This window comes from Anomaloglossus baeobatrachus, chromosome 4 (assembly GCF_048569485.1).
Source record: "Anomaloglossus baeobatrachus isolate aAnoBae1 chromosome 4, aAnoBae1.hap1, whole genome shotgun sequence".
Taxonomy (NCBI): domain Eukaryota; kingdom Metazoa; phylum Chordata; class Amphibia; order Anura; family Aromobatidae; genus Anomaloglossus; species Anomaloglossus baeobatrachus.
Genome location: NC_134356.1, coordinates 69573755 through 69717933, shown reverse-complemented (window position 1 = coordinate 69717933; position 144179 = coordinate 69573755).

Genomic DNA, 144179 nt, shown 5'->3' with positions numbered 1-144179 from the left:
CAGGGCATTAAACACAGAAGAACGTCTTACATTTTTGCACCAGGAGTTGCATAAGGACACCAAAAAGCAGTGTGAAAGACTGGTGGAAAGCATGCAAAGAAGCATGAAAGCTGTCATTAAAAATCGTGGTTATTCCACAAAATATTGATTTCTGAACTCTTCCTGAGGTAAAACATTAGTATTTTTGTTTCTAAATGATTATTTTCTTTGCATTATTTGAGGTCTGAAAGCGGCATTTTTTTGTCATTTTGACCATTTCTCATTTTCAGAAAATAAATACTACATTTTTTGCTTGGAAATTCGGAGACGTGTTGTCAATAGTTTATAGAATAAAAGCACAATTTACATTTTACTCAAAAATATACCTATAAAGAAAAAAATCAGAAAAACTGACAATTTGGAAGTGGTCTCTTAATTTTTGCCAGAGCTGTATATATATACCGGGACCCTAACTTGAAATGCCTCTACAGTTAGGTCCAGAAATATTTGGACAGTGACATAATTTTCGCGAGTTGGGCTCTGTATGCCACCACATTGGATTTGAAATGAAACCTCTACAACAGAATTCAAGTGCAGATTGTAACGTTTAATTTGAAGGTTTGAACAAAAATATCTGATAGAAATTGTAGGAATTGTACACATTTCTTTACAAACACTCCACATTTTAGGAGGTCAAAAGTAATTGGACAAATAAACCAAACCCAAACAAAATATTTTTATTTTCAATATTTTGTTGCGAATCCTTTGGAGGCAATCACTGCCTTAAGTCTGGAACCCATGGACATCACCAAACGCTGGGTTTTCTCCTTCTTAATGCTTTGCCAGGCCTTTACAGCCGCAGCCTTCAGGTCTTGCTTGTTTGTGGGTCTTTCCGTCTTAAGTCTGGATTTGAGCAAGTGAAATGCATGCTCAATTGGGTTAAGATCTGGTGATTGACTTGGCCATTGCAGAATGTTCCACTTTTTTGCACTCATGAACTCCTGGGTAGCTTTGGCTGTATGCTTGGGGTCATTGTCCATCTGTACTATGAAGCGCCGTCCGATCAACTTTGCGGCATTTGGCTGAATCTGGGCTGAAAGTATATCCCGGTACACTTCAGAATTCATCCGGCTACTCTTGTCTGCTGTTATGTCATCAATAAACACAAGTGACCCAGTGCCATTGAAAGCCATGCATGCCCATGCCATCACGTTGCCTCCACCATGTTTTACAGAGGATGTGGTGTGCCTTGGATCATATGCCGTTCCCTTTCTTCTCCAAACTTTTTTCTTCCCATCATTCTGGTACAGGTTGATCTTTGTCTCATCTGTCCATAGAATACTTTTCCAGAACTGAGCTGGCTTCATGAGGTGTTTTTCAGCAAATTTAACTCTGGCCTGTCTATTTTTGGAATTGATGAATGGTTTGCATCTAGATGTGAACCCTTTGTATTTACTTTCATGGAGTCTTCTCTTTACTGTTGACTTAGAGACAGATACACCTACTTCACTGAGAGTGTTCTGGACTTCAGTTGATGTTGTGAACGGGTTCTTCTTCACCAAAGAAAGTATGCGGCGATCATCCACCACTGTTGTCATCCGTGGACGCCCAGGCCTTTTTGAGTTCCCAAGTTCACCAGTCAATTCCTTTTTTCTCAGAATGTACCCGACTGTTGATTTTGCTACTCCAAGCATGTCTGCTATCTCTCTGATGGATTTTTTCTTTTTTTTTCAGCCTCAGGATGTTCTGCTTCACCTCAATTGAGAGTTCCTTAGACCGCATGTTGTCTGGTCACAGCAACAGCTTCCAAATGCAAAACCACACACCTGTAATCAACCCCAGACCTTTTAACTACTTCATTGATTACAGGTTAACGAGGGAGACGCCTTCAGAGTTAATTGCAGCCCTTAGAGTCCCTTGTCCAATTACTTTTGGTCCCTTGAAAAAGAGGAGGCTATGCATTACAGAGCTATGATTCCTAAACCCTTTCTCCGATTTGGATGTGAAAACTCTCATATTGCAGCTAGAAGTGTGCACTTTCAGCCCATATTATACAGTCAGGGCCAGAAATATTTGGACAGTGACACAAGTTTTGTTATTTTAGCTGTTTACAAAAACATGTTCAGAAATACAATTATATATATAATATGGGCTGAAAGTGCACACTCCCAGCTGCAATATGAGAGTTTTCACATCCAAATCGGAGAAAGGGTTTAGGAATCATAGCTCTGTAATGCATAGCCTTCTCTTTTTCAAGGGACCAAAAGTAATTGGACAAGGGACTCTAAGGGCTGCAATTAACTCTGAAGGCGTCTCCCTCGTTAACCTGTAATCAATGAAGTAGTTAAAAGGTCTGGGGTTGATTACAGGTGTGTGGCTTTGCATTTGGAAGCTGTTGCTGTGACCAGACAACATGCGGTCTAAGGAACTCTCAATTGAGGTGAAGCAGAACATCCTGAGGCTGAACAAAAAGAAAAAATCCATCAGAGAGATAGCAGACATGCTTGGAGTAGCAAAATCAACAGTCAGGTACATTCTGAGAAAAAAGGAATTGACTGGTGAGCTTGGGAACTCAAAAAGGCCTGGGTGTCCACGGATGACAACAGTGGTGGATGATCGCCGCATACTTTCTTTGGTGAAGAAGAACCCGTTCACAACATCAACTGAAGTCCAGAACACTCTCAGTGAAGTAGGTGTATCTGTCTCTAAGTCAACAGTAAAGAGAAGACTCCATGAAAGTAAATACAAAGGGTTCACATCTAGATGCAAACCATTCATCAATTCCAAAAATAGACAGGCCAGAGTTAAATTTGCTGAAAAACACCTCATGAAGGCAGCTCAGTTCTGGAAAAGTATTCTATGGACAGATGAGACAAAGATCAACCTGTACCAGAATGATGGGAAGAAAAAAGTTTGGAGAAGAAAGGGAACGGCACATGATCCAAGGCACACCACATCCTCTGTAAAACATGGTGGAGGCAACGTGATGGCATGGGCATGCATGGCTTTCAATGGCACTGGGTCACTTGTGTTTATTGATGACATAACAGCAGACAAGAGTAGCCAGATGAATTCTGAAGTGTACCGGGTTATACTTTCAGCCCAGATTCAGCCAAATGCCGCAAAGTTGATCGGACGGCGCTTCATAGTACAGATGGACAATGACCCCAAGCATACAGCCAAAGCTACCCAGGAGTTCATGAGTGCTAAAAAGTGGAACATTCTGCAATGGCCAAGTCAATCACCAGATCTTAACCCAATTGAGCATGCATTTCACTTGCTCAAATCCAGACTTAAGACGGAAAGACCCACAAACAAGCAAGACCTGAAGGCTGCGGCTGTAAAGGCCTGGCAAAGCATTAAGAAGGAGGAAACCCAGCGTTTGGTGATGTCCATGGGTTCCAGACTTAAGGCAGTGATTGCCTCCAAAGGATTCGCAACAAAATATTGAAAATAAAAATATTTTGTTTGGGTTTGGTTTATTTGTCCAATTACTTTTGACCTCCTAAAATGTGGAGTGTTTGTAAAGAAATGTGTACAATTCCTACAATTTCTATCAGATATTTTTGTTCAAACCTTCAAATTAAACGTTACAATCTGCACTTGAATTCTGTTGTAGAAGTTTCATTTCAAATCCAATGTGGTGGCATGCAGAGCCCAACTCACGAAAATTGTGTCACTGTCCAAATATTTCTGGACCTAACTGTATATATAATTGTATTTCTGAACATGTTTTTGTAAACAGCTAAAATAACAAAACTTGTGTCACTGTCCAAATATTTCTGGCCCTGATTGTATCTGGGTTAAAAATCTACTTGTCCACCCTCATTAATAGCTGGATCCTTTCTGCCCAGACCCGTAAGAGCTCAATTCAGATACGACCACTTAGCCCTAGAGCATCGCCACGCCCTATGGATCTACTCGTTTTAATGGATTTGGGATAAAGAATTTCATTTTTTGTCCACTTTTTCGGATATTATCATAGAACTATTCAATTATGTTGACATTGTAAAAAAATAATTGTACAATTTTGAATTCTCTTCCTACCTTCGTCAATAATTAAATTTCCTCTTAGCAGCTTGTAAACTCCATTCTCTGTCTCTATCCTAGAAGATACTTTGTTTCATTTTTCACACACGGATTTGTAAATGAGCTGAGGTGGTATCACGATTGGAAAGCATCACATTCCCTGAGCATGTAATTCTAATTGAAAGTTAAAGAGGAAACTAATTATTAAAATTAAGTTATGGAAATTGTTTTAGTTGCAGCCACAATATCAAAAGAACGAAAAGGACCAATTATGGATCAGAGCCTGTGAATTATCAGCCTGTGATTTCTGCCTACAATTCATCTCCCTTATGTTCTGTCATTAGATCACGGATGCGGTGCTACAAGTTATCAGGTAGCTGCCACTTCAAATGCGCGATCAAAGGAAAGAATAAGTAATTGTGTTTGTTACAGACGTAACGTACAACAGTGTTGTCGGGCAGTTCAGACTTCATTAGTGATGCAAATATAACACAATGACATAAACACAACTGTCCACAGAATGGGGATATCAGGAAATGTCAATGTCTGCAAACTAAAACCGATATTCCCTAAAACATATCTGTATTTTCAGATGAGTTTTTAGAATGAGACGTCAAGTGTAGGAACGATGTTTCTTGCCATTGCTTGACTTTAGCATTTTCCCCTCTTCAGGCTCTACTTATAAGTTATATTTGTTTTTGAGCTCTTAGGCAGGGCCAAGCTGTTATGATGTCTCCTATACATAGTACACACAGAGACACGAAGGATTTATGCTCTCCTGCAGTAGGAGCATGAAGGACATTATTCAGTAGTATTGGGCAGTGTAGCTGTGAATCCAGCACTAACTATCATGGTCTTTACTCTGTTACGATGTTGGTGGCAGGTTATTGGTCAGAGTCTCACTTTATCTTGTGGGGCTCTGTTGATTAAATGTATGCCCTTTCCTTTGGGGAGGAGAGGGTTAATGTCAGTTTTCCTTCCAGCAGCTCCTGACTCCTGGTCAAGTGTTTCCAGTTGGGATCATGCCCAGGTCCTATATATACCCTCTCCTTCCACCAGAGAGTGCTGGATATTTTCTATTATTAGGAACCTTGGCCAGGAAGTGGAAGGAGCTGTTATTTATTCTCTCAGTTGTTCTGTTGGCTGCAGCATTGGAGTTTGCTGCAGCATTCTCAGGTGTGTTTGACCATGCCCAGTTCCTATATATACACCTTCTACTTCCACCACAGGGGGAGGGTTATTTTCATTCATTTGAAATCTTAGCCAGGAGGAGGAAGGAGCTGGAGAAACCCTCTCTCTGTGACTTTGTTGGCTGCGGCATTGGTGCTTGCTGCAGCAGTTAATGGTGTGCTGGTTGTATGATATGGATGTTACCCAGTAGTCTGTTGTCCTTCCCCTCCTTTTATGTTGTTTCCCCTTGAGAACTTTTAGTAGCTCCTTTGTGTGTGATTGCCATGTGTTGGAGTTGTTGTTGTTGTTGCCCATGTTTTGTCTTAATTTGTCGATGGGGTTGTAGACTTCTGTTCTTGTCCCTTCCCTCGGGTGGTGGGTTGTGGAGGGGGGTTTTATCATCAGGGACAAGAACAGGAGATAGGGCCTAGGTTGGGGGCCCGGACATCCCTACTTTCAAGGGTACCTCTGGGTGTTAGGGTGAGCGCAGGAGCTCAAACCTTAGGGCAGCATAGGTTATCCTGTGTTCCCCGGCCAGCTATAACACTAGCGATAAACATTAACAGCAGGATCTGTATGTTTTTGTGCCTTTTTCACTTATCTCCTCATCTTATCTGACACTTTAGTGATCTTGACCATGTCAGTGTGTGGTCCGTGTGACATTAGTGCTGCCGGAGAAAAATTAACTTGTCCACAAAGACACACAGTCCTTGTGAAAACACTGATGTGTGAGCAGACCCAATGATTGTAATGGGTCTGCATATGTCCATGTATCCGGTAAATATGAAAAAGGATGTCATACGTACTGGAATCAGTAAGGGGGCCTTACATGGTTGGACAATCTTGCTAGTTAGTAAAATAAAAAAAATGGTCACCTTTCTTCAGTTCACCTCTGCTCCACTGTTTTGTACAAATTTAGGTACCGAATGTAATCACACCTGCGCTCCTGAGTAACACATTCTGGATGGTAGAGCAGAGACCCATGCCTCCTTCCTCCACTGTTGTATTTACCAGTATCTTCATTGCATCCCAAGGATACAGAAACTGGTGAAATTGAGACACTGGGTGAAGGATAGCATCCTCATGGTGTGGCCTATTGGCCAATTTTTGTATGGCTTTGTCTGTACTGCTTCTTGCACAGCCAAAGGGACAATGTAGCCCACATTCCATAGTTTGCCCAGTTCTGCATTAGATGGTTGTCCGATCTGGCCAGTAGGTAAGACAGTATTGACTAATCTGCCACAGTGTATTATTTTTGCCTGAACAGTTCCTCTACCGTCATCTAATGATATAAAAACTGTTCACATCCTTAAATGAAGTTTTGCTATTTAGCACTGTGTATGGCTATTATATTTATGTACAAATTGTTTTTGTATTCTGAGTGGAAACACCGACTTCACAGGTCAGTAAATATATGAGTAGTCTTTGACAGCATGTTCTGTACAGAGACACAATAACAGCAGGCGGGACTCATATTTGCCCATTTAGACTATCCAGGGCATAGTAATTGGGACCCTTGAGAATACAGTTAGCGTAAATGTCTACGGTGCCATTGCAACTCTCTTGTCTGTTAAGGTAGGTGGCCTCAAACACAACGAGGTCAATATTCTACAGACAAAAAAATAGTTTCTTATGATATTTTTGTAAACTAAAGTAATTATTAAAGAAAAACCCCAAAGTTTTCTTCCGTTATATGAAAAAAGGCTGGAAGAAAGGGCGAAGACAGCAGGAAATAGGTGAAGTAGATTCTGATGCTCCATCAGGTGAGGGTAGGACACATTCAGCTGGGAGCTTGTTAGCTAAGACATCAGCATCACTTACAAACAGCTGACGTGGTTCCAAAAAGCTGTTCTCCACATCCTCCCATGTCTCGTGGGAGATCAAGTTTCGATTCTGTTAGCGCGACACCCCACAGAACAGATGCAGCTTGGATTTACACACTGCGTATGAGAATTAAAAATATGAGCTTTTCAAAGTCATTAACATTGGTGTTGGAATCCAAACACCAGGGATCTCCTGTTCTCCTGTCACATGTATTTTTAAAGCTGTCTTGTTAATTGTTCACTTATCTCTGTCACACATTGTAGAGATAACCGAACAACTGGTTGTTTCCAATTATCAACCAAAAAAAATGTCATTGTGTTGTGAGCTCATAAAATCTGAGAATCACTATTGCCTGTAGGATGTGTCCGGTAAGGCACCTCAGCCCTATTAATTTGAGTACATATGTAACGTGGTCAGGGGCGGTGGCCATGGCCAGGTTCTCTTTCTCTATGTTCCACCATTCCACATAAATATAGGGTCCTGGCTAAGTATGTGTGCCTTGAGGGTGCTCATTTCCTGGTCAAAGCGCCTCTGCAGACTGCCAGATGCCATGGAATATGGCTGGCCAGGACCAGAAGGTTCACAGTGAATTAACAGAGACCAAAGTCCGAAAATATTATTTTTACTGAATCTTAGCTTGAAGTCAACTATGTACGTCAGATAGTAGGCACGGTTCTTCTTTAACACTTCACTTGCTATATACAGGCATGAAAACGTCTCGATTAAATGACACAACCATTCTTTTTGCTTGCCTTCCATATTGCTGCAGTCAATTACAGAAAACTTAGCACTCAAATTGCAATTGAAAATTTTTAATGGGCAAATTTTTCAAACCAATAAAATGCAGATGTTTCAGTCTGTCAAGACCTTTATCAATGTGCAAGGCTCAATACTGCTATAGTGCAGGTGCCATGGCTGGTGTGTAGATTGTTAAAGAATCAGCAAACAATACTGAGAGGAGTCGTATGTTGTCCATCGCTGTGGAGAAGATGTGGGCAAATTTGGCTGAAATAGATTGCAGGCACCATGTCGCATTCACAGGGTCCATAAGGTACCTAAACAGCCGAACCCCCCCAAGTGACCTCATTTTGGAAACTAGCTCCCTCAAGGATTTTATCCAGGGGTATAGTGAGCTTTTTGAACCCCCAGGTACTTCACAGAATTTGATAACATTAGGTCGTCATATTGAAAATTATTATTTTTATCACAAAAATGTTGCTTTAGCACCGAATTTCGTGTAAAGAAGCATATGAGATCTGTCAGTGTCTCAATAACAGAGCCTGTAAGGAAACCTAGTTAATATGTATTAGAGTTAGATTAGAAAACCATACCAATCCCTCTAAAATTGGATACTTTATTGATTACTTGTTAAATCAGTCAGAACAGTCAAGGTGATGTATATTGTGAGCACACAAATACCTGTAGTAGTGAAACCACCAATTATGAGTGGGGGAAAGTGGAGGCCTGGTGGGTAAGGAGTAACAAACCTAAGATTATTAACACTAGAACTACTGAGGTAGTCATTTTGACTACTTTGCACTATGTATTTCTATATAGGGGCCACGAGTCCAGTAGTTCTAGTGTTAAAGGGTATGTAGGATGACTCAACCTCTACTTGCACCTTAATTGTCAGTTTGGGAGTAACAGTGTCACGCTTGGTTTGGGGGAATACCAGACGAAAGGCAAAAGGGAGGGAGGAAAACCCTGTCTCTAGGGAAGGGGAGGATGGTGACCCATGGTAAAACCTATCGCTGGCCCCTGGCTATCCTGATGTCCCTAGAAATGTTCTGCACCTATACGCCTATCAGAAAACCTAGATCCTGGCTGACCCTGAAATGTGCCCTAGCTAGTGACCAGATGGGAAGAGCACTAGTCAGCCTCAATATGTCCTAAAGAACCCACAGGGAAAACAAACAGAGGAATGTAAATGGACAACTTATCTGCAAGATGACTTTGGGAGAATGATAACAAGTGTTACAAGAGGAGATTTCAAGCCGACTTCTTGCAATCTGAACAGAATAGGAGTAGACTATCACCAGCAACAAACCAAGTGGAATTGCAGGTAAATATAGACACAGTGAGTGGGTATAAGGATTTGAAGCTGAACTGACAAGAAATCCTCAGGGTCCAAAAGGGAAAGTATTAACTCCAACAGAAAAGATACAAATAATTCCATTCACACCGAAGACGAAGGAATGGACTATCAAGGAGCAATTTGTGCACCCAAACGCAGCGACCTTCTGCAGCCTGACACCACAGGATTGTCCATCAACCGTGACAGACTACCTGTAAATTAAAAAATCCAATGAAAGGTGCTCTTTAAAGAGGTGGTTCATTAATCTGCAGTAGTGACCACCTCGCTGTAAAACTGATAGGGGAGGCATTTTTTAAATACCTTGTGTTGCCAATTCAGCCTCTGAGCAGTGCCATTGTCCACTCATAGTGTGACCCCCCCAGGGTTTGTGATCTCTGGGATTCCAGTTGACCTAACAGCACTGTGGCCAGCCCTAGTCTTTCTGAGTGACTGAGCTGTGGGCAATATTTAACCACTAATCAAAGCCCAGCATCACAGCCCAGCATCTTGTGTGCACTCTCCTTCACTGCAGAGCGCCGCAAGCAGGAGACATGTTGGACTGTGACGCTGGGCTGTGATGAGTGGTGAAATGCTGCTCACAGCCCAGTCGGTTAGGAAGACTGGGGCTGCCTCAGTGATGTCGAGTCAACTGGAAGTTGACAAACACATTATAACTACGAAAAATATACAGTTGCACGCTGAAATGCTAACAATGAAGAAGTGAACTCTGGCATTGCATTACTGCTATAGGAATATTTTAAAAAACAGATATTTAGCTTATGTATTGGCCAATGCATGTGAGCCCGATAACCAACAAAAGGTAATCTCTGTATATCGGGAACCTAACTTGAAATGCCACTCTCTGGGTAAAAAAACTCCATGTCTGGGCAAAATGCCGCTAACTGAGTTAAACCTCCATGTCTAAGCAGCTATACACCTGCTATAAAGAGGAGTGAATACAGCCTGGTTATAGGGAGTTAGATTCTCGATATACAGAGATTATCTTGCTGTTGGTTATCAGGCTCACATGCATTGGCCAATACATAAGCTAAACATCTCTTTTTCAAATATTCCTATAGCAGTAATGCAATCCCAGAGTTCACTTTTTCATTGTTAGCATTTTAGTGTGCAGCTGTATATGTTTCGTAGTTTTAATTGTAAGTTGATGTGACACCATCGGATCCCAGAGATCATGGAGCCCTGGGGTCTTTCGATGGGGAAGAGCTCAGAGGCTTAATTTGCTGATAAAAGTAACTGCAAAAAGCCTTCCTTATCAGTTTTACAGAGATGTGGTCACTACTGTGGAGTACTGAACCACCCCTTTAGGCAATAGACATTAAAATATTATTGTTAATATTTTGAAACCAAATTTGGGCACAATTGTATATTACAAAACAAATAGACAGCATGTGACCTGAAATGTGAGTCTTAAGGCCCATTTACACGCAACGACATCGCTAACAAGATGTCGTTGTGGTCACGGAATTCGTGATGCACATCCGGCCTCATTAGTGACGTCGCTGCGTGTAACACCTACGAGCGAGTGTTAACGATCAAAAATACTCACCAAATCGTTGATCTTTGACACGTCATTCATCTCGTTGGTCGTTGAGGACGGAGATTGTTCGTCGTTCCTGAGGCAGCACACATCGCTACGTGTGACACCCCAGGAATGACGAACAACACCATACTTGCATTCTCCGGAAATGAGGTGGGCGTGTCTTTCATGTGGCTGCTCTCCGCCCCTCCGCTTCTATTGGAAGCCTGCCGTGTGACGTCTCTGTGACGTCGCATGGACCGCCCCCTTAGAAAAGAGGTTGTTCGCCGGCCACAGCGACGTCGCTAGGAAGGTAAGTGCGTGTGACGGGGCCTATCGATATTATGCGGCACAGGCAGCGATTTGCCCGTGACGCACAAATGACGGGGGCGGGTGCTTTCACAAGCGACATCGCTAGCGATGTCGCTGCGTGTAAAGCAGCCTTTACTTCCAAAAATCCCACATGCCAAATGATAACGCTGGTATTTTTTTTAAGACATTAAAAACTGAATATAACTAATGACTATATTAAATTTAGACATACAGTACAATGATCATAAATGATTGCCTCCATCATGCAAAGAGATCAGGTATGCCGTAACGTCTTCTGCTGCAAGCCCCATTTACAGTACTTACCAAGATAACCGAATGCACTCCTAATAGATAAACGGTCTTTCTCTCCAGAAATGCTGCTATAGCCCTGCTGCTGTTTTACATAAAAACTCATTAAGAGACACAATGCAGTCTGTGTGTTATTGTTATTATGGGCCCCTTGAACTGATTGATTAAGCCCTTGGAGATTGCTTACTTAGTCTACTTATTTTCCTAATAAGCATTTGGTCATTTGAATTCCTATTGAACTAATGCTTATTTTAATCTCCATGTAAATCCTCCGCCAGCGTGAGCCAAGATATGAGGTGGGCAGTTTTGTGTATGAACCCCTGCTGCTGGATGTTATAAGCAAATACAAAGTGAAACATAAAAGGAGAATGTACCGCCATTATCCCTGAAATATTGCTACCGAAATAATGATCCGCCTGATGTCAACATTCCTTTTTCTTGATATTTGCTTCTCTTAACTATTCAGATTTAAAGGGTGTTTTATATGCATAAAATAGTTTAATACTTATACAAAGACTGCACACAATACAAAAGTTACTTTTTTAATGTGTTCACATCTTTATTTTCTTATTATCCATTGTTTATACCACAACGTATTAGACAGATTACACAAGGCTACCCCCAATTTTTTTTCAGGTGCCAAGGTTTTTTGAATGGATTTTGGGCATTTTGAGGGTGCTGAGTTACTTAAATTCCATTACTTAAATTCTATTACTTTGGCTGAATTGGTTCTAGGTTTTGTGATAATGGACATTTATGAAAATAATGTATTCACCCAATGCAACTTGTGTGTGATAACAAATGCAATCACTTTTGGTTTCTCTTTTGACTCTTTAAAAGTGTCTTAGGCAATGAAATATCCCATAAACATTTTTTTCTTTATTTCAATTTGTAGGCCTACAATGCTGTAAAAGCAATTTTTTTGAAGCCAGAATTCTACTACGAATTTGCTGAGGAAAGATGTCGGCTACAATAGAAGTTTGAAAACCAAAAAAGAAGGAACCTTTAGTGTCACGCTTATACACATGATGGGCATATTTAGCCCAACAGATGTCTGACGCTCAACAAAAATACAACAAAACAATAAGTAAGGGGGAACACAAGGGACACAATAACAATGGTGGGCCATAGTTCTAGTGACATGTGTAGATGGAACACCTCCTAACCTCACCTGTAGCTTTCCCTACTCTCCTCGCCAGGTCCTATACATTTTCTTCAACTGTCGCCGAACAGGAACCTGAGACCCTAAAAAAACCCTGTAGTTGCCTTGGCTAGTGAATTGGCAGGTGGAAGACACTAGTCCCACAGCTGCACTAAGAAGACACAAGGAAAAGAAGACAAACAGGGGAGACAGCAACAAAAAGGATGAAGTCCAGCTTCTGGAACATTCCTTCACAGATCTTTCCACCTAGGCGGCCACGATAGAAATGGATTTGTGCAATCAGCAAAGATTGCTGGGAAACCTAGCTACTTAAACACAAATTGGTGTGGCAACAGAACAGGTGCAGCTGACCTGCACTGCTGGAAAACTGATAGCAGCGAAACTGACATTAACTGTTTCAATACCAAGATAAACAAAACAACATTTAAATGTAGAGCGCCAGATGGATCTGAGAGGCTCCAGTCCTAAAGCTATCAATAGTCTCTAAAAACAGGGAGATGACTGTGACACTTAGATGATAGATAAATGTAACCAAATGCAGAGACTTAAGAAAAAGGAGGACTAATGGAGTAAAATGTAATATATTTCTTGAAGTAATACAAAAATAGAAAATTGTGCAAAAAACATTGGTATAAGTAGATTAACACAGCCACTCAGAGGCAAGAGAAACACACAATAGTGTCACATGGTGTCAATCCAGTTCAGAGCTGTCCCCGAGGAAAAGGTGAATAAATGTTTGTCAACCCAGTCTTGGTTTATACTCAAAAAGTTCTTCCTTAATAAGTATATAAATACATGTAAAAACCATGACTTCATCAAGAGCCCACATCAGCAATCCAGATGTGTTCTGCTGTATCTGTGGAAAATACTTGGTTGAAAACAAAGAAGAAATATTATAGACTTTGTGCATTGAGTATTGTATACCTGACTGATTTAGGAGAACAGCTTGAAGACCAGGATAACTGTTGGGCTCCACCATATGGTTTGCAAAACATGTGTGGAGCACCTATGATAGAGTACAAATAGTAAAAGAAAAAGTTTAAACTGGTGTTCAATGGTATGGAGATAACCAAAAAGCCACCATGATGATTGTTGTTTTTGTGTTGTAAAGAAAGATTAAAGACTTTATCGGTTACAAGAAAGTTTGGTGGGATTATCCTGATTTGGAATCAGCAAGATGACCTGTTCCATATGGCAGTAAAGTTCCCATATCAGTATTTACCATATGACCAGACCATCCAGTGTCAGACTCTGAGGAGAAGCACGGATCGGAGTACACGGCCGGTAGCAGCAATGGAAGGGATTTTGAATGAAGCTCTTTGAGGCCTCAACCATTAACCCAAAAACAACGCAATGACCTGATTCGAGACTTAAATTTTTCCATGCAAGCATCTGAACTTTTAGCGTCCAAACTAAATGAACAAAATCTTAAACTTTCAACCTATCGGACAAGAGAAGAGAGGCTTCTTTCATATGTCAACCAAGAAGAGGAACTTGTATAATGGGTATGTGTGTTTTCTGTGAAAAAATGGACACCACATATACGTGTAACACAGAAGGAGACCTAACTGAGATTGACTGAGACCATTAAGATGGTCATGAAGACTTAATAAATATAGCAGGGGCGGACATATCATTGGTGCAGCCTGTGCGGCCGCACAGAGACCGTAAAGTCACGGGGCCCATTTCTACCGCCAAAGCAGGTGGAATTGTGCATTTTGATGCCCTATTGGGCTACAAAGAGCCTATATATATTTCTTACACAGGGGCCCTTTTTTGTCTGTGTCCACCAGGGAAATTTAGAAAAGGGTGGCAGGTACTATGTTGTAATAGGAAACTCACAAAAAATAAATTGTTCTGGATACTTACTGTGAACTCGTGTTTCCTCTTCAGTCCTACTGTTTCTAGATCCGAATGAAAGCCTAGTGGAGGCCTATGTGAGCAAAGAAAACCAAAACGACTACTTACACCAAAGCAAGGTGTATGGCTTAATACTATCTTTACCAAAGTGAGACCCGTCAATGCCAGTATTTCTACTGAAAATGCAACACCTAATTGGCTATGGATTTCACATTTTCTATATGTTTAACTAGGACAAGGATCTCAGTTCATTGAGAATGTCTAAGTTAGTGTCCTTCAACTCCAGTCCTCAAAGGCCACCAAGAGATCATGTTTTTAGGACTTCCTTAGCATTGTCCAGGTGAAAAATCACTTGTGCAATACTAAGGAAATTCTTAAAACATGATCTGTTGATGGCCTAAATGATACCCTTAAGGCCACTTTACACGCTACGACATCGCTAAAGCGATGCCGTTGGGGGTCACGGAATTTGTGACGCACATCCGGCCGCGTTAGCGATGTTGTTGCGTATGACACCTATGAGCGATATTGAATCGTCGCAAAAACGTTCAAAATCACTAATCTGTGACATGCCCCGCTATTCCCAATTATCGTTGCAGCTGCAGTTACGATGTTGTTCGTCATTCCTGCGGCAGCACACATCGCTATGTGTGACACCGCAGGAACGAGGAACCTCACCTTACCTGCGGCCGCCGGCAATGAGGAAGGAAGGAGGTGGGCGGGATGTTACGTCCTGCTCATCTCCACCCCTCCGCTTCTATTGGGTGGCCGCTTAGTGACATCGCTGTGACGCCGAACGAACTGCCCCCTTAGAAAGGAGGCGGTTCGTCGGTCACAGCGACGTCGCTAGGCAGGTAAGTAGTGTGATGGGTCCGCGCGATTTTGTGTGCCACGGGCAGCGATTTGCCCGAGATGCACAAACGATGGGGGCGGGTACGCACACTAGCGATCTTGCTAGCGAGATTGCAGCGTGTAAAGCGGCCTTTACTCTATATACTTTACTTTAGTGATCCCAAACACATCACTGTATATAAGAAGTAAGCCATTAAATGAAGAATTGCTGACCTAAATGGTTAATGAATGGTTATAAATGGCATTATTTCACTTTGTTTCACACTTATTTAATACATAAATGGATTAAATCAGACGTTTGCAACTCATTAGGGTAAAAGGACTCACAGTTCAAGTCTCAGTCCATATGTCTTCAAGGCAGAAAGAGTGAGTATTCTCTAATGGGACATGCCCTGAGGGTCTTCTGCTTAGTAAAGAGATATGGAAAAATAATTCTACAAAAAGGGATTTTTTTTTAGCAGATGACTCAGTCATCACTTATCCCCTAGAAAGAGCTGAGATAGCAGAGCTCTGACCAAGCAATTTGTGTATCTCAGGGATCATCTATCATCGGAGAAAGGCTTCCTTCTGGCTGTCTATGTAGTTGAATTCTGCCTGACTCTATGCAATGTGGTACTGTCCAGAGATCTGCCATCATAGGTTGAAGGGAATGTTGAGATTACTATAAACTAAGTCAAAAGATGGCAGACATCCAAAACATATAGACATAAAGCAATATGCCAAAAGAGCTGTGAAAACTAATGCGTTGTCCATCATGCATTGGTCATATATAGATTAGTAAAAAAAATGGACATAAAACACAAAATAATATATCATATTGTTTTTTGCTACATTCTCAAAACTAGATATCAGTGAATTGATTTGCAGGGCCTTGGTCCACCGCCTATCTCAGTAGTCTAGTGATGGACAAATAGGAGCTCTGCAAAATGCCTGTTCAAGGGGCAGTCGGCGGCCATTGTAGTCATGGCAGAACCTGCTGTTCGGCTGCCTTGCAGCCTGGTGTTTTTCCTCTTCACCCCAACCGCCACCTTAGTGAACTACAGTAATAGGCATACTTTTTCTTCATGTGTCACAAGCACTGACACTGTCACAGGTTCTGTCAACCAAACATCTTTACTTGTCAACTTCAAAAACAGTTTTTTATCTCGCACCTCGCCTGAGGCAGGCATATTTTTGTTCCCCAAAGGGCTTACCATTAGCAACTGATAATTCATACTCTCCTTCAGCTTCATTGTTCATGGCAACAAGTCCTTCCGGTCAGTCACGTCATCCTTCACTCAAGAGCCCACTGACCTTCCGCTGATTGAGAGTATTCGTTAGGTATCTGCTAGGGAATGGCCACCACCCGGGCTGTATTGTTTGTCCGGCACCCAGATTCGACAGAGAATGTCAAGCCAAATTAAAGTTATTGTCTATGGCCTAGACTTAGACCCCATTACACTACTACCTGCTGACATTTCTGGTGCCTACTCTCCTCCGATTAATAGACCTGGCTCAATGTAATGAGTGCATCACTCTGTAAAGTTAATGTGACGCCCTGGGCAAGCCAGGGGTCACAGGTCATAGCACCACCACACCCTACACCCCAGATAGGTACACCAAAGCTAACCAAAAATCCTTGTTGCCTTCCTCCAGGGGCTGATGTCCACACCAGGGGGTGGGCCAGGCGGTCGGCTCCGCCCACCGAGGAGTTCACAGCCCTGGAGGCGGGGAAACCAGGCAGTCAAGCTAGGGAGGAGGAAATAGAAGGAAGGGAAGTGGTAGAGGAGCTTGAGAGAGGAGTTAAAGTGGAAGACTAAGTGAGATTAGTGACAGAAAAGGTGACAGTTAAGACAGCCTGAAGTTGGTCCGGGTGTGTGCCCCGGACTGAGAACAGCAAGGTCAGCAGACGGCGATGACTGTCTGCAGGTGAGGCTGCTTGGAGGTTGCCGAAAGGACCGTGGACGGGTGGTGGCCCGGCGGTACCGGAGCAGTATACGAAGAGCAGTCAGCACCATTGGCAGGGGCCTTTCGGATCCCAGCAAGGCTAGGAGTCGCCGTGAATTTGCCAAATCCGTCAGTGAAGGGGACCTCTGGGTCTCCCAACAAGCAAGTCCCGATTGAAGGCAACAGTCCAACCGTTAGAGAGAGACACCGCCACCGCCAGGGCACCAGTTTCTCAGGGCCAGCGCCTGCGGTCAAAGTAGGGCTCCTCCGGCCCATATCCAAGTCGGGGAGCGGGTTACCGGTGGGAACCCATCGCTACCAACATCATCTTAGGTGCCGGAAAAGGGACCGTCACCGTCAACTACTGGGGAAAAGCAAGTGCAGCCGTCCGTGGGAACCATCATTTCCAGCCGTGTGTTTTACCGAGAACTGTGTCTCTGTCTCAGGCTGAGTGAGTACCACAGTGCCGCAAGGCAGAGCGCTGCCCCCGCGTCCCTACACCCCGTCAAGCCCTGCACCGGCCCCACCATCCCTCATCACCCACCTCATCACTGGGCCCCGGGACAACTACCCCCTACCCGCGAAGGGGAGAACCAACAACTTTGCTGCTCCCTGTCACCGCTCCTTGGATCCCCATACAGAGCAGCGGTGGTGTCAACACAATCACCACAACCGTGGGTGGCGTCACGGACAATAAACAATCCCAAAAAACAATCCCTTTTCACTCACGGGCGAGGAGCGCCGCTCGAGTCCCCAGGATCCGGCCCATCGCTCGAGCCACCGAGCAGCAGCAGGCCGCGGCAGCAGCGGCAGCCGGACCCGAGCAGTGGGAGAGCGCGGCGTCCCCTCCTCCGCCCGCGACATTAATGTCACAATAAACATACTAATCTGGTAGAAGGCGATTTTCTTAGCTTACATCTCGCAGTCGTGGACATCTGAGTGGCCACTGGATCAGGGTCCTGAAATCAATTTTGCTCATCAGTGCTGAAAATATTTTGGTACTGATATCTTAAAGTAACACATATTGAAAATAATGTATAAACCCTGGGGTCACATGAACACTTTACATTTTAGTTGTTAGCATCAGATCACATGAACGGACATTGAGTATTTCCTCTCACATAGAAATAATGGGGTCTCATAGCAGAAGTTCTAATTGAGCATCACCTAAAAAAACAAAACAATAATATTCACTAGGGTGACAGAAGACCTTATTTCACAACTTTGCAGCCAATACAAACACATTTTTATCCTATTGAAGCCCCTTAATTGCTCTTTCATTGACCCCATAATGTTGTTGCCAATAAAAGTGCTCCCCAAACACAGCATGATATCCCCACAGTGAATTGTTCCACCATACCCTCCACACTCCCGGTATGGCGCCCCCACCCACTCCCCTACCAATTGAAGTTACCCGTCCATCTTAGGATCCATGACAAATTCCATGTTTCACTGCTGAAGCCGGCTATTTTACCTCACGCTCGTGAAGTGCACTCTCCTGCCTCTGATTCCTCTCGCTCTAGCTATGAGGTACGAGCCATAGTTGGTTCTAAGATGGTTAGAGGGCGCAGGTTCTTCTTGATAGATTGGGAGGGCTATGGCCCGGAACATCGCTCTTGGGAGCCTGAGGAGGCTGTCCATGCTCCCGACTTAGTTGCCGATTACCTGCGTCGCCGGGAGGGGGGCCCTTGAGGGGGAGGTACTGTTACGGTTGCTGTGGCTCTGGATACTATGTCCGGATTTCATGCTACTGCACATGTGCAAGTGCTGGAGACTAAGTCCTATCTTGGAGCTATTGCACATGTGCGGGTGACACCATCGCTGACACGAGGTCACATGTCTCTGACACCTTCTAAGCCGATTGGCCACTGGTCATGTGCTTGTGACACGTGGTCACATGTCTCTGACACCTTCTATGCCGATTGGTCGCTGGTCATGTGCTTGTGACGCTTTGCTCGGTGATAGGCCAGCGTGACGTCATTGCTGTCATTCTGGCAGCGGATTGGCTCTGGTGTCCTCCATCTTGGATGAGGCACAAAGTCTATATAAGACCCTGACGCACGCCGCCCGGCGCTCAGTCCTCTTGGTTCATGCATGAGGGTAGACGCCCTGTGCACGTCCCTCTAGGCATCTCTCTGTCTATGTTAGGTGAGCGCTACCGGCAGGGTAGCGTTCTTATACCTGACAGCTTCGGCTGCAGTCCGTATCCTTACCTCTTAGTGGAGCGGACATAGGCAGGTGCCTGAGGCACATGGTCCGGCTGGGCCTTGTGATTCTACTCGTAGGTGGACGTTACCGCTAGGGTAACGTTCCTTATACTGCGTCTGGCAGTTGTTCATATCCTCGCACACTAGGGGAGCGAACAGAGGTAGGAGCTTTGTGCGGCTTATGCTGCTGTCCGTCTCTTTTGCACCACTAGAAGAGCGGACCTAGGCAGGTGCCATATCTAGTGGTTCGTGTCCTCGCACACTAGTGGAGCGAACGCAGGTAGGAGCTTTGTGCGGCTTACGCTGCTGTCCGTCTCTTTTGCACCACTAGAAGAGCGGACCTAGGCAGGTGCCATATCTAGTGGTTCGTGTCCTCGCACACTAGTGGAGCGAATGCAGGTAGGAGCTTTGTGCGGCTTACGCTGCTGTCACCACTAGAGGAACGGACCTAGGTAGGTGCCATTTCACACTCACTGCTTTTGTCTCTGTGATCTTTAACAGAGACCATTCCACACACCCTCCAAGTAAGGGAGGAATTGCTTTATTTTCTAATTATATTCCTCTGTGAGTTTAACAGAGGTATTGCACTCTGCACTTATGCTATTATTTTTTACAGTGGCACACTTATATACCCCTTATCCTCTGCCATTGTCTGCAGCAGAGTCTTTGCACGGTGGACCCTGACTGTCTGACATTCCTTTCGGTTTTATAATCAGACAGCCCCCGTAACATTAGGACTGAGCCAAGGGTCTGGCAGTTATGGCAGAATATCAGCAGTTACACTGTTACATACAAGTACTTGAGTCGCGGCTCAAGAGTATAGAGGATAAACCTCAGACCATGGTGACATCTGCACATGATCCTCGACTTGCTCTGCCAAACAGATATTCTGGCGATGCCAGATAATGTCGTGGTTTCATTAGTCAGTTTCAGATACACCTAGAGGTCAACTCTTCTCGCTTCTCTACGGAGAGGTCCAGAGTAGGCTTTATCATCTCCTTACTTCAGGACAAAGCCTTAGAATGGGCGACTCCCTTATGGGAGCGCTCTGATGTGGTTATTCTGAGACATCAAGACTTTCTTGATGCTCTTAAAGCGGTATTCATGGGTCCGCAGGTTACCCATGATGCGGCCCTGAGACTCTTAGATCTATCTCAGGGTTCGTTATCTACTAGTTCTTATGCCATTGCTTTTAGAACTCTGGTGGCAGAACTAGATTGGCCAGAGAAGGTGTTGATTCCTATCTTCTGGAGAGGGTTGGCAGGCTATGTCAAGGATGCCCTTGCTACTCGTGAGGTCCCTGCTTCTCTGGAGGACTTGATTACAGTAGCAACGAAGATCGACGTACGCCATAGGGAACGTAGACTCGAGGTCTCTTCCTCACGCCCTAAACATCGGGCTATTCCAGTTGTTGAGGGTCCACTACCATCTTCCTCAGCATCTGAAACATCTCCCACTCCTATGGAGTTAGGTCATACGTCCTCCAGACTACGCAAGTCTGGTCCTCCTATATGTTACGTATGTCGTCAGGCTGGGCACTATGCCAACAAGTGTTATAGTCGTCAGGGAAACTCCCAGGCCTAGTAACCATTAGAGGGGGGTTACTAGAGACGTCTTCTGCACCCTCTAAGTGTAATATCCCAGGTCATCTCTCATTCTCTGAGAATACATGGCCTATTATGGCTTTTGTGGATTCCGGAGCCGACGGAACTTTTGTGTCCTCAGGATTTGTAAAGAGACACAATATTCCATTTATCATGTTAGAGGCGCCTATTTCTGTCCGTGTTGTTAATGGGACTATGTTGTCTGACTCCATTACATTGAGGACAGTTCCCTTGCGCCTTTCCGTGCCTCAGGGTCACATAGAGGAGATTTCTTTTCTTGTTTTGCCTGAGGGTATAGACGACGTCCTTCTGGGTCTCCCATGGCTTCGGACTCATGCTCCTCACATTGACTGGGAGTCCGACAGCATTATTAGTTGGGGTTCGAAATGTCAGTCCCGATGTCTTCCCTTACCACCTAAGGTCGTTGCGGTTGCATCAACTGATCTCTCTCCCATACCTACACCCTATTTGGATTTCGCTGACGTGTTCTCCAAACAGGGGAGGTTCTTCCACCCCATAGGCCGTATGACTGTGCCATAGACCTTATCCCAGGTTCGGTTCCACCTAATGGCAGGGTTTACCCCCTGTCGATACCTGAGTTGGAGGCCATGTCGACCTATATAAGAGAAAGTTTAGAGAAGGGGTACATTCGTAAGTCTGTCTCTCCCGCGGGAGCTGGGTTTTTCTTTGTTCCGAAGAAAGAGGGTGATTTGCGTCCCTGCATAGATTACAGGGGTCTCAACGCAATCACAATAAAGAACAAATACCCGTTACCTTTAATTTCGGAGCTCTTTGACAGACTGAGGGGAGCTCAGGTTTTTACGAAGTTGGATCTGCGGGGTGCGTATAACTTGGTACGAATTCGAGAGGGTGACGAATGGAAGACCGCTTTTAACACCCGAGACGGTCACTATGAATACCTCGTCATGCCTTTTGGTTTATGTGATGCACCCACAGTATTTCAGGACTTCGTAAACGATGTGTTCAGGGATTTACTGTTATCCTCCGTCGTGGTGTATCTGGACGACATCCTGATTTTTTCTCCTGATCTGGAGACTCATCGTCAGGATGTCGTTCGTGTCCTTTCCCGTTTAAGGGAGCACTCTTTGTTTGCTAAACTTGAAAAATGTGTATTCGAGCAGTCATCCTTGCCTTTTTTGGGCTACATTGTCTCACAAGAGGGTCTGGCTATGGATCCTGCGAAGCTCTCTGCTGTCCTTGAATGGTCCGAACCTCATTCCTTGAAGGCGGTGCAACGCTTCTTAGGATTCATAAATTATTACAGGCAGTTCATACCCCATTTCTCTACTTTGGTGGCCCCTTTGGTGGCCTTGACTAAGAAAGGTGCTAATCCAAAAGTCTGGTCTACTGAGACATCCCAGGCTTTTGAGGCAGTAAAAAGACAATTTTCAACTGCTCCTGTTCTTCAAAGACCCGATGAGAATAAGCCCTTCCTCTTGGAGGTTGATGCCTCTTCAGTGGGTGCTGGTGCGGTCTTGTATCAAAAGAACGGTGCAGGTAGAAAAAGGCCGTGTTTCTTCTTTGCTAAAACCTTTTCACCGGCAGAGGGAAACTATACCATTGGGGATAGGGAGCTGCTCGCCCTGAGATTAGCCTTGGAGGAGTGGCGTCACTTGCTGGAAGGAGCGAAACATCCTTTCCAAGTCTATACAGACCATAAAAATCTGACGTACTTACAAACCGCTCAGCGTCTGAATCCTCGCCAAGCCCGCTGCTCCTTGTTTTTCTCCCGCTTTCACTTCTCCATCAACTATCTGTCTGGGAGTAAGAATAACAAGGCAGACGCTCTGTCTCGCTCTATGGTTTCTACCCAGGAAGAGATTGACGAACCTCGTTTTATCCTTCCCTCCAGGGTTTTTCATACGCTCTCCCCAGTGACGTTAGACCAAATCCCATCGGGCAAGACCTTTGTGCCGCCTGATCGACAGAATGATATACTGTCGTGGGCCCACACCTCAAAGGTGGGTGGGCATTTTGGTATTAGGCGGACACGAGAGTTACTCGAGAGGTGGTATTGGTGGCCACACTTAGCCAGCCACGTCAAGAGATATGTCGGTTCCTGCTACTCGTGTGCTCGCAACCGTCCATTACGGCAGAGACCGGCTGGGCTCTTGTATCCTTTACCAGTGCCAGATAGACCATGGGAGGTGGTAGGCATGGACTTTGTGGGTGATCTTCCTTGTTCACAGGGATATAGATTTGTGTGGGTCATTACGGACCATTTCTCCCGGATGGTTTATCTCGTACCGTTATCGAGAATTCCATCTTCCAGGGTACTAGCCAAACTATTCCTCAAGCATGTCTTTAGGCCTCACGGGATGCCAGATCGTATCATTTGTGATAGAGGCCTGCAATTTGCTTCCCGTTTCTGGCGAGATCTTTGTAGCCTTCTGCAAATTGAGTTGAATCTCTCTTCGGCATACCATCCGGAGACCAATGGTTTGATTGAGCGTACCAATCAATATATGATTATATACCTTCGACACTTTGTTGCTGAGAACCACGATAACTTGTCCTCCCTCCTACCCTGGGCAGAATTTGCCCTTAACAATTCGCTGGCTGAGGCCACTGGGCAGACACCATTCGTACTCAATAATGGGCAACACTCTAGGGTACCGGTACCGTTTCCCGCTGCCGCACCTTCTCCTCTTGTGGCCGACTGGGCAACTAATGCGAGAGAGGTTTGGGATCGGACTCAAGAGTCGATCCAAGCAGCTAAGGACCGTATGAAGATGGTGTCCGATTGGTTTCGTCGCCCGGCTCCTGTCTTTTCTCCAGGGGATTTTGTGTGGCTCTCTGCAAAACACGTGAGACTTAGAGTGAGCTCTGTCAAATTTGCTCCTCGCTTCCTGTGTCCTTATGAGGTTCTTTGACAGGTAAATCCTGTAGTCTACCAATTGAAGTTACCCGTCCATCTTAGGATCCATGACAAATTCCATGTTTCACTGCTGAAGCCGGCTATTTTACCTCACGCTCGTGAAGTGCACTCTCCTGCCTCTGATTCCTCTCGCTCTAGCTATGAGGTACGAGCCATAGTTGGTTCTAAGATGGTTAGAGGGCGCAGGTTCTTCTTGATAGATTGGGAGGGCTATGGCCCGGAACATCGCTCTTGGGAGCCTGAGGAGGCTGTCCATGCTCCCAACTTAGTTGCCGATTACCTGCGTCGCCGGGAGGGGGGCCCTTGAGGGGGAGGTACTGTTACGGTTGCTGTGGCTCTGGAGACTATGTCCAGATTTCATGCTACTGCACATGTGCAAGTGCTGGAGACTAAGTCCTATCTTGGAGCCATTGCACATGTGCGGGTGACATCATCGCTGACACGAGGTCACATGTCTCTGACACCTTCTAAGCTGATTGGCCACTGGTCATGTGCTTGTGACACATGGTCACATGTCTCTGACACCTTCTATGCCGATTGGTCGCTGGTCATGTGCTTGTGACGCTTTGCTCGGTGATAGGCCAGCGTGACGTCATTGCTGTCATTCTGGCAGCGGATTAGCTCTGGTGTCCTCCATCTTGGATGAGGCACAAAGTCTATATAAGACCCTGACGCACGCCGCCCGGCGCTCAGTCCTCTTGGTTCATGCATGAGGGTAGACGCCCTGTGCACGTCCCTCTAGGCATTTCTCTGTCTATGTTAGGTGAGCGCTACCGGCAGGGTAGCGTTCTTATACCTTACAGCTTCGGCTGCAGTCCGTATCCTTACCTCTTAGTGGAGCAGACATAGGCAGGTGCCTGAGGCACATGGTTCGGCTGGGCCTTGTGATTCTACTCGTAGGTGGACGTTGCCGCTAGGGTAACGTTCCTTATACTGCGTCTGGCAGTTGTTCGTATCCTCGCACACTAGGGGAGCGAACAGAGGTAGGAGCTTTGTGCGGCTTATGCTGCTGTCCGTCTCTTTTGCACCACTAGAAGAGCGGACCTAGGCAGGTGCCATATCTAGTGGTTCGTGTCCTCGCACACTAGTTGAGCGAACGCAGGTAGGAGCTTTGTGCGGCTTACGCTGCTGTCCGTCTCTTTTGCACCACTAGAAGAGCGGACCTAGGCAGGTGCCATATCTAGTGGTTCGTGTCCTCGCACACTAGTGGAGCGAACACAGGTAGGAGCTTTGTGCGGCTTACGCTGCTGTCCGTCTCCTGGCACCACTAGAGGAACGGACCTAGGTAGGTGCCATTTCACACTCACTGCTTTTGTCTCTGTAATCTTTAACAGAGACCATTCCACACACCCTCCAAGTAAGGGAGGAATTGCTTTATTTTCTAATTATATTCCTCTGTGAGTTTAACAGAGGTATTGCACTCTGCACTTATGCTAATATTGTTTACAGTGGCACTCTTATATACCCCTTATCCTCTGCCATAGTCTGCAGCAGAGTCTTTGCACGGTGGACCCTGACTGTCTGATATTCCTTTAGGTTTTATAATCAGACAGCCCCCGTAACAGGTTCCAAAAGTATGGTATGTCTCTTCCTGTAGTCACCAGCTTGTATCATGATGGATTTAAGAGGCCTATTGCTTACTTGGAGCTCCCTTCTAGAGATGAGCGGTTTTATGGAGGTTTGGTTCGCCAGCAGCAAACGAGCCGAACCTTCACTGGCTCGAGCTTGACCCGAACCCCAGAGCATGTATCTGTTTAGTAGTTTAATATAGCCATCCATTAAGTAGAAAAGCAATGGCACATACCATTCGGGTTCCAGAAGAAATGTGCTTTATTAAATGCGAAGGTGCAAATAAGAAGCTGGAGGAGAGCTGAGTACGGGTCCCCTCATGGACGACGGCCGTTTCGTACGTAACAGTACTTCTACGTATGTCATCCTGAGAGAACCCGCACTCAGCTCTCCTCCCGCTTCTTATTTGCACCTTCGGATTTTATAAAGGACATTTCTTCTGGAACCTGATTGGTATGTGCCGTTGCTTTTCTACTCTATGGATGGCTATAAGAGAATTTGACTTCTTTCTTCAACGAGCACCCACGGCCAGTGAATCATGTGGAATGACTTGAACTAACCTCCTCCCTCTTGGCACCGGTGCGAGGTGCAGTGTGGTGGTGCAGGACTATTTCCTTTTCTTCTGCCTTTGTTGATTAATAGTTTAAGTCTCCACCCACAAAGAGCCAGGCAAAAGCAGATCACTTCCAGGGGAGGGTGGGCAGGCATTTTCAAACAATTTTTGAGGTTGCACACTACATGTAACTGTGCTAATGTTACCCCCCAGTGTGCGCCGTTCAAACACTGCACAGGGCTGAGCACCAAGCGTACCTGAGCACAGCATTGCTCGCGTGTTTGAAGTTCACACGTAAAGCATCCGAACCCCGAACCTGAACATTGATTTTTTAGGTTGGTGTTCAGTTCAAAAATCAACCTCAGGTGCACTCATCTCTAGTGCCAGCCAGTGTGAAGGGAATTCAGTTCTTGCAGCATAAGATGACGCAATGAAGTCTGGAAGGCAATAGGTTGAGTATAAGATTATTTTTATTCTTTAACCCCTTCACGACCGCGGGCCGTAAAATTACGTCCTATTTTAACGTGACTTAACGACCAGGGACGTAATTTTACGGCCTAAACTTCATTTGATTGCCGTGGCCATAGCAACGGCTTTCAAATGATGTCCCCTGCTGTTTCTTACAGCAGGGGACCTTTGCTTGACCCCAGGGGGGGTGGCATCGCCACCCCCTATCGACGATCGATGTGATTGGCTGTTCAAATCTGAACCGCCAACCACATCGATCGCACTAATTTCGGCAAAAATAATGCCCGAATTAGTGCGATCCTGTGAGATCCAGCTATGAGATGCCGCAGCTGCTGCAGCATATCATAGGTGGACCTCAAACATGCCGCCCCCAGCCCCTGCAGCACTGATTGGAGCGATCGTGCTATGACGCGCAATCGCTCCAATCAGTGTGCAGTGGGGCGGTCTGATCTGCCGGTGGCCGCCCTCCCCAGGCCTGTGCTGCTCTGGGGACCCTCCCCCAACATGGCTGCAGCGTGGAGTGGCTGGTACTTTTGGTACCACGCCACCGCTGCTGCCGCCGCAGACGCCGCCTCTGCTGTCACCGCGCCAGCTCCAAAGGTAAGTATTGCGCTCCGGCGATGGCCCCTGCGCGCTCCCGTGAAGGCCCCTGCGCGCTCCCGTGAAGGCCCCTGCCCGTGCCCCCCCCCCGATCTGCCCCCCTACGCCCCGATCTGCCCCCCTACGCCCCGATCTGCCCCCCCCGGCATCCCGATCTGCTACCACCGCTGCTGCTGCAAAGTGAGTACTGTGCTCACTTTGCAGCCCGTGCGCGCTCCCGTGGTGCCCCTGCGCGCTGCCGTGATAGCCCCTGCCGTGCCCCCCCCGCGATCTGCTCCCCCCAACCACCCTCCCCCCCCCCGACATCCCGATCCGCTCCCCCTGCGATCTGACTGCCTCCCCCATTATTTCTATTCTGCTTCTGCAGCTCCCTCTCCGGTCTCCCCCTCTGCTCTCCCCCCCTCTCCCTCTGCTCTCCCCCCCTCCCCCTCTGCTCTCCCCCTCTGCTCTCCCCCCTCCCCCTCTGCTCTCACCCCCCCCTGTCCCCCTCTGCTCTCCCTTGACGTCCTCTTACCTGTCTTCACCGGCCTGATCACATCTGCGTCCATCGCTGGGTCCTTCCTGGGCATTCTGCTGATCTGCCTGCTGCTCCTGTAAAGCTGTCCATCTCTCTGCCATCTGTTCCTCTGCAGCTCTTCTGGTCAGTGATCCTCCTGCTAGTCCTCTGGGTACTGTGAGTATAACTTTTTTTTTTTTTTCCGTATCCCCTGTCCATTTTTACACCTCATCTGTCCGTGCGTCCCGCCAAGCGCTGATCAGGGATGCCGATAACGGATCGGCATCCCTGCTCAATTTTTGGCGTGACTTTTTTTTCCGTATCCCCGACGCTTTTTGTATCGCATCCGTCCGTGCGTCCCGCCAAGCGCTGATCAGGGATGCAGATAACGGATCGGCATCCATGGTCAATTTTTGGCGTGACTTTTTTTTCCGTATTCACGACGCTTTTTGTATCGCATCCGTCCGTGCGTCCCGCCAAGCGCTGATCAGGGATGCAGATAACGGATCGGCATCCCTGCTCAATTTTTGGCGTGACTTTTTTCCGTATTCGCGACGCTTTTTGTATCGCATCCGTCCGTGCGTCCCGCCGAGCGCTGATTAGGGATGCAGATAACGGATCGGCATCCCTGCTCAATTTTTGGCGTGACTTTTTTTTCCGTATCCCCGACGCTTTTTGTATCGCATCCGTCCGTGCGTCCCGCCGAGCGCTGATTAGGGATGCAGATAACGGATCGGCATCCCTGCTCAATTTTTGGCGTGACTTTTTTCCGTATCCCCGACGCTTTTTGTATCGCGTCCGTCCGTGCGTCCCGCCGAGCGCTGATCAGGGATGCAGATAACGGATCGGCATCCCTGCTCAATTTTTGGCGTGACTTTTTTCCGTATTCGCGACGCTTTTTGTATCGCATCCGTCCGTGCGTCCCGCCGAGCGCAGATCAGGGATGCAGATAACGGATCGGCATCCCTGCTCAATTTTTGGCGTGACTTTTTTTTCCGTATCCCCGACGCTTTTTGTATCGCATCCGTCCGTGCGTCCCGCCAAGCGCTGATCAGGGATGCACATAACGTATCTGCATCCATGGTCAATTTTTGGCGTGACTTTTTTTTTTTACGTATCCCCGACGCTTTTTTTTATCGCATCCGACCGTGCGTCCTGCAGCGGCCGATCAGTGCACTGCGTTTGAAAAGTCAAATGGCGCTCCTTCTCTTCTGAGCCCCGCCATGTGCTCAAACAATTACTTTCCACCACATATGAGGTATCTGCGTACTCAGGAGAAAATGCACAATACATTTTATGGTGCATTTTTTCCTGTTACCCTTGTGAAAAAAAAGCTACCTAGTTGAAGCAACCATTTTGTGGTAAAAAAAAAAAAAAATTCTTTTCACGGCTCAACGCTATAAACTTCTGTGAAGCCCCCAGGTGTTCAAAGTGCTCACCAAACATCTAGAAAAAATATTTGAGGGCTCTAGTTTCCAAAATGGTGTCACTTGTGGGGGAGCTCCACTGTTTAGGCACCATAGGGGGTCTCCAAACGTGACATGGCGTCCGCTAATGATTCCAACCAATTTTGCTGTCAAATGGCGCTCCTTCTCTTCTTAGCCCCGCCATGCGCCCAAACAATTACTTTCCACCACATATGAGGTATCTGCGTACTCAGGAGAAAATGCACAATACATTTTATGGTGCATTTTTTCCTGATAGCCTTGTGAAAAAAAAAGCTACCTAGTTGAAGCAACCGTTTTGTGGTAAAAAAATTTTTTTTTCTTTTCACGGCTCAACGCTATAAACTTCTGTGAAGCCCCCAGGTGTTCAAAGTGCTCACCAAACATCTAGAAAAATTATTTGAGGGCTCTAGTTTCCAAAATGGTGTCACTTGTGGGGGAGCTCCACTGTTTAGGCACCATAGGGGGTCTCCAAACGTGACATGGTGTCCGCTAATGATTCCAACCAATTTTGCTGTCAAATGGCGCTCCTTCTCTTCTGAGCCCCGCCATGCGCCCAAACAATTACTTTCCACCACATATGAGGTATCTGCGTACTCAGGAGAAAATGCACAATACATTTTATGGTGCATTTTTTCCTGTTACCCTTGTGAAAAAAAAAGCTACCTAGTTGAAGCAACCGTTTTGTGGTAAAAAAAATTTTTTTTCTTTTCACGGCTCAACGCTATAAACTTTTGTGAAGCCCCCAGAGGTTCAAAGTGCTCACCAAACATCTAGAAAAATTATTTGAGGCCTCTAGTTTCCAAAATGGGGTCACTTGTGGGGGAGCTCCATTGTTTAGGCACCTCAGGGGGTCTTCAAACCCGACATGGCGTCCGCTAACAGGTGCAGCTAATTTTGCACTCAAAAATTCAAATGGCGCTCCTTGCCTTCCGAGCACTGCTGTGTGTCCAAACATTTGATTTCCACCACATATGAGGTATCTGCGTACTCAGGAGAAAATGCACAATACATTTTATGGTGCATTTTTTCCTGTTACCCTTGTGAAAAAAAAAGCTACCTAGTTGAAGCAACCGTTTTGTGGTAAAAAAAATTTTTTTTCTTTTCACGGCTCAACGCTATAAACTTTTGTGAAGCCCCCAGGGGTTCAAAGTGCTCACCAAACATCTAGAAAAATTATTTGAGGCCTCTAGTTTCCAAAATGGGGTCACTTGTGGGGGAGCTCCATTGTTTAGGCACCTCAGGGGGTCTTCAAACCCGACATGGCGTCCGCTAACAGGTGCAGCTAATTTTGCACTCAAAAATTCAAATGGCGCTCCTTGCCTTCCGAGCACTGCTGTGTGTCCAAACATTTGATTTCCACCACATATGAGGTATCTGCGTACTCAGGAGAAAATGCACAATACATTTTATGGTGCATTTTTTCCTGTTACCCTTGTGAAAAAAAAAGCTACCTAGTTGAAGCAACCGTTTTGTGGTAAAAAATTTTTTTTTTCTTTTCACGGCTCAACGCTATAAACTTTTGTGAAGCCCCCAGGGGTTCAAAGTGCTCACCAAACATCTAGAAAAATTATTTGAGGCCTCTAGTTTCCAAAATGGGGTCACTTATGGGGGAGCTCCATTGTTTAGGCACCTCAGGGGGTCTTCAAACCCGACATGGCGTCCGCTAATGAGTGCAGCTAATTTTGCGTTCAAAAATTCAAATGGCGCTCCTTCCCTTCCGAGCTCTGCCGTGCGCCCAAACAATTGATTTTTACCACATATGGGGTATCAGCGTACTCAGGAGAACATGCACAATAAATTGTATTGTGTACTTTCTCTTTTCTCCCTTGTAAAAATGAAAATTTTATGGCTAAAGTAACATTTTTGTGTTAAAAAGTAAAATTTTCATTTTTTCCTTCCACATTGCTTTGGTTCCTGTGAAGCACCTAAAGGGTTAATAATCTTATTGGATGTGGTTTTGAGCAGTGTGAGGGGTGTAGTTTTTAGAATGGGGTCACTTTTGGGTATTTTCTGTCACCTCGGCTTCTCAAAGTCACTTCAAATGTGATGTGGTCCCTAAAAAAATTATTTTGTAAATTTTGTTGGAAAAATGAGAATTTGCTGATGACCTTTGACCCCTTCTAACTTCCTAACGGAAAAAAAATTTGTTTCGAAAATTGCGCTGATGTAAAGTAGACATGTGGGAAATGTTATTTAGTAACTATTTTGTGTGACATATCTCTCAGATTTATGGGCATAAATTTTCAAAGTTTGAAATTTGCGAAATTTTCAAAATTTTCGCCAAATTTCCTAAATTTTCACAAATAAACGCAAAAAATATCGGCCTAAATTTACCACTGACATGAAGTACAATATGTCACGAAAAAACAATGTCAGAATCGCCAGGATCCGTTGAAGCGTTCCAGAGTTATAACCTGTCAAAGTGACACTGGTCAGAATTGCAAAAAATGGCCCGGTCATTAGGGTGTTTTAGTGGCCGGGGGTGAAGGGGTTAACCTTTTGTTGGCTTTATATGATCCAGAGAAAATAGTGACCATGTTTTCTAAATCTATGCAGAAGTGAATCACGAAAAAAATTTTGCATTTTGGCAAATGCAGATTTTTGTAATATTTGAGTAGCATTCAATTCCACTCGCATATATTTGCTCCTCTTCGTCTGGCACATCTAACTACATCTACACCAAGTGAAATCCATACTCCAATTAGCCAGATACTTTGCAGTCGTCCTCTATTACCATTTTTAAATATGGCACCACTGGGTTTTGATACACAATTTACAATCCTCTTGTAAATGGATAAGGTGTTATCTGTATGTAACAGTGCCAGGTAATTAGCAGGTGCTTAAATTAGAGAATATGATAAGTGCTGTGTCAAATACACATATTTAAAACATTTTATGAAATTCTTCTACTGATTATTCACTCAGCAGCAAATTAAATTTGTATTAAAATATAAGCACCCAGGCATGAAGAGGCTCCAAGGTATCCTGATATTACAAAATTAAGTTGGATAAAACCAAAAGAATGAGCCAGAACATGAGTTGGTATATATTCAAATTACAGGCGCATGTTGACACTGGCTATTAAACTAGCAAAACCCCAAATAACACGAATAGACATATACCCTGATGTATAAAAGTGATCAATGAAGCGTAAAGCCATCCCACCGCAACAAGGTGTACCCAAATTAAGACGGTCCCTAAAGCAGGCTTTACACGCTACAACATATCTAACGATGTGTCGGTGGGGTCACGTCGTAACTGACGCACATCCGGCATCGTTAGTGACGTAGTTGGGTGTGACAGCTACGTGCGATTGCGATTGAATGTAAAACCGTTTATTGCATACACATCGTTCATTTGCTAAAAAATGCACGTCGGGTTGTTCAATGTTCCCGAGGCAGCACACATAGCAGTGTGTGACACCCAGGAAGCGATGAACAGATCTTACCTGCGTCCCGCCTGCAATGCGGAAGGAAGGAGGTGGGCGGGATGTTAACGTCCCGCTCATCTCCGCCCCTCCGCTTCTATTGGCCGGCTGCCGTGTGATGTCGCTGTGATGCCGAACGTCCCTCCCACTACAGGAAGTGGATGTTCGCTGCCCACATCGAGGTCATATGGAAGGGTAAGTACGTGTGACAGTAAATAATCGTTTGTGTGCCACGGTCAACAAATTGAACGTGTCGCACATACGATGGGGGCATGTCACATCGCATACGATATCGTATGCTTAATTGTAAGGTGTAAAGCAGGCTTTTAACGCTCTCTAATGTTAAAACCTCACCATCTGTCAGAACAGACCTCAATCTGAATAAGGGCAGAGAGTGACTGGGTCCCAACTGGACACCCAGCCATGGGAAGCACTAGATGAAATGCCCAGCTCAGTGAAAAGGGGGCCACACCCTATTTGTACTGCGTACATGACACTAAAGAAAATGAAAAAGCACTGACCTGGACATTTCATCTAAAAAGCTTCCCATTGCTGGGTGTCCACAGTCGCGACCCAGTCATTCTCTCTTTCTTCAGACTGAGGTCTGTTCTGACACATGGCAAGGTTTTAACAATTGAGAATGTTAGATACCATCCTGATTTGGGTACACCTTGTTGTGGTGGTACGCTTTTTGATCATAAATACTGTTTACTCAGTACCCTATGTTTATTTATATGCACTATTGCTTTTTACTTCTTCACTGTAGGTTATATAGTTAATCCTTATTATTTTTTAACTTGGGTTTTGTTTGTTTAATGGCTAGTGTGAATATGCGCTTAAAACTTGCATATCCACTGACAAGCAAAAGGGTAACAATGTTAAGAACTTTTGATTTTCAGGCTCGTATCTCACCATCCATTACAACTTTCAGCGTGAGACTACTCCAGTTTTATAGACAATCATCTTGGCTATCTCATACATAAATTTAACTGGCAGCTATTTAGCATATGATTATTTATGCAGATTATTATAATTTGTATTGATACTATCTTGCTCCTAAAAATCTAAATCTACTTTTTTATTATTTTGTTAGTATTTTGTATATCCACCTTTTGACTTTCAACACTGTCTGAATCTTTTACGATTGAACCATAACAGACTCACGGGGATGGACAAACCAGGGGAGATATAAAACCAGAAATCTACTGGTCCTAAAACAGGCTAGTACTTGCCCTAGACCTGACCCTGATTTGTCTCTGCCTGACAGCGGAGGTTAATACCCGAAGATCATGTAATGGTGCTCCCACTTGTTGATCGCTGACTTGAGTGTCTTTACCGCCTCGAAGATATTAACTAAAGGGGCTTTACACGCTGCGACATCGCTAATGCGGAGTCGTTGGGGTCACGGAATTTGTGACGCACATCCGGCCGCATTAGTGATGCCGTTGCGTGTGACACCGATAAGCGATTTGGCATCGTTGCAAAAACGTGCCAAATCGCTAATCGGCGACATGGGGGTCCATTCTTAAAAATCGCTACTTCAGCAGTAACGAAGTTGTTCCTCGTTCCTGCGGCAGCACACATCGCTGCGTGTGACACCGCAGGAACGATGAACCTCTCCTTACCTGCCTCCCGGCCGCTATGTGGAAGGAAGGAGGTGGGCGGGATGTTACGTCCCGCTCATCTCCGCCCCTCCGCTGCTATTGGGCGGCGGTTCAGTGACGCTTCAGTGACGTCGCTGTGACGCCGCACGGACCGCCCCCTTTGAAAGGAGGCGGTTCGCCGGTCAAAGCGACGTCGCCGGGCAGGTAAGTATGTGTGACGGCTCTGGGCGATGTTGTGCGGCACGGGCAGCGATATGCCCGTGTCGCGCAACAGATGGGGGCGGGTACTCACACTAGCGATATTGGGACCGATATCGCAGTGTGTAAAGTAGCCTTAAGTGTAACACAAAAACAATAATAAACATTAATGAAGTGCACACAGACATAGAGTGAGACACAAGGCTAGAAATGTGCAAACACAGTTATACAGGAATGATGGAATACAAGAAACCAAAAAGAATAACAGAATATATGGAAACCATCTAAAACCTAAATTAACAATATATGAGATAACTGGGAAGAAATTCACACAAACAAACTGCAGGAATAGCAATAGCATAGCAATGTCTCAGTAAGTTAGGAGCTGGGACCCAAGACAACCATTCATCCAGGAATACAGCCAGCACTGAGGCATGTTAGTAGTAAGTATAAATAGTCCCTCTTAAAATGTGATTCAGCAAACCAATCGAGAAAGTGCACACACTTGAAACGAATTGAAACAGGAAGACATAGCATAAGAAAGACAAGAAGACAATCAAATGGGACTGGAGGAGACTTATAGTGAGAAACCAGTCAAGCAATGCTGAATTGACTAAGGAATATAACATGAGTTTATCTCAGTCCAATGCAGACCTGGCAATGGTATAGCAGGGCTGAATTAGCGATTGATATTTTTCACAGAGCCTGATGCCGAGATGGAAGGGAATGATAAAGTTGACTCATCGATAGCAGAGTCAAGCCTGTTACAGAGCCCAATTCAGAGCTGATGGCAGTATGGAAGAATTGAGTCAATGATAACAGACCTGAGTTTGCCATAGGGTTCTAAGCAAAGCAGGTGGTGGTTTAGTAGAAATGACTCAGCGACAGTGGAGTTGATTTTGTCATTAAAGGGTACTTTACATGCTGCAACATCGCTAACGAGATATTGTCGGGGTCACGTCGTTAGTGATGCACATCTGGCACTGTTAGCGACATTGCAGCGTGTGACACCTATGAGCGACGATCAATGAGCGCAAAAACGTGAAAAATCGTTGCTCGTTGACACGTTGTTCATTTCCTTAATATCGTTGCTGCTGCAGGTATGATGTTGTTCGTCATTCCTGCGGCATCACACATGGCTATGTGTGACACCGCAGGAAGGACGAACATCTCCTTACCTGAGTCCACCAGCAATGAGGAAGGAAGGAGGAGGTGGGTGGCATATTCCGGCCGCTCATCTCCGCCCCTCCTCTTCTATCGGATGGCCGTTTTGTGACGTCGCTGTGACACCGAACGCACCTCCCCCTTGAAGGAGGAATTGTTCGGCAACAACAGCGACGTCGCAGAACATGTATGTGCGTGTGACGCTGCTGTAGTGATAATGTTTGCTACGGCAGCGATCACCACATATCGCACCAACAACGGGGGCGGGTGCTATCTCTCGCAACATCGCTAGCAATCGCTAGCGATGTCGCAGCGTGTAAAGCTCCCTTAAGTCCTACGGGGAGCTAGAAGTAGTATAACAGAGTTGTCCTACTGATAGCAGAGCTTAATTTTTAATGAGGTATAAACTAGGAACCAGTCCAAGGTAGCAGTGAATGCCAACTACCTTAACCTTCAGGTGGCATGCTGCCAGTGAGCTAACATAGAAGAAAATTCTGTCCTTACCGCGACAAGCGTCTCATTGGCCGCTCACCTCGGCTCCGCCCCCGCACGGATTGGCCGCTCGCCCAGGCTCCGCCCCCACACGGATTGGCCTCTCGCCCCGGCCCCCTGCACGCATTGGCAACTCGGCCACGCCCCACCCCCCTCACGCATTGCACGCTCACTCTGGCCCCGCCCCCCTGCACGCATTCCCCGAAACGACACGGAGCCCCGACTCCCAGGTGAGTGCTGTACCCCCGGGAGCCTACATCAGCATACGCCGCCAACCCAGCCGACTTATACCCTCGCATTGCTGGGGTTGCCGGCGTACGCTGGTGTGGGCTTCCGTGCAAGCGGGGGGCGGGGTACACTGGTAACCATGTAATATTGTGTAGCATGGTTACCAGCGTACACCGGCTCCCGGGTGAGCGCATCAAGGTCCTGCAGCGGCGGAACACACACACACGCACACACATAAGAACAAGCACACACACATCAGATCACACTCACTCTGACACACACCTCACTCACACATCAGATCGCATCCACACACTCACAACATCCCGTGATATCGCTTGCTTCTCGGCGGTGATACTGTGCGTGCAGTGACCTTCCAGGACCTGCCGGAGGATCACATGACCAGAAGCTATGGTATCTCCGGATGTTGTGAGTGTGTGAGCGTGTATGTGCGATATCGTCAGTGTGTGTGTGCGTGTATGCGATAGGATGTGTGCGTGTATGCGATAGGATGTGTGCGTGTATGCGATAGGATGTGTGCATTTATGCGATAGGATGTGTGCGTGTATGCGATCGGATGTGTGCGTGTCGGCAGAAGGCAGAAGAGCACTGCGTGCAGCACAGCTGCTGGGACTGCACACCGGAGGGCACAGGCAGAAGTGGGGTGTGAGTGTATGCGATCAGATGTGTGCGTGTATACTGTCTGATATGTGACTGTGGACCACGATGGGGGGTGCACAGCATGGGGGATGGAGCATGATGGGGAGTGCACAGCATGGGGGATGGAGCACGATGGGGAGTGCGCAGCATAGGGGATGGAGCACGATGGGGGGTGCGCAGCTTGGGGGATGGAGCACGATGGGGAGTGCGCAGCATGGGGGATGGAGCACGATGGGGAGTGCGCAGCATGGGGGATGGAGCACATTTGGGAGTGCGCAGTATGGGGGATGGAGCACGTTTGGGAGTGCGCAGCATGGGGGATGGAGCACGATGGGGAATGCGCAGCATGGGGGATGGAGCACGAAGGGGAGTGCGCAGCATGGGGGATGGGGCACAATGGGGAGTGCGCAGCATGGGGGATGGAGCACGATGGGGAGTGCGCAGCATGGGGGATGGAGCACAATGGGGGGTGCGCAGCATGGGGGATGGAGCACGATGGGGGGTGCGCAGCATGGGGGATGGAGCACGATGGGGAGTGCGCAGCATGGGGGATGGAGCACGATGGGGGGTGTGCAGCATGGGGGATGGAGCACTATGGGGGGTGCACACGTCCCCCACGCAACACACAAACAACACCGCTCTCACCCCCCGCCACATCCAGACAACACCCAGAACATGTACAGCGCCCTACAAAAACACTTGGTAACTACACACAACAACATCTATATATATATATAACAAAAATCATACATTAACTACACAATACGTAAATTCTAGAATACCCAATGCATAGAATCGGGCCACCTTCTAGTATATATATATATATATATATATATATATTGTGAGGTAGCGTGGTCGGCTGCGCAGCAGAAGACACGGGATCCAGGCATTAAGGTTCACAGCACATGGTTTAATGTCCAAACAAAAGTCCACAACAATATACATGTGCCTCTCCAGCAGAGAACTCAAAGAGTTCTGTTCACTCCCTCCCACCCGGCACACCTGCCCTTGTTCCTGTTTCCATTTAACCCTTCCTTCAGCCTGTAGGGAAACAGCATTAACCCTAGAGTGGATTTACTTTCTATCATGGAGTGAGCACAACCGGGGTGAGACATACCGGCCGTCATAGATAACCCCGGTCACAGTCTCACATACCCCCCCCTCAGTTCAAGCGTGCTGGGTTGAACTCCCGCCATCAAACACGGGCCGCGGGACAAGGCATCGGCGTTGCCCTGCAACCCACCGGCCCTATGTTCAACCGTAAACCGGAAGTTCTGCAGAGAAAGGAACCACCGGGTAACCCGGGCATTCCGTTCCTTGGCGGACCTCATCCAGACCAGTGGAGAGTGATCCGTCACCAAGCGAAACTGCCTTCCCAGCAGGTAATAGCGTAGGGACTCCAAGGCCCACTTGATCGCCAGGCACTCCTTCTCCACTACGCTATAATTCCGCTCGGGAGGGGTGAGCTTCCTACTTAAGAAGGTGACGGGGTGTTCTTCCCCCTGAACCACCTGAGACAGTACTGCCCCCAGGCCGACCTCTGAGGCGTCAGTCTGTACTATGAACTCCTTCCGGAAATCAGGGTGTACAAGAACGGGCTGTCCGCACAGGACCCCCTTCAGGGCCCGGAAGGAGTCCTCGGCCTGCGGAGTCCAGCGCACCATGACGGACTTCTTGCCTTTGAGAAAGTCCGTCAAGGGGGCTGATAGTCCCGCAAAATCCTTTACAAACCTCCTGTAGTACCCCACGATACCCAGGAAGGCCCTAACCTGCTTCGTGGTCAGGGGTCTAGGCCACTTCTGGATCGCCTCAACCTTGTTAATTTGGGGCTTAATCACTCCTTGGCCTATCACGTAGCCCAAGTAGCGGCCTTCCGTGAGTCCCAACGCACATTTCTTGGGATTGGCCGTCAACCCGGCTGTTCGAAGCGCGTCCACCACCGCTTGTACCTGTTCCAAGTGGGTCTGCCAATCGGAGCTGTAAATAATGATGTCATCAAGGTACGCTGATGCATACGCCTGGTGGGGTTCCAGCACTAAGTCCATCAACCTCTGGAACGTGGCCGGAGCACCATGTAACCCAAAAGGCAAGACAACATAGTGGAAGAGACCCTCCGGCGTAACAAAAGCGGTTTTCTCCTTGGCGGACTCCGTCAGTGGCACCTGCCAGTACCCCTTGGTCAGGTCGAGCGTGGAAAAATATCGCGCCTGTCCCAGCCTATCAATCAGCTCATCCACCCGGGGCATGGGGTAGAGATCGAACTTGGATATTTCGTTCAATCTCCTAAAGTCATTGCAGAACCTTAAGGAGCCATCGGGTTTTGGTATTAGGACAATCGGACTAGCCCATTCACTCCGGGATTTTTCGATGACCCCCAGGCGTAACATTGTCTTTACTTCCTCCGATATGGCTTGTCGTCGAGCCTCCGGTACCCGGTATGACTTCAGGCGTACCTTCAGGTGGGGCTCGGTGACAATATCATGTCGTATCAGACTGGTCCTACCGGGCAGCTCGGAGAAGACATCTGGGTTCTGCTGAACCAACCGTCTGGCCTCTCGCCTCTGAGTCTTGGTGAGGGCTTCTCCAATCCTTACTTCCGGTTCGTCCTCTCCGGAGGTCGCTGGAGCCGGAGGTGAACGACCCGAAGAGGAGGGAGATGGGGAAAAAACAGCCATCAGGCTTTCCCGTTCCTGCCAAGGTTTTAATAGGTTGACATGGTATATTTGTTCAGGTTTCCGCCTACCGGGCTGCAATACTTTATAGTTAACGACCCCGACTCTTTCCTTTATCTTGTAGGGGCCTTGTCACTGAGCCAGGAATTTACTCTCCGCCGTGGGGATTAATACCAACACCCGATCCCCGGGTTTAAAGGTCCGCACGGTGGCTTGTCTATTGTAGCGGCCGCTTTGCGCGGCCTGAGCCTCCTGTAAATGATCCTTCACAATTGGCATGACCGCGCTTATGCGGTTCTGCATACCCAAAATGTGTTCAATCACACTTTTATGGGGGGTGGGCATTTGCTCCCATGTGTCCTTTGCCAGGTCCAACAATCCCCGGGGATGTCGCCCGTATAACAATTCAAAAGGCGAAAACCCCGTGGATGCCTGTGGCACCTCACGGATGGCAAACATCAAATAGGGAAGCATCATATCCCAGTCTTTCCCGTCTTTTGAAATCACCCTTTTGAGCATGGTTTTCAGGGTTTTATTGAAACGCTCGACTAAACCGTCCGTTTGAGGATGATACACAGACGTACGCAACTGCTTGATCTGGAGTAGCCGGCATAGCTCTTTGGTCACTTTAGACATGAATGGGGTCCCCTGATCCGTAAGGATCTCCTTGGGCAACCCCACCCGGCAGAACACCGCAAACAACTCCCGAGCTATAAGCTTTGCTGCAGTATGTCTGAGAGGTATCGCCTCGGGATACCGGGTGGCATAGTCAACGATCACTAGGATGTGTTGGTGCCCTCGAGCGGACTTTACGAGGGGCCCCACCAGATCCATCCCTATCCGTTCAAAAGGGACTTCTATAATGGGTAACGGTACCAACGGACTGCGAAAATGGGTCAGGGGTGCGGTAAGCTGACACTCCGGGCAGGTTTCGCAGAACCGTTTTACCTCCCCAAAGACCCCGGGCCAATAGAACCTTTGCAATATTCGCTCCTGCGTTTTCTTGACCCCTAGGTGGCCACTCATCAGGTGTTTATGAGCCAAGTCGAGGACCCGCCGGCGATACGGCTGGGGCAAAACCAACTGCTCTACCCCCACGCCCCGTATTTCATCTACCCGGTAGAGTAAATCTTGCTTAAGAGCGAAATGGGGGTACCTTACCTGGGCACCGGGCAGCTGTACCACCCCGTCAACTACTGTCACCCGACTCCGGGCATGTATTAACGTAGGGTCCTGGAGTTGGGCTGTCCCAAACGTATCCGGGGACGCCTCCAACTCCGGGATGGGCTCGACCATCTCAGCCTCTCCTGCCAATACCTCTAGGGGTGACCTATCGGGTTCACACTCTGTCCCTATCATGGTGACCCCTACGGCAGGCGTCCCGGATTCAGGATTGTAGGGCTCAGGTCCCGGACTGACCAATATCTGAGGGGACTTAGGGGGTCCCCTCCATAAAGTCCAAAAATAGGGCAGATCCCTTCCTAGGATCACGTCATAAGGAAGAGTGTTAAGAAGTCCCACCTCATGTTGCACCTGACCGCAAGGTGCTGTGATGGTGACAATCCCCGTGGGATAGTCTCGGCGGTCCCCATGTATGCAAACCCCCCCCACGGTACGTCCTGTGGCCTTTACTTTAGCCCTCAAGGTGGATCGCACAAGGGTCACTAAGCTTCCGGAATCCAACAATCCTGTAACCGGATATCCATTCACCTGTATTTGGCACAAGTGGGGCTCCGTCTCTGGGGAGACCAGGTCAGCGGTACACACCACCTGAGCATACATTGAACCCCGCCGGGTAACCCCACAATCCATGGGCTCCGTGGTGAGTGGACACTGGGCTTCCATATGTCCCACCCGCTGGCACCGCCAACATCTAATAGGGAAGGAAACCCCCTTGACGGGTTGTCGTTTAGGGTACAGAACCTTCTGGTCCTCAGGAACGGCGGGCGCGGCCTCAGACGGGACGGTAGGGGACTCCTGCACCGTTGTCAACGGTGGGTCCTTGGCCCTAGGCTTGGAGGGGCCGGACCGACGGGCGGTACGCAAAGTCTCAGTGTCCCGTATCAAGTCCTGCGTAGCCACATGCCGCTCTACCAGGGACACTAATTGGTCGAGGGTACTCGGGTCACCCTGTCCTACCCACCGTTGAACGGTGACGGGTAAAGTGCGCACAAAATGATCAACTACTACCCTTTCCACCATTTGCGCCGGGCTCAGAGTATCAGGCTGCAACCACTTTTTTACAAGATGCAACAAGTCATAGGCCTGGGAGCGTACGGGTTTGGCTTCCTCATAGAACCACTGATTTACCCGCTGAGCCCGTACATAGGTATTCACCCCCAACCGAGCCAGTATTTCGGCTTTCAGGGTCACATAGTCAATGGCGTCCTCGGTACAGAGGTCCAGGTACGCTTTTTGGGGTTCCCCCGTCAGATAGGGCGACAATACCTCAGCCCACTGGGGGGTCGGCAGCTTTTCCCGCTCGGCCACCCGCTCAAACACCGCCAGAAACGCTTCCACATCATCCCCCGGGGTCATCTTTTGCAACGCTTGTCTCACCGCTTTCCGGACGCTGCCGTCGTCACCCGGTCCCGGGGTTGTTGCTGCCGGTCCAGCACGGATTGACTTGGCCAGGAGAACCATCTGTTCTTGGTGCCTTTTTTCCTGCACTTGCAAGGATTGCTGCTGACGTTCCAACGCCCGGAGCAGGTGTGCATTGGTCTGTTGCTGCTGTTCATTAGCCTGCTGTTGCTGTGCATTAGCCTGAGCCAGCTGCTTTAGTATGTCCTCCATGACGTCACCGGGTTTTGGCTGTGGTATAGCCGCTCGAATCCAGGACATGTGCTACCGGGTCACCAGGGATGGATGCTACACCTCACCGGGCTGGCATGCCCGCCGATTCTCCACCATATGTGAGGTAGCGTGGTCGGCTGCGCAGCAGAAGACACGGGATCCAGGCATTAAGGTTCACAGCACACGGTTTAATGTCCAAACAAAAGTCCACAACAAAATACATGTGCCTCTCCAGCAGAGAACTCAGGGAGTTCTGTTCACTCCCTCCCACCCGGCACACCTGCCCTTGTTCCTGTTTCCATTTAACCCTTCCTTCAGCCTGTAGGGAAACAGCATTAACCCTAGAGTGGATTTACTTTCTATCATGGAGTGAGCACAACCGGGGCGAGACATACCGGCCGTCATAGATAACCCCGGTCACAGTCTCACAATATACAGCTGGGATGATTTAAGAAAACCTGCACTCGCAGGGGTTTGGAGCCGATGGCCCTACTGGTCCCTTCTAGTGATGAGCGAGTACTAAAAAGCTCGGGTGCTCGAAGCTCGGGCCGAGCCTCCCAAGATACTCGTGTACTCGGGCCGAGCAACGAGCCCAATGTTATCCTATGGGAGACCCGAGTATTTTTGTGAAATGACCCCCCGGCAGAATGGAGAAACCCTAAAAATGTCACAAAAGTCTCAGAAGAGTGCTCAAATGACATGGCAACAGCATGGGGAAGACCCCTTGAAGCATTTATCACTGAAAAGTCACAGCTGTGAACAATTTTGTCCGCGTTTTACGCCATTTTTACGGACTCACCAGAAAACCTTCCAAAATGACCCCAAAATGATTTTTCATGGCGGAAATGTTAAGGGCACATACCCAATAGTGAGATAGAGCTGGTGTATGTTACTTTTTGAGATTAATACATGAAAGATTTTACGTGAAAACATTGTGTGGCACTCCGATGTCCCTGAGAAGAGACGTACATGAAGGCCTCTTGAGTCTAATGTGCCCATTTTGAGGAAGTGAGTCTTTGTAGTATTTTCCTTTGCCAGGGCAGTCCAAAATTGGGAGGTTCACCAATGCCCCTGCATACAGACGTGCATGAGGGCCTGTAAACCTGAAGTGCCCATTGTAAGAAAGTGGGTCTATTGTAGTATAGCCCTTAGGCAGGGCAGCCAAAAATTGGGAGGCTCCACGTTGTCCCTGGGTAGAGACGTGCATGAGGGCCTCAAAACATTAAGTGTCCATTGTCAGGAAGTGGGTGTATTATAGTATAGCCCTTAGGCAGGGCAGCCAAAAATTGGGAGGCTCCACATTGTCCCTGGATAGAGACGTGCATGATGGCCTGTAAACCTGAAGTGCCCATTGTAAGGAAGTGGGTCTATTGTAGTATAGCCCTTAGGCAGGGCAGCCAAAAATTGGGAGGCTCCACATTGTCCCTGGATAGAGACGTGCATGATGGCCTGTAAACCTGAAGTGCCCATTGTAAGGAAGTGGGTCTATTTTAGTATAGCCCTTTGCCAGGGCAGCCAAAAATTGGGAGGCTCCACGTTGTCTTTGGATAGAGACGTGCATGATGGCCTGTAAACCTGAAGTGCCCATTGTAAGGAAGTGGGTCTATTGTAGTATAGCCCTTAGGCAGGGCAGCCAAAAATTGGGAGGCTCCACATTGTCCCTGGATAGAGACGTGCATGATGGCCTGTAAACCTGAAGTGCCCATTGTCAGGAAGTGGGTGTATTATAGTATAGCCCTTAGGCAGGGCAGCCAAAAATTGGGAGGCTCCACATTGTCCCTGGATAGAGACGTGCATGATGGCCTGTAAACCTGAAGTTCCCATTGTAAGGAAGTGGGTCTATTGTAGTATAGCCCTTAGGCAGGGCAGCCAAAAATTGGGAGGCTCCACATTGTCCCTGGATAGAGACGTGCATGATGGCCTGTAAACCTGAAGTGCCCATTGTAAGGAAGTGGGTCTATTGTAGTATAGCCCTTAGGCAGGGCAGCCAAAAATTGGGAGGCTCCACATTGTCCCTGGATAGAGACGTGCATGATGGCCTGTAAACCTGAAGTGCCCATTGTAAGGAAGTGGGTGTATTATAGTATAGCCCTTAGGCAGGGCAGCCAAAAATTGGGAGGCTCCACATTGTCCCTGGATAGAGACGTGCATGATGGCCTGTAAACCTGAAGTGCCCATTGTAAGGAAGTGGGTCTATTGTAGTATAGCCCTTAGGCAGGGCAGCCAAAAATTGGGAGGCTCCACATTGTCCCTGGATAGAGACGTGCATGATGGCCTGTAAACCTGAAGTGCCCATTGTAAGGAAGTGGGTCTATTGTAGTATAGCCCTTAGGCAGGGCAGCCAAAAATTGGGAGGCTCCACATTGTCCCTGGATAGAGACGTGCATGATGGCCTGTAAACCTGAAGTGCCCATTGTAAGGAAGTGGGTCTATTTTAGTATAGCCCTTTGCCAGGGCAGCCAAAAATTGGGAGGCTCCACGTTGTCCCTGGATAGAGACGTGCATGATGGCCTGTAAACCTGAAGTGCCCATTGTAAGGAAGTGGGTGTATTATAGTATAGCCCTTAGGCAGGGCAGCCAAAAATTGGGAGACTCCACATTGTCCCTGGATAGAGACGTGCATGATGGCCTGTAAACCTGAAGTGCCCATTGTAAGGAAGTGGGTCTATTGTAGTATAGCCCTTAGGCATGGCAGCCAAAAATTGGGAGGCTCCACATTGTCCCTGGATAGAGACGTGCATGATGGCCTGTAAACCTGAAGTGCCCATTGTAAGGAAGTGGGTCTATTGTAGTATAGCCCTTAGGCAGGGCAGCCAAAAATTGGGAGGCTCCACATTGTCCCTGGATAGAGACGTGCATGATGGCCTGTAAACCTGAAGTGCCCATTGTAAGGAAGTGGGTCTATTGTAGTATAGCCCTTAGGCAGGGCAGCCAAAAATTGGGAGGCTCCACATTGTCCCTGGATAGAGACGTGCATGATGGCCTGTAAACCTGAAGTGCCCATTGTAAGGAAGTGGGTCTATTTTAGTATAGCCCTTAGGCAGGGCAGCCAAAAATTGGGAGGCTCCACGTTGTCCCTGGATAGAGACGTGCATGATGGCCTGTAAACCTGAAGTGCCCATTGTAAGGAAGTGGGTCTTTTGTAGTATAGCCCTTAGGCAGGGCAGCCAAAAATTGGGAGGCTCCACATTGTCCCTGGGTAGAGACGTGCATGAGGGCCTCAAAACATTAAGTGTCCATTGTCAGGAAGTGGGTGTATTATAGTATAGCCCTTAGGCAGGGCAGCCAAAAATTGGGAGGCTCCACATTGTCCCTGGATAGAGACGTGCATGATGGCCTGTAAACCTGAAGTGCCCATTGTAAGGAAGTGGGTCTATTGTAGTATAGCCCTTAGGCAGGGCAGCCAAAAATTGGGAGGCTCCACGTTGTCCCTGGGTAGAGACGTGCATGAGGGCCTCAAAACATTAAGTGTCCATTGTCAGGAAGTGGGTGTATTATAGTATAGCCCTTAGGCAGGGCAGCCAAAAATTGGGAGGCTCCACGTTGTCCCTGGGTAGAGACGTGCATGCGGGCCTCAAAACATTGTTCCCATTGCAAAGGAGCGGGTCTCCTGTCGTTGTAATGTCCATTCTGCAAAGAATGGGCGAAAAAATTTACCACTGGGGGTATACCTGAAACAAGGGCCTAAGTATTGCAATTTGTAACGGTCATCATCATGGTGGCGCATGAGGAGAAGGAGGAGCAGTCCAGCGATTATCCAAAGTCCAGAAGTGTGTACCCATGGGTGAGTGGAGGTACATGGCAAACTTTAAATTCCGCTCTCATTTGCTGGTGGTGTGGTGAAGTCTGGCCCAATCCAACCCTTGTTCATCTTGATCAGAGTCAGCCTGTCAGCATTTTCAGAAGACAGGCGGGTGCGTTTATCTGTAATGATTCCACCTGTGGCACTAAAAACACGCTCTGACAAAACGCTAGCAGCAGGGCAGGCCAGGACTTCCAAGGCGTAGAGAGCCAATTCATGCCACGTGTCCAGCTTGGATACCCAATAATTGTAAGGCACAGAGGAATGTCGGAGTACAGTTGTTCGATCTGCAAGGTACTCCTTCAGCATCTGGGCAAACTTAGGATTTCTTGTGGCACTACCCCGCACCTCAGGGGCTGTGGTACGTGAGGGGCTGAGAAAACTGTCCCACATCTTAAAGACTGTTCCCCTACCTCTGGCGGATTGGACTTGTGCCTCTCTCGGCTGTACGCCTCGGTTGTCCACTGATTCCTGACCTATGCCGCTAGCGTTTTGTGAGGGGAATGCTTTGCCTACTTCCGTGACTATGGCCTTCCGGAACTGCTGCATTTTGGTTGACCTCTCCTCCACGGGAATAAGAGACAAAAAGTTCTCCTTGTAGCGTGGGTCTAACAGTGTTACCAACCAGTAATGATTGTCGGCCAAGATGTTCTTAACGCGAGGGTCACGAGACAGGCAGCTTACCATAAAGTCAGCCATGTGCGCCAGACTCTTAACAGCCAGGACTTCAGTAGCCTGACCAACAAGATGACTGAACATGCTGTCCTCCTCCTCCTCCTCCTCCTCCTCCTCATCTACCCTGTCCTCTGGCCAGCCACGCTGAACCGAGGATATGACTGGTGTGCATGTCATATCCTCAATTTGGCCGGAGAGTTGCTCCATGTCTTCATCCTCCTCCTCGTCATAGTCCTCCACTGCACGTTGTGATGAGACGAGGCTGGGCTGTGTGTTATCACCCACACCCACTACTGTTTCCTGCTGCAACTCATCGCGCTCCGCCTGCAATGCATCATGTTTGTTTTTCAGCAGAGACCGTTTTAGAAGGCAGAGTAGCGGTATGGTGACGCTAATAATGGCGTCATCACCACTCACCATCTTGGTGGAGTCCTCAAAGTTTTGGAGGATGGTACATAGGTCTGACATCCATCTCCACTCCTCAGGTGTTATGTGTGGAGTTTGACCCATTTCCCGACGGCTTAGGTGATGCAGGTACTCAACAACTGCCCTCTTCTGCTCACATATCCTGACCAACATGTGCAGAGTTGAATTCCAACGCGTGGGGACATCACACACCAGTCTGTGAGCCGGAAGATGCAAACTGCGCTGAAAGCCGGCAAGGCCGGCTGAAGCAGTAGGTGACTTTCGAAAATGTGCAGACAGGCGGCGAACTTTTACCAGCAGATCAGACAGCTCTGGGTATGACTTTAGAAACCGCTGAACCACGAGGTTGAGCACATGGGCCACGCATGGAACATGTGTCAGCTGGCCTCGCCTCAAAGCCGCCACCAGGTTCCGGCCATTGTCACACACGACCTTTCCTGGCTTTAGGTTCAGAGGTGTGAGCCAGTGATCTGCCTGCTGTTTCAGAGCTGTCCACAGCTCTTCTGCATTGTGGAGTTTGTCACCTATGCAGATTAGCTTCAGCACAGCCTGTTGCCGCTTCGCCGAGGCAGTGCTGCAGTGCTTCCAGCTTGTGACTGGTGTGGAGGGTACAGTGGATGAGGATGCGCAGGAGGAGGAGGAGGCTGAAGAGCATGACATTCCGGAGCTGTAGAGTGTGGGTGAAACACTGACTGAGGTAGGGCCTGCAAACCTTGGTGTGGGAAGGACGTGTTCCGTCCCTCGCTCAGACTGGGTCCCAGCTTCCACAATATTAACCCAGTGTGCCGTCAACGAGATGTAGCGGCCTTGCCCACAAGCACTTGTCCACGTGTCTGTGGTTAGGTGGACCTTGGGTGAAACAGCGTTGTTCAGGGCACGTGTGATGTTTTGTGACACGTGGTTATGCAACGCGGAAACGGCACACCGGGAGAAATAGTGGCGGCTGGGGACCGAGTAACGTGGGACAGCTGCCGCCATCAGGTCACGGAATGCTTCTGTCTCCACCAGCCTAAAAGGCAACATTTCCAGCGCAAGCAGTCGCGAAATGTTAGCATTTAGAACTGTGGCATGTGGGGTGTTGGCAGTGTATTTGCGCCTGCGTTCAAAGGTTTGCTGAATGGATAACTGAACGCTGCGCTGGGACAAGGACGTGCTTGATAATGGTGTTCTTTCTGCGTAGGCAACTGCAGGTGCAGGAGTGGAGGAGGCTTGTTCGCAGGCAGCATGGACAGGGGATTGGCTCGCATGCACAACCAGCGAAGACGTAGCAGTGACATCAGCAAGCACTGCTCCTCGACTCTGTTGTACTTCCCACAAAGTCGGGTGCTTGGCTGACATGTGCCTGATCATGCTGGTGGTGGTCAGGCTGCTAGTTTTGGTACCCCTGCTGATGCTGGCACGGCAGGTGTTGCAAATGGCCTTTTTTGAATCATCTGGATCCAACTTAAAAAACTGCCAGACTCTGGAAGACCTAACATTTGTACAGGCACCTTGTGTCGTCATGTTGTTCCGGGGAACGGTTGCCTGACTTCTGCCTGGGGCCACCACCCTGCTTCTTACTGCCTGTTGTGATGCTACGCCTCTCTCCCCTTGTGCACTGCTGTCCTCGCTCTGCATATCCTCCTGCCAGGTTGGGTCAGTTACTGGATCATCCACCACGTCGTCTTCCTCTTCCGCACCCTGATCCTCCTCCTGACTTCCTGACAATTGTGTCTCATCATCGTCCACCACTTGTTGAGACACGTTGCCAACTTCGTGAGAACGTGGCTGCTCAAATATTTGGCCATCTGTACAGACGATCTCCTCATGACCCACTTCAATATGAGCTGGCGAGAGGCCAGAATGTGTGAATGGAAACGTGAACAGCTCTTCCGAGTGTCCAAGTGTGGGATCATTAATGTCCGAGGAGGACGTGTACTCAGCCTGGTGGTAGGAAGGAGGATCAGGTTCAGAAATGTGCGGTGCAGTATCACGGCTACTGACACTTGACCGTGTGGAAGACAGAGTGTTTGTGGTGGTGCCAATCTGACTGGAAGCATTATCTGCTATCCAACTAACAACCTGTTGACACTGGTCTTGGTTCAAGAGCGGTGTACTGCTGCGGTCCCCAAGAATTTGGGACAGGACGTGCGAGCGACTAGATGTGGCCCTTTGTTGTGGCGAAATTAGAGCTTGCCCACGACCTCGGCCTCTGCCTGCACCACCATCACGTCCACTTCCTTGTTCCTTGCCAATGCCCTTGCGCATTTTGCAATGCTGTGCACTGCTGACGTGTATATTCACTACTTGTGCGTTATATCAAAGTTTGTGGAAATTGCACACAAGTGCACCTGTACGCTGCCACCAACAGGCACACACGTGCGGTTTTAAAAACCAAGCACGGACGCAATAAGAACCTAACAGGTTTTTTTGGGGAGCGACAATTACAGACAAGTCAGACACTATCTGGACTGTTTTACACTGTGTACACCAGCCCCAGATATGATGAAGGCTGGTATACGGTCACCACTACCCTGCCTGCCTGCCTGCCTGTATACTGGTACAATAGTCCTGACAAGGACTCTTCTGGTCACTAGCCTGTATTCAGACCTGGCTATACCCTGCCTGTATATAGCAACAATAGTCCTGAGAAGGACTCTGCTACTGTACTCCGACCTGGCTATACCCTGCCTGCCTGTATACAACTAGAATAGTCCTGAGAAGGACTTTTGGTCACACTGTTTGCAGCCCTGCAACTGAAAAAGCTATAAAGGGCCGCAAAGCTTTCCCTGAATCAGCGACACTCTCCCTGCACTGACTGTCTGGATAGCTGTGAGCAGAGCACAGCGCGCCGGCCGGTATAAAGGCTCGGTCACGCTGTGCAGGCCGGCCAATCACTGCAATTCCACAACTAACAGGGCTGTGGCATTGCAGTGGTCTGCCAGCCAATCCCTGCATGAGGGCTGGCTCTCAAAAGAGCGCCAACATGCAGAAATGAAGACCACGAGTACAGCACGAGTATCGCGAGATTACTCGGTCCCCGCCGAGCAGCCCGAGTACAGCGATACTCGTGCGAGTACCGAGTAGTTACAAGCATGCTCGCTCATCACTAGTCCCTTCTAACGCTACCATTCTGTGATTCTATGATAGTTTATAGTAACCTTTAAGATATTTTAATCAGTAGTGAAAGTCTATGTTACATGTTGCAGAATGGGGGTGGAGAAGAAGGAGAAAAAAGAAGAGAAGGAGAAGAAGCAGCAGCACATGGATGGTGGCTTTGAGTTTTCCCAGACAAAGGCTAGGGATGAGACTGACAGTCTGAGTAAAAATGCCAACAACAATGATGCTGGCCATAAAGACCAACTGTCACAACAAAATGCAGAAAATCAACCAATGGGCCCTCAGACATGATGGCGAGTGTGGCAAGCTGTATGCTGGAATGTTTGTAAAATGACAAGCATATTGTTACCATCAAGCAAAGGGATGAATAGTATATGTGACTCGCCCACCCCAGGGCTATGGGACACCCGATGCCGGGCCGGACTCGTCCGGGGGTCGTCAGTGGTGGCGGGGCCCGACTCCGTGGCCCTGGTGGGTGTCAATTAAATATGGCTGGTGAATAAAGTTAATGGTTGTCATGACGCCACCTGTGGTTTGCGGCTATTAAGCCACCGCTGCTGTATGGGGCCTCTGGGGCTGATGGTATGGCAGCTTGGATGGTCCTGTTCCCCACAGTTGGAGCGGTACCCCGGGGCAACAGTTGGTGCTCGTGAGAGTCTATGGTGTGATGTTGTGTGAATAATACGGTGCAGGGCCGACAGGCAGTGAAAGAAACAGGCACAAACAGTAGTCTCTTTACCTTCTCCTCTTTTACTTGGCAAACGGTTAGTCCTGGGAGACCGTTACAGGTGGTAGAGGGCTCCGGCCGGCCTGGAAGTAACTGAGGTATCTTTTTGGCCAGATGAGTATGAGGCCTACTCCTGCTCTTTCCTTACTGTTATAGGACCCTGATCTCTGGATTGGCAATGGCCCTCTTGCTGCTGGGACCTGTGGTTCATCCCTTTTTCTGTGTGGTAGGCTGCGCAGGCCCTCTCTGGTGCTTCTCTGCTGTAGTCCACACCGGGCCCTTGGGATGCAGCTGTACCTTCAGATTGCTTCTGGGCCAGGAGGCTTGCAGCTCTTCTGCCATCTGGATTCGGCTACCAGGGAAGGATTTTACACCCTGGCAACCACAGACTCCGATGTCAGAGTCTCTTCTGTGCCTCTCTGCTCCTCCTGCTTCACTGGGCGAAGCTACTCCAGCTCCAGGCCCCAGTCCGCAGGACAGCACTACTCTGCGTCTGCTTTCTCTGCTTTCTCTCTACAGACTGACCACTAACCCCTCCCTCAGGTCAGACTTAAGGAATGCTCCCTGGAACTCCAGGTTCAGAGCTCCCACTGCTGGCCTTAGGGAGAAACTGCGTTGGATGTTAAACTTACTGGCCAATAGACCTCCCAATTACCTCCAGGCTCAGCATTAACCCTTTGGAGCGGCAATGCTGTTGTGGCTACCAGGTCCTGGGGCGCCACACTCCCCCTTAGTTAAACTCAGTTCTCCCGGACTGAAGAAAACAAAGCAAGACATGTTAGAACATTTCATCCCATGCTGGGAGGCACATTTTCTTAAACGTTACAAACTTAAACAATACTATAAGAGTCCAGTGTGGCTCCCAGGTGTCCATTACACTGCTCCTTGGGGGACCCGCCGCGATAAAACCCCCAACGTAGGCTCTGGGCGTGCATCAGAGCATTGATGACCCCACTCTGTGCACGCCGGACGGGTTTTTCTTCAGGGGTGCTGAGCACACTGGTGCTAACTATGAACAATTAAAGTGTTGGCCACTCATAGTCCAGTGACCTAGTTGTCCATATACTCAATCATTTTAAATAAAAAAAAAAACATTTTATACACAACATTACAGACATTTTAAATAACTATTCACATTCTAATAGGTACTCTTTCTTTTTACTCTCTATACCTTGGAGGGGGCCGTCCCCGAATGCTACGTTGGGACCTGCGTAGCTCTGGTGTTTGTCCCTGACTATTTGGAGCGTCTGCTACCTCAGCACTACGGGTAGGCCTAACCCTTATAGGTATGCGTGATGATTGCCTACATGGTCTGAGAGTCGCCAAGGGTACGACAGGTTCACCACTGACAGGGGGTTGATTCTCCTGTTCCATTGCTGGCGTGTAATCTTGTGTTGGGGCGGACAGTTCCTTAGGTGGATCTGGAACCTCTTCTGTCTCTGGCTCGACCAACTGCGGGAACGTCAAGACTGGTACCACTATGGCATTATTTATTCGGGTCCAAGTTTTGGGGAATTTTCCAAGGATTGTTTGTATCATCTCTTCCTCTTTTTCTTGAATTTGGGGACTTTCTTGTACTTCTTCCACTTCTTTTTGGATTTTGCACCGCTCAGGGCACGCATTCAGGCGGTCTCTAGAAACTGTTTGATAGGTCTTGCCTTCATCTTTGCTTATGAGGCATACCTTACTATTGTCAAAGTTGGAGGGAATAATGGTGTAGGGTTCATTCTCCCACTGATCATCTAATTTATGCGCCCTACGCTTTTTCTTGAGGACCTGTTCTCCAGGTGCTAAGGGAGTTGCTGGGGCTTTTTGATTGTAGTTCTGTTCTTGTCTCGTTCTTGCTTGGGACAGGCTCTTTTCTACGCATTCCTGGACTTTGCGGTACTGCTGTTGTCGCTCTGTATCCCAATCTTCTATCTCTTGAACCGCTTCAGGTGACACAGTTCCCATCTCAAAGTCTACAGGTAACTTGCCAGGTCTTGCTCGCATCAGGTAAGCAGGGCTGCAGTTGGTCGAAATTACCGGGATATGGTTATACAGGTCTACCAGAACGGGTAACTTCTCTGGCCATTGGTTTCTTTGTTCCAGAGGTAGAGTCTTGAGCATATCAATAACCACATGGTTCATCTTCTCGCACAATCCATTGGTTTGGGGGTGGTATGGTTGTTGTTCTGATTTTCTTACAGCCGTACATGTTACAGAACTCTTGGAACACTTCTGCCTTGAACGCAGGACCTTGATCAGTCAGTACCCTTTCCGGATAACCGTCAGGTCGACAAAAGTATGCCTGAAATGCTCTAGCTGCTGTTCTGGCTGTCTGGTCTTTCACAGGCACTACTACCAGGAAACGAGAGTAATAGTCCACAATGGTGAGGGCGTACACATAGCCTGACCGGCTTGATGTTAACTTCACGTGGTCCAGGGCCACCAACTTCAGGGGCTGCTTCGTGACAATTGGCTGTAGGGGAGACCTCTGGCTGGCATCATCCTTCCGCCTCAGGTTACACGGACCACAGTCTCGGCACCACTTCTCGACTGTCTTTCTCATGTGCACCCAATAGTACCGATCGCGGAGTAGGGTCTCCAACTTCTTCCACCCGAAGTGTCCTGATTTATCATGGTAAGCTGCTAGGACCATTGGAGCATCCCTCTGTGGGACCACTATCTGCCAGACGAATTCATTCGTTCGCCAGTTGACATATCTCTTGCAGAGCTTGCCTTGGTAGGTGAACAGTCGTCCCCTCTTCTTCCACAGCTGCTGGGCTTCTTGTGGAGCGTCTGGACCGAGACGGGTCTCAGATTGTGCTAGCTTTTTTTTGACCAATCGCACGGCCGGGTCACCGTTCTGTGTCTCTTCCCAATTATGGTGGAGTAATGGGTTGATCGAGACCTCGTGCTGGCTCGAGCGCTTTTCTCCTACAGCATGCTCACACTGGGAAACACCTTGGTGATGGAAAGCCGGTAACTCTATCTCTTCGAGTTCATCCAGGTCTTCTCCAGACTCGGGTAAGTGAGGCATTCTGGACAGCGCATCAGCATTGGTATTCTTCTTGCCAGCCCGGTACTTGATGGTAAAGTCAAAGTTAGACAGCCGGGCCATCCATCGCTGCTCTAACGCACCTAGCTTGGCTGTTGCCAGATGTGTCAATGGATTATTGTCCGTGAAGATGGTGAACTTGGCCGATGCCAGATAGTGCTTGAAGCGTTCAGTCACTGCCCAAACAATAGCGAGGAACTCCAGCTTGAAGGAACTGTAGTTTTCTGGATTCTTTTCGGTGGGAGGAAGCTTCCTACTGGCGTAAGCTATCACCTTCTCTCTGCCTCCCTGCACCTGGGACAGAACTGCTCCCAGTCCCACGTTGCTGGCGTCTGTGTACAGTACAAACGGCTGGCTGAAGTCAGGGTAGGCCAGAATTTCTTCTCCCGTGAGAGCCCCTTTCTGCCAGACAAAAGATGTTTCTATTTGGCTGTTCCATTCAAATGGAGGGCTTTGCTTCTTAGCCTTCTTTGGCTGGCCCACCAGGAGATCTTGAAGAGGCGCTGCTATCTTGGTGAAACCATCAATAAACCTTCGGTAGTAGCCCACCAGCCCAAGGAACTGCCGCACCTCCTTTACCGTGGTGGGTCTTGGCCAGTCCTTGATTACGGTGACTTTCTCCGGATCAGGTGCCACACCTTCTGCGCTGACCACATGACCCAGGTACTGTACCTTTGGCTTCAAGAGGTGACATTTGGACGGCTTTATCTTCAGGCCATACTCCGACAAGGACTCAATCACTTCTGCTAAGTGTCTCAGGTGGTCTTCGTAGGTCTTGGAGTAGACTATGACGTCATCCAGGTACAATAGCACGGTTTCAAAGTTGTGATGGCCCAAGCAGCACTCCATCAATCTCTGAAATGTCCCTGGGGCGTTGCAGAGCCCGAACGGCATACAATTGAACTCGCAGAGACCCATTGGTGTCGTGAATGCAGTCTTCTCCTTGTCCGCCTCTGCCACGAGAACCTGCCAACACCCACTGGTGAGATCCAGGGTGGAGAAAGAATTAGCTGCTTTTAAGGCTGTTAGTGACTCTTCTATTCTGGGTAGTGGATAAGCATCTTTATGTGTAATGCGGTTAATTTGTCTGTAATCTACGCACATTCTCATTGTACCATCTTTTTTCTTTATGAGCACTAGTGGAGCTGCCCAGGGGCTACAACTATCTCTGATAACCCCAGCCTCCTTCATTTCCCATAACATTTCTTTGGCACGCTGATACTATGCTGGGGGTACAGGACGGTATCTCTCTTTAATGGGATGATGATCACCCGTGGGGATTTGATGTTTAACCCCTTTTACCTGCCCAAAATCTAGGGGGTGTTTGCTGAAGACCCGCTCGTACTCCTGTACCACCTGGTAAACCCCATGCTTTTGGTGTGAGGGGGTGGAGTCAGTGCCCACATGCAATTTTTGGCACCAGTCTTCCAGATGTCCCTTGGAGCCCTTGTCTTCCGCCTGGTCGGACGGGATCAAGGGTTCCACTGCTTTGATGGTATTGTTACTGACAGTGTACAGTTTTGCTACAGTGGCGTACCGGGGCAATTTGGCTTCCTCCTCCCCACAATTCAGGACACGGACGGGCACTCTTCCCTTACGGACATCTGCTAACCCTCTGGCTATCAGGACTCCAGGCCTGCTGTCTTAATACACCGGTTCTACCAAGGCCGGGTAATCCTGACCCTTCAGGCCTATTGCTGGCCGACGCCATATCAACATTTCACTTCTTGGGGGTATTGCAATGGGGAGGGGGTCACTTACCCTCACACTGCCAATTTCTCCTCCGGCCAGCTCTACCTGCTGCCTCCTCATCAGGGCTCTGATCTCCCTCTGTAGGGCACGCTGCTGCCCGGAGCTGGCAGTTTCAGACGCCTGCTGCAACAAAATTATCACTTCGGCAATACAATTTTCCATCACATTTGTACCAATGGTTAGCAGTGGATTAGATTCTTTGCGATCAATATCTACAATTATCATCCCCTGACATGGCAATTCTACCCGCCCCACTTTAATGGCTACTTCCTTGTACCCAATTTGAGGCAAGGGCTGACCATTACTGGCCACAATTGTTAAATCATCATCTGGGCCATGGTCAATGTCTGAATCAGCCCAAATTGTCTCTCCAGTAAAGGAGACAAACTCTAGCACAGCGCCACCTATTGGAAGTAGCGATCCTAAAAGTCACAAGTGGATTTTTGACAATCCTTTGCAATATGACTCAGGATATATAAGCCCAATCAGCCCAATATCTTTTGTACAGTTTATAAGGGATGGTTGTTACCTGGGACCCCGTATCCAATAGAGCATTCAAAGGGATCCCATATAGCACAATAGGAAGGACCGGGCGTCCTCCCACATACTTGCTGCGACTGGGGTTTGAGCCGGGCTTCCTTACACCTGGGGGTTGGCTCCTGGCCCCAGGTTCTGCCCATTTAAAGGACAGTGTCTTGCAATATGGCCCGCCTGGCTGCAGCTGCGGCAGATCGGTTGTCCCGCTAAATCATACCGGTCTGTGTCTTTTCCTCGGGTCGGCGGAATCCTCCTCTGTCGCATCCATGGGACGTCATCTGGGCTGGAGGCCAACTCGATTCTTGCAGGCGATGGGGTCACTTGTAGAGAATGCACGGTCTTGGCAAGGGCAGCTAAAGTCTTGGTCAGCTCCTGGACCTACTGTCTGAGCTCTGCAGCGGGATCCTTATCCAGGGACTGCACCTCAGCCCCCATAGCGGCTCGTGTTGCAGGCACCACCCCTGGGTACGTGATAGCAAGAGGCAGGAGGGGTACTGGGTCATTCGGTGTAGATTCTCTCAGTACCTGGATGGCCTGGTCCTTAAACTTTGCAAAGTCCAGAGCAGGGTTCTGCAGGACCATGATACGCAGCTGGGTCCTGTGGGCATCTGACAGGAGCCCTTCTATGAACTGCTGAGTTAGGAGTTTGTCTTCTTGACGTGTAATCTCTGCGTCCACCTGTTTAATTGCTCTCAGGGCCTCCTGCAAGTTTAAGGCATAGTCCCGTATGCTGTCTGTGGCCCGTTGTTTGCACCAGAAGAATCTCATCTTTATTTCTGCTGCAGTGCGGGTGTCAAAAGTACTCTTTAGCTTGGCCAGTATCTGGGTTGCTGTCCCTTTATCTGTATCAGGCCAGGACTTCACTTCACGCTGGGCCGCGCCGGCTAGCTACCCCATTAATATGCCCACCTTCTGGCTCTCAGTCAGCGGATACACTCTAAACAAGCTGTGCAGCCTTTCTCTGAAGTCGCTCAGGGTATGTGATTTCCCGGAGTACTGCGGCAGCCATTCTGCTCCCGGGATGTACGGCATTGTGATCGGCATTACCGGCGCTACAGCGGGGTCTGGAGCGACGGCGACTGGGATTATATCGGCCGGTGCTGCTGCGTCTTGAGCTATCACAGCCACCTGTTCTCCCTCTGAATTGGACATCTTCCTCCCCCTTAGTGGACCTTACCAGGCTCCGCTTTCTTTTCAAATTCCCTTTTGGGTCGTGCGGGGTTAACGGCTCTCTGCTCTGATGGCGCGCTCCCTTCGTGCTCTTTTTCAGGCACGCCCCCCTTCTTCCTGCGCTCAGCGAGGCTAATGGCGGCGGCAGTTTTCAAACAGTAACAAAGTCTTTTAAGCACAGTTTCTGCAGGCGCACAGTACCCGGTGGGACGGGGCACGAAATTTTGTTCGTGACGCCAAAGTTGACTCGCCCACCCCAGGGCTATGGGACACCCGATGCCGGGCCGGACTAGTCCGGGGGTCATCAGTGGTGGCGGGGCCCGACTTCGTGGCCCTGGTGGGTGTCAATTAAATATGGCTGGTGAATAAAGTTTATGTTTGTCATGACACCACCTGTGGTTTGCGGCTATTAAGCCGCCGCTGCTGTATGGGGCCTCCGGGGCTGATGGTATGGCAGCTTGGATGGTCCTGCTCCCCACAGATGGAGCGATACCCCGGGGCAACAGTTGGTGCTCGTGAGAGTCTATGGTGTGATGTTGTGTGAATAATACGGCGCAGGGCCGACAGGCAGTGAAAGAAACAGGCATAAACAGTAGTCTCTTTACCTTCTCCTCTTTTACTTGGCAAACGGTTAGTCCTGGGAGACCGTTACAGGTGGTAGAGGGCTCCAGCCGGCCTGGAAGTAACTGAGGTATCTTTTTGGCCAGATGAGTATGAGGCCTACTCCTGTTCTTTCCTTACTGTTATAGGACTCTACTCTCTGGATTGGCCTTCTTGCTGCTGGGACCTGTGGTTCGTCCCTTTTTCTGTGTGGTAGGCTGCGCAGGCCCTCTCGGGTGCTTCTCTGCTGTAGTCCACACTGGGCCCTTGGGATGCAGCTGTAGCTTCAGATTGCTTCTGGGCCAGGGGGCTTGCAGCTCTCCTGCCCTCCGGATTCGGCTACCAGGGAAGGATTTTACACCCTGGCAACCACAGACTCCGATGTCAGAGTCTCTTCTGTGCCTCTCTGCTCCTCCTGCTTCACTGGGCCAAGCTACTCCAGCTCCAAGCCCCAGTCCGCAGGACAGCACTACTCTGCGTCTGCTTTCTCTGCTTTCTCTCTACAGACTGACCACTAACCCCTCCCTCAGGTCAGACTTAAGGAATGCTCCCTGGAACTCCAGGTTCAGAGCTCCCCCTGCTGGCCTGAGGGAGAAACTGCGTTGGATGTTAAACTTACTGGCCAATAGACCTCCCAATTACCTCCAGGCTCAGCATTAACCCTTTGGAGGGGCAATGCTGTTGTGGCGACCAGGTCCTGGGGCTCCACATATGCATTTAGACTTCCACTATATAAGAAAAATTAGAACATTTTTTCTAGCTCCCAGAAGGAAGTCCAATTGGCACATTACCAGGATGACATGATATCTAATGGTATGAAATATTGTAAGTTTTTTGCGACCATATCCATTATTCTTACTAATAGTCAGCCTGGACACAGTCTCCAGAACGTTATATACTATAATGACAGCTACCAATTATTAATAAATAGCATTTAACCTGCTGCCTGAAATTCTGATCTTACCTAATCGCAGGCGCCATGTCTCCTAATACCGCCATCCTGATGAAGTTCACAAAAAGGAACAATGATTGATAAACAGGAATAAAATAAAGATTGATGCTTGTGGGCTGAAAGGAACAATGTTTCCACACATTTTATCAATCCTCACACAGCATGATGCTAACAGCAACTAATGGAGACAATGATTAAACTTCATTACCTGATCTAGAGATTAGCGTTCATGAAAGGTGTTCAGCATCCAGTTATATAATTCACTGATTTACACTAAGTACAAGTCTAATGAATTTTTTTGTTACCTGCCAAGAATCAATATACAATTGAAATGCCGTTCTCTTGTTGAACATGTCTGCTGCGCACACTTGTATAGAGCGTAGAACATTTTTCATAATGCTTAGTGTAAATCATTTTTAGGAAAACTCTAAATGCAAGAAACTATAACATTAAAGATATTTTCCAGGGAAAAAATATTGATGACATGCATCTAATAGGTGAGATCAGACCCCCTGGATCCGGATCGCGATGGCATTTTTTTGTATAGTTGTACAGGCTGCTTTGCCTTCTTTTGCAGCTCAGGACAGATAAACCGGTTGTCTCACCAACAACTCTTCAATCTTCCAAATTTACCAAAACTATAATTTGATTTGTCAAATATTTATTTTACTTGCTTATATAACACTACTAATTTCAACCACATTTTACAGACAACCAAAATTACTTGTCTCATTGGGGCTCACAATCTAAATTCCCTATCAGTATATCTTTTGATAGCTCTTTTTTTTGGGGGGGGAGTAGTTATGAGTGAGCAAAACCATGCTTTGGTGCTTGGTACTCGTAACGAGCAGTGGGACACTTAGATAGGCTCAACTCATGTACCACGTAACTCAACCATTTTTCTGGAAGTTCTTTCTGAAAAATCCTTGAGTTTCCCTTTGACTTCCATTATACACTGTACACGAGTTGAGCCCTTCCGAGTGTCTGGCTTCTCCTTATGAGTACTGAACACCTGAGCATGGTAGTTTTCTTGCCAAGCGAACAGAGATGTAGTAAACCCACTGGGCTACAGCATATAGAAAACCCAAAGGAGCTTGACTATGGACTTACGCCTGGTCTTCTCCAGAGCTCCTGATGGTGGTGTTATGCTGTAGGTATGAGTCCAGGTGCCACTCAAGAAGACTGGTGCTGTGTCTACTGGCCCCAGTGGTACGGGAGCGACAGTCTCTGGCAATAGGTTACAGCAGCAGCAGGTGTCAAGATTCCATCCAGGATGGAGGGATGGATGGATGGTACAGTTGCTGCGACCAGTGTGGATACTTGCGGAGGTGACTATTGTGTAAGCTGGCTGGCGTGGATAGAAGCAGCAGCAGTGGAATAGCAAGGTAGCACAGCACTGAAATATAAAGGAGTGTTAGCAGCAGAAGACAGCAAAATATCAACAGTAGCGCTAAGGGGCCTGACAAATAGCAATGAATCAAACTCATTGCCCAGGCATCAGTGATAGGGCAAAGGTGGCTTAAGTACCTGTGACCTCCCCAGCTAACCTGGGAGGAACTTCTTGTTAGGAGGATGCTGGCCCTTTAAAAAAGGCAGCATGGCCACAGGCGTGTCCTACGGGCAGAGGCCAGAAGCCTGTAAGGTGTACAGATGCTCTGGGAGGTAACAGCATGGGAAAGGGACGCACCACCGCCGCAGGACGCCAGGACAGGTGAGAAAACTGACATCCTCACCGGGGAAGGGGAGCAGAAGAGTGTCAGGATATCGGCATGGGCATTAAACTCGCTCATCATTATTTGGAAGGAAACCAGAGTATCCAGAGAAAATGCTGTCCTTAGTTAGATTTAACTAAAAACTCCTGCACAAAAATGTTTATTATGTTCTTAGTTTCTCTGCATCCTAATACAGTGGTCCCCAATCTTTATTTCTATCAGAGCCACACTCAACTTTGAGAGATGGTGGCAAGCCATGTTTAGCGACTACACGTAACCTTCACAGTACTGACACCCAGAGACTAGTACAGAAACAGCCAAAGTTCAATGTATAGTTCATTATGACAAATATAAATTTGTTTACACATGGTCCACTTGGGAAGGATAATACCCTCACTGTCAGTACACTGGACTCTGGACATGAGAATAAGCCCATAGTGAACTGTAAACGTTATTGCTGAACCAAAAGTTCATATTGTTGGGGCTCCAGGTATCTCCCGGATAAAGGACATAGTCCTGGTCTGACTAAAACTGTCTGCTCAGGCAGTGCAGCTCTGTTTACTGAAGTGTATCATCTATAAAACATCTAGTTCATCATGTTAAATAAACTGCAATTGTTGCTGCTGCCTTAGCTACTTTTTTTAGTCTTAGTTGGGAATAAAGCAAGTTCTCAAAGTCTTTGTGAAGTTGACAGGCATCCACACTGCTAAAGAGTCACTAAGCAGGTAACACAGCATATCTGTCAAGGCTTGGGTTGGAGATTTGATCCAAAGACCTGTTGTTGCATGATTGGTTATTTTGTCTGTTCGACTATTGCCTTTTCTTCCCTAACCAAATGCTGATGGTACCTATCGGTTTGTTCTCCCTTCTTGGTTAGCTCCACTCCAGGTGTTTCTGATTTCCTCATTGTGGTTTGCCCTATCACATCGTGGGTTGTTATATACTGTATGTTCATCGCTCACTGCTTTCCTTGCTGGCTTTAACTTTAGGCTGCCTTGGTTCTAGGAGTTTTACGAGTTCCAGCACTTCAACTTAGGTGTTTCCTTTTGAAAAAACACCACTTGAGTGCATGCTGTGAGTTGGTCTGTTTTCCTTCCCAGTACCTATTTTTTCACCTCATAATGTGATTTACTTTTCTGACTCTAGGTTTTTCTATCTTCCTGCACACCTTCCTCTCCCCTAGTAGGCAGTGTGTGGTGGCCTCCCTTCTGGTCTTTCAGGAGGTATGAGAAACCCCTCAAAGGCCTTTTAGGGAGTCAGGTACAAGATGTTGGGTTTTAGTTGTGAAACTAGGGTCAGGGATCAGTTGGGTGTGGGCACTTCTACTTCTAGTAGATCTTCCCCTTTTCTGTTACCTATGTGTAAGAGTGTTTATGTTCATAACATTATCCTGGTAATGTGCCAATTGAACTTCCTTCTGGGAGCTGGAAAAAATGTCCTAATTTTTCTTATATAGTGGAGGTCTAAATGCATATACTATTCATCCCTTTGCTTGATGGTAACAATATGCTTGTCATTTTACAAACATTCCAGCATACTTCTTGCCACACTCGCCATCATGTCTGAGGGCCCATTGGTTGATTTTCTGCATTTTGCTCTGACAGTTGGTCTTTATGGCCAGCATCATTGTTGTCGTCATTTTTACTCAGACTGTCAGGCTCATCCCTACCTTTGTCTGGGATAACTCAAAGCCAACATCCACGTGCTGCTTCTTCTCCTTCTCTTCTTTTTTCTCCTTCCTCTCCACCCCCATTCTGCAACATGTAACATAGACTTTCACTACTGATTAAAATATCTTAAAGGTTACTATAAACTATCATAGAATCACAGAATGGTAGAGTTAGAAGGGACCAGGAGGGCCATCGGCTCCAAACCCCTGCGAGTGTAGGTGTTCTTAAATCATCCCAGCTGTATATATATCCAGTTTCCACTTGAAGATTTCCACTGATGGAGAGTTCACCACCTCCCGTAGTTGCCTGTTCCACTCCCTGACTGCCCTCACTGTCAGAAAGTTTTTTTTAATGTCTAATCTGAATCTTCTTCCTTTTAGTTTCATCCCATTGCTTCTTGTATTTCTTTGTGCTAATGAGAACAGAGTAGTTCCCTCTGCACTGTGATTGCCTTTCAGATATTTGTAGACCGCTATTAAGTCTCCTCTCAGCCTTCTCTTTTGCAAACTAAACATTCTTAGTTCTTTTAGCCGGTCTTCATATGACATGGTTTGCAGACCTTCTACCATCTTGGTTGCTCTTCTCTGGACTTGCTCCAATATATTGATATCTTTCTTGAATTGGGGAGCCCAGAACTGTACACAGTATTCTAGGTGGTGTCTGACCAGGGCAGAGTATAGGGGAATAATGACCTCTTTTGATCTAGATTCAATGCATACCTTGATATATCCCTGAATTTTGTTGGCCTTTTTAGCTGCAGCATCACATTGTTGGCTTATGTTGAATCTAGGATTTACTATTATGCCCAAGTCCTTTTCCCTGATGCTATATAAGATACTTTGGAACAAAAAGTAAAAAAAAAAAAGTGAGCAAAACTAATATGACAAAAAAAGACAAATAATCAAAGCACAACTGGCTTTTTACATTGTATTTGACGTGTTAGAAAAACAGTCTGTGACACTGAGACACACGTAGACCTAAACAATCAACTCTACTGCAGAAAATTGAGGTAGAGCACATTTTCATCGGTGAAAATATATCCTAATGCGGGAATGTATTGCAGTCTGTATTTCACACCTTTTGGATTTAAACACCACTTTACTACTCAAAAAAACAAATTGTACTATTACGGGCTATAATATTATTCAGCTTTTCCTTTCCCCTCTCTTTAAACTGATTTATTTTTATTTTTCTCTCCATAAAATCAGTTTCTATTTACTTAAGGGGTTGGTAACTTTACAACTTTCAATGCTCAAAGCACAACTGCAGCCTCAATAATAAATTGTTTTGTATTTTTTTCCCTCGGCTTTGTGCATTTTTTTACCCTCAAGCTTTTCTTTTTTTTTTGCAGCCCTAAGGGCAGAACTGATTAACAGACTGCATTTGAGAAACACTAAATAGCTGAGGAAATGCTGTTTATGTAGGGATAAATAAAACAAACAAAAAAAATCATTTATGGCTTTTTATCTCATTTAGTTAAAATTCAATGAAGCTTCACAATGCATAAGTTGGAAAGTAAAGAGATGGGCATTTTATATATATATATATATATATATATATATATATATATATATATATATATATATATATATATATGTATATATATATACATATACTGCTTAAAAAAGGGAACACTTAAACAAGGATTTTGGTGTTCCCTTTATTTTTTTGAGCGGTATATATATATATATATATATATATATATATATACATACATATATATATATATGTATATATATATATATATATATATACACTGTATAATATATATATATATATATATATATATATAAAAATACATATATATACACAGCTATGGCTAAAATTAAGACACCATTTTTTTCTCTTTATAGGTATATTTTTCAGTAAAATATAAATTGATCTTTTGTTCTATAAACTACTGACAACGTCTCCAAATTTCCAAACAAATTTTGTATTTATTTTCTGAAAATGAGAAATGGTCAAAGTAACAAAACCATGCATTGCTTTCAGACCTCAAATAAAGCAAATAAAACAAGTTCATAGTCATTTGGAAACAACAATACTAATATTTTAACTAAGGAAGAGTTCAGAAATCAATCTTTTGGGGAATAACCATGATTTTTAATCACAGCTTTCATGCGGCTTGGCATGCTTTCCACCAGTCTTTTAAACAACACTCCCCGACTCTTTCCTTGGATCACCAATTTATAAAACAGCAAAACACATCCAGGGGTAGCGTTAAGCCTAAGACACACGGCATGAAAATCGGAGCGAGTGGAGTGCGATAAAACCTTGCATTCCATTTGGACCAATATTAGCCTGTGAGACAGCACACATGAGAGATTATTTTCTCAGCCCTAATTAGACCGAGAAAATAATCACAGCATGCTGCGATTGTAATACGAGACTCTTTCTCTTGTACCTATTCAAGTGTATGGGGCGAGAGAAAAAGCACACTACACTCGCGGTACACTGGTGTAATGCGAGTGCAGTGCAAGAATGGCAATAGCCGGCTACGGTGGGGAGAAGGAGATAAATCCCTCCTCCCCTCCTCAGTGCCGGCCCGCCCACCGCAGCTTAGGTCCGCTCGCACGGTCGGACCTCAGTCGCAGGGAAACTCGGCTCTGCTCTACTGCCAGCGTGAACCAAGTGTCATGCGAGGGGATCAAAGTAATTCCCGTGTTGCCCCAGCCTAAGGATGAGACCACGCGGTCAATAATGTGAGTAAATCGCATGACACTCAGCTCCTGCTCTGGTGGAATGTAAGCAGAGTGTCATGTGATTGTCATGCCACTGTGATCCGATCCTGCAATCACAGCACAGCCACAGAGGAGATGGAGGGAGTAATCTCCCTATCTCCTCCACTGTAAGCCGATGCGATTCTCGCACTGCACTCACATTACACCACTGCAGTGCAAGTGCAATGCAATGTTTCTCTCGCACCCACAGACTTGTATAAGTGCGAGTGAAAACCAATCAGATTGCACCCGCAGCATGCTGCAATTGTTTTCTCAGTCTGATTAGGGCTGAGAAAAAAAATCACTCATGGGAGCTGCCCCATAGAGTAACATGAGTTTGGGTGGAATGCAATTTTTTTATCGCATTCCACTTGCTCCGTTTCTCTTGCAGTGCTTACCCTTATGCTGGAACACCAACATAGTTGTCGTAGTCCACAAAAGGAAACCTGATAACCACAAAAATAGAGAAATACAAACAAGACATTGTCCCTCATTCACCAAATTATTAGAAAGTAAAGTTCCTAGGCAAGTCTGATGTAGTCCAACTCTTCTCATGAGGTTCCTTGACAATCCAAGACTTCATAGTCTTTGAGCAGCAGTCCCTCCTCACTAACAGTGGGCTCCACGAGAACCGGTGCCTCTGATGAGCTGTGACTAATCATGTACGAGCACTAAAATGTTTGGGTGCTTGTTACTTGAATCAAGCACGTTGGACTGCTGGGGTGCTTGACTCAAGTAATGAGTATAATGAAAGGCAATGGGAAACTCAAGCATTTTTCTGGAAGGCCCTCCCGGAGGTCTAAGGAAGCAGGAGAATCACTGAAATTGATGAAAAGAGCACTCAATCTGAATGGGAACAGCATGTGGAATATGCCTGGATGCATCTTTGACTCCCAGGTCACTGCTGGTAACAATGTTGTCAAAATATGACGCCACTTTACAGACTGACAATAAAACATACAAAACAAAAGCTAAAATGGATTTTACAGGACAAAAATATGGCGAAACATTCTTTCCAGTGTAATGACCTGTATATAAGGCAAAATGAAAATAAAATAAAAATACTTTCTCTACTCCTTAGGGGTACTTTGCACGTTGCGTCATCGCTAGTATCGGCTAGCGATGTCCAGTGTAATGGTACCCGTCTCCGTCGCACATGCGATATGTGGTGATTGCTGCCGTAGCCAACATTATCGCTATGGCAGCGTCACACGCACATACCTGGTTGGCGACGTCTCGTTGACCGCCGAACAATCCATCCTTCAAGGTGGCGGTGCGTTCGGCGTCACCGCGACGTCACTAATCGGCCGGCCAATAGAAGCGGAGAGACGGAGATGAGCGGGACGTAACATCCCGCCCACCTTCTTCCTTCCACATTGCCGTCGGGACGCAGGTAAGGAGATGTATGTCGTTCCAGTGGCTTCACACACAGCGATGTGTGACGCCGCTGGAGCGACAAACAACATCGTACCTGCAGCAGGAGCGACATTATGAAAATGAACGACGTGACACAGATCAGCGATTTTTGACTGTTTCACACTCGATCATCGTTGCTCCTAGGATTTACACATTGCGATGTCGCTACCGGCGTCACAACAACCGTGACCACGACGATATTTCGGTAGCGATGTCGCAACATGCAAAGTACCCCTTAGACTAATCATTCACTCCATCTTTAATAAAGCATACAAACATTCAATATTAGGATGACGACAGCGGTCCAGACCTGCATCCCACCACAAGAACTACTCCGGAGAATGAAATCACCCTCAGTGACAAAGTAAGGGGTTACACGCCCCCTGTGGTCTCAGGGTACTGACTCTTAGAGTGATGCTCAAAATGTTGCGGTGCAGCTGTGGGACCCTATTTTCAGAGATGATGTTCTCCCACCAAATCTCAAAAAGAAGAAAGGGTCTTCAGTAGAGATGGATAGTCGATGTGGGCTATCACATTGCCTTTGTAGCTGTAGTGTCATCCTTTCTATGGTTCCTATATGTAAAATAAACAAAAAAGTGCACGTTCCATAATGACCTACAGTACAAAACCATACCATAACCCATACAATGAATGACATTTAAAATTTTTTTGTAAAAAAATTGATCAGTAGGTGTATTGAAGAAAAAAAATATGGTATCACTAAAAATGTCCTGTAAAAAAGGCAGCCACCCAAAATCATTTTTTTTCTCTGTGTGATCTATATACCCAACAGAGTTTGAGGCCCCTATCTTCGGCTATATTCACATGTAGCGTTCTTTTAAAAAAACGCATCAGTCAGGAAGAAAATAACAATAGTATGCTTTAAATTTATGAAATCTCGGAGCTTTGTGAGTACTTTAAAAATAAACTTTTAATTTGCATAAAACTCATTGAAAACGCTGCAAAAAAATTGCAGCAAAATTGCAATGTGTGAACAAAGCCTTTATAACCAGGCTATCAGATAACAGCAGCGGGACACAAAGCCAAATCAAATATTTTTTTTTTCTGGTGTATTCTCACACGCCCCTTACCACTTAATAAAATGATTACAGTTCATAGTTTCTTCTTTTCCTTGTTCTACTCTTCTTCCTCCACCACATCAACAGGGTCATCATGCGGTCCTTGGTCGAAAACTTGATGAAATGAGGGTGGACATTTCACGAAGGCAATTATCCCAAACAAATAACCAAGGAAACTCACAATTGGTTTCAGTGAAATAAAATAAAGCTGCTAAAATGGCCAAGCCAATCACCTGACCTGAATCCCATAAAGAATGTATGAAGGTAACTAAAGCTTAGAGTTCATAGAAGGAGCCCACAGCTCCACTATACACAGTACAATGCCATCACAGCTCCATTATACACAGTAGAATGCCCCCACAACCCCCTTATACACAATATAATGTCCCCACAGCTACTCTATACACTGTATGGTGCACCCACAGCTCACATATACAGAGTAGGAAGGATCTACAGCTCCCCTACACACAGTATGGTAGGCCCACAGATCCCTAATATGCAGTATGCTGGGCACACAGTTTCCTTATATATAGTATGGTGGGCACAGAGCTTCCCTATACACAGTATGATAGATCCACAGTAGTCATCAACCTATCATATGGTAAATATTTGCATGTCAAATTTATGTATCAGATAGCCCAGATGATTGTCTATAAAATAAAGGTAGTCTCACGCTCAAAGCTGTAATGGATGGTGAGATATAGAGCCTGAAAGCTAAAAGCTCAAAACATTGTTACTATTTTGCTTGTCAGTGTATATAGGTACACTATTAATAATTTATATTATACAGATATAATTTATGAGTTATACATGTAAGAATTTGGCATGTGAGCCACATATACACTAGATGTAAATCAGAAGAATCTAAAAATAATACAGTCACCCATTACAATCATAAACATGTAAAAAACATTCCTCACCTACTTTCTTCAGAACACCACAGGCACGAATGCCATTTAGTGAATCCTCACCTCTTCTTGATTAGGCTACACCTGTTTAACCACTAAGTCCCCCCCCATCATAAAGACTGCCCAGGATATACATATTCGTTCTATACACTTGCATCCTTCACTAGGCCCTTGTGATGTTGATGTGCCTCTACCCTTACCTTGAAATTATTCCCAATAATTGATTGAGTGCCATTCTTCCAATACTAGTCTGTGTCAGTTAGTGTGTGGCTTTTTTTCTGTTAGCGGTGATTTGAGTGGTAGGGGAGAGGGCCTCAGTGAATAGGAGGTGTATGAGCAGTACTTGGTCACGGCCACTATGCGGTTTTCGGAGCTGTGCAGTCCATAACTAAGTATTTTCATTGGCCACTAACACCAAGAACAGCTGATCGGCAGGATATAGGATTTCACATCCCAACCGATCAGACATTGATTACCTATACTAAAGACAGGCTAAAGGGTACTTTACAGGCTGTGACATCGCTAGCGATGTCAAGCGCGATAGCACCCGCCCCCATCGTATTTGCGACATTTGGTGATCTCTGCCGTAGTGAACATTATCGCTACGGCAGCGTCACACGCACATACCTTGTCAGCGACGTCGGTGTGACCGCCAAACAATCCCTCCTTCAAGGGGGAGATGCATTCGGCGTCATAGCGACGTCACTGCAGCGTCACTAAGCGGCCGGCCAATCAAAGCGGAGGGGCAGAGATGAGCGGCCGGAACATGCCGCCCACCTCCTTCCTTCCGCATTGCTGGTGGACGCAGGTAAGGAGATGTTTGTCATTCCCGCGGTGTCACACACAGAGATATGTGATGCCGCAGGAACAACGAACAACATTGTACCTGCAGCAACCATATTAAGGAAAGGAGCGACGTGTCAACGATCACCGTTTTGAATGATTTTCTGATCGTTGATTGTCGCTCCTTGGTGTCACACGCTACGATGTTGCTACCGGTGCGTCACTAACGACGTGACCCCGACGATATATCGGTCGCGATGTTGCAGCGTGTAAAGCACCCTTAAGGCTATGAATGTGAACATAAAGGACAACCTCTTTATTTTCTGTTCTATTTAATAAAATTTAATTGGTTTAATTAAAATCTAAGATCATAGTAATCAGACCTCAGAGCAGACCTCAACACGAGAACCATCATTAGCGCTAATAGCCGTCGCTATTTCTTCCCTACTGCCTGCCCCACCCCACAAACAATCTCCACATTAACTGACCCGGTCTTCTAGTGACCAAAGCAGTGGTGATTCGATGATCCTACTCCCCAGTGCATTTGTTTTAAAGGTTTTTAATAGAACTGAGAAAATACTGTGATTTTTGAACATTATTAGGATATTCTTCCCCTCCCTATTTTATGCTGGTAGTTTAATTTGTTTTTCAGTGGCTGGATCTTTTGCCTTCTCTGATATTAAATTTCTTACATTTTCCTTTTTGCAACACACAATAAATGTAATTGGCTGTTTGAGGTCAGGACACTGCCTAAATATTCAGGATATTTGCAGTTGAAAATCTGATAACTAACAGCTAATGGCCACTAATTCTGCAGTAATTACCAACTAGCGGCTTATAGTAATTGATCAGTGAATCAAGAATAAAGCTATCACAGAAATGGATGCCCTACAGCATTCTTGTTCTTAAAATCAATGTATATTGTATATACAAGACTCAATGCAACACAAACCAGTGTTGAATAAATGAAAATCTTAAAAGAATGAAAGAATTGCACTTCTCTGCAATATATATATACAGTGCCTACAAGTAGTATTCAACCCCCTGCAGATTTAGCTGGTTTGATAAGATGCAAATAAGTTAGAGCCTGCAAACTTCAAACAAGAGCAGGATTTATTAACAGATGCATAAATCTTACAAACCAACAAGTTATGTTGCTCAGTTAAATTTTAATAAATTTTCAACATAAAAGTGTGGGTCATTATTCAACCCCTAGGTTTAATATTTTGTGGAATAACCCTTGTTTGCAATTACAGCTAATAATCGTCTTTTATAAGACCTGATCAGGCCGGCACAGGTCTCTGGAGTTATCTTGGCCCACTCCTCCATGCAGATCTTCTCCAAATTATCTAGGTTCTTTGGGTGTCTCATGTGGACTTTAATCTTGAGCTCCTTCCACAAGTTTTCAATTGGGTTAAGGTCAGGAGACTGACTAGGCCACTGCAACACCTTGATTTTTTCCCTCTTGAACCAGGCCTTGGTTTTCTTGGCTGTGTGCTTTGGGTCGTTGTCTTGTTGGAAGATGAAATGACGACCCATCTTAAGATCCTTGATGGAGGAGCGGAGGTTCTTGGCCAAAATCTCCAGGTAGGCCGTGCAATCCATCTTCCCATGGATGCGGACCAGATGGCCAGGCCCCTTGGCTGAGAAACAGCCCCACAGCATGATGCTGCCACCACCATGCTTGACTGTAGGGATGGTATTCTTGGGGTCACATGCAGTGCCATCCAGTCTCCAAACGTCACGTGTGTGGTTGGCACCAAAGATCTCGATCTTGGTCTCATCAGACCAGAGAACCTTGAACCAGTCTGTCTCAGAGTCCTCCAAGTGATCAAGAGCAAACTGTAGACGAGCCTTGACATGACGCTTTGAAAGTAAAGGTACCTTACGGGCTCATCTGGAACGGAAACCATTGCGGTGGAGTACGTTACTTATGGTATTGACTGAAACCAATGTCCCCACTGCCATGAGATCTTCCCGGAGCTCCTTCCTTGTTGTCCTTGGGTTAGCCTTGACTCTTCGGACAAGCCTGGCCTCGGCACGGGTGGAAACTTTCAAAGGCTGTCCAGGCTGTGGAAGGCTAACAGTAGTTCCATAAGCCTTCCACGTCCGGATGATGCTCCCAACAGTGGAGACAGGTAGGCCCAACTCCTTGGAAAGGGTTTTGTACCCCTTGCCAGCCTTGTGACCCTCCACGATCTTGTCTCTGATGGCCTTGGAATGCTCCTTTGTCTTTCCCATGTTGACCAAGTATGAGTGCTGTTCACAAGTTTGGGGAGGGTCTTAATTAGTCAGAAAAGGCTGGAAAAAGAGATAATTAATCCAAACATGTGAAGCTCATTATTCTTTGTGCCTGAAATACTTCTTAATACTTTAGGGGAACCAAACAGAATTCTTGTGGTTTGAGGGGTTGAATAATAAATGACCCTCTGAATAAACTTTTCACAGTTTAAAATAAAAATAAAAAAAGAAATAACATTCTTTTTAGCTGCAGTGCATTTCACACTTCCAGGCTGATCTACAGTCCAAATGTCACAATGCCAAGGTAATTCCGAATGTGTAAACCTGCTAAATCTTCTAAATCTGCAGGGGGTTGAATACTACTTGTAGGCACTGTATATATATATATATATATATATATATATATATATATACACACCATATATATACACTATATATATATGAAAACATGTGGAATGAAATACTTAAAAAAGTGTTAAACAGCTGAAAATATGTCTTATATTCTAGGTTCTTCAAAGTAGCCACCTTTTGCTTTGATTACTGCTTTGCACACTCTTGGCATTCTCTTGATGAGCTTCAAGAGGTAGTCATTGTTAATGGTTTTCCAACAGTCTTAAAGGAGATTCCAGAGATGCTTAGCACTTGTTGGCCATTTTGCCTTCACTCTGCGGTCCAGATCACCCCAAACCATCTCGATTAGGTTCAGGTCTGGTGACTGTGGAGGCCAGGTCATCTGGCGTAGCACCCCATCACTCTCCTTCTTAGTCAAATAGCCCGTACACAGCCTGGAGGTGTGTTTGGGGTCATTCTCCTGTTGAAAAATAAATGATGGTCCATCTAAATGCAAACCGGATGGAATAGCATGCCGCTGCAAGATGCTTTGGTAGCCATGCTGGTATAGTAGGCCTTCAATTTTGAATAAATTCCCAACAGTGTCACCAGAAAAGCACCCCCACACCATCACACCTACTCCTCCATGCTTCACGGTGGGAACCAGCCATGTAGAGTCCATCCGTTCACCTTTTCTACAAAGACACGGTGGTTGGATCCAAAGATCTCAAATTTTGACTCATCAGACGAAAGCACAGATTTCCACTGGTCTAATGTCCATTCCTTGTGTTCTTTAGCCCAAACAAGTCTCTTCTGCTTGTTGCCTGTCCTTAGCAGTGGTTTCCTAGCAGCCATTGTACCATGATGGCCTGCTGCACAAAGTCTCCCCTTAATCGTTGTTCTAGAGATGAGAAGGTGTGTCCAAACTTTTGGTCTGTACTATATATATATATATATACATATATATATATTTATGTATATATATATATATATATATATATATATATATATATATATATATATATATACAGTGGCATGTACAAGTTTGGGCACCACTGGTCAAAATTACAGTAATGGTGAACAGTTACGCAAGTTAAAGATGAAATCACTTCTAAAAGACATAGAGTTAAACATGACACATTTCCTTTCTATTTTAGGTAAAAATATACAGATATATTTTCATATTTACCTTTTAAAAATTACAAAAAGCAAAACAGGCTGATGAAAAAGTTTGGGCACAATTGGAGATTTGTGTGCTCAGATAGCTTTGACCAAAATTTCAGACCTTAATTAGCCTGTTAGCATGACGTATCTATAGGGATAAGCGGGTCTCCAATGTAAAACTTCCCCTTACTAACTGTACCTAAAATAACGACACAGACTATGACTTTATTGCACGAATGGCCACAGCTTTATTTAACAGTATATATGTACCCAAACTCGTGGCTCCACATGCCACCCATTGATAACACATAACCTGTACATATATACTTATTCTCCACAAAACACACCTTATAGATCCGTCCGAGAGGCCAAACCATCATTCCTATCCCCCGGCCGTAACCTCCAACCGGCCCAGAGGACCACCTCGGCCGTGACCAACCGACCCGAGGTGTGGGGTAATAACGTTTCATCGTTAATTACCCCTCCCCAGAACCTGCAGGACCTCCGCCCACAAGTTCCCATCCAAACCGAAGCCACTCCCCCTGAGTGGCTTCATCCAACCAACCGACTGTCGGTACTTCCAACCTCTCTGAACGGACCTATCACCCCGCCACAGACCGGCCAAGTGACACCTTACTTGGCCCAGGCCCTCCACACCCCCATTGCTTGCTTTAAGCCATCCTTCAAAACCAACATCCACAAATCCAAACCTATGCCCGTGAGATGGACCCCATCTCGCCCCAAATAATGCTCGGTGGACTCCTCCAGCTCTCCCTGTCGGACCACCAATCCTCCATTTCGCGCTCCGATCCTGCCCATGCCCGGTTCAATTTTTTACCCGGGCCCTGTTAATATGATCCACCGACCTCGCGAAACGCCACTGCTTCCGGCTATGATACCGGACCCTACAATCAAAATACCAGGGAACGCCTTCCACAAATGCAACAAGTCAACTTGATATCCCTCTTCAACTCTCTCGTCGCCCTCACTCCAAGGTCATTCCCTCCCACATGCTGAATTAACGCATCCAGTTCCCGATCAATACAGCTATAAAACGCCACCTCAGGGCAAACTCTCCCCCAGGTCATTACCAATTTCCGAGCCATTTCAGACGGGCTTCCGTCATCGCCACTCCGAGCTGCCGACCGTCCCGGCGACCATCAGCCCGCAAAGCTTCCCACCATCTCCCAATCTGCCGAATCCAATCCTCACTAAGACCTCACCTAACGGCTTCAGTCGCTGGCCCAGTCCGGAAGGAGTGGGACCCTCAATCCCTTGTCTCCTCCCACCCGTACTAAAGCAGTCTTCAGCACTGCGATAAACTGGAATCGCTATAAAGCGGATCCATCCCCATGCCTAAAGAAACAACAGGGTAACCACCCCACCCCTTCAAAAAACTCCTTCACTTGTACCACCGGGCATAGCTGGTGCCCTGGAAATTCAAACAACACCACCAGGCATCCCCGGCCCACTTGATCTGTCTTTGAAAACCGTACCCAGCATTCCGCTCTATCCATCCCAAGCATCACACCCTCCACCAACAGTCCGCCTCCTGCTTGCCCAGCCGGGCTAACCAATTCTCCGATGCGAAAGGCCCAAAGAACGCCAATACGAAGGCCCGTGAACAAGGCTCATTCATAAGGAAACGAGCATATATCCCCACAAACACCCCACCAAACGAAACAACAATGGGAACGCTATAGGCCGCCTTGTGACCCACAACCGCGCCCCCTTTCGAAAACCCCCCTGCAGAAAAATCCCCACTAATCAACAACAAAACCCCCAACGCTCCTCCCGTGTAACCAGGCTCCATACAATCCGCCTTCACCAACTCTACCCATTTCTGCCACCGACTGATACCGGCAACCAGTAGCCTCGGACACCGATCTCCTAATTCCCTCAAATGCTACACAGACACCAGGTCCCACAGCCATTACGGGCATAGTACTCAATCCACGTCTGCTCCCGTCACAGTCACCGGAACCTGTGCTACTGCAATCGAGATAGCGCATTAGCCACCTCATTTTGAACCCCGGCACATACCACGCCACCACACCAATGTTGAGCGCCAAGCAACGCAACAATAGATGCCTCAAGTACCCCACTACTGGAGGTGATTTAGCCGACAGTCAATTGCTAGAATGCACCACCGCCATGTTATCACCATGCATGCCAAGCTTCTTGCCTCCAAACTCAGGGCCCAACAACTCCAAAGCCACTAAGATGGAAAACAATTTCAGCAGCGCAAGATTCTTTACAAGCCCCTTTTTTCACTCAAAGCCGTGGCCATTTCCAACGCACCAATGTGTTTGAAAAATTGCCCCAAACCCGACGCCCCCCCAGCGTCCGTAAAGAATTCCATCTGTCTATTTGACAATGCCATTGCTCATCCATAACATCTTTCCATTGTTTTGGTCGAGAAATGCATCCCACACCAGCAGATCTCCTTTCATCCCTTCGTCACTCTGACAAAATGATCCGAAGTTGTCACCCTTGTAGCTGCGCTCGCCAATCGCCTATTAACTATTCGCCCCATCGGCCTAATGCGACAAGCAAAATTCAATTTATTACGCACTGACTGCAAATCCCGCAACCGCACCTTGCCAGCCTAAGACAAAACTGCACTGACGCCTTCAAATCACGCAGCTTGCCCCACCGGCAATCGGCGTTCCATAGCCACCGTATCAATTCCGATGCCCAAAAAACCCTGAGCCATCACTGGCCCTTCCGCTTTTTCTTTGCAAACGGAATACCCAGGCTTCCCGCTATCCGCTCTAACGTAAATATCAACAAGGAACAAATTAAGGAGCCCACCGGGCCAACGCAAAGAAATCAACCAAGTAGTGAATCACTGCATGGACTACTGCCACATCCCTGAATACCAATACCACAAAAGAACCAAACGCTGCAAAATAAACACATGAAATGGAACAACCCCATGGGCAGGCACCGATCCACATAGTATTCACCATCCCACATGCACCCTAAAAGCTGAAAATTCTCTGGATGCCGGAATTAACCAAAAACTGCTTCCACATCCGCCTTGGCCATCAGGGCCCCCCTGCCCGGCTACCCGCAGTGACTCCCATGCCGTGTCAAACGAGACAGGCAGACCACAGACAACTCAGGTGAAAACCCATCGTTCACTGACAACTCTGCCGGATAGGATAATGATGAATGAGCCAAAAGGTGTTCGGCTCCTTCCTGGGCACCACTCCAAGTGGCGAAATCCTCAAGCTGTAGAATGGCGGGTCCTTGAACAGGCCCGCCATCATCCACAACTCCACCCCCTTCTGCAGCTTTTCCCCCTACCACCTCCAGATATTTTTTAGCGGACCTCAAATTACCCGGGCGAAACACCGGCGCCTCGGATTCAAACGGAATCCAGAAACCCTCCCTAAAACCTGTCGCCAACAGCTCCACCGCCCGAACATATGGATATCTATTTAAATAGGGGAGCATCGCCTCTACTCTCACTGGCGGCCTCCCTTTCCAGACCCCTCCCCCAACTATCCTTAACCTTGGTCGAAACACCTGGCCAAAGAGCGGGAGCCTCCACAACCGGAACACACGTATTGTAACCGACACGACGCCCCCAAACTCACATTGCCCCTCATTAAATTGCCAGCCTGGCCCTTTTTCTGACCAGCCGGGGACTCGCCGCCCGTCCCCGGGCTCCCGGCACACCCTCGAAAGGGCTGGGCCGAGGCCGTCATTAACCGCATCCACAAGGAAATATCTTTGTGGTCCCACCGGATGCCAGGCCGCAGAGCCTTCCATTGCCGGAACTGCGCATCATATCGCAGCCAGCCTAAACCCCCATACCCTCCGCTAGCCTCGCCGATCGAGTCCATGTAACCGGAAAAGGGGGGTGAGGGGGCGGGACACTCCGGCTCCTTTTTCCCAATCACACTGGCTAGGGCCACAAAGGCCTGTAGCCAGTTAGTAAAAGTGAGCAACCTATACTTCCTTTTCTCCTCCTCCTACTTTTCCTTCTTGGAGTCACTTGCTTCCTTTGTCCACGTTAAACGTTTCCAAGGGGAGCAGGGGAAAATTTTTCACATACTCCCCTTTTTGTATCTTCTCCCTTACCTCCTTTTTTTTTTTTAATGTACCCCCAACGGACTTTCAACGCCCACGTATACTGCTACTGCACTCCGTGGCCTATCGCCCAAACGCGCAACCTCGTCCTTCTTTTCTTTTGTCTTTCCCATGTCCTTGCTAACCACCGCCTCAGCCGCCGCACCGTCCGCCTGGCCCGCAACAACTGCCAGCACAGCTTCCTGAGCCTCTACCTCGCGCACCGGCACCACCGGCAGCACACCCACCGGGGGGCCCACTGAAGCCCCCCGCCGGACCCAGGCCCACTCTGTCCTAACCATTCCGCCAACAACCCCTGCAACACCCCGCAACAGCTAACCCCAAAAATTTCCGCCCCGGGTAACCCCGACTGACTGACCGCACCCAGCATACTACCCCCCACGGAGGAACCCCCGTCCCCGCTACCCACAACATTAAACATAGTGGTCGTCCTCTTACCGAGCTGCCTCTGAACCGAGCAGCCGTAACACGAACGTCCTGCTGCCGCTCCATCCGTTCAGCCGCCTCCTCCAATCTTTCTTCCTCGCCGGCTTCAGAAACGCCGCTGAAGTCCTCAGGGGGGACCAGCGAGGGGAAAGCCTGCCTCCAGCAGCCGTCAAGCCCCACGGTCACCGCACCCTGCTCCTCCGGGCGTCTCCCGCTGGGCCTCTGTCTTTTTCGCTACGCAGCGTCCTGCCGCCGTTCTTTTCTGCCTCCACTCCTGCCTGCTGCACCATCCCCCTTCAGTCATTTGCACGGGTCTCCCTCCCTGCCGACTGCAGATAGGCCGTGCCGCTCCAATGTACGCTGGGAACTCCCCCCAGCCTGATCCTTGCTGGGGGGGACCGTTATTACTGACCGGAGCATCCGGCCCTGTGGACTGCAGGGCCCTGCTCCCGGTCCTCTCTGGCTGCCGCTCTGATCCGCGCCGCCCCTCACGCACCGATCGCTGCCCTGCCGCCTGCAGGAGCTCTCCGCTCCCGCTCCACAACGCTGGGCACCACCCCCAGCCAGCTCTTCACTGGGGGCTGCCGTCGCTCCAGTCCGGGGCCGTGTAGGCCGCAAACCGGAAGTAGGCCTCGCCAAAGCTCCGCCCACTTCCGGCCCACGGGATCTCCGGCGAGGATTCCTCCCGGCGACTGGTGACTCTCCAGACAGGTGAGGAGAGCTCCGCTGCCCCGGAGGGTCCCCGAGGGGGGGCTCCCAGATCTATTCCTCCTCCCCCCGCCAGGGGACTAGCGCTCCGGTGGCCGCGCCCGCCGAGCGCGCAGCGCCGGCCCGGGTGCAAAAGCAGCAGGCCTAACCGCTCCAGCCCCCAGACCGCCACCAGCTGCTCCTGCAGCGTGTCCACTCCGCTGACTTCAGAGGCCCCACCAGCAGTGCAGCCAGGGCCGCCATCTTGCAGGTCAGGGAGGCAGCAGCACAGGTGGGACACATTGGTTGTAGGACAAAGAGGCAGTGATCTATGCACATCCCCCTTTATACCCCCTGCAACACCCCACCCCTTCCAGTCTATTCCCCAATCCCCTTTGCCGTTTCTCCCACCAATCCAAAAGCCCCATATACAACCTTCTAGCCATATACCTTAATCCTTTCCTACCCTGAACCCTCCCGATCGTCATGGGGCCTATTCACCCCTATGGGGTTCACTGCCCATCTTTATGTCTTGTTCACTATCATCATTAGGAAAGACCAGTTGATGCAAATTTCACAGCTTTATAAAAACCCAGGCTCCATTCACCTTGTGCCAAAAAGCAGCAGCCATGGATTCTTCTAAGCAGCTGCCTAACACTATGAAAATAAAAATAATAGAAGCACATAAAGCAGGAGAAGATTATAAGAAGATAGCAAAGCGTTTTCAAGATGCCCTATCCTCAGTTGGAAATGTAATTAAGAAATGGCAGTTAACAGAAATAGTGGAGGTCAAGATAAGGTCTGGAAGACCAAGCAAAATTCCAGTGAAAACAGCTCATAGGATTGTTAGAGAGGCAAATCATAACCTCCGCTTGACTGCAAAAGACCTTCAGAGAGATTTAGCAGACTCTGGAGTTCTAGTACAGTGTTCTAGGGTTCAGAAACACCTACATAACTATGACCATCCTCTAAGAGCCATCAGAAGAAAACTTCTCCTGCATCCTCACCATGAAATTCAGTTAGAAGTATGCAAAAGAACATCTAAACAAGCCTGATTCATTTTGAAAACAAGTCCTGTGGACTGATGAGGTTAAAATAGAACTGAAGTCAATAGAACTGAGGACAATGATCATAGGCATGTGTGGAGAAAAAAAAGCAAAACATTTCAGGAAAAGAACATGTCGACAACCTTTAAACATGGGGATGGATCAATCATTCTTTGGGGTTGTGTAGCAACCAGTGGCAGAGAGAACATTTCACTGGTAGAGGAAAGAATGGATTCAGTTAAATTTAAACAAATTTTTGATGCAAACATAACACCATCTGTAAAAAAGCTGAAATTGAAAAAAGGATGTCTTCTTCAAATGGATAATGATTCTAAACACAAGTCAAAATCCCCAATAGACTACCTCAAAAGGTGCAAGCTGAAGGTTTTACAATGGCCCTCACAGTCCCTTGATCTGAACATCATTGAAAATCTATGGCTAGAGCTCAAAAGAGCAGTGCATGCAAGATAACCCGGGGATCTCACTGAACTGGAACACTTTTCCAAGGAACAATGGATGGAAATCCCTTAAACAAGAATTGAAAGACTCTTGGCTGGCTACAAAAAGCTTTTACAGGCTGTGAAACTTGCCAAAGAGGGTTCTGCTAGATACTAACCATGCAGGGTGTCCAAACTTGGATCTGCCTATTTTCCTTTTTTGTTAATTTTAAAATGTAAAAGATGAAAATATATATATCTTTTTGCCTAAAATACAAAAGAAATATGTCATCTTTAACTGTATGTTTTTTACAGATCATTTCATTTTCAACGTGCTTAACTGATCACAATAACAATATTTTTTACCAGTGGTACCCAAACTTTTACATACCACTGCATATATATATATATATATATATATATATATATACACACACACGGCTCTGGCAAAAATTAAGAGACCACTGCAAGATTGTCAGTTTTTCTGATATTTCTCTTTTTAGGTATATTTTTGAGTAAAATGTTCTTTTATTCTATAAACCACTGGCAACATGTCTCCGAATTTCCAAGCAATACATTTTGTATTTAATTTTTGAAAATGAGAAATGGTCAAAATAACAAAAACACTGCATTGTTTTCAGACCTCAAATCTTGCAAAGAAAACAAGTTCATAATCATTTAGAAACAACAATACTAATGTTTTACCTCAGAAAGAGTTCAAAAATCAATATTTTGTATAATAATCATGATTTTTAATCCCAGCTTTCATGCCTTCCACCAGTCTTTCACACTGCTTTTGGGTGACCTTATGCCACTCCTGGCGAAAAATGTAAGCAGTTCTTCTTCGTTTGATGGCTTGTGACTATCCATTTTCCTCTTGATTACATTCCAGAGGTTTTCAATAGGGTTCAGGTCTGGAGATTGGGCTGGCCATGACAGAGTTTTGATGTGGGGATCTTTCATCCACACATTGACTGACCTAGCTGTGTGGCGTGGTGCTTTGTCCTGCTGGAAAAAACAATCCTCAGAGTTGGGGAACATTGCCTGCACAGAAAAAAGCAACTGTTCTTTCCAGGATAACCTTGATTCATACGTCCTTCGCAAAGTTTAAATGAAAAAAAAAATGCAGTTGCACTCTGAAATACTAAAACATACAAACAATGAGTGCAAGAATATAGATATGCATTACTGCTTAAGGAAATCTAGGAAAATTTAACATATTTAGCATACAAAAATGGTAATTTCAATATCTGCCCAGTAGCCACATCAATGCATATCTCGTTTACTGGGAACCTATACTAAGCTGAAGCCTCTCTCTAGGTTACAAACCTCCATGTGTATGGGCAAGTAGGAACCTGTTATTAGCGAATAAATCACCTGTGGCTATTAGGACAGGGGTGCACAGTCAGAGGGCATGACTCCATAATCTTGACAAAAAGACTGACAGCACTCCCAAAATGCAGTCTGAACAGGTGCAAAACTGAACATGACATATAATAACAAAAAAGTCAGTTGCACTCTGAAATGCTAAAGTACACAAACAATGAGTGCAATAATATAGATACACATTACTGCTTAATGAAATCAAGGAAAATTTGAAATATTTAGCATAGCTAAAGGAAATATGCCTTGACGTGGCTAGTGGGCAGATCACAAAATGGCCATTTTTGTGTGTTAAATATCTATATTTTTGTACTCATTGTTTGCATGATTTAGCATTTCAGAGTGCAACTGTCCTTTTTGGTAATATATGTTATGTTCAGTTTTGCACCTGTTCAGACTGCATTTTGTGAGAGTTTTCAGTATTTTTGTCTAGCTTCCACTTGAAAACCACTATTGTGTTACGTATGGAATAAAAATTGCCAAGGACAAAATCACTGAAATAAATTCTACAAAGAAGTCAGTAAAGCTTCAGGGAACACTGCCGGTGACTTCTGATTTAAAGACGATGAGGGTTCACCGCCCATACTTTTGCATATGTAGTGTGCACATACCCTTAAATCACCACTCCAGCTTTTTTTATTTCAGCACTATAGTAGTGCTTTAACTGTAAGTCCCCTAACCCCTATCTAATACTCCCCTACTGCCATCGTTACCTTTTTCCAGAGTTGCTTCCATCAGCCTCCGGTGATTTATGACCTACCAGAGCTCACCAGAGGTCACAAGTCAATACAAGTCTATGAGAGCCTTGTTCTTGCCTCATTCAGGCTCTCATAGAGTTGCATTAGGAACTTGTGATGTAACTTCTGACTTCCGGCTAGTCAGAAGTTATGGGCATAACATGGCACCGCGGGACCAGATCACCACCGAAAAACAATGAACCTGCCATGTATAATTAAGGGGCAGAGGACGTACACTTAAAGTGCCATCCTATTTTTATGGTCTTTTTTTAATTTATGTGTTGTTTACAGCTAACTTCACTTCATCCGGGAAGTCACCTTATACATAAGAAATCTACTCCATATATACATATGCCACCGGACTGGATCCCCAAGCATGTTAATATAGAGACAATTGTATTATGTAAACGCTGTAGCACTATGAACTATTTTCTGTCTGTTACGTTGAATCATATGTTATGGGAGGTATTTACATCCCACATGCTCTATATATTATGCCTTACAAATATGCAAAGCCTTGAATGATTTCCTGATATATGGTCTGCACATACATCGTTATATTATGTAAGCATACTATGCATGTGGAGCCTTAACAGTCTGGTGCGCGTGCCCGCTGCTCTCCGCCCGCCTGCTGGGTGGCGCCGCTGTCAATTGGACCGAGCGTGCTCACTGGCCTCAGAGCCACTGCGCACGCGTTGGTCACTCTGACGAGCGGCGCCTCCCTGCTCGGGCTCGCGGATCGCAGCGCGCATGCGCCGGCGTCAGTCTGTAGATGACAGCCATTATGTGAGCATACAATATATAAGGTGAGGAAAATCGGCTTTTAAACAGCCCCCTGTGGAAGCGGTCTGGCGAAATGTACATAGGGGTGGTGGAGCACAGCTGAACCACTGACATTACTATGGGTAAACAATAAGAACTATCTTATAACATGCTGATGTGAAGTAGAGACCATTGGGTCATTTGGCCCTGGCTTGTGGTTTGCTTGTCATTATATGATTGTATACCTGTTAGATTTTGTATATACTGTGGACATAGTGGCTGAACCATCATACACTCGGAAGTAAAACCTTCAGAGTGAGACTGGCCACAACCATTATGCTTCAGCATTTCTAAACCCTCTAACATCAATTGAGTTGATGCACCTTTTTTCTCTCTGCTATGCAGGGTCCAACACGATACCCTGTTCACATTTATACGCATGTATATGTATACTAAATGGCTGGATTTAATGTGAATCATTGGCATAGTTTTAACTATACAGGTGTTTTTGGAGGAAATGCTTTATTATTATGATTGTATCCTGCATCAACATCAGCAATATGAAATCATGTTACTCTGATTCCCCAATCAGCATGCTCTGCCCCCGCATCATTGTGTCTTTCTGTACACTGTAACACTGCATCTTTTAATGTTTATGTAGTTTGTCCATCACTTTTGTGTATTGTTCTATAAATAAAGTAAAAATACTACGATTTATATTATGCAAAAGTACTCCGTCCTCTTTTTTGAATACTTTTGCATATGTAGTGTGCACATACCCTTAAATCACCACTCCAGCTTTTTTTATTTCAGCACTATAGTAGTGCTTTAACTGTAAGTCCCCTAACCCTTATCTAATACTCCCTTACTGCCATCCTTACCTTTTTCCAGAGTTGCTTCCATCAGCCTCCGGTGATTTATGACCTACCAGAGCTCACCAGAGGTCACAAGTCAATACAAGTCTATGAGAGCCTTGTTCTTGCCTCATTCAGGCTCTCATAGAGTTGCATTAGGAACTTGTGATGTAACTTCTGACTTCCGGCTAGTCAGAAGTTATGGGCATAACATGGCACCGCGGGACCAGATCACCACCGAAAAACAATGAACCTGCCATGTATAATTAAGGGGCAGAGGACGTACACTTAAAGTGCTATCCTATTGTTGAACCTCCCCGCTGGAGTGGTGCTTTAATGTCCTAATTTCATTAGCATGTACTATAGATAAGTATGTAGGGACTTCACATGCAATTATAAAACATATTAAAGCTATAATAAAGAAATGCATGCACATACAGAAATTAGGTGGAGGGATTAGACCAAAATCATCTTTTTTAAAAATTAAATTAATTAAATAAATAAACCATGATCAACTTGTTATTAAACCTTTAAGCACCATCATAAGAAAAAAAAATGTCTCAACCATAAGTTTGGACCATACCATAAAGAAGCCAATCTACTCGTCTAATCCTCCCTTCCAATTAAGATGTGATACCATAAAACATAAAGAGGGTGGAATGGGGGGGACGCAGGATACCAATAGCAGGGCTTTCTTGAAGCTACAACCCATAACCTTCTTCCCCACAATTTATAGATCATCAAAAGGTCATTTGAGGACTTTCTGCTCTATGAAGAGTTTATTACTGGCCAGAAAGTTAGCATAGCCCCAGAAATGGCATTGGCATAGGTCAATCAATGCCTGTTACTACCTAGACACCACTCTGCCTTAACTTTAGGCAGGAAAAAAATTACAAATTTGGTGGGAATCACCCAACAGTAATTCCAAATTACACAGTTCCAGTTGATAACTAGTGATGGGCGAATAGTAAAATATTTGTGTTCGATTATTTGTGCCAAATAATTTCTACTATTTGCAGGTCTGGACGGGCTGTGAAAATGCTGCAATGGATGGAAAAGTGCTGAAACTAAAAGGAAACAGCATAGGGAAGATGTCTGGATGCATTCTGACTCAAAGTTGGTTACTGCGAATAATGTTGTCAGAGTATTACAGAGATTAATGCAGGAGAATTACACTTCGTTTCCCCACAGCTGTCACACTTCTTCCTTGTCTGATTATTAAAGTTATGAATATGCACTGCTTCTCCTGCCCACCCTCTGTAGTAGTGGTTAAACAGGAAAAGGAAAAATGGATCCAGCACCAGAGATTAAGTATAAAATTAGAAAAAAAAAATTATTTGATACATTAAAAAAATAGCATCTCAAGATGTAACGGCATCAGGCCTACAGGACACCTTACGCATTTCGGACAACACACATTAAAAAACATCCTTAGTCATAGGTAACTTGGGAGGGCTGGGGTTTGCATACATGCGGTCACATGCTAACTAGACTTATGCAACCTCACTCAATACAAGTGAATTGAGCAAGGCTCATAAGTCTAGTCAGAATGTGACCAGAACTATGAAAATTGCTTACTTGACATCACATAACCACCTACTGCCGACGCTGGTATAAGAGAATCCTCACAGTGTGTTGTTATGATTCAGGGACTGAGGAGGATCAAAAAAAAAATGCGGAAACCCAAAAAATAACCAGAGTGGCTGGAACCTTAACGGACTGCAGACCTAATCCTGACACACAACTAGAAGTAGCCGTGGGACGAGCCTACGATGACCTAGTCGTCTCGACACAGCCAGAGAACTAAATAGCCTTACAGATAGAAATATAAGAAAAGCTAATATGCCTCAGAGCAAGCCCCAAAGATATAGATAGCCCCCCACATGTAAAGACTACGGTGATATAAGAAAACACAATACATAGCCAGAAAACAGATTAGCAAAGATGAGGCCTAAACTATCTTTATAGGAAAGGATAGGAAGAAGTGCTGTCTGTAGCCGTAAAAACCCTAAAAAATACCAGCACATCTGATATAAAAAAAACCCTGAGACCAAACGGCCTCTCCCCCACTAATCAGCACTCTGATGTTACTGGGATCCAAAACGCTAATATAAATAAGGGACTGAATTAATACCAAGCATGACAAAACACAATACATTGCAGAATCATGGAGCTAAGTATACAGACACTTCCAGCAGGGAATGATCCAATTCCACCAGGAACTCCACACATGTAAAATAGGAATCAAGCATTAGTATCAAAGCAGAGCAAACAACAAGAAAGTGGGTATAAGACCAACTTATCTGAGAGGAGCTCTGGTAGAGAGCAGGACTGGATTCAGAATGTCCTTAACACACAGGATATCCATTGAGCACCGGCAAGTAACAGGAGAAAACTACTCCGCTATATATAAGCCTACAACCGACACATAGTCACATCTCGAAATAATAGAAATCAATCTCCAAGTGGATTTATCATAACACTTTATTTTATTATCAAAAAAATATATTTTTTTTATTTTTTTATGGATACACAAAGTGCAGAAGGTGCAGTATAAAAACAGACTGTACGTATGAGGTAAACAACACACAGGGCAGTGCGATCAAGATGACCAACATGGCAAATGCATTAAACCAATTAATAAAAATTATTGTATATAAATGGGGGCTATTTCTGGATACAGTATGGGAGATACATGTACAAATTGTTATTTTAATAAAGTGCTTGATTACAGTGCCTCAATGCTGATGTTAGATATTATTATATCAAACTTTTGTCATATTGCATATATCCCCGTTATATACAAAAAAGAAAATGAAAGCAACCAGATAAAGTGCTTAATAGTGCTTAAATACTGGTATAATATATTATCATATTGCACTTATATCAAATTGCACATATCCCAACCATTATAATCATAGATGATCAATATATACACAAGTGTTTAGGTCCAGACCTTGCTCCCCAACATAAACCATAGATCAAATCAATAGTATCAAATTGAATGGGTTAAATAAAGCACAAACGTGCAAATAGTATCTTCTCTATAATCTGCCCATTTAACCAGCTCTTTAGATAGTATGGGGAGTCTCACCCCTCAAGATAAGCACCTGATGTTGCCATGCCCGGTCTCTTGGTCACACCGCCCCGCACCCCTCCTATATACCCCAATCTGAGAGACCTGATTGCTAGTCATTGACAGGTGTGTGGCTTTCATGCCACAAATCAACAGCACTGCCAGCACTGACCTCAAGAGGGAGCCCCGAACTGGAAAATGTTTTCACAACAGTGTGTGCTGTAAACATTCAGAAGTCTGCAGTCTCATGTGATTGCAGACTTGTACTCAAAAGCCGAATATACTCTAAAAGAGAGTCATGCCCCAACCGCCCTAACTACTGGGCTATTGTGCAAACAATGCTTATACTGTATATTAGGTTCTCTTTGCTTTCTTTATTAGAAGAACATTTTCCTAAGAATTGAATCTTAGTGATATTATGTACTGAGCAGGTTAAACAAATACAGTTCACATATGCAAAGACTCATCTCTGTGGTCCCATAAGGCTAATAACCACTAACCTTCAACAATATGATGGCCATTCATTCACACAGCTGGACACACACCAAGTACCACTTAAAGGCCTTTTGCGATGCTGCTTACAAAGAATATAAGAATGAAAGGATAAAAAAGAAGCAACTTTAAAGATTACCTCCAGGCTTGCAAGAAACACTTTGAATTATGTGTTAAATGCTAAAGTAATGTTATAAATAAATTCACCAGTGCAGCAAAAGTTACCATAGTTTCTGCTGTCCTTAATTGAACTGTACATTAACAATGGAAAAGACTTATATCTTCTAAGAAACATTTATCAACAATACTCTTTACTAGATAATATGAATTTCAGTACAAAAAATATATTTAAAGGGGTATTCTAAGATTGGGAAACCATGGCAGCTTACTTCCAGTTTTTAACCATACCAGTCCATGGCAATGTCTGTACCACATCATGATTAGAGTATATGCTAAAATTAAGAAAAAAAAATTGTTAATTTTTTAGCTGGTTTTTGTAAAGAAAATAATAAAAATGACCAAATAGACATCAATCCAATTTATGACGAATGTCATGATATTTGCAGGTCTCCGGAAATTTGAAATTCAATTTGCGTGAATCGCCAAAAAAAATCATGTCTGTACTTTACACATGGCAGAAGATTATATCAGTTATAGAAGATTTATATGATCTCAAGCGCAACTGCGTAGGCTCCTTCATAACATCAAACATTTATATTATCAAACAGTATTGCGCTGCCAATCTGGAGGGAAAATCATTACCTGTATACAAGATGATGTGTTGTAGACTGTTAACAATACAGGTATTTAATTGATAAATCAAAAGAGAGATAGGGGATGTGCCATCAACTGATCAATGAAACAGAGTATGATATTGCTGATGGCACATCCCCTATCTCTCTCTCGCCTTATCAATTAAATACCTGTATTGTTAACAGTCTACAACACATCATGTACACAGTATATCATACTCTGTTCATTGATCAGTGATATAGTGTAGCTGGGGCTTGTGCTGCTGCACTTGAATTACATTTAAGCATTTTTCTCAATTCTTAATGCACAAGGAAGCAGCTGTAAGCTAGCACAATATTTTTAACAAGAAAATCTAAAATTGGTGTGTCAGAGACAGTGTGCGTGTTAGTTCCAATCAACTGAGTATATATATTATATATATATATATATATATATATATATATATATATATACATACATATATGTGCAATTAATTAAAAGGGAATACTTTTTTTTTATTATTTTTACGCACAAAAGAAAATGTCTCAATATCCAGATATTTAACCAACTGTTTTTTTCACAAAGTGTGTGTCGCAAACAATTTTTTAGGGAATTTCTCTTTTACCTATCAAACTTCTACATCCATACATGCCTCACCACTACATAAGCCAGCTACCATTTTGCTGAATTTGCATGAAATGAATCACAAAAAAAATTAATGTTCTGGAAAATGTAATTTTTTTTATAAAACTAAAGGTGAATTCAATTTGCCACAACGCGATAAATCTAAAATCCCCTCACCTCTTCAAATATATATATATATATATATATATATATATATATATGTATATATATATATATATATATATATATATATATATATATATATATACCTTATTAATTGGATCAAATTAAAATTATAGCTTACCTGCAAAAAATGTCATCAAACACCTCCGACAATAGGAAAAACAAATATAGGTGTCATATAATGGCAACATAACATTAATTAAGCAGTATGATTTATAAGAAAAAGTTGTCAAAATTTTGTATTGTTCTTACCTGTGTAATCAAGTAGTCATTTTCAAAAAAACAGTAAACTGTGTACAAGCTAAATATAAAAAAACTAAACGTAAAAAAATCTATGGCAAATTTGTATTTTTTTGCTCATTTTACCTCACTTAGAATTTATTTCTGTTTTTCAGTACATTTTATGGTAAATGGATTAATTCAAAGTTATAACTCTCTTCTAGTCTCATTGGTTCAAGGGCTGTAAGTTTTTTCAAGAACAGAAGTCTAACTGAAAATATGTTCAAACCGTATTTTTGGTCTGACTGCATTCCTATCATGAGGGTATCTCGCTCGGGGTAGACCCCGGGTGAATCTGGTGTCAGAAGGTCACAACGCCTCACTGCTGGCAGGTCCACTGCTGTTATTTAATATCTCCTTCCTTGTGATGCTGTAAGAGTTAAGCACCCTTTCCTGCCTGGCTGCAGGTTTTAGCTGTCAATCTCAGGTGTGGCTCTCTGAGATCACTCCCCTTCCCTATTTAAGTCATGTGATCTGATCACATGATGCCTGTGATAGAAACTGAATCCTCTTTTCTATGTGGTTTACATTGGAAGGAGCTGCCTGGAGTGTCTTTTTCTTGCATGGCTATTTCCTCTATTTGTATTCCTTCCCTTGTGTTTCTGTATTGTAGTGGCGAGTCTAGTGAACTCATTGGCCTACTCACTAGCCAGGGCAAGTGGAGGGCTAGCTGAGGGAATAAGGTATTCTGCTGGCAACTGTTTGAAAGAATCTGTATAGGGATGTTAGGTAGCTTAGGAGTCAGCTTGAGGTGAGTCAGGAGGTGCCCCCTCACCCTTCTCCTAGCGGCAGGGACCTCAGTTGTATTGTGACCCCTGTGTCGCCTGTGTGTTGTAACATCTTCTGGGGGTTAACCAGTTACTAGGTAAACCTCGCTAGTCACGTGCGTGACATTTTCATTAAAAAACTGACATCACTTTGGCCAATGTTATTCAATAGGGGTGTTCATATTACTTTTTTTTACATGGACCATCCGTCGGTAAGAAAAAAAATTCAGCAACAGCTATTTTCTTCCATATATTGGAACATACTTGGCTATTGATGTGTATGGCTTTGCAAAAAAAAAAAAAACAAGACTGTATAGGATACAATTTTTGCAGATAAATTGCCTTTATTAACATAGGGAACTGTTTTTGGTCTCCTAAATTTTAATGCATAAAATTGGAGTTAGCATATGTATGACAATACAGTAAAAAATTATCCATCTTTTAGGCTGAAAATACTATGATTTTTTTAATACTTTTGCGTGAACTTGGCCTTCTACGATGAAATTTAAAAAAAAATAAAAAATATATATAGCTATTGGAAAAAGAAGAGGAAAGTCCATGAGATGAGAGAAAGAAAAATTGTATCAGAAGAGGTTAAAAAGAGTGAAAAGTATTAGGGTTACAAAAAGACAAATTATTTTCACTTTTCTTTCCTTTACATTATAGAAATAAAAAAAAGATTTTGAAGTTTGTGTCCATTGAATTTATGTCACAGAAAGGTCAGAAAGTTAGACTATTAGTTGCAATTATTCAAAAGTGCACTTCACCTCTAAACAATCCAGACTAAGAACCAATTACCAGAGAAGAATAGGTTTTCAAGAACTCACCTATGAATTCAAGCTTCTGATTTCCTAAGCCAAAAAATAATAGCCAGCAAAAGAAGAATACTGTTCTCTCTACGGAGTACAGATCCAAAATGTAAGACACATACAGAGAATATATAGAAAACATGGCAAAACAATTTTTTTAATTACAAAAGCTCAGAATGGCTCAAAAAGACGAACAAAGAACCCACAGGAAATGACTGCTCAGCCAATCACTTATTCCTTTTTTGGGACATCATCAATGTCATGGAAAGTAAAAAGCATCAGAAAGGAAAAGCAAATGAAAGGTGAGGTGAGTATTGTATCTTTTATTTTTTTAACCCAATTTTAGTCTTTAAATGTCAAAGTAGTAAACAGCGTCAGACTGGCTACCGGAGGAATCTCCAGTAATGCCAGGCCTGGATTCGGGTATCTACATTGCACTCCGGAGCTCTCACCTAAGCTCTGACGTGCAGCCTAGACTGTACCGCGAGCGCCGAGTGATTGATTCCCCGGCGATTGCGGTTCAGTTCATAACAGCTGCAGAAAGGTCGAGGTGATCTTCCGTGCTCTCCGGAGTTCAGGTTAGAGCACCGGAGATCACCCCGGCCTGTCTGCAGCTGTCATGAACTGAACCGCAATTGCTGGGGAATCAATCATTCGGCGCTCGCGGTACAGTCTCGGCTGCACGCCGGAGCTCAGGTGAGAGTTCCGGAGTGCAATGCAGGCACCCGATTCCTCCGGTAGCCAGTCTGACGCTGGTAGTAAACCCCTTTATGTTATGAAGTGAGGAGGTACACGGCAATTTACGGCAAGCGCCTCAACAGACAGGGTACATCGGGAACATGATACAACAGTGGGCCCTGGTGCTAAGGAAAGGGGAGCAGAGTCACCTCCTAACCTCAACTGAGGCTGATCACTACATTCCCTAATGTGGATATACAGGTTCTTTTACCCCGTCGCCGATCATGTGCTGTTGGAATATGTTTAGTGCAACAACTCCATTTCTATCTATGAGTGTTTAGTTGCTAGGTTTGTGTGCTGTTAATAAAGATAGAACAAAAAAAAGACAAAACGTGGTCACAGGAAGAGCATGTGACTGTATTTTTCTTTCCTATGTTCTATGTCAGAGGACGCTTGCTGCAGAAACTCCAGATAAAGACACATCGAAATGATTACTTGCTGATTTACTAAGATTCATATTGTTCCTGATTGTTCCTGAATAAACTTACCATTTTTGATATGAGCTTGGAGAGTATCATTAGAAATCCGCTGCCAACATGTGCAAATCCCTGTCTTTCCCTGGACTAAGCCTTGTGTAGTGAGCAGGGTAGCAGGAACACTAGTCCCGCTCTAGGTTAAAGACAAAGAGAGGATAAGACAGACAGAGGTAAAATAAACAGCAATCATACAAAGCACTCTAAACAACAGGAGGAAGTAATGAGGAAAGGACCAAAGGGGCAAAACTAAAAAGAAATAAGGTAGAGAAAAACACAACACAAGTTTGACACAGCAAATCATCTCTAGATGACTTCCTTATCCACAGCTCACCGGTTACCTCTAGAGGCAAGTAAAGCAGAAGCTATCACCAGCATTTTCCATGGTTGGGAAAGGAGTACTTATAGCAATCTAGAACAGCTGGCTCTAGCTTTCATCCAGAGTTTGGAAGACCAGAAAAATTACTTAACATTAGCTGCACTGGATAAAGGAGAATCTGCACAGCCAACAATATTAACCTGAGCAACTATGTATGCAGCCCTGTGCTGTGATCTCCTTAGAAACCATGTCTTCGGAACCTTTTTTCCCCTCTCCAGGAATATTGAACCCCATGGTGTGCTCTTTGACTGTGGGGCATGTTAGTATAACGATAGCCCCCTTTGCTTATTTTTTTGAATTATGCAATTCCAGGAGATGTGTCCTCTTCCTCAACTGGTCTGTGGAATGGTCAGTATTGTTGGTCTCTAGTAAGAAGGTATCTTCATTCTGATCTCTTTTCATATTAGAGTGGAACATTTAGCCCAGCTGGATTTGCAGTGATACTTCAGAAAACATGCAATTCTCCCCTAAACTGGGGGTCTTCAGCAGACCGCTGGCTGTCATGACAAGCCAGCCATGTGATTAGAGATGAGTGAAACTGAAGGTTTGGTTTTCAAACCGAACATTAACTAAAGAATACAGGGTTCGGGTTCGGAGTTCGAATGCTTTACGTTCAAACTTAACTCGCATGAGCAACGCTGTGCTCTGGTACGCTCGGTGCTCAGCCCTGTGCGAGCCACTTCCAGTATTAGAATGGCTTGCACTGGAGTAATAACAACATCACGTGGAGTGTGTTAAACCCCCCAAAAAATAATAAAAAATGCCCATCCACCCTTCTCCGCAAGTGATCTGCTTATGGCTGGCTGTATGTGGGCGGAGACTCAAACTGTCAATGATTGTTTTCGAACCTCCTCAGGCAAAGTTCAGTCACGTAGAGGTTTGGTTTGTTTGCTGCCAGTGAACCGAACCTCCATAGGTTCGCTCATCTTTACTTGCCATCACATAATGAAAGTGCCGATTGATAATGCTCTTCCTGTCTCCTCTTGTTAAATGCTGCTGTTAGTGATTGACGACAGCATTTAACTTGTTAACAGTAGAAGGTAGATTTTGGATCCACCAGTGGCTGTTATATGGTGTCCATCACTAGGTGGCACTAGACACACTTGTGTGCAGTGAATGGAGAGGTAATCAGACAAGCTAAGGTCATAAGCCAGGAAGTAACGACAGGAAACTTGGAGCAGACAGAGACGAGATCAAGATACAAGCCGAGGGTCATGATTCCAGGAGAGTACGTACATCATACAGGGAGCAGGTGGAGACGTGGTCAGGAGTAGGTCCGAGGTCAAGTAGCCAGGAGGTAACGACAAAAACAGGGAGACAGGCAGAGAAAAGTCAACAATGGTCCAGAGTCAATCAGATCACTAAACACTACGGGAGCAGAGAGCACTACTGTAACCAGGAAGTATGACTGGCAACATTCCGGGCAAGCAAGCTCCCTAATGAAGCAAAGCAATCATCCGGAATGAGGAGCATCTGCGCAGGTACCTCCCAGGACCAGCGTAGAACCCAGAACAGAGAAACAACCATCTATAGGTGTTCAAAACAAACAGCAGAGCCTTCAACCTGCAAAAGGCTCTGCGCAAAGGAACAACGGCTCTGCAGCAGGGCAAGGCAGAACATAACAACACAAAATGCTCAGCGCATCGGAATCGTGACATGTTATAGGTAGTGTTGAGCGAGTAGTTAACTGTTCGTATTCACTATGCTGTTAGCGAGTACTATCCACTACTCGCATATTCGTTACAAGTAGTGGGCACAATGTAAGTCAATAGGAAATACTCGCTAAGTAGCAAGTAACCCGACAACCGAACTATTCGCTACTCACACGAAAAGTACGGCTTTCAGGTTACTCGCTACTTAGTGAGTATTTTCCGTTGGCTTACATTGTGCCCGTTACTCATAACGAATATGCACGTAGCGGACAGTACTCACTAACAGCAACAAAATAGATGTGATCCAGCACCACCGCATATCACCTTGCAGTAACGCACGTGTGCTCATGGAGGGCTGTAAATTACCATATCCTGGGTGGGGGTGCTCGTCCAGAGAAACAAAGTCCAAGTATAGATGAACTGAAGAAAGGAATGAAGGACCGCACGTGCAGGGTAAAAAGCCGGGGACGCACTGTGAGCTGGCTCCCAAGCAACGGAAGATTTGTCCGTTGCTTGGGAGCCAGCTCACAGTGCGTCCCCCGCTTTTTACCCTGCACGTTTAAATAAATCCTATTCCTGCACAGTGGACGGAGTGCCGTCTTTCATTCCTTTCTTCAGTTCATCAGTACTCACTAACAGCATAGCGAGCACGAAAAGTTAACTACTCGCTCAACACTAGTTATAGGTAATTGATGGCTGATTTGATGGGGAAAGATATGGGCTAGCGTGTGAGCCCACATCAAAGGCAGGGACATGGACAATGACGTAAATATACGTGTGTTGTATCCTTAGGCCACACCAACCATATAACACAAATACACATCACCTGATCTGCTTCATCCAATAAGCATTCAAGTTTGTACTGCTTGGAGTTAGAAAATCTGCATAAAAATGATAATATGATCAAAATAGTCATTTGCCTAATAGTTTAGCCCAGTGTATTACCCGCTGTGAACACATCAAACGCTCTGTTAAAACATATACATGCAGAAAGTATCCGAGCGTTGCCAAACCTGACAATTAAAGCAAGTTGGCTCAAATGAAGAAAAATCTACAACTTTTAAGTTGCTTGATTTGTTTCCGAATATGACTTGAGGGGGAGTGAATAAAGAAAGATTCAGTTTGGCAACTTCAGCCAAAAGAGACACATGAAGCATTCCGGCATCGGCACAGCTAGAATTGCCAGGAGCTATTGAGATGGCGGCAGTGATGTCATTTATTTGACATTTGACAAAGGATTTAGGGAAAGAAGGAATGTCAGTGAAATGCATAAAATGCAAATGAAAGATGACTTTCTTGTGCATGCACTATTTCATTTGCTATTCAATAACAGTAAAACTGTCTTTGCAAATGTATCGTTGCAGAATTCTGTAAATTTGGATCCTACATACCAGCGCTTCTTCTATCATTTAAACTAGGGCGGAGGATGAAGAAATGGACAAGACGGAAAATAAGTTTCGAGAGTTGGCGAAAGAAGGAGAAACTGCTTGCTAGCACTGGAATTACTAACAACAAACAGTATTTCCAAAAAAATCCAGCTGCATAGACAATTTTTTGCCAGGAAGGAAAAAAAATATACAGGAACAAAAAATCCCACAAAAGCAATTGTTACATTAATTGGCCATTTCATTTTTCAACTAACCTTGAAAAGCTCAATAGAAACTGAGAGGAAGAAAGCCGTGTCTAATTGCTGAATACTCTCATCTCAAAGAACTTATTTTGTCTCAGCTCCTTATTTTTCGTTTCCATTTGTGCAGATTTAAAAGTTGCATTTCAGGGTTACATTGAAAGGAGCTAGAAAAACTTTATAAGAAAATTTGTACTTTTCAATTCTTCGTGTTTTATATTTCTACTTTCAATGCCATTGTATTGTTAGACACAAAATATACTTTTGATTAATTAGAAACTAGAGTTTTGCATACGTTTTTCTGAAGAAGTTCTCCAAATCTGATGCTTTACACTGCCATAGACAGAAATTATACAATTCTGTGCAGCCAAACCGACCCTCCATGGGTTCGCACTTGACCCGAACCCCATTAGAAGTCATTGAATGGCAGTTTAGGTCTCTGCCCACATGCAACCAGAACCCTTCAGTGAGAGAGTGGGTGAGGTTTCCCCATTTTTTTTTTTGGTGAACATTACATATAATGGGTGTGGCAATTCTGGGCGGCTGGAGGCTGCTATTTTTTTTGCTGTGTGGGTCCAATAGCCATGAGCCTTCCCATCCTGAGAATACCAGCCCCGAGCTGTCTGCCTTTATCATGGCTGGGTATCAAAATTGAGGGGGGGGGGCGGACCGCATGACATCTTTTTTTTAAATTATTTATTTAATTAATTTAAAAAAAAGCCACATGTGGTTCCTCCCATTTTGATACACAGCCAAGATGAATGCATAGCTGATGGCTGCACCCTGTAGCCGAATGCTTTATCTGTGCTGGGTATTATGATATAGGGTGACCCTACTCCACTTTTTTTATTTTTTTATTTATTTTTATACCCCAGTACACCCATAGATGGGGTCTGTGATTGAAAGCAGTCAGCTGACATGCTGCCACTCAGGATGGGGGAGTGCAACCAATCCCAGAAAATGTTGGGCAGGGAAAGCAATGCATATGCAATAAAGGTAAATGAGAGGCCTCAAAAGTGAATGAGCAGCTTGGAAGCAAATACAGCCATAAGCTATGTGCGCACAGTGCGTTTTTCGCGGCGTTTTTGCGCGTTTTTCGGGTGCGTTTTTGGCCTCAAAACTGCAGGACTTTGCTTCCCCAGCAAAGTCTATGAGTTTTCATTTTTGCTGTCCGCACACATCTGGTTTTTTTCAACTGCGTTTTTGTGGTGCCACAAAAACGCAGCATGTCAATTATTCCCGCATTTTTCACTGCGCTTTTCATCCATTGAGTGCAATGGGATGTTGAAAGACGCAATGGGAAACGCAAATTGCAAATATAGCTGCGTTTTGGTGCGTTTTGGTGCGTTTCTAAGACCAAAAACGCAGCTATAAACGCAGGAGGTGGGTAGTAAAGTGACGTGTACAGGAAGAGGATTCCTGCTGTCAGTAAACACAGAAGTGTGAATCCTCCCGGTACCGTCACCGCCGCGTCCACCTCCCGTCCTGTGCATGTATGCTGCCGTGCGGCGCCATGTATGGGCGGGAGGTGGAAGCGGCAATCAAAAGTGAACAGTAGAAAAAAAAAAAAGTTATACTCACCTGTCTGCAGACTCCCGGTGCCATGTCCGCTCCCAGATTCTGTCACGGTATCGCCGCTCCGGCAGTGTGCAGTCTCCCCGGGTACGTATGCCTGCAGGATGCAAGACCTGGCGATGGATCACCTGATGCAGTCACCTGACGCATCAGGTGATCGTAAGTCTCGGGCTGACGCCAGCGGCCGGCCGGCTTCACCTATCAGCGGATGCGTCAGGAGACTTCATCCCTGATTACCGGCAGCTGCTGCAGCGATCGGACAGGATCAGACTCCCGCCCCATCGCTGCAGGAGCTGCCGGTAATCAGCACAAAAGTGAGTATTTTTTATTTTTTTTTGCACCGATGCATCAGCTGATTGTATAATCGGCTTTTATACAATCAGCTGATGTGTGATGGGATTCAGCCCCTAGAACCTGACACATCATCTGATCGCTTTGCCTTCCAGCAAACCGATCAGATGATATTGGATCCGGATTGGACGGCGCGGGACCCTTGACCCAGGATTACTGCGGAGATGGGTGCTTTATTTCAATAAAGATGGAGTCACTAATTGTGTTGTGTTTTATTTCTAATAAAAATATTTTTCTGTGTGTTGTGTTTTTTTTTATCTTTACTAGAAATTCATGGTGGCCATGTCTAATATTGGCGTGACACCATGAATTTCGGGCTTAGGGCCAGCTATACAGCTAGCCCTAACCCCATTATTACCCAGCGAGCCACCCGGCATCAGGGCAGCTGGAAGAGTTGGATACAGCGCCAGAAGATGGCGCTTCTATGAAAGCACCATTTTCTGGGGTGGCTGCGGGACTGCAATTCACAGCGAGGGTGCCCAGAAAGCATGGGCACCCTGCACTGTGGATTCCAATCCCCAGCTGCCTAGTTGTACCCGGCTGGACACAAGAATTAGGCAAAGCTCACGTCATTTTTTTTTTTAATTATTTCATGAAATTCATGAAATAATTTAAAAAAAGGGCTTCTCTATATTTTTGGTTCCCAGCCGGGTACAAATAGGCAGCTGGGGGTTGGGGGCAGCCCGTACCTGCCTGCTGTACCCGGCTAGCATACAAAAATATGGCAAAGCCCACGTCATTTTTTTTTGGGGGGGGGCAAAGAAATCCTGCATACAGTCCTGGAAGGAGGATGCTGAGCCTTGTAGTTCGACAGCTGCTGTCTGCTCTCCTGCATACACTATTGGATGGAGGATGCTGAGCCTTGCAGTTCTGCAGCTGCTGTCTGCTCTCCTGCATACACTATTGGATGGAGGATGCTAAGCCTTGTAGGTCTGCTCCCCCTGACTCTCCCTCCAGCATACAGTCCTGGATGGAGCATGCTGAGCCTTGTAGTTCTGCAGCTGCTGTCTGCTCTCCTGCATGCACTATTGGATGGAGTATGCTGAGACTTGTAGTTCTGCAGCTGTCTGCTCTCCTGCATACATTAGTGGAGAATGAAGAACATATTGAAGAAGGAAATGACATCAGACCTTTTTTTTTTGTTCACTGATAAAAAACGCATAAAGACGCAGTGAGCAAAAACGCAGCAAAACGCAGCAAAAAACGCACCAAATCGCGACAAAACGCGCGCGTTTTTTGCCGCGTTTTTTTTTACGCGGGTGCGTTTTTGTGCGTTTTTTGCCGCAAAAAACGCACAAAAACGCAGCGTCAAAAAAACGCAGTGTGTGAACCTAGCCTTACTGGAGCCTCAGTAAGAATAGTGCGCTTCTTACTATCCCCCTATCCCTTCTAGCACCATTTTTAAACATCTGATTCTGGTCCCCATAGACTTATATGGGGACTGGCATCCGTCTCGGTACCAGATTTTTTTTTAAGTCAGTCCATCACTATTTATATGTATACTAAATGGACAAATACAACAAATCTAAAATAAAACAAGCCCTCATATGGATATGTTGCTGAATAAATAAAACAAGTTATAGCAAAGCAGCCAAAACTGGCTGGATGTAGAGGGAGACCTTCATGAGTGTGTCGTGTGCACAGTATACATCTTGTATTGCAGTGGATTTACTTTGCTTTGATGCTGAAAGGGTTAAGTACTTTTTCCAAGCTAGCTGAGATTACTCTTAGCCTAAACGTGGTGTCACACACAGCGAAGACGACAACGATGTCGCTGCTACGTCACCATTTTCTGTGACGTTGCAGCAACATCCCGTCGCTGTCGCTGTGTGTGACATCCAGCAACGAGCTGGCCCCTGCTGTGAGGTCGTTGCTCGTTGCTGAATGTCCTGCTTCATTTTTTCATCGTCGTTCTCTCGCTGTGACACACACATCGCTGTGTGTGACAGCGAGAGAGCGACGAAATGAAGCGAGCAGGGAGCAGGAGCCGGCGTCTGGCAGCTGCAGAGAGCTGTAACCAGCGTAAACATCGGGTAACCAAGGGAAGACCTTTCCCTGGTTACCCGATATTTACCTTCGTTACCAGCCTCCGCCCTTGCTGCTAGTGCCGGCTCCTGCTCTGTGCACATGTAGCTGCAGTACGCATCGGGTAATTAACCCTATGTGTACTGTAGCTAGGAGAGCAAGGAGCCAGCGCTAAGCAGTGTGCACGGCTCCCTGCTCTCTGCACTGTGACATGTAGCTGCAGTACACATCGGGTTAATTAACCCGATGTGTACTGTAGCTAGGAGAGCAAGGAGCCAGCGCTAAGCAGTGTGCGCGGCTCCCTGCTCTCTGCACATGTAGCGACATTATGATCGCTGCTGTGTCGCTGTGTTTGACAGCTAAGCAGCGATCATAACAGCGACTTACAAGGTCGCTGTTACGTCACAGAAAATGGTGACGTAACAGCGATGTCGTTGTCGCTGTCGCTATGTGTGAACCCAGCTTTAGTCACAGCTGCAGCATTTTATCATCACTATGAAATCCACTTCTGGCTTTACTCCATGTGCTAGATATTCTCTATGCTGACCACATTGAAGGAGGTGGTCTCTGCATAGCTGTGGTGTTGTTTCAGTTGCAGCTGTGCAGTTTCCTGCTGAAGAAACCAAGGAGTGCTTTCCATTGTATCATTCTACACAATAACTTCCTTGTGTTATTGTAGTAGTTGGACTTGTGTCCCGCCGGCCAACAAGCTAGTTAGGGAAAGTTCAAGGTCAGCGAGGGCCTAGGCATGTGTCAGTGCATGGGGGTAGGACCCGTCTAGGGATATAAGGAAGTGTAGGGATCAGCCACAGGTGAGGATGAGATGGTGACTTCTCTCCCTATCTCCAGGCCCTTCCTTTACATCTTTCAAGGTTTTCCCTCTGTGCTGCACCACACGCCAGGCGTTCTCTCATCCCAACATGACAGAGCCACCATAATTACAGTGATATATCACTGATGGAACAGCATACTACAGTTTTGATAGAATCCCTGTTTTCTTGGCTGCAGATTTAGCACTTCTCTGAATGCTCACCTCTTTTTAATCTCATGCCCACCACTGTTTTGCAGCATGCTGTGTTCACTGTGCATAGGCACTAAATTTTTAATGGGCAGAGTTGCACAAAGTAAGAGAACTACATGGTGCAAGACAACTAGTCCTGTAGTGATAATCAAATGCTGATAAAACAGTGATATTTATTGACACAACGCACAGCCCAGTAAGAACAAGATGGCAGTAGAGAGTTTCTGTCATGGTAGTGACAATGGACATATGGCGCACGACGTGACACACTAAAACACAAAGGGTACACAGGGGATATTTTAACAATGGTGGGTCCTAGCACTAGTGAGGGGATAGATAGGACACCACCTACACTCACCTGAAGCTGAATCCTACACTCTTAGCCAGTTTCTATACAGGTTCCGCACGTGTCGCTGAACAGGATACCTGATTCCCTGGCCTGTATTAACCCTCATTAGTGATTTGGCAGGTGAGGGATGCTAGCCCCACCACTGCACTAATAAGACACCAAGGAATGGAAAGACATACAGGGTGAAACACAACAACAGACTGCTGCAGTCAATACCAAGACTGCAGCCTACACAGCAACTTTCAGAGAGTGTTCCACCAGCTCCTTCCACCTCCAGGCCAAGCATCCAAATGAGATCAGAGAATAACCGGCACCCTCTACTGGGAGCAGAGGGTATATATAGGGACTGGGAGTGGTCCAAACTGGAAACACCTGTGAAGGTGATGAAATTCTTGCTGGCAATGAATACAGAATTAACCCTCTCCTCCCCAATTAAAGGGAATAGATTTAAACTGCAGAGTCTCAAGACAAAGAGACTGTGGCCCAGACAAGAGACGACTGTGACAGTTTCAGCCCTCACATCACTCACGCTGCTGTCAGATTACATAGCAAAAACCTGCTGACAAATTTCCTTTATATTCAATAATAAAACAATAAGCTGCTAAATTGGGCTTTCACTTTATTATCAAAATCTATTCAACACGTCTAATATGTAGCTGTAGTTGGAGGAGAGGGTTCCTTTCTATGTACAAGATTTACCACTTTTCATATTTCTCAATATAATTGCTCTGCATCCACATAATTATCTCTATAAAGACTGTTGCTGATGTAATCAATATCTTTAATTATGTCATTGGCAATAGAAAATAAATCACATGGGTAAATCTGCCGGGCCATTGAGCGTCTCACCGTGCTGACCTTTATGCAGTAAGATTTCCCGTAGTATTCTTCTCGAGACCTTGATAAGGAGGAGAAATAACTATGATCCATCTACAAATATTGTTTCATTATGGCTCGTTTATCACTGAATAGATCCAGGCATTCTGTAAAAAAAAAGAGGAAATGCAGATTAATTTGCCACGTTCATGATTAATAGGAGGACGGATCATGAACTAATCACTCACGCCGCAGTATCGAGGGACTCAATTGAGTTTGTTGCAATTTCCATGCTAATGGTTACAACCAACTTGGGGAGCATTGTCCTTAATGTGGCTTTCATCTGCATAGCGGCAGGATGGTGCACTATGTGAGGTCAAGTAAAGGGAATAAATGCAAAGTTCTAGCCCATTTGTTTAATGCGGAGAATAATTTATTTGGATCATAATAATGCAGTTCCTCATTACGGGAGATATCTTTTATATTTATGCCAAGAATAATAGCTTTTCATGGCGGAGTTTGTTAGTTGCGTCTATTATATTGTCATATTATATTCATGGCACGTGTAAATCAAGGTTGTGATAGTTCTGGGTGTCATTACAGTTTAGGGGAACGGTTGAAATATAAAGTTGTGCTTTTGGGTTACTATCACTGAATTTACTTTGGAAGATTATAACTGTATGTGGGATTAGGTATAAAATAGGAACAGCTGGAAGGCTGTAAACCTACCTACCGCAGGCTGGAGTGCAATTCTTCTCCATATATTGTTATGACAAATAAAGAAACACTATCACACTATTAAAGAGAACCTATAAATATATATATATATATATATATATATATATATACATCCAATACAAGTATATTTTAATAGGTATTGCTTTGAAGAACTATGATGTATGACAAGGGGGGTGAAAAAGTTGTGGAAAACCCCTTTAATTGGGCACTTTGGTATACTATTATTAGTTTTCTTTATATAATGAATACTGTCTTGTGTCACTGTATTGTGGTATTGTGATATTTCTACTAAGGGTCAGCACACACGGTGAGTAATACGGAGCGAGTGGAATGTGATAAAAAAATCGCATTCCACTTGGACCAATATTACTCTATCGGGAAGCTCATAGTCTGAATCTGACCGAGAAAACAATCGCAGCATGCTGTTGGTGGAATGCGATCCTGTTTCACTCACACTCATTGGAGTCAATGGGGGTGAGAGAAACATTGCATTGCCCTTGCATTACACCAGTGTAACGCGAGTGCAGTACGATTCTTGCATCAGCCTGCAATGGAGGAGATAGGGAGAAAAATCCCTCTCTCTCTTCCGCAGTGCTTGCCCTTCCCTCCGCAGCGCCGCTCCCCCCTCCGCAGCGCTGGCCCTCCCCTCTAGAGCGCCAGCCCTCCCCTCCGCAGCGTCAGCCCTCCCCTTCACAGCGCCAGCCCTCCCCTCCGCGGCACTGGCCCTCCCCTCCGCAGCGCTGGTCCTCCCCTCCGCAGCACTGTCTCTCCCCTCCATAGAGCTGGCCCTACCCTCCGCAGCATCGCCCCTCCCTTCTGCAGCTGTGGTCTGATCGCAGAATTGGACCACAGTCGCATAACACTCGCATGACACTCGGCTCCTACTTTGCTGTGAGCGGCATCCGAATGTCATGCGAGGACTCGCACTAATCCCTGTGTGGCATCAACCTAAAACAGTGACCATAAATAATATTTTTGTTGACTATGATCCTAGTGGTTTATAACTGAATGAATGTGGTTTTGGGGCACACGGCATAATTACTTGACCAACCTGATATTTGTTAATAAGTTAATGGTGACCCACCGAACGAGCTATACCGAATGACAATAAGCCTAAACTAGGTCCATTTTCAGCATAAGCATTCATTTTCATTCATTACATTTTTCAGTTATTACTGAATTGAAATATCTTATTACAATACTAAAACTTTTACCATCCTAGGGAAACTACCTTTTAACAAGGTCAGACAATACGTTGCCTTATCATGAAATGACAGTGGTTACAATAACGCTGAATATCGGCTTAAAAACAGCTTTTAGAAGGTCTAAAAACAAGGCTGGGCGCCTTTTGAAATTGATACATCCAAGTGAATAACTCAGAATGCATGAAACATAATATCATATGCAAAAGGCACCATGCAAACTTGTTAAAAAAAAGACTATCGAATTAAGCTGATGTGGCCCTGAATGCACAAGTCAACACTTTCAGATGTGAAAGTCAGGTCTGCGGTATGAAGTGGGTTCATCATCATTAACTTATTCTTTATTTAATTAACAGTTAAACGAGCCAAGATGGTAAGTAACATGCAAATAAGATTAATTAAATCCCTGCCGCAAACATTCCATGAATCAATGCGAAATGAGTTAATACAGCTTGAAGAGCAAAAAGCTCTAAAAATCTGTTCATTGAGACTAGAGGTAAACAGAAGCCAGACGTGGGCAATAAGTGGTTCACCCACACTGCCTACTTTGCCTGTCCGAGAATAATGAATATCAGATTTCCGCGCTGACCACTTCACAGTATGCTGTTAGATAGAGATGAGCGAATACGACAAAATTAGAATTTGCCAAATTTGGTCTAATTTGTAATGGGAATTTAATTTGAATCAAATTTATTAGAGGCAAATCAAATAAGTCCAGATTGCCATTAAAAAAAGACTGACCCAAAGTACAATAATGAATGGGCCAAGAATTGGTTAAAAACAATATCAGTCACCTAGCTGTCACCTATCCCTGCTGCTGTAGCTCCTCGCTGGCCCCTGTAGCAACTGCTTTCTAAGGCATCATAATATCTCCAGTATCCTCACGCTGCGCCATTTCTTGTGACCGAGTGGTGTGATGGATATTACTACATTATGGTGTCACACCATCTTGAGGACTAACCGGCACCACAAGTGCCAGCGAAAAGTGAAGAAAAGACTAGAGCCATAGTGGGCACCTTAGAAAAACAATGATGGACTGGCAATGATGGATGCACCTCTTAGGCCGCTTTCACACTACGATCCTCTCCCCATGTAGTGGTCCCGTCAGGACTTCCATCTGCACCCCCCGATAAAAGGGTTTCAGACGTATGCACCGATGGGGCCATTGACTATAATGGTGCAGATGGAGTCACTGTATGCTCTGTCATGCACCATTTTTGAGAGTATAGGCTTAAGGGTGCTTTACACGCTAGCAATGTCGTGCGCGATAGCACCCGCCCACGTCGTTGTTTCGTCATGTGGGTGATCGCTGCCGTAGCGAACAATATCACTACGGCAGCATCACACGCACATACCTGCTTAGCAACATCGCTGGAGACACCAAACAATCTCTCAATTAAGGGGGCGGTTTGTTCGGCGTCACAGCGGCGTCACTAAGCGGCCAGCCAATGGAAGATGAGCAGCCGGAACATGCCGCCCACCTCCTTCCTTCCTCATTGCTGATGGACGCAGGTAAGATGTTCGTCGTTCCTGCGGTGTCACACACAGCGATGTGTGCTGCCGCAGTAACGATGAACAACCAGTAGCATGCACCACCAACGATATTATGAAAAGGAGCGACGTGTCAACGATCAATGATTTTTGACGTTTTGCGATCATTGATCTTCCCTCCTTTTAGTCACACACAATGATATCGCTATCGGCGACGGATGTGCGTCACGAACACCGTGACCTCGACGATATATCGTTAGCGATATCATTGTGTGTAAAGTACCCTTTATTGGAGGCGGACATCCAGACATAGCATACTGTGTTCCCGATGGGAACACTGAGCGGGGAAAGGAATGCAGTGTAAAAGCACCCATAGAGATTTTGGCACATCTTTCAGTTGCTGAGGAGTACTCCACTGGTAGACCAGAATGTTTCAGTTGTAATTTACCCAACTTTTGTGTTATAAATTATGATGAATTCGGCAACATCCTCTCCAGACTAAGTTCACTTTTCAAAAACTGGCATAAAAGCAGGAAAAGCCACGTTTTCGAACAAGTTGCACACAAATTTTGAGACATTTCAAGCAGTTTTTCTAAAGACTTCTAGTACAACCTGTTTGATGATTTGGTCTCTAAATGTCCAATGTATTTTTTCCAGTGATCCTAATGGCACAATGAACATATTAATATGCTGGTCGTACATAAAGCGTGCTATTAGGTTGATAAATTAGCTGCAATTAAACCTGGAGTAGATACGAAGAGTGGGACACGAATTAATTCAGATGTCCATTTCTTTCTTGTATGTTAAAAAAACACAAAAGATTTATATCAGTGTGCTGGATGAAACTTTCATCAGTGTTTTCTCAGTTTTTACCATCAGTGATTTTCTCATTTGTCAAAAATAAAATAGAAAAAAAGCAAAGATTATCCTATCCAGGCTTGGACTGGCCCACAGGGAAACCGGAGAATCCCCAGGTGGGCCCTTGTAGTATTTGGACCCATTACATTATTCACTATGTACAGAGAAAGCAGCAACTCATCATCCACTCAAACTATCCAGTGCATTATTACATGAGGGTAATATCATGATTGGATGTAGCTGAACAGCGGGCCCCAAGAATAAGTGCTACAGGGGGGCCCTTGGCAGCTCAATCCGACACTGCTTCTACCTATGACAAGGTTAAAAATGGACAACATACAATTAGACACTGATGTTGTCTATGTGCTTTCTGTGATTTTCATGGACCCATTGACGTGTATGGGCGATTTCGAACCATGATTCTGATCAAAACTGGACATGTCTCACTAAATATATCTGGTTTTGATTCGAATCACAGCCCGTAATCACTCACAGACGTTAATGCATCAGTGAAATGACACATAGTCCACAAAAAAAGTGAACGGATCCATAGACTGTAATGGGCACATGTTCTCTACATTAAAAACACAACAGAAAAACGTGAAACATGGACATCTTAAATAGCTTCATAGTTATCTTCTCTTTGTTGGCTTTATAAACGGAATTAAAAACTCCATGTTTGATTCCATCATAAGGGTATGTTCTCACTGCATCTTTTTTACGGTGGTCAAAAATGACCGTTTTTCAAGCTGTAAACGCCTCAAGATTCAGAATTATTTCTTTCTTTGGAGATTTGTAAATCTTAGTAAGTTTTGGTTGTTTCCGTAACACTTTGTGATGTTCTTTATCAGAATTTCCTTTACAAAAATTGTTGTATTTTTTGGAGGTGTCCTTTAATTGGTTGTTTTCTCTTTATTTATTTCCATTAAACAATATAGAATGCACTAGCCTTTTTTTTTAAGCAAAATGCTGACATAACTCTCACAAAGATGGCCAAGCATCACACCCGGGTAACCGGACAAGAAGGAGTGGGTCCACTAGTTCAAGTACCTTCACTGAACCAGAGAAGTGGACCTGGGTTGCTACCGAGTCTTCAATACTACCACTGGAGGTCGAAGCAGGTACACATGCTGATAAGTGTCCGCCAGGAGGCAGCTCTGGGGGGATCCTGATACCTCAGCAACTGGTGGTAAAGGACGGAGACCTAGAGCCGGAGTGGAGGACACTGAAGCTTTTGCAGTATGGAGCAGGCTGGTACTGGAGGTTACAGCCATGTGGCGAGAACTTGCAGGCTCTGGAGAACTCAGGATGATCACAGGTGGGTACACGGGTACTACTAGGCGGAAGGGAGACAGACTCATAGACAATTACAGAATGGAGATTAAAGCACGGGGACCTGACAACTAGCATAGGCAGACTAGCTATGGAGACACGTTGAACAGGTATCTTCCAATGGGAGAGGATGACTTAAATACCTAGTACCTCTAAAGTTCATAGGAATGACTCAGGACAGGTGGCGCTGGCCCTTTAAGAATAGAGGGGGGAGTGAAGCCGCGTCCTACCGTGCATATCTGGACCTCAAAAGCCAGACAACAGGCCAGAAAGCATGGAGGAGGCAATGGCAGGGGCAAATGTTTGATTCTTCTGCAAAGGAGGCAGAGGGAGTGCTGGCAGAGGTGCAGGGAGACCTGAGAGCTGTGGGGCAGTACAGGAGCTGGACAGGTGAGCATAGGATGGCGTGATACCGGCCATGTTTTTAGCCTTCCCATTGACTTCTATTCAGAAGTATTGAGTGTCTTCCTAGCAAAAAACACCGGAAGAATGGGTATGTTCCTTTTTTTTAAATTTTTACCATCTTTTTTTACCCTGAAGGGTTTAAAAGAAACTCGGAAGACTGAAAATAGGAACAGCAATTCGTTCTTACATGGAAATATATTGTTTCTTTCTTTTTTAGCGTTTCGTCAGTGCTTTCTCCAGAGTTTTCAATGCAAAAAAATGACGGAAAAAGAAGCAGTGTGAACATACCCCAAAGGAACCAGATGGAATTCTAAATCTTTTTGTCTTCTATGACTATAAAGCGAAATTGCTGTTTTTACTTTTGTCTTCTCTTATATTTTAAACAAAGGACATCCACCCAAGAGTTTTAAAACAGGCTGAAGAAAATGTGTGAATAATACAATCTATTTTCAGGACACAGATGAATTCTTTTTAATTTTAATTGGCAAATGGTGTAAAAATAAAATGAAGTGGCAACCTTCTCCGTAAAAGCAATTATATTTATTTATGTTGAAAAACGAACATGTTGACTTACACTCCGGAAAGGAAAAAAAATCTTTTAAATGCTCAATGACTGTGGACTTTGCAGAAAACATACTGTTTTAGAGTCCACCTGAGACAGTTTTAGTAGAGATAAATACTCTCATTACTTAGTGTGCACAATATAACTCTTCTGATGACAGCTGGGATACGCCAGAGTACAGATACAAACCTACTTTGTAGCCTAAGCAAACATCACAGAAAAAAGGCAGCCTTCCTTACCAACACCAGATTACAATACCAAAGCACTATAGGATGCAGTAGACCCCCATGATAAATTTGTGGGCAACACAAGGGCAAAATATTGATGAAACAACCACTCACAATCCATACCATTCATGGAGAGGTGAATGCTTATTATAAAGGCACACAGACAAGACCAGGGAAGTAACAATCGCGGTCGCAGGGGTCATGATCGCGACCGAGCCCAGGGATTGGGGCTCAGTGACTGCTTCAGCACATGATGCACATCCAGCTTTAACCTTTTCCTATCCTGAATCCACCCGAGGGGGACATTCAATATAATCCTTTAAGCTATGCTCCTTTGTCCCCTGGCAGGGGACATCACGCCGATGGGTGACAACTAGAGATGAGCGAACCTCTGAAGGCTCGAGTTCGGTTCAGTTCGGCGAACGGAGGGCTGGTTCGACGAACCTCTCGAACCCCATTGAAAACAATGGGAGGCAAACACAAACACATAAAAACACATAGAAAACACCTTCAAAGGTGTCCAAAAGGTGACAAACAACTCCCAAGACACCACAAACACATGGGAAAGTGACAAAGGACATATACTCATGTGAAAACAAAAGAGCTAGATGAGTAAAAAGAGGAGGAGGCACAGATATAGGGATGTCATGCCCTTCTAAAATCATGTAAAACACCGCAAGGGGACTCCAAGCAGAGTCTCCCTTTTTCCCAAAAATTGGGCCATACACACCACTTCAGTGGCATCACTTGTCCCCCAGTTGCAAGCTTCACAGGTAGATTTTCATGAAGCACATTCAAAAATACGCCAGCCTTAACTGTCCGCAGGATGACACCGGGGTAGGTAGCAAAGTCCTTGCAGATCCATGACTTGTTCATCTTGGCTCATTTTTAAAAACACAGCAAGGGGACTCCAAGCAGAGTCTCACATTTTTCCCAAAATTGGGCCCCACAGACACCACTTTAATGGCAGCACTTGTGCCCCAGTTGCAAACTTGACAGGTAGATTTGCATCAAGCACAGTCAAAAATAAGCCAGCCTTAACTGTCCCCAGGATGACACCGGGGGAGGTAGCAAAGTCCTTGCTGATCCATGACTTGTTTATCTTGACTTATTTTGAAAAACAAAGCAAGGGGACTCCAGAGTCTCCCTTTTTTCCAAAAATTGGGCCCCACAGACACCATTTCAGTGGCATCACTTGTGCCCTAGTTGCAAACAGGATGTTTTGATTTGCATCAAGCACATTCCAAATCCACAAGCATTTACTCTCCCCAGGATGACACAGGGGTAGTAAATTCCTTGTGGATCCATGACTTGTTCATTTTGATGAACGTTAGTCTGTCCACATTGTCACTGGACAGAAGCGTGCGCTTATCTGTCAGCACACACCCAGCAGCACTGAAGACACGTTCAGAGACAACGCTGGCTGCGGCACACGACAAGATCTCCAAGGCGTAAGTGGCGAGCTCATGCCATTTTATAAAAATTGGAAGCCCAAAATGAGCAAGGCTCCAGCATGGCATTGATGTTCATTTGGAGATACTCCTGTATCATCCTCTCCAGCCATTGACTATGTGTCAGACTTGTTGTCTCTGGTGGCCTTGCAAAGGATGGTCTAAAAAAATTATAAAACGATTCAATAAAATTGCTGTTATCTCCAGATACGGTGCTGCTGGTACGGTTTGACTGTTGATGACGAGACAGTCTCATGTTTGTCAAGTTACAACAGGGAGATTCACTCTGTGCACCACTGGTGTTTTGTGGAAAAGCCGAGCTAAGATTGCATAACAGCTTTTGCTGATACTCCTGCATACGTGTGTCCCTTTCTATGGCTGGAATTATTTTGCGAAATTTGGACTTGTACCGGGGATCTAAGAGTGGGGCAACCCAGTAGTCATCATCACTTCTAATTCGGCCAATCCGAGGGTCACGTTGTAGGTAGAGCAGCAAGAAGTTGCTTATGTGTCTTGCGCATCCTGCGGACCAAGTCTTCACTGTGTTTGTGGCGGCGAGGTGATAACCGTGCTTTCTTCCTCTGACATCTCCCCAACCTCGTTAAACCGAAATTTGACCAAGGTCTCCCTCATCTACTGAGTCTTCCATGTTACATCTCGTGGCTCTCCTGAGGCAAGGACTGAGGCAGTCTCCCATTCCTTGCCTGCCACGAGCGCTCCTGCTCAGCAGCGCCGAAGGTCTGCCAGACTGCGTAGTGTGCAGGAGATACCTTCTCAGAGAGGCAGCAGAAGGGCGACACCTAGTGGTTCTCCTGTTACAAGGAGTGAAGCGGTCTCCCATTCCTGGCCTGCCACAGGCCCACCTGCTCAGCGGCCCCGAAGGTCTGCGAGGTTGCGCAATGTGCAGAGGTTTACTGCTCAGGGAAGCAGTGAGACTCCCGTTATCTCTGCACATTGTGAGACCGAGGATCCCGCCTCTATTTCCCAGAGGCAGGAGGGTGAGCATGTGCTATGCGTGGTGGGTTCTGATTCACCCACTGACGTCACACGGCTTGATGACAAGGCAGGTGACGTGGTGAATCCTGACTGGCCAGGCTGGGACGTCGTGGACCCTGATTGGGTCAAGTCCGTCATCTCCGCCTCGCGCCCGCCCTTGGGTGGAACGACACCTCCTTAAAAGCTCTTCCTGCCATCATGGCGGCGCGCGACCGTCCTTCTATGTTTGGATGTCTGGCAGCATGCTGCCACGCCACTGCTCAGGCATTACTGTCTTCTGTGGGCTTGGCCCTTGCTGCTTAGGCAGTACCTCGTTTGCAGGCCGTGTTCCTGCCTTGCTGCTCCGGCAGTATCCCCTTCAACAGGCTGTGTTCCTGTCCAGGTGAGCTCCTCAAGCCTCCACCGGACTCACCTGGTTATTGAAAGCACACGTGCGTGGGCACCTCTGTGCTACCCTCGTGCCATATTCTCGTGACTTCCACTGGCACACGTGTGTGGGCACCTCTGTGCTTCCCCGTGCAACAGGTACACCGAGCCGTGAGATCCCTGCCATACAACCCTCACGGGTTAGGGCAGATCGGTGTACATAGATCGTCTGTGACATTCCAGACGATCGCTAGCAGCAACCCGCTCACTCTTCACCCACCATAGCGGCGGTCCCTTACACCGCACAGTGGACCTTGACCGGCGGAAGCTGTCCATTTCCCATCTTGGCACGCTTCCCCGGGTCCCCCTCATAACATTACGGTCGCGCCAAAGGTCTGGCTATGGCTGAAGAGCAGCAGCAGTTGCTGCGTTATGTGCAGCAGTTGGAGTCACGATTGGCAGCAGTGGAGCAGTCTTCCTCCGATAAGACTACTCTGACGACAGTCGCCACCCAGGCGGCTACCCAGGCTGTACTATTGGGCGGAAGGTCTCCTCGCCTTGCGCTTCCAGAGCGCTTTAGCGGCAACAGCTCTGAGTGCCGTGGTTTTATAAACCAGGTTACCACCTACTTAGAGCTGTCCGCGACTCTTTACGCTACCGAAAAGGCGAAGGTAGCCTTCGTCCAGTCCCTGCTCACAGGGAGAGCGCTGAAGTGGTCCACGCCGTTGTGGGAGCGCGGAGATCGTGTGGTGAATAACTTACCAGCTTATCTTGGGGCCATGAGAATGGTGTTCCTCGGGCCTCAAGTCACCCACGATTCCGCGCTGCGCCTCCTACGACTTCGGCAAGGGTCCGCTTCAGTCGGGGACTTTGCTGTACACTTTAGGACACTTGCCGCAGAGCTGGACTGGCCGGATAAGGTCCTTGTCCCTGTGTTTTGGGAGGGCCTGGCAGGGTTTGTCAAAGACGCACTGGCCACACGTGAGGTGCCTGCCACTTTAGAGTCCTTGATTCAGGTTGCCTCTCGCATAGACATCCGCCAGGCGGAGCGAAGGCGCGAGGCCTCTTCAGCACCCACGTCTTCTCGGCCTAAAAAGCGTCTGACTCCCGTCTTCCATCAGACAGGTCTCCCAGCCAGCCCTGTAGGCGACTCCGTGGAGTCAATGGAGGTGTCCAAGGTGGTCTCCTCTGCCCCAGGTTCTCGGTCTTGTGTCATCTGCTTTTCCTGTGGGCAGAGGGGACACATAGCTACCCGATGTCCCAAACCGTCGGGAAAAAGACAGCGTCTAGTTTCTATCAGAGGGGGGACTCTAGACGCTACCTCTCCCTCTAGGTTGACTATCAGCGCCCAGTTGCAGTTCGGCACTACTCTCTTCTCTGCCCTGGCTTGCTTGGACTCAGGCGCTGAAGGCAATTTCATCTCGACCTCCCTGGCAACCCGATACTCAGTTCCCCTGGTTCTGTTGCCCAAGCCACTCAGGCTCCGGGTAGTCGACGGGTCCATACTACTCGATCCTATCACCCAGATCACTATCCCTCTCAGGATGGATGTACCACCGGGACACCGTGAGCAGGTGTCCTTCCTGGTGCTTCCAGGGGGGACGGATGAGATCCTACTGGGCCTTCCCTGGTTGAGACAGCATGCTCCTATACTCAACTGGGCAACAGGGGAGATCTCATCCTGGGCAGGATCCTGTAGAGAGCACCTCGTGACTACCGAACCACCCGCTACCATTAGGTCGGTTGGGTCCTCAGAGAATACAGGGGGGCCGGGTTTACCAACACCTTATGAGGCCTACAGGGATGTCTTTTCCAAAAGGGCCGCAGATACTCTTCCTCCCCACCGGCCATATGATTGCCGAATAGACCTGAAGCCAGGCTCCGAGCCCCCTAGGGGCAGAGTGTATCCACTCTCTGCTCCAGAGACGGAGGCTATGTCCAAATATATTCAGGACAGCCTGGCGAAGGGGTTCATTCGCAAGTCTATTTCTCCGGCTGGTGCAGGGTTCTTTTTTGTGCAGAAGAAGGAAGGGGATCTGCGCCCCTGTATCGATTACAGGGGATTAAATGCAATCACGATCAAGAACAAATACCCTTTGCCCCTCATTACTGAGCTATTTGATCGATTCCGCGGGGCAAAGGTCTTCACAAAGCTGGATCTACGCGGGGCATATAATCTAGTGCGAGTCCGAAAGGGCGATGAGTGGAAGACCGCCTTTAACACCAGGGACGGTCACTACGAGTATCTAGTAATGCCCTTTGGACTCTGCAATGCCCCTGCCGTATTTCAAGACTTTGTGAATGACATTTTCCGGGATTTGTATCTTTCCGTGGTTGCATACCTGGATGACATTCTTATCTTCTCCCCCGATCTTACCACCCATCGGAGGGATGTCATCCGAGTACTTAAGAGGCTCCGCACCCATTCGCTATATGCTAAGCTGGAAAAGTGCGTTTTTGAACGGGAATCCTTGCCGTTCCTGGGGTACATCGTGTCCAGTCAGGGGTTAGCAATGGATCCGGGGAAGTTGGAGACAGTGATGAACTGGCCTGAGCCCCGCTCGCTGAAGGCGTTCCAGCAATTCTTGGGGTTTATCAATTATTATCGCCAGTTCATTCCCAACTTCTCGACGGTGGCAGCACCCATCATTGCCCTTACCCGCAAGGGCGCTAATCCCAAAGCATGGACACGAGAAACGGTAGAGGCATTTCACACTCTCAAAACTCACTTCTCCAGAGCTCCCATCCTTCATCGTCCAGACATCTCCAAACCCTTCCTATTGGAGGTAGATGCCTCTTCGGTCGGTGCAGGTGCAGTCCTGTACCAGAAAAACGAACGAGGAAGGAAGCATCCTTGTTTCTTTTTCTCCAAGACCTTTTCTCCGGCCGAGAGGAACTACTCCATAGGGGATAGGGAGTTACTGGCGATGAAACTAGCATTCCAGGAATGGCGGCATCTCCTGGAGGGTGCGAAGCATCCATTTGAGGTATTTTCTGACCACAAAAACCTCACATACCTCCAGACAGCACAACGCCTGAACCCAAGGCAGGCCCGTTGGTCTTTATTCTTCTCCCGGTTCCGCTTTATTATCCGCCACCTGGCCGGTGAGAAGAACGTACGGGCCGATGCCTTGTCACGTTGTATGGTTATGTTGGAGGAGGACGAGGAGGAGCCTCGTCTTATACTACCCCCGGACAGCTTGAGGATGGTCACTCCCACTTCTTTGGACCAGGTGCCACCTGGCAAAACCCTCGTTCCCCCTGAACTACGGAACGAGGTGCTATCGTGGGCCCATGCCTCCAAGGTCGGGGGTCACTTCGGGGTTAAAAGGACCAGAGACGTGGTGACCAGGCATTATTGGTGGCCAAGACTACCCCAGGACATACAGGAATATGTGGGAGCCTGTATGTCGTGTGCTCGGAATAAGCCGTCCCGTCAGAGACCGGCAGGTCTTCTTCACCCACTGCCAGTGCCGGATCGTCCCTGGGAAGTGGTAGGGATGGACTTCCTGGGAGATCTGCCCAAGTCAGCAGGGCACAGGGTCGTATGGGTCATCACGGACCACTTCTCTAAAATGGTCCACTTGGTGCCTCTCCCACGACTCCCGACGTCACGTGCTCTCGCCACCTTGTTCATTCGGCATGTATTTAGGTTGCATGGCATGCCTGACAAGGTGGTGAGGGACCGAGGTCCCCAGTTCGCGTCTCGCTTCTGGAGAGAGCTCTGTAAGCTCCTGCAGATAGAGCTGAACATCTCCTCCGCATACCATCCCGAGACCAATGGACTAGTGGAGAGGACTAATCAGACCTTGGTAACTTACCTCCGCCATTTTATCTCCGCGCACCACGACAACTGGGCTAACCTCCTTCCTTGGGCCGAATTTGCCATTAACAATTCGGTCCATGAATCTTCTGGCCAGACTCCGTTCCTACTCAATAACGGACAACATCCCAGAATCCCGGTTCCGATGCCCATTACGTCACCCGATACTAGAGTGGAGGATTGGGCGACCAAGGCCCGGGAGATCTGGGATGACACCCAAGAGGCTCTTAAGAGGGCTAAAGACCGGATGGTGACAACGGCTGATGTTTGCCGTCGCCCTGCACCATCCTTCGCCCCTGGTGACCTAGTATGGCTGTCCTCTAAGAATGTTAACCTACGGGTACAGGCAGCCAAATTCGCCCCTAGGTATCTGGGTCCGTGTAAAGTACTACAGCAGGTAAACCCGGTGGCATACCGACTCCAGCTCCCTCCACGCTGGGCTATAGCAAACACCTTTCACGTGTCCCTCCTGAAACCCGTACGACTTAATAAATTGTCGGGGTTCCTGCCGGCTCAAAAAGACTCCCCGTCCGACGACCCTGAGGTGGCAAAACTTGTGGAGACAAAAGTCATACAGGGCAAGAGGTACTACCTCGTGGAGTGGGCCGGTCGTGGTCCGGAGCATAGATCCTGGGAGTTGGAGGATCATATCCGCGCCCCGGGGTTGATAGCGGCCTTCGAGCACAGACAAGGGGGGGGGCCTAGACGGGGGGGTAATGTTACATCTCGTGGCTCTCCTGAGGCAAGGACTGAGGCAGTCTCCCATTCCTTGCCTGCCACGAGCGCTCCTGCTCAGCAGCGCCGAAGGTCTGCCAGACTGTGTAGTGTGCAGGAGATACCTTCTCAGAGAGGCAGCAGAAGGGCGACACCTAGTGGTTCTCCTGTTACAAGGAGTGAAGCGGTCTCCCATTCCTGGCCTGCCACAGGCCCACCTGCTCAGCGGCCCCGAAGGTCTGCGAGGTTGCGCAATGTGCAGAGGTTTACTGCTCAGGGAAGCAGTGAGACTCCCGTTATCTCTGCACATTGTGAGACCGAGGATCCCGCCTCTATTTCCCAGAGGCAGGAGGGTGAGCATGTGCTATGCGTGGTGGGTTCTGATTCGCCCACTGACGTCACACGGCTTGATGACAAGGCAGGTGACGTGGTGAATCCTGACTGGCCAGGCTGGGACGTCGTGGACCCTGATTGGGTCAAGTCCGTCATCTCCGCCTCGCGCCCGCCCTTGGGTGGAACGACACCTCCTTAAAAGCTCCTCCTGCCATCATGGCGGCGCGCGACCGTCCTTCTATGTTTGGATGTCTGGCAGCGTGCTGCCACGCCACTGCTCAGGCATTACTGTCTTCTGTGGGCTTTGCCCTTGCTGCTTAGGCAGTACCTCGTTTGCAGACCGTGTTCCTGCCTTGCTGCTCCGGCAGTATCCCCTTCAACAGGCTGTGTTCCTGTCCCAGGTGAGCTCCTCAAGCCTCCACCGGACTCACCTGGTTATTGAAAGCACACGTGCGTGGGCACCTCTGTGCTACCCTCGTGCCATATTCTCGTGACTTCCACTGGCACACGTGCGTGGGCACCTCTGTGCTTCCCCGTGCAACAGGTACACCGAGCCGTGAGATCCCTGCCATACAACCCTCACGGGTTAGGGCAGATCGGTGTACATAGATCGTCTGTGACATTCCAGACGATCGCTAGCAGCAACCCGCTCACTCTTCACCCACCATAGCGGCGGTCCCTTACACCGCACAGTGGACCTTGACCGGCGGAAGCTGTCCATTTCCCATCTTGGCACGCTTCCCCGGGTCCCCCTCGTAACACTTCCATGCCCATCGAGAGTTCGTCCTCCATTTCTTACTGGTCTCCTGCACCTTCCTCAACATTTTGGCTGGTACCATGCGCCCTTGTTAATCCCTGTCCCCCATGGTCCCATGCCTGCCGCCTTGGTGATGCTGAACATCTTGTAGATGTTGGTATCCCTTGCGCATATGAATCCTCCTGTACTTCCTCCCCTTCCTTCTGTCCCACCCCGACTCCGAATAGTGTTTAGCATGTGCTCCAGAATGTAAATGACTGGAATTGTCATACTGATAATGGCATTGTCAGGGCTAAACATATTCATCGCCATGTCGAAACTTTGCAGAAGGGTGCACAGGTCCTTGATCTGAGAACACTCCAGCAGCGTGATCTGCCCCCCCTCTGCATCTCGTTGGCCCAGGCTACACGTCATAACGTATTGCACCAGGGCTCGGCGGTGCTACCACAGTTGCTGTAACATGTGGAGAGTCGAATTCCAGCGTGTCGGCACATCGCATTTCAGGCGATGAACCACCAGGCCGAAAGACCTCTGCAGCGATGCAAGTCGGTCAGCTGCCCCGGTTGAACGGCAGAAGTGAGTAGAGAGTGACCGTGCCCTGTGCCGAAGCCAATCTAGTCTGGGATAGTGGGTTAAAAATTGCTGGACAACAAGGTTCAACATGTGAGCCATACAAGGCACGTGTGTCACCTTTCCCCGGCAAAGGGCCGCACCCAGGTTTGCAGCATTGTCACACACGGCCTTCCCAGGCTGCAGGTTGAGTGGAGACAACCAGTTATGAAACTCGGACTGCAGAGCTGACCACAACTCCTCAGCTGTGTGACTCTTATTTCCCAGACATTACAACGTAAAGACCGCCTGATGCCGTTGAGCTCTGCTGCCAGCATAGTAAGGAGGTGTGTGGGATTCCTTGTGCGCAGTTACAACGCGGGTGGCCTGACCACACATGGTTTGGGCGGAGGTGGAGGACCCATATGAGGTTGAGGAGGCAGAAGCAGTGGAGGAACTTCTACGTACAGAGGATTGACGCACAAGTTGTGGGGATGGCAAGACTTGTTCAGCAGACCCATCACTATCTGAACACACACAATATGGCACAAAGAGGCACCAGACTTATGAATAATAAATAATTAATATGGAATAGACCTTGATGTGTGCAAAAAATACAATATTTATTTATTTATAAAGGGTGGCAAAACACTCACAATTTTAAAATCATTTAAAATCAGACATAAACACTAAACACTGCCTCCAACATGGGACATATGAATTGCATAGACAAGCATATTGAGGGTAAACACAACAATACTGCCCCCTATCTGTGTATTCTTATACAAAATCAAGTATATACTCCATCTATGCTAAAAATGTGCTTGTATTGCATCAAGTTGTTACTGGGTATCCTGAGACTGTCACCAAATGGTATATAACAAAGGCTAAACTAGCCAAAAATGAAAATAATAACAATGAGTCCAAACAGTCACTAAGGAAGGTTACCAAAAACTACAATAGAAGGTCCCGGAGTCACAGTGTGACTTTTTTTTTTTTAGCATAGATGGAGTATATACTTGATTTTGTTTAAGAATACCCAGATAGGGGGCAGTATTGTTGTGTTTACCCATGGAAGAAGTTGTCAAACTAGTGAGGTTTTGGCCTCTACTTATAGATTGCCGACAAATCTTACAGATCACATGATTTGGAAGATCCTTTGCGATGTCAAAAAAGGACCAGGCTAGGCAAGGCTTAGAGCCCATGCGACCTGCAGAGCCACCCCGACTTGTGTTCAGAGGCAAAGTTGTGGCTGAGGATGCAGTTGTTGACGTGCTTCCAGTACTCCGACTCTGTCCAGGAAGGCGCAAGGTAACTTCGTCGTCAGTCGCATCCTCCTCCACCGCCTCTGGTGACCTCCTCGAGTGCCTGACTGTGGGTTGACAGTAAGTGGGATCTAGAACTTCATCATCAAGCGCTGTGTTTGCACTACCCTCGCCCTCATACCTAACCTCTTCCTGCCCTGACTGAATAGTTAAGTTGTCATCCAAATCAGGTATCTGCGTCTCTTCGTCATCAGTATGTTCCTCATTGTCTCCACCAACAGGTGTTATAGTTTGGGAATGAGGATCTACATTATGCACAGAAACTTGGTCATCAGGGCCTGAATCTGACTCACAAAGCTTCTGGGCATCACTGTAGACCATTTCCTGGTCTGTACTCACTGTAGCTTGGGAGCAGACCTCTGATTCCCAGTCTATAGTGTGACTGAAAAGCTCTGCAGACTCAGCCATCTCTGCTACACCATACTCTGGAGGGCAGGTGGAGACTTGAGAGCTGGGAGAAACCAAGTGCGATTGGGGTGACAACTCAGAGGACTGTTGTTTTTTGGATGTTGAAGTTGAGGTGGAGGAGAGGCCACGTGTTGGAGCACTTGAGATTCATTCAAGCATGTTTTTGTGCATCATCTTCCTTTGCTACAGTTGTTCGGTTCTGTAAAGAAGGTAGCACATCCGATTGTCCACGGAAAGTAGCAGACATCTTACTTTTGCTGGAAGATGGCCTTTCTTCAGTAGATGTTAATATAGCTTTCCCATCTACCCCACGGACACAAACTTTTCTTCCTTTTCCAACATGCCTGTTCCCCTTTTCACCAGCATCTGTCCTTTTGCCACTCATTTAGTTAGCAACAAGATTAGACACTTAAAATGTGGTAGCAAAAAGGGAGAGGTGGTGTAGATTGCAGAGGAGGTCTAGCTTTATTGACAGCTGAAGAACCAACACTGACTATCCCAGACAATTTTAGTATGCCCCTAACAGTGGCAGCACAGTTTGCAATTAGAATTACGTACCTAAAAATGGACAGGTGTGTACAATGCAGAGGTGGTCTAGCTTTATTGACAGCTGAAGAACCAACACTGACTATCCCAGTCAATTTTAGTATGCCGCTAACAGTGGCAGCACAGTTTGCAATTAGAATTGCGTAGCAAAAACTGGGCAGGTGGGTAGAATGTACAGGTGCTGTTGGTCACTGGACAGAAAAGGAACACTAACTTAGTATTCCAGACACTTTTAGGATGCCCCAAAAAGTGTCAGCTCTTTGGGGAAATAAAATAGCGTAGCAAAAATGGGCAGGTGGGAAGAATGCACGGGTGCTGTTGGTCACTGGACAGCAAAGTAACACTAAATTAGTATTCCAAACACTTTTAGGATGCCCCAAAAAGTGTCAGCTCTTTGGGGAAATAAAATAGCATGGCAAAAATGGGCAGGTGGGTAGAATGCACGGGTGCTGTAGGTAGCAGGACAGCAAAGAAACACTAACTTAGTGTTCTAGACACTTTTAGGATGCCCCAAAAAGTGTCAGCTCTTTGGGGAAATAAAATAGCATGGCAAAAATGGGCAAGGTGGGTAGAATGCACGGGTGCTGTAGGTAGCAGGACAAGAAAGGAACACTAACTTAGTATTCCAGACACTTTTAGGATGCCACAAAAAGTGTTAGCTCTTTGGGGAAATAAAATAGCGTGGCAAAAATGGGCAGGTGGGTAGAATGTACGGGTGCTGTGGTCACTGGACAGCAAAGAAACACTAACTTAGTATTCCAGAGACTTTTAGGATGCTCCAAAAAGTGTCAGCTCTTTGGGGAAATAAAATAGCGTGGCAAAAATGGGCAGGTGGGTAAAATACACGGGTGTTGTGAGTCACTGGACAGCAAAGGAACACTAAATTAGTATTCCAGACACTTTTAGGATGCCCCAAAAAGTGTCAGCTTTTTGGGGAAATAAAATAGCGTGGCAAAAATCGGCAGTTGGGTAGAATGCACGGGTGCTGTGGGTCACTGGACAGCAAAGGAACACTAAATTAGTATTCCAGACACTTTTAGGATGCCCCAAAAAGTGTCAGCTCTTTGGGGAAATAAAATAGCGTGGCAAAAATGGGCAGGTGGGTAGAATGCACGGGTGCTGTAGGTAGCAGGACAGCAAAGGAACACTAACTTAGTATTCCAGACACTTTTAGGATGCCCCAAAAAGTGTCAGCTCTTTGGGGAGATAAAATAGCGTGGCAAAAATGGGCAGGTGGGTAGAATGCACGGGTGCTGTGGGTCACTGGACAGCAAAGAAACACTAACTTAGTATATCAGAGACATTTAGGATGCCCCAAAATGTGTCAGCTCTTTGGGGAAATAAAATAGCGTGGCAAAAATGAGCAAGGTGGGTAGAATGCACGGGTGCTGTAGGTAGCAGGACAGCAAAGGAAGCCTCACTTTCTCTGCCTGTTAATGAAAAAATGCAGCAAGGAATTGCCTGAGCTGAGGTAGCCAGACGCTGTTATCTAAAGCCCTACACAGCGTTTGCATGGACCTGCCTAGCAGCTATGGCTTTGAACGCCTTTAAATCAGCCCTGAAAAGGGCTGAAATAACCATTAGTCCCTAATCCTTAAAGCGCTGGGTAGATTGCACTGTATGTCTATAGCGCACACAGCAGAAGCGGGAGCGGTGACTGTCACCCACACGCAGCAGAGAGATAATGGCGGCGATGGGGAAAATGGCCGTGTCTTATAAGGCAAGGACATGTGACATGCACAGCCTATGACACATGCCCTTGCTTGTCTGGCAAAAATCCACTTAGCTGTGTGTGTCTGTGATTTGCTGACAGCCTTGGCCGCCCCACTGTATGCGCGGTTAGGGGAAAAAAAAAAATGGCACTCAGCAGCAGAACTGATCTAAACCCCATCCCCCCAGCACACTATACGCTGAATTTTGATAATAGTGTGATTCACAGTGACTCACACTATTACAGTGAAAAGCCAGCCAGTAACTAGCTAGGCTTTTTGTTGATCGAACCATTCTCGAACGTAAGTCGAACTGTCGAACTTTTAGCAAAAGGCTTGAGCTCGTCGAATGACTCAAACACCCCCCAAAATCACTCAAACATGAAATTGGCGAACCTCGAGCCTCGAACATTGCTCATCTCTAGTGACAACGAATGTTGTCTTCTGCCAAGGGGTGTGAGCAGATTCCGTTTTCACTACCGAACGCTAGAATAAATATAACTGATGATGATCTATAATAGGTTTTCAATGGGCCAAACAGGAAATTGTGTTGGATAGGAAAAGGTTAATGTATTGCAGCACAGAGACCCAATTGGTCCCTGCATTGCAATACAAGCTACCGAATAAACAGTACCTGGAAGTTGACGTTGATGGTACTGTGACTGGTTGATCATGACAGATTCTAGCAAAACATGGCACTTCTATTGATGGAGCAAAAGTAGGATCAAATACCATAACCAATATAACAGAAAACTTGGCACTCAGGAGTTGATGTGAAAGAACAGTGATTTTTATTCCAAGACGCAAACACGCAGAAACGTTTTGGTCTGTAACAGACCTACCTCAGTGTGCAGTGGTGTTTGCTTAGTATAGCAGTGGACACCGCAGGAAACACTATAACGCTTGCCTGTCCTGGGAAACAGAGACTCTCTACCACCACTGCACACTGAGGAAGGTTCCTTATGTACCTAAACGTTTGTGTGAGGTAGTGTCTTGGAATAAAAATCACTGTTATTTCACATCAACTCCTGAGTGCCAAGTTTTTTGTTATATCGGTGATCATGACAGTGACTTCATGAATCCCTGTAGCACAGATGCCAATGTCAATTGCCGGCCACTGTGTGCCACTTACAGAGGAGGATGCAGTGTGATGTGAAAGCCAGGGAAGGTGAGTACAATGTTTTTTTTCTTGAGTTAGAGAAAGAATGGAGGCATACATACCCCAATGGGGACATACTGTATATACTAGGATGGAGGCATGTATGCCAGGATGGAGCCAAGGATAAAGACGTAAATACGAGGGTGGAGACTAAAGATGAGCGAACCGGTCGCGGTTCGGCTCGAGGTCGGTTCGCCAAACGGACGTCCCGTTCGAGTTCGGCTCATCGAACGTTCGACGAACCGAACTCGAACTGCATAGGAAACAATGGCAGGCAATCACAAACACATAAAAACACCTAGAAAACACCCTCAAAGGTGTCCAAAAGGTGACAAACAACTCACAACACAACACAAACACATGGGAAAGTGACAAGGACATATACTCATGCGAAAACAAAAGAGCTGGACAAGGAAAAAGAGGAGGACACACAGATATAGGCATGGCACGCCCTTCTAAAATTATGTAAAACACCGCAAGGTGACTCCAAGCGGAGTCTCCCTTTTTTTCCAAAAATTGGGCCCCACACAGACACCCCATCAGTGGCAGCACTTGTGCCCTAGTTGCAAACAGGATGTTTTGATTTGCATCAAGCACATTCAAAAATACGCTATTCTTAACCGTCCCCAGGATGACACCGGGGTAGGTAGCAAAGTCTTTGCTGAACCATGACTTGTTCATCTTGGCTTCTTTTAAAAACAATGTAAGCAAGGGTTACTCCAAGTGGAGCCTCCCTTTTTCCAAAAATTGTGCCCCACACACACCCACCCATTCAGTGGCAGCAGTTGTGCCCTAGTTGTACACTTCACAGCTAGATTTGCATCAAGCACATTCAAAAATATGCTATTTTTAACCGTCCCCAGGATGACACCGGGGTAGGTAGCAAAGTCTTTCCTGATCCCAGCTCTGTTCATCTTGGATCATTTTTAAAAAACACAGCAAGCAAGGGTTACTCCAAGCGGAGTCTCCCTTTTTTTCCAAAAATTGGGCCCCACACAGACACCTTATCAGTGGCAGCAGTTGTGCCCTAGTTGCAAACAGGATATTTTGATTTGCATCAAGCACATTCCAAGCATTTACTCTCCCCAGGATGACACAGGGGTAGTAAATTCCTTCTGGATCCATGACTTGTTCATTTTGATGAACGTCAGTCTGTCCACATTGTCACTGGACAGACGCGTGCGCTTATCTGTCAGCACACACCCAGCAGCACTGAAGACACGTTCAGAGACAATGCTGGCAGCTGGACACGACAAAATCTCCAAGGCGTAACTGAAGAGCTCTGGCCATTTTTCTAGATTTGAAGCCCAAAAGGAGCAAGGCTCCATTTGCAAAGTCATGGCATCGATGTTCATTTGGAGATACTCCTGTATCATCCTCTCCAGCCGTTGACTATGTGTCAGACTTGTTGTCTCTGGTGGCCTTGCAAAGGAGGGTCTAAAAAAATTATGAAAAGATTCCATAAAATTGCTGTTACCAGCACCAGATACGGTCCTACTGGTACGGGTAGACTGTTGAAAATGACGAGGCCGTCCCATGTTTGTCAAGTTACAACTGGAAGAATCACTCCCTGCACCTGCACAGTTGTTTGGTGGAAAAGCCGAGCTAAGATCGAGTAACAGCTTCTGCTGATACTCCTGCATACGTGCGTCCCTTTCTATGGCTGGAATTATGTCACAAAATTTGGACTTGTACCGGGAATCTAATAGTGTGGCAATCCAGTAGTCATCATCACTTCTAATTTTGACAATACGAGGGTCATGTTGGAGGTAGTGCAGCAAGAAGGCGCTCATGTGTCTTGCACAGCCATGCGGACCAAGTCCACGCTGTGTTTGTGGCATAGAGGTGCTAACCGTTCTTTCTTCCTCTGACATCTCCCCCCAACCTCATTCAACAGAAATTTGACCAAGGTCTCCCTCATCTGCTGAGTCTTCCATGTCCATGGACAGTTCGTCCTCCATTTCTTCATGTTCTCCTGCACCTTCCTCAACATTTAGCCAACATTTAGGCAAAGTTGTGGCTGAGGATGCAGTTGTTGACGTGCTTCCAGTACTCCGACTCTGTCCAGGAAGGCGCAAGGTAACTTCGTCGTCAGTCGCATCCTCCTCCACCGCCTCTGGTGACCTCCTCGAGTGCCTGACTGTGGGTTGACAGTAAGTGGGATCTAGAACTTCATCATCAAGCGCTGTGTTTGCACTACCCTCGCCCTCATACCTAACCTCTTCCTGCCCTGACTGAATAGTTAAGTTGTCATCCAAATCAGGTATCTGCGTCTCTTCGTCATCAGTATGTTCCTCATTGTCTCCACCAACAGGTGTTATAGTTTGGGAATGAGGATCTACATTATGCACAGAAACTTGGTCATCAGGGCCTGAATCTGACTCACAAAGCTTCTGGGCATCACTGTAGACCATTTCCTGGTCTGTACTCACTGTAGCTTGGGAGCAGACCTCTGATTCCCAGTCTATAGTGTGACTGAAAAGCTCTGCAGACTCAGCCATCTCTGCTACACCATACTCTGGAGGGCAGGTGGAGACTTGAGAGCTGGGAGAAACCAAGTGCGATTGGGGTGACAACTCAGAGGACTGTTGTTTTTTGGATGTTGAAGTTGAGGTGGAGGAGAGGCCACGTGTTGGAGCACTTGAGATTCATTCAAGCATGTTTTTGTGCATCATCTTCCTTTGCTACAGTTGTTCGGTTCTGTAAAGAAGGTAGCACATCCGATTGTCCACGGAAAGTAGCAGACATCTTACTTTTGCTGGAAGATGGCCTTTCTTCAGTAGATGTTAATATAGCTTTCCCATCTACCCCACGGACACAAACTTTTCTTCCTTTTCCAACATGCCTGTTCCCCTTTTCACCAGCATCTGTCCTTTTGCCACTCATTTAGTTAGCAACAAGATTAGACACTTAAAATGTGGTAGCAAAAAGGGAGAGGTGGTCTAGCTTTATTGACAGCTGAAGAACCAACACTGACTATCCCAGACAATTTTAGTATGCCCCTAACAGTGGCAGCACAGTTTGCAATTAGAATTACGTACCTAAAAATGGACAGGTGTGTACAATGCAGAGGTGGTCTAGCTTTATTGACAGCTGAAGAACCAACACTGACTATCCCAGTCAATTTTAGTATGCCGCTAACAGTGGCAGCACAGTTTGCAATTAGAATTGCGTAGCAAAAACTGGGCAGGTGGGTAGAATGTACAGGTGCTGTTGGTCACTGGACAGAAAAGGAACACTAACTTAGTATTCCAGACACTTTTAGGATGCCCCAAAAAGTGTCAGCTCTTTGGGGAAATAAAATAGCGTAGCAAAAATGGGCAGGTGGGAAGAATGCACGGGTGCTGTTGGTCACTGGACAGCAAAGTAACACTAAATTAGTATTCCAAACACTTTTAGGATGCCCCAAAAAGTGTCAGCTCTTTGGGGAAATAAAATAGCATGGCAAAAATGGGCAGGTGGGTAGAATGCACGGGTGCTGTAGGTAGCAGGACAGCAAAGAAACACTAACTTAGTGTTCTAGACACTTTTAGGATGCCCCAAAAAGTGTCAGCTCTTTGGGGAAATAAAATAGCATGGCAAAAATGGGCAAGGTGGGTAGAATGCACGGGTGCTGTAGGTAGCAGGACAAGAAAGGAACACTAACTTAGTATTCCAGACACTTTTAGGATGCCACAAAAAGTGTTAGCTCTTTGGGGAAATAAAATAGCGTGGCAAAAATGGGCAGGTGGGTAGAATGTACGGGTGCTGTGGTCACTGGACAGCAAAGAAACACTAACTTAGTATTCCAGAGACTTTTAGGATGCTCCAAAAAGTGTCAGCTCTTTGGGGAAATAAAATAGCGTGGCAAAAATGGGCAGGTGGGTAAAATACACGGGTGTTGTGAGTCACTGGACAGCAAAGGAACACTAAATTAGTATTCCAGACACTTTTAGGATGCCCCAAAAAGTGTCAGCTTTTTGGGGAAATAAAATAGCGTGGCAAAAATCGGCAGTTGGGTAGAATGCACGGGTGCTGTGGGTCACTGGACAGCAAAGGAACACTAAATTAGTATTCCAGACACTTTTAGGATGCCCCAAAAAGTGTCAGCTCTTTGGGGAAATAAAATAGCGTGGCAAAAATGGGCAGGTGGGTAGAATGCACGGGTGCTGTAGGTAGCAGGACAGCAAAGGAACACTAACTTAGTATTCCAGACACTTTTAGGATGCCCCAAAAAGTGTCAGCTCTTTGGGGAGATAAAATAGCGTGGCAAAAATGGGCAGGTGGGTAGAATGCACGGGTGCTGTGGGTCACTGGACAGCAAAGAAACACTAACTTAGTATATCAGAAACATTTAGGATGCCCCAAAATGTGTCAGCTCTTTGGGGAAATAAAATAGCGTGGCAAAAATGAGCAAGGTGGGTAGAATGCACGGGTGCTGTAGGTAGCAGGACAGCAAAGGAAGCCTCACTTTCTCTGCCTGTTAATGAAAAAATGCAGCAAGGAATTGCCTGAGCTGAGGTAGCCAGACGCTGTTATCTAAAGCCCTACACAGCGTTTGCATGGACCTGCCTAGCAGCTATGGCTTTGAACGCCTTTAAATCAGCCCTGAAAAGGGCTGAAATAACCATTAGTCCCTAATCCTTAAAGCGCTGGGTAGATTGCACTGTATGTCTATAGCGCACACAGCAGAAGCGGGAGCGGTGACTGTCACCCACACGCAGCAGAGAGATAATGGCGGCGATGGGGAAAATGGCCGTGTCTTATAAGGCAAGGACATGTGACATGCACAGCCTATGACACATGCCCTTGCTTGTCTGGCAAAAATCCACTTAGCTGTGTGTGTCTGTGATTTGCTGACAGCCTTGGCCGCCCCACTGTATGCGCGGTTAGGGGAAAAAAAAAAATGGCACTCAGCAGCAGAACTGATCTAAACCCCATCCCCCCAGCACACTATACGCTGAATTTTGATAATAGTGTGATTCACAGTGACTCACACTATTACAGTGAAAAGCCAGCCAGTAACTAGCTAGGCTTTTTGTTGATCGAACCATTCTCGAACGTAAGTCGAACTGTCGAACTTTTAGCAAAAGGCTTGAGCTCGTCGAATGACTCAAACACCCCCCAAAATCACTCAAACATGAAATTGGCGAACCTCGAGCCTCGAACATTGCTCATCTCTAGTGACAACGAATGTTGTCTTCTGCCAAGGGGTGTGAGCAGATTCCGTTTTCACTACCGAACGCTAGAATAAATATAACTGATGATGATCTATAATAGGTTTTCAATGGGCCAAACAGGAAATTGTGTTGGATAGGAAAAGGTTAATGTATTGCAGCACAGAGACCCAATTGGTCCCTGCATTGCAAAACAAGCTACCGAATAAACAGTACCTGGAAGTTGACGTTGATGGTACTGTGACTGGTTGATCATGACAGATTCTAGCAAAACATGGCACTTCTATTGATGGAGCAAAAGTAGGATCAAATACCATAACCAATATAACAGAAAACTTGGCACTCAGGAGTTGATGTGAAAGAACAGTGATTTTTATTCCAAGACGCAAACACGCAGAAACGTTTTGGTCTGTAACAGACCTACCTCAGTGTGCAGTGGTGTTTGCTTAGTATAGCAGTGGACACCGCAGGAAACACTATAACGCTTGCCTGTCCTGGGAAACAGAGACTCTCTACCACCACTGCACACTGAGGAAGGTTCCTTATGTACCTAAACGTTTGTGTGAGGTAGTGTCTTGGAATAAAAATCACTGTTATTTCACATCAACTCCTGAGTGCCAAGTTTTTTGTTATATCGGTGATCATGACAGTGACTTCATGAATCCCTGTAGCACAGATGCCAATGTCAATTGCCGGCCACTGTGTGCCACTTACAGAGGAGGATGCAGTGTGATGTGAAAGCCAGGGAAGGTGAGTACAATGTTTTTTTTCTTGAGTTAGAGAAAGAATGGAGGCATACATACCCCAATGGGGACATACTGTATATACTAGGATGGAGGCATGTATGCCAGGATGGAGCCAAGGATAAAGACGTAAATACGAGGGTGGAGACTAAAGATGAGCGAACCGGTCGCGGTTCGGCTCGAGGTCGGTTCGCCAAACGGACGTCCCGTTCGAGTTCGGCTCATCGAACGTTCGACGAACCGAACTCGAACTGCAGAGGAAACAATGGCAGGCAATCACAAACACATAAAAACACCTAGAAAACACCCTCAAAGGTGTCCAAAAGGTGACAAACAACTCACAACACAACACAAACACATGGGAAAGTGACAAGGACATATACTCATGCGAAAACAAAAGAGCTGGACAAGGAAAAAGAGGAGGACACACAGATATAGGCATGGCACGCCCTTCTAAAATTATGTAAAACACCGCAAGGTGACTCCAAGCGGAGTCTCCCTTTTTTTCCAAAAATTGGGCCCCACACAGACACCCCATCAGTGGCAGCACTTGTGCCCTAGTTGCAAACAGGATGTTTTGATTTGCATCAAGCACATTCAAAAATACGCTATTCTTAACCGTCCCCAGGATGACACCGGGGTAGGTAGCAAAGTCTTTGCTGAACCATGACTTGTTCATCTTGGCTTCTTTTAAAAACAATGTAAGCAAGGGTTACTCCAAGCGGAGCCTCCCTTTTTCCAAAAATTGTGCCCCACACACACCCACCCATTCAGTGGCAGCAGTTGTGCCCTAGTTGTACACTTCACAGCTAGATTTGCATCAAGCACATTCAAAAATATGCTATTTTTAACCGTCCCCAGGATGACACCGGGGTAGGTAGCAAAGTCTTTCCTGATCCCAGCTCTGTTCATCTTGGATCATTTTTAAAAAACACAGCAAGCAAGGGTTACTCCAAGCGGAGTCTCCCTTTTTTTTCCAAAAATTGGGCCCCACACAGACACCTTATCAGTGGCAGCAGTTGTGCCCTAGTTGCAAACAGGATATTTTGATTTGCATCAAGCACATTCCAAGCATTTACTCTCCCCAGGATGACACAGGGGTAGTAAATTCCTTCTGGATCCATGACTTGTTCATTTTGATGAACGTCAGTCTGTCCACATTGTCACTGGACAGACGCGTGCGCTTATCTGTCAGCACACACCCAGCAGCACTGAAGACACGTTCAGAGACAATGCTGGCAGCTGGACACGACAAAATCTCCAAGGCGTAACTGAAGAGCTCTGGCCATTTTTCTAGATTTGAAGCCCAAAAGGAGCAAGGCTCCATTTGCAAAGTCATGGCATCGATGTTCATTTGGAGATACTCCTGTATCATCCTCTCCAGCCGTTGACTATGTGTCAGACTTGTTGTCTCTGGTGGCCTTGCAAAGGAGGGTCTAAAAAAATTATGAAAAGATTCCATAAAATTGCTGTTACCAGCACCAGATACGGTCCTACTGGTACGGGTAGACTGTTGAAAATGACGAGGCCGTCCCATGTTTGTCAAGTTACAACTGGAAGAATCACTCCCTGCACCTGCACAGTTGTTTGGTGGAAAAGCCGAGCTAAGATCGAGTAACAGCTTCTGCTGATACTCCTGCATACGTGCGTCCCTTTCTATGGCTGGAATTATGTCACAAAATTTGGACTTGTACCGGGAATCTAATAGTGTGGCAATCCAGTAGTCATCATCACTTCTAATTTTGACAATACGAGGGTCATGTTGGAGGTAGTGCAGCAAGAAGGCGCTCATGTGTCTTGCACAGCCATGCGGACCAAGTCCACGCTGTGTTTGTGGCATAGAGGTGCTAACCGTTCTTTCTTCCTCTGACATCTCCCCCCAACCTCATTCAACAGAAATTTGACCAAGGTCTCCCTCATCTGCTGAGTCTTCCATGTCCATGGACAGTTCGTCCTCCATTTCTTCATGTTCTCCTGCACCTTCCTCAACATTTAGCCTTCTACTATGCGCCCTTGTTGATCCCTGTCCCCCATGGTCCCATGCCTGCTGCGTTGGTGATGATGAACGTCTGGACCTTGGTGATGTTGTTGTCCCTTGCGCATATGAATCCTCTTGTAGTTCCTCCCCTTCCTGTTGTCCCACCCCCTGACTCCGAATAGTGTTTAGCGTGTGCTCCAGCATGTAAATGACTGGAATTGTCATGCTGATAATGGCATTGTCAGCGCTAAACATATTCGTCGCCATGTCGAAACTGTGCAGAATGGTGGATAGGTCCTTGATCTGAGATCACGCCATCAGGGTGATCTGCCCCACCTCTGCATCTCGTTGGCCCAGGCTATACGTATTGCACTAGGGCTCGATGGTGCTGCCACAGTCGCTGTAGCATGTGGAGAGTTGAATTCCAGCGTGTCGCCACATCGCATTTCAGGCGATGATCCGGCAGGCCGAAAGACTTCTGGAGCGATGCAAGTCGCTCAGCTGCGGCGCTTGAACGGCGGAAGTGAGCAGACAGTTTTCGTGCCCTGTTCAGAAGGCCATCTAGGCCGGGATAGTGTGTTAAAAATTGCTGGACGACAAGGTTCAACACGTGAGCCATACAAGGTACGTGTGTCACCTTGCCCAGGCGAAGGGCCGCACCCAGGTTTGCAGCATTGTCGCACACGGCCTTACCAGGCTGCAGGTTGAGTGGAGACAACCATTTATTAAACTCAGACCGCAGCGCTGACCAGAACTCCTCAGCTGTGTGACTCTTATTCCCAAGACATGTCAAGCTAAAGACCGCCTGATGCCGTTGCGCTCTGCTGCCAGCATAGTAATGAGGGGTGCGTGATTCCTTCTGCGCAGTGAGAATGCTGGTGGCCTGACCAGGCAGGCTTGGGGCGGAGGTGGAGGACCCAGATGAGGTGGAGGAGGCAGGAGCAGTGGTGGAACTTGGACAGACAGAGGATTGACACACAAGTCGTGGGGACGGCAAGACTTGTGCAGCAGACCCTTCACCATCTATCACCATAGTTACCCAGTGCCCAGTCAGCGACATGTAACGTCCCTGTCCATGCTTACTGGTCTAAGTATCGGTGGTGAAATGCACCCATTCACACACAGAGTTTCTCAAGGAAGCGGTGATGTTTTGTGCGACATGCTGGTGTAGCGCGGGCACACCTTTCTTAGAGAAGTAGTGGCGACAAGGCATCTGGTACTGGGGCACAGCGACAGACATAAGGTCTCTAAAATCCTGTGTGTCCACCAGGCGGAAAGGCAGCATTTCGGTAGCCAGCAGCTTACAGAGGGATAGAGTCAACCTCTTAGCTTTGTCATGGGTCGCAGGAAATGGCCTTTTATTTGACCACATCTGAGGGACAGAGATCTGGCTGCTGTGTGTAGACGGTGTTGAGTAGGGTGTCCCTGGAAAAATGCAGGTTTGTGAGGAAAGTGCAGGCGGAGACATGATGTTGCCTTCATCCAACGTTGGTGCTATCGATGTCTGAGAGAGCTGTACACACTCACTTGTTTTCCCTTCCAAACCAACTGACGACCTACCAAGCAAAGTGCCTGTTGCGGTTACAGTGGTGGAAGTTGTGCGTGGAAAAACAGGTGTGACAGCTGTCCCCACAGTCCTAGAAGATGAAGAGCGCGCAGATGCACTGGAAGGGGCAGGCGGTGGATGGTTCGCTCCGCTAGGCCGCATTTCAGCACGGTGAGCTTCCCACCGGGACATATGATATTTATTCATGTGATGATTCATGGAAGAAGTTGTCAAACTGCTGAGGTTTTGACCTCTACTAAGAGAACCATGACAAATTTTACAGATCACATAATTTGGGCGATCTTTTGCTATGTCAAAAAAGGACCAGGCTAGGCAAGGCTTAGAGGGCATGCAACCTGTTGATCCACCCCGACTAGTGCTCAGAGGCAGAGTGGTGGCTGAGGATGCAGTTGTAGACGTGCTACCAGTACTCCGACTCTGTCCAGGAAGGCGCAAGGTAACTTCGTCATCAGTTGCATCCTCCTCCACCACCTCTGTTGACCTCCTCGAGTGCCTGACTGTGGGTTGACAGTAGGTGGGATCTAGAACTTCCTCTTCAATTGTTGTGTTTGCACTCCCCTCCCCCTCAGACCGAGCCTCTTCTTGCCCTGACCGAATATTTAAGTTGTCATCCCAATCGGGTATCTGCGTCTCATCTTCATCAGTATGTTCCTCATTGTCTATAACCACAGGTGTTACAGTTTGTGACAAAGGGTCAACATTATGCTCAGAAACTTGGTCCTCACGGCCTGAATCAGAGTCACAAAGGTTTTGGGCATCACTGCAGACCATTTCCTGTTCTGTACTCACTGTAGCTTGGGAGCAGACCTCTGATTCCCAGGCTATAGTGTGACTGAACAGCTCTGCAGACTCAGCCATCTCAGTTCCACCATACTGTGCAAGGCTGATGGAGACTTTAGAGCTGGGAGAAAGCAAGTTTGATTGGGATGACAACTCAGAGGACTGGTGTTTTTTGGATGCGGTACTTGAAGTGGCTGAGAGGGCACTTGTTGGACCACTTGAGATCCATTCAAGCATTTTCCTTTTTTGGCCATCATCTACCTTTGTTCCTATTGTTCATGTCCGTAAAAAAGGGAGCACATCGGATTGTCCACGGTAAGTAGTAGACATCTTACTTTTGCTGGTAGATGGTCTATCTTCAGCAGATGATAATGGAGCTTTGCCACCTTCCCCACGGACAAACCCTTTTTTTCCTTTTCCACCACGCCTCTTCCCCTTTCCACCAGCATCTGTCATTTTGCCACTCATGTTGATTGCGACAAGATTGTGCACTGAAAATGTGGTAGTAAAAATTGAGAGGTGGTGTAGATTGCAGCGGTGGTCTGGCTTTATTAACAGCAGAATAAACAACAATAATTATCCCTGACAGTGCAACTACGGCCCTTAAACTGGCAGCATAAATTGCTAGTATAATGGCTTAGTAACTATCAGTTTGAGTGTGCAATGCAGGCAGACGTGCGGCAAATATCTGTGCACTACTGGGACTATACAGAAGTCCAACAGCCACGTTTAGGATGACACTAGGTACACTCAGTGTTTGCTAGTATAATGGCTTAGTAACTATCAGTTTGAGTGTGCAATGCAGGCAGACGTGCTGCAAATATCTGTGCACTACTGGGACTATACAGAAGTCCAACAGCCACGTTTAGGATGCCACTAGGTACACTCAGTGTTTGCTAGTATAATGGCTTAGTAACTATCAGTTTGAGTGTGCAATGCAGGCAGACGTGCTGCAAATATCTGTGCACTACTGGGACTATACAGAAGTCCAATAGCCACGTTTAGGATGACACTAGGTACACTCAGTGTTTGCTAGTATAATGGCTTAGTTATAATGAGTTGGAGTGTGCAGAGGACAGGAGGGTACAGTGCCAGGATTGTGGGGCTCTGGGTAGAGGAAAGGAAGCCTGCCTTTCTATTCCCTCCTAATGGGGAAATGCAGCGAGGAAATCCCTGACCTTAGCTAACCAGACGCTGTCTCTGTTTTCAGGACCTGTCACCTATGGCTCTGACCCTGCCGGTACGAGCCCTTAAAAGGATTGATAGAAAGTGCTGTCCCTAAGCTGTCCAGCGCTGTGTGTGGAGCGCATACAGCAGTATCGGCGATAGGACAAAGGACGGAGCTGCGCCAGTGATGTCTGACACCAAGGACGCAGAAGAGATAATGGCGTCCGGACGGGCAGATACTCGTTTTTATAATGCAGGGACATGTGACATGGACATCCTATCACACATGCCGTTGCTTCTCTGGCTAAAAGTCCACTTAGCTGTGTGTGTGTCTGGGATTGGCTGACATGCTGGCCCTCCCCACTACACGCGCGCGCTTAGGGAAGGAAGACAAGAAAAAAAAAAAAATGGCAATCACCATTATCCATACAGCAGTGATCTGAAGGCGCTGTTCACGCACACTATACACTGAAATTTCATAATAGTGTGAGTCACAGAGTGACTTACACTATTACAGCGGAAAGCCAGCTAGGAATTAGCTGTTTTTTTGCTGCTAGAACCGTTCTCGAACGTTTCTAGAACTGTCGAGCTTTTGCAAAAAGCTCGAGTTCTAGTTCGATCTAGAACAGGACCCAAAATCACTCGAGCCTAGAACTGGAGAACCTCGAACCGCGAACCGCGCTCAACTCTAGTGGAGACATATATAACAGTAAGTGCCCCAGGAAAAGGACATGTATACCAAGATGGGACACAGGATAAGGACATCAATACCAGGATGCAAACATATATACCTTCGATATCTATTATTACGACCACTCATATAGGGACAGTTAGTTGCTTGCGGTCGGAACCATGGATACCTAAGCTACTGTAATGCCCTGAACATGAGGTAAGAGATATGGCTAATTAGGAGTATTCTACTACATATGTAATTGGAGGTATTTGCTAATATTATTATTACAACTACAATATATTGGATCTTTTAGATGGTGATACCCTATAAAAACTGGAAGTAATAGCAAGTACATAATATTATATGGACTACAGTCTTCAGAGAGGGTACTCGTCATCTTCTTCACACCTTCACACTGGTAAGGAAGGTTGACTTTTTTCTGTGATTTTTTTCATTTTTGTTCTTTTCTATGAGTTACTGTAGCCTAAGTAAGAACAATTAGTAAAAAAAAAAAAAGGAATCCACGTTTTGTTATTTCAGTGTTATGAAGACTCCAGACTCTATTCACATTGCAGAGTCTGGCAGGAAACCTGATACATCTTAGTTTCTCAGCTAGAGTTGGTCGTCGACTGTTTTGTGCTCTCTGCACTTCGGTTTAGAGCTAGCGTCATCGGTTTTGTTGGTGGAACTCAGCCTCACATGCCAAAGACAGCTCTAGCTCTGCTCCAGCGTTATCGGTCTTGGTGCATGGTGATCCAGTTGTTGGTGATGCTTTTTGGTGTGCTGTTGAAATATCCTCATTGTTTGTTTATTTCTTCCCTGTACTTTATTTCTCCCAGAGCACATATTGTCTCTTTCCCTGTGTGTGCTTGCAGTGAGTTTGAGCTTTGGTTTCCCCTGTCTGTTGTTATTTGTGGGATTCTTTATCCCGGTCCCAGCCCTCCCCGGGGAGGTGGATTAGAGGGCGTGTTAGACCAGGCTACTCAGGAGTCAGGTTCACGTTGGTGGTCCAGGCCTGGCTACCATTGAGCTTACCCCTGGAATCAGGGACAGGTTAGGGTCCCCTACAATGAGGGAGAGTCTAGGTGCCCATACTCTTGGTTACTGTGTTATACTTGTGACATTCAATTTCAGCTAAAGCTGTAGATAAATTGATTGAGTTGACTTATAACTAGATAAATCAAAAAACTTTTTGGTCAACTTTTGCCTAATAAGTTTCATGACATAATGAAACCAATGTCACCTAAGTAAATAGCTGAATAGGCAAACTCTTTATCTTGGGCTGTATCCAGGACGGGAATGTTATGATCTGTCATGATCCAATATGATTTCCTTGACAGATAGGTCATGATAAGACAGGTCACCCCGGTCCATTGCCTGCCATGGGAATCTGCATGTATACTGAGATATTCTCCCCTATTACTAATGATTTTAAGGGAAAATAAATGTAATATCGGATAACATTTTCTTTTTACGAATGCATTTTGTCTTAATGAATAGCATTTTGCAATGTGCAATTATGATTGTTAAAAGCAAAGTTCATGTATAGTGTTTTCATTAAGTCTTTTGAGTTAAAGTCAGAAGTGGATTTTTATAAAATGAAGTCAAGTATAAAGAAGAGACACAAATGTAGCAGCTGCTAAATAAATACATTTTTTACAATACATAACCCCTTAGCGCATATGGACATAACGGTGCTCTCGTACTGGGGTCTACAAGTGAGAAGGGGCTCAGGAACTGAGGTCTCTCCACCTATGGTAGATGCTGCTGACATCTGTCTAACCTGAAGAAGCTGAAGATAAGCTCTAGTTACTGATGGTAACTAATTACATTGTTACTCACCATTATTGGCACCCTTTCTCTTCTTTCAAGATTGTACAATATCTTCAGAAATACATGGAAATATACCAAAGTTATATACTAAGGACTATTTAATTAGTGGTCCAAAGTAGTACTGTCATGGGCATGACACGGAAACCAGGGGTATGAGCACCTAGACTGACCTTCAGACTAGGGGGCCCTAAACTGTCTTTATTCCAGGGGTAAGCTTGATGGTAGCCAGGCCTGGATCGCCAACATGACCCTATCTCCTGAGCAGCCGTGGTCTAACTCTCTCCGCCACCCCTGGGGAGGGCTGGGACTGGAGTAAAGGATCCCACAAATACCAATACTATGGGGCCCTAACATGTCCGTGATTCCAGGGTTAAGCTCAATGGTAGCAAGGCCTGGACTGCCAATGTGACCCTGAATCCTGAGTAGCCTGGTCTAATACCTCCTCTCCCCCTGGGAAGGGCTGGGACTGGGATAAAAAGTCCCACAAATACCAACAGACAGGGGAAAACCAAAGCTCAAACTCACTGCAAGCACACACAGGGGAAGAGACAATAAGTGCTCAGGATGAAATAAAGTACAGTGAGGAAATAAACGAACAACAAGGTTATTTCCACAGCACACCAAATAGCATACAACCAATCACCAACAACCGGGTCACCATGCACAAAGACCGATAACGCAGGAGCAGAGCTAGAGCTATCCTCTGCATGTGAGATTAGGTTCCACCATCATATAAATAGCAGACGCAGCTGTGATAGGGCATCAGCAACCTGTTACCCCAGCAGCCATTCATCAGCAAGCAGGAATTAACTCCTGCTAAACAGAAGAGCAGAGAGCACAAAACAGTCAACACCTTGCTCTGGATGAGCAACTAAGAAGCATCAGGTTCTGGAGTCGCCACCATGAATACAACAACATAACATTGTTGGTCAATTTACATGTTCCAATTTCAAAAAAGAAACAAAGTAAACAGCATGAACAGCAATAAAAGCACCACTAATTAATACTTGGCTGCACACCCTTTGGCATTGGTGACGGCCTCCAAATATTTCTTGTAGCCATCTATAAGCTTCTTGCACTTCTCAGATGGTATTTTCTCCCACTCTCCTTTTGTAGTGTGTTCAAGCTGTTGAATGTTTGCAGGGTTCTTTTTCCCAATTGCAGATTTGATTTCAGCTCCCTCCAAAGATTTTCAATGGGATTGAGGTCAGGACTCATTGCTGTTCCTTTTATAATAGTTTATATTTTAATTTTCAACCAGTCCTGTGTACTTTTGGATGTGTGCTTTTGGTCATTGTCTTGCTTGAAGACCCATAATCTTCGACTCAAACCAAGTTTTTCATATGCTTGGTAGGACATTTTGCTCTAAAATCTCTTGATAATTCTCTGATTTAATGATTCCTGTGATACAGGCAAGTCCTTTAGTACCAGACGTAGCAAAACAACCCCACAGCATTATGGATCCTCCACCATTCTTAACTGTTGATAGGGTGTTCTTTTCCTTTATAGGTTTCATTTCACCTTTCGTTAACAAACTGTTGTTTTCCATTGCCAAAAAGGTATATTTTTGTTTCATCTGTCCGCAGAACATTTTCCCAGAAGGATTGTGGTTTGTCAAGGTATTTTTTAAAAAGATCAGTTGCTCCTTTTTATGTCTTATCTTCAGCAATGGTTTCTTCCTTGGCCTTTGCCAATTAACACTAGAACTACTGGACTCGTGACACCTATATAGAAATAAATGGTGCAAAGTAGTCAAAATGAGTACCTCAGTAGTTCTAGTGTTAAGCTCTGCCTGGTTTAGTGTGCAGTGTATGATACTTGTTGAAACCATGACATCAGACTGTTCCGGTTTGGCCTAGAGATCTTTGGATGTTTGACGTTGTGTTTTTTTACACCATTCACACCAACCTTTGAAGACATGTCAATTTCCCTCATTCCCTCACGTCCAGGGAGGTTCTTGACAGTACCATGGTTGGCAAACATCTTAATAACATTGTGCACTGTTGAAACTGGGATACCAAGCTCTTTGAGATGGCCTTATACTCTTTGGAAGTCTTGTGTTTGCTAATAATAACAGTTTTGGTGTCTTCAGACAGCTTCTTTGTCTTCATCATTGTGATAAAGGAACAGAGGCTACCATTTGGCTGTTTAAAATTCTGAAGTCATCATTCATTGGGTTATTCATGTGTCATGGGCACCAACAATTTATCAAAAGTGATTCTCAATTGTGATTTACCACAAGTGAATCAAAATGTGTTTCCATACTTATTTAATATAAAGGGTGCCAATACCAGAGTCACAGAAGCTTTAGATTTTTCTATCCCCCCCATTATTTTTTGTTAAAATTGTTATTTATCATGTGCTCTATACACAAAAGCTGTTTCACTTGGTTAATTCTTTTCAGGAGTTTATGTACTTAAACTTCATGGGTAACAATAATGATGAGCAGGATGGTAACTGCTGCTATCAATCCTTCATAGTGGTCTATAAAGAGAGTGCTCATATAAAAGAAAAGGTTGAATGATCTCAGGCTCAAATCCCCTAAATGAAGTAAAAAATTAATAAAAAACGTGTTTTTTTTTTTTTTTTAGCACCATTGTGATCCTAGCAGGAAGTGCTACTCCACTCAGGGACTGGAACAACATTCCTGGTGTAAGTTGCACCAGCAATGTGGCATATGTGACAAGTAGGAACTGCACAGATGATGTAAAATCATTCAGCAACTGTGGACTTAAAGCATCACTAGGAGACAGGAAGGATCTAGCAGTGACTCTGGTGATGCTGGGAAGCAGGGAGTGTATATTTGCCTCTGCAAAAGGGAAAAAAGTGTGTTTGTCTCTCTACAAAGAAGGAGCAGTACTAAGAAAGTGTAGTGTATGTATCCTGAGACAAGTCAAGCTACAGAGAGATCTGCCAGTTCAGGACAGAGACTGCCAGGAGTGGAGAACCGCTCAGGATAGTTCAAAAGCAAACTGTTGTGCAGCAGAATAGTGGAGAGAAGTGAAGTGACCAATAGAGGATTCGCCCCTCCCCCCACCTCAATGCAATGATCAGGTACAGTGTTCTGCTCTATGTGCATCCACTGTGTAAGGTGAAAGACTCTGTGTAAGGAGAGAAGATAATCTGTGAACAGACTGTCAGATATGTTATTGCTGAAGTCCTGTGTGAAGATTATTAAAGCCTTCCATCTGCTACTACCTGGAACAAGTGTTATATAGCAGTGTACTTTCTGGAAACTGTTACATCACCTCATGTATAGAAGATGCTGGTTAAGTGTACTCTGATTTAATCTTCTAAACTTACAAAGAGATCATGTTTACTTTTCCCCTCCTCCTTATACAGAGTGGCAGACATACAACACATCTTTTTTTATGATTTTGGCAGGTTGGCACCGCCATGGCCCAATTTTTACCAGTGTTCTGGAGATGGCCAGGACTGGTGTGAAAATGTCAAAAGTCACAACATCTTTGATCATCTTTGCAGGCCAGAAAAGTTTTGTTACGTTTCAAAGTTTTTTATGCTCCAATACTAGTGTAAACTTTTCTTAAAATTACATTGCAATATTTTTAAACTTAGGTAAGGTAAAAATATGTGGCATCTTCATACATAAAAACATTGTAAACATATTTGCAAAATTCCTACATTTTCAATGTGGACTGGACACAGTATTTTGACTTTTCTAGCTCCACTGAACAATAGTACCCTTTTATGAAGTGTATAACTGCATAGACTCGTATAATGTTCCAGGAGGGATTCAATTTTCAGTTTTCAATATAGTTGGGGGTCATCAACTATAAACAACATGTTCTGATGTTGGGTGTGGCTAATGTTGTATTCACCACGCCCTACACTCTCACATACATACAGACCTCCATGGTAAGCACTTAGAGTAGCTGTGTTTGGGAAATCCACAATTTACAATGATTTTTTTTGGAGGTATTACACATTCTCCCACCCATTCTCTACCATTTTCCATGGGAATGATAGCATTTACAGTGGTTACCTTTGGGAAATCCAACACTTGTAATGAGTGAAATCCAGCATCCACAATATACAATGAGTTATGTTAGTGGTATTGCACATTCTCTACTTATCCTCTAATATCCTCCAGTTGTTACGTTTGGGAAATCAATCACTTACAATTAATTATTCCACCATTCACCATATACAATGAGTTTATTGGAGGTATTGCAAGTTATTCACACATCCATTACCATCCTTCCTGGGAATCATAGCAATTACAATGGTTGTCTTTGGGAAATCCACCACTTGCAATGAGTGAAATCCAGCGTTCACAATATACAATGAGTTATGTTAGAGGTATTGCATGTTCTCCCACCTGTCCATTAATATCCTTCTGTGATTGTCTTTGAGAAATCCACCATTTATAATAAATGATTCCACCATCCACCATATACAATGAGTTTTTTTGAGGTATTTCATGTTCTCTACCCATCCATTGCCATTCTCCATCAAAATCATAGCATTTACAGTGGTTGTCTATGGGAAATCCACCACTTACAATAAGTGAAATATACTATCCACTATATACAATGAGCTATGTTAAAGTTAGGAACGTTCTTCCACCTATCCTCTAATGTCCTCCAGTGATTGTCTTTGGGAAATCCATCATTTACAATGAATTATTCCACCATCCACCATATACAATGAGCTTTTTGGAGGTATTGCATGTTCTCACCCATCCATTACCTTCCTCCATCAGAATGATAGCATTTACAGTGGTTGACTTTGGTAAATCCACCACTTACAATGAGTGAAATCCACCATCCACTATATACAATGAGTTATGTTAGAGGTACTGAAAGTTCTCCCACCTATCCTCTAATATCCTCCAGTGATTGTCTTTGAAAAATCCCCCATTTACAATAAATTATTCTACCATACACCATTTACAATGAGTTTTTGGGAGGTATGTCATGTTCTCCACCCTTCCTTTACCATCATCCATCGAAATCATAGCATTTACAGAGGTTTTCTTTGGGAAATTCACTACTTACAATGAGGGAAATCCACCATCCACCATATACAGTGAGTTATGTTATAGGTATTAAAAGTTTTCCCACCTATCCTTTAATATTTTTCAGTGGTTATCTTTGGGAAATCCACCATCCACCATATGCAATGAGTTATGTTAGAGGTATTGAACATTCTCCCACCTATCCTCTAATATCCTCCAGTAGTTGTCTTTGGGAAATCCACTACTTACCATGAATGATATCCACCATCCCTCAATATATAATGAGTTATGTTAGAGGTACTGAAAGTTCTCCCACCTATCCTCTAATATCCTCCAGTGATTGTCTTTGGGAAATCCACTACTTATAATGAGTTAATCTATTATCCACCACTTAACAATTAACTTTTTTGGAGGTATTGCAACTTCTCCTACCCATCCTCTACTGTTTTTCTTTTAGACTCTAGAACACAACAATTAATGTTTCCTGCTATATTTATTCTATGTACAAAACCCCAGATAAGATAGATCTCTAATAAGCTTCTTCTCCATTTTATACTAAAACCTTCCCTTGAAATATTACTCCTAAATTCTGTTTGAAAATCCACTTTAAGTTAATGTTTTGATGGATGAACATAAAGGGACAATCTCTAAATAACAATGAAAGTAAATAACACAGAAATACAATTGCTTTCAAGGGTAACGCAGGGAGATCAAAAGAACTGGTTGACAAGCCAAGTGAAAATCTAAGGGAACAGACGGATTACCATTGAAATCAAAGCAAGATAAGAGTGTTAGCATTTTAATATTACATTCAGGGAGTTCGGCAAGCATCACAACTTTATGGAATTACACACTCCGTATTCTCTAAAGCGTTTCACAATGAAACAGTGTAATACCATGGGGCACACAAAAAACTTTTTGTTACATTTAATAATGCATATAATATCCAATAACCAGGGACTGGCTGGCAAGTTTTAGCCTGGAGGCAAAAACGAAGCACTGGTTCAGGGGTAGTAGCCAATTCTTAAGGCCGCTTTACACGCAACGACATCGCTAACGAGATGTCGTTGGGGGCACGGAATTTGTGACGCACATCCGGCCTTGTTAGCAACGTCGTTGCGTGGGACACCTACGAGTGAGTGTTAGCGACCAAAAATACTCACCAAATCGTTCATCATTGACATGTCATTCATTTCCAAAATGTCGTACGAGCGACCGCTAACGATGCAAAATACTCACCAAATCGTTGATCGTTGACACGTCGTCCATTTCCCAAATATTGTTGCTGATTTAGGATGCAGGTTGTTCATCGTTCCTGAGGCAGCACACATCAATACATGTGACACCCCAGGATTGACGAACAACAGCGTACCTGCGTCCTCCGGCAATGAGGTGGGCGTGACTTTCTGCGGCTGCTCTCCGCCCCTCCGCTTCTATTGGACGCCTGCCATGTGACGTCGCTGTGACGCTGCATGAACCACCCCCTTAGAAAAGAGGCTGTTCGCCGACCACAGTGACATTGTTAGGCAGGTAAGTATGTGTGATGGGTACTAGCGATTTTGTCCACCACGGGCAGCGATTTGCCTGTGACGCACAAATGACAGAAGCAAGTGCGAACGCTAGCGACATCGCTAGCGATGTCGAAGCATGTAAACCCCCTTTTAGGCTAAGGTTTTGTACACCATTTGGCATGTGTAGTGCACAATCGAGGTGCAGTTTCTAAGAAGCCACTTTATAAAACCGAACTTGACTCATCTTTTTAGCAGCCATAGAGTATTGTGTTAGATGTTACACATGTTATACAGAGGCTATGATGGAAACAGCACCTATCACACTAGCAGCAACGTTGTAAGCAACACCTACTATCTAAAATGAAGAAAAATAAGACTCTCATGGCTCTTAAAGGGAACCTGTCACCAGGTTTTTCCCTTATGAGCTGCAGACACCACCAGTGAGCTCTTATATAAAGCTGTATATAAGTGCACAGGCTGCTCTGTATAATATATATATAAAAAAACCCTTTATAATACTCACTTAGGGAGCGGTTCAGTCCGAGGGGTAACAATTACAGACACATTAAAGGCACATAAAGACACATAAAGATGAAAAAGGTTTGACTGCTACGACTATGGGTTCATCTGCTGAATTTCCAATACTGCCAAATGCATGTGGATTGGGGCATGGTCAAAATTTGTCTTTTTTTCTGTTCTGCAGTTATGTAAACTGTCCAGCCGCACACTAAAGGCCGCTTTACACGCTGCGATATCGTGACCAATATCGCTAGCGTGGGTACCCGCCCCCATCTGTTGTGCGACACGGGCAAATCGCTGCCCGTGCCGCACAACATCGCCCAGACCCGTCACACTACTTACCTGCCCGGCGACGTCGCTGTGACCGGCGAACAGCCTCCTTTCTAAGGGGGCGGTTCGTTCAGCGTCACAGCAACGTCACAGCTGCGTCACTGAACCGCCGCCCAATAGAAGCGGAGGGGCAAAGATGAGCGGGACGTAACATCCTGCCCACCTCCTTCCTTCCGCATTGTGGCCTGGAGGCAGGTAAGGAGAGGTTCCTCGTTCCTGCGGTGTCACACATAGCGATGTGTGCTGCCACAGGAACGAGGAACAACTGCATTACTGCTGCAGTGACGATATTTGAGAATGGACCCCCATATCACTGATGAGCGATTTTGCACATTTTTGCGAAGATGCAAAATCGCTCATAGGTGTCACACGCATCGGCATCGCTAATGCGGCCGGATGTGCGTCACCAATTCCGTGACCCCAACGACTTCGCATTAGCGATGTCGTAGCATGTAAGCCCCCTTAACTCCGGAGATAGGGAACCTACTTACACCTCTAAAGCAGCAAAGGCGTCTTTCACAGATACATAAAGAGATTCATTGTTGGTCTCCTATGTGGCCCATACAATGGGGCTTTCTTCTGTCTGTGTCCTCACCTGGTTTGAAAAATAATAGTATTGGGTATCAATAACAGCAGGAATTTTATTTTCTTAGCAACTATTATAATCTTCACAATC